Consider the following 137360-nt stretch of genomic DNA (forward strand, 5'->3'; position numbering starts at 1 on the left):
ATTACACTGTGCTGGGGGGGGCTGTACATTAACACTGTGCTGGGGGGGCGCTATACATTACACTGTGCTGGGGGGGGCGCTATAAATTACACTGTGCTGGGGGGGGGGGCTGTACATTACACTGTGCTGGGGGGGCTCTACGTTACACTGTGTCAGGTGGGGTGGGGGGCTGTACGTTACACTGTGTCAGGTGGGGGGGGGGCTGTACGTTACACTGTGTCAGGTGGGGGGGGGCTGTACGTTACACTGTGTCAGGTGGGGGGGGCTGTACGTTACACTGTGTCAGGTGGGGGGGGGGGGCTGTACGTTACACTGTGTCAGGTGGGGGGGGCTGTACGTTACACTGTGTCAGGGTGGGGGGGGCTGTATGTTACACTGTGTCAGGTGGGGGGGGGGCTGTACGTTACACTGTGTCAGGTGTGGGGGGGGGGCTGTACGTTACACTGTGTCAGGTGTGGGGGGGGGGCTGTACGTTACACTGTGTCAGGTGTGGGGGGGGCTGTACGTTACACTGTGTCAGGTGTGGGGGGGGGGCTGTACGTTACACTGTGTCAGGTGGGGGGGGGGGGGCTGTACGTTACACTGTGTCAGGTGGGGGGGGCTGTACGTTACACTGTGTCAGGTGTGGGGGGGGGGGCTGTACGTTACACTGTGTCAGGTGGGGGGGGGGGCTGTACGTTACACTGTGTCAGGTGGGGGGGGCTGTACGTTACACTGTGTCAGGTGTGGGGGGGGGGGGCTGTCGTTACACTGTGTCAGGTGTGGGGGGGGGGCTGTACGTTACACTGTGTCAGGTGGGGGGCTGTACGTTACACTGTGTCAGGTGGGGGGGGGGGCTGTACGTTACACTGTGTCAGGTGGGGGGGGGGCTGTACGTTACACTGTGTCAGGTGGGGGGGGGGGGGGCTGTACGTTACACTGTGTCAGGTGGGGGGGGCTGTACGTTACACTGTGTCAGGTGAGGGGGGGCTGTGCATTATACTGTGTCAGGTGGGGGGGCTGTTACATTACACTGTGTCAGGTGAGGTATTGCACCCAGAAGGGGGTGATGGATAAAATGCCCATTGATCAGTGATAGTTATACCCCGGTGTGTGGTCTGAGATCGCAGAGTGTAACATTGTGAAAATCAAAGTATTTGCACATACCCTGCGTGTCTTGCTGGATTGCCCTGACTGACAGGTCTGGTGAAATATACAAAGTATGTGATGAGCCAGCAGGAGACTGGCAGTGTCATATGGAGGTTATCCTCAGGTCACATTAGGAAGTGATCAGTGATGAATGTTATCACTAAAGTGTCAATATTTTAATACAAATTTACTCTTCCAATACAAAGTCTCTCTTTCCCGCATTGCTACACAGTGGTTGTGCTTTACTGCTCCATCTCACAATGCAAGTCTATGGGTCTGCCGGGTCATAGTCTTCCCCACTGCTGATAAAGAGAACCTGTAGTGAAGATAGATAGATGAGAACTGTCTTCCTTTTATTAAATCAAACTTAATCCTTCAATTTATAACTCCCTGATTTATACAATTGCTTAGTGACATGACTGTTCTCTGCTGCTGTTGGGTAATACAGCTAGATCACGTCCCTGCCCCTGGCCTGTGATTGGACAGTGGAAGAGCAGCAACAGATTGATGAGGACATCTCATTTCCTACTGTCAAATGAGGGCTGGCGAGCGTGGGCTGCCTCAGAGCGAGGGGGTGGGGCATCGCCGGCAGGCGGGTTTGAATGGGAGCCCTTCTCATAGTGATCGCCCTGGGGAAGAAAGAGGAGACCAAGTGGCCGGATCATAAGAGCGCTGAGGAACATTGCTGTAAAAGCCTCCTGGTCCAGGTACTTTGATAGACAGATCACCTGTCTAATGCTGGGATGTGTGACGTGAATCAAAGTCCCCGGACATGGCGCTCTGATGATTCGGCCGGCAATCCTCATCCTCTCCTCTCTTCCCCTGCACAGGTGAGGCTGCATTGATGGGCACAGGTGAGGCTGCATTGATGGGCACAGGTGAGGCTGCATTGATGGGCACAGGTGAGGCTGCATTGTTGGGCACAGGTAGGCTGCATTGTTGGGCACAGGTAGGCTGCATTGATGGACACAGGTAGGCTGCATTGTTGGGCACAGGTGAATTAGCATTGTTGGGCACAGGTGAGGCTGCATTATTGGGCACAGGTGAGGCTGCATTGTTGGGCAAAGGTGAGGATGCATTGATGGGCACAGGTGAGGCTGCATTGATGGGCACAGGTGAGGCTGCATTGATGGGCACAGGTGAGGCTGCATTGATGGGCACAGGTGAGGCTGCATTGTTGGGCACAGGTAGGCTGCATTGTTGGGCACAGGTAGGCTGCATTGGTGGGCACAGGTGAATTAGCATTGTTGGGCACAGGTGAAGCAGCATTGTTGGGCACAGGTGAGGCTGCACTGTTGGGCACAGGTGAGGCTGCACTGTTGGGCACAGGTGAGGCTGCACTGTTGGGCACAGGTGAGGCTGCATTGTTGGGCACAGGTGAGGCTGCACTGATGGACACTGATAAAGTTAATATTTATTTCTGTAACTTAATTCTGCATAAAACATTTAAGTGTCATTTCATGAGATAACTTATGGGGGCCTGTTTAGGGGTTGGGTGGGCCAACTGGTGACGAGTAACCTTTAAGGCCTGGCTAGTAGCTCAGGACTTGAAATTTTGAGCCCAGACTGTACTCACTGGTGTTTTTATAGTATCTGCCCAGAGTTTGGCTTTAAATAGTCACTGTCACCTTTCCTATTAAAAAAAAAACTGACAGTGGCCTTTAAATGGGCCCCAACAGTAGTGACCTATGGCGACCAATCGGAAGATTTCTCCCAGTTATGACTGTATAATACTAAACGCCTGAGATCTGATTGGCTGCTATGCTTCCTACAGCACGCTATGTGTAATGTTCATGAAAGGACGTCTCCACCCTAAATAGATTTCCCAGATTTGGAATAACCCAATAGCTTCCTATACCTCATGAAGACTCTGCTAGTGGGCCCTCCCCTCTGTCCTCACAGTTGCTTGTGCCCTCTCTCACCTGGCACAGTGGAATCCCCCTCCCAGTTGGACTGGGAGTATATGGAAAAAAAATATATAATATTAAAGAATGTCTATTTCTTTAGTCAGCTAGTTATGAAATATTGGATACTGGTTGTATGCAGTTTTTTACTCCACCATTAGATGGAGCTCTAGGCTGCAAAAAAAAAAAATAGAAAATATTTTGGCACTTGCTACGCAACCCCCCCCCCCCCCCCCCAACAGTTACCTGAGTCCCGCATTGATCCAGCCTTGTGCCCAGCTGAATCTGGTCTCTCCTCTCTCCCCGCTCTCACAGGCTTTGCTGAGGCAGAGGGAGCCATTGGCTGCAGTCAGTCAAATCCTGTGAGGAGGGATCAGGGCTCAGCTGGGCTGTGTGTGTCTATGGACACACACAGTCCGGCTCAGGAGCATGCCCACACCTCTACCCCAATAGCAAGTGGCTTGCTGTGGGGGCACACACAAAAGAGAAAGATAGCGCCTGCATAGGACCCCAGAAGAGGATGAAGGGGGCTTCTCTGTGCAATAGCAGGTAACTATGACATGTTTAATATGTTAATAAAAAAACAATAATTTTGTCTTTACAACTGCTTTAAAGTATAACTAAAGGCAAACTTTTTAGATACAGTGAAGGAGATTTATAACAGTCTGTGTCCTATAGGGGAGATTTCCCATCACTTCCTGTCCCATAGCTAAAACAGGAAGTGAGAGGAAATCCCTGCAAAGTAAGGGAATCCCTCATTGTCACCAGAGTTAGTGTCCCCATTGGAGGATTCCCCTATATTTCTTTTCTGGGGACAACCCAACATTTAAGTTTTTCTTTTACTTTTAGTGATAATGCTGCATCCAGGAGTGTGCGTACCTTTCACAAGCCAATTGCTTTCTGGTTAAACTGATCAGGCAGCTGTAGAGCCACCCGATTGCTTTCTCTGACCCTCCCAGAAGTGTCCCCCCATCATTCTTCTCTTGCTTACCTGCATACAACCCTTAAAGAGGAAGTAAACCCTTCCAAACAACTTGGACCTATAGGTAAGCCTAGATTAAGGCTTACCTGTAGGTCCAAGCAATATCTCCTAAACCTATATGATTTAGGAGATATTTGCCCGAAAATGGGCACCGCTGTCTACGGCGCATGCGCCGTAGACAGCGGCGCGCAGGCGCACTAAATTGCGCAAATCCAAGAATGGATTTGCCTAATTTGTCGACTCCCGTGCGCATGCGCGGGAGTGACGTCATCGCGGCTTCGCCATATGGCAGCGGCGGAGCTGCGAGACGCGACTCCCGTGCGCATGCGCGGGAGTGACGTCATCGCGGCTGCGCCGCTGTGATTCGTCGGAGCTGCGAGACGCCACCAGCAACATGGATGCGGCGGACTACAGGGGACAGCGGCGACTTCGCTGGCTCCTGTGTCAGGTAAGTGACACATAATGAGCTACTATGCGATGCATAGTAGTCCATTATGCTTTACCTTTGCAGGGAAAAAAAGAGGAAGTAAACCCTGATGGGTTTACTTCCTCTTTAAAGAGGAAGTAAAGGCTATTTTTTTTTTTTAAATGCAACCTGCAAGGCAAAGGCATAATGAGCTAGTATGCTATGCATACTAGCTCATTATGAATAACTTACCTGAGAACGAAGCCCCCAAAGCGGTCCTCCTCCTTTATCTTCACCGCTGCCATGTATCCCGGAGTGACTTCCGGGTCTCTCTGCTCTGGCTCTCTGATTCACCGGAGCCGCGATGACGTCACTCCCGCGCATTTGCACGGGAGCCGACACGAGCGGCATATCGCCGTGATCTGCGGCGTGCTCAGTGCGTCTGCGTGCCACTGTCTACGGCACATGCGCTGTAAACAGCGGTGCCTGTCTTTTTGTAAATATCTCTCCTAAACCGTATATAGGTTTAGGAGATATTTCTGGGACCTACAGGTAAGCCTTAATCACGGCTTACCTGTAGGTCAAAGTGGTTTGTAAGGGTTTACAACCACTTTAACCACTTCAGGACCGCCGTATTGCCATTGTACGTCAGCACAATGGCACAGGCAGGCATAATCACGTACATCTACGTGATTGCCTTCCAGCGGGTGGGGGGTCCGATCGGACCCCCTCCCGCTGGTTACGGCGGTCCGATTCGGTCCAGGAGCGCTCCGTGATGAGGGGATGGCCGTTGGTTTTCGGCCACCCCCTCTGGATCGCTCCTGGCCAATGAGAAGCTTCCTCCCCTGTGTATTGTTTACACAGGAAGGAGGAAGTGATGTCATTCTCCTCGGGGCGGTCTTTTTGACCGGACTACGAGGAGAACAGTAAAAGTAAGTGTGCACCAACACTACACTGACATGTAGGTACACACAGGCACACAAACCCCCCCCGATCCCCCCCCCCGATCGCCCCCCGATCCCCCCCCCGCCCCCCCTCCCCCCCCAGTCACAGTGTCACTGATTGCATTGATCATTTCTTTACTGATCAATGCATTCAGTGTCAGTTGTGACAGTAAAAACTGTCAGGACAGTTAGTGTTAGGTCCAGGGTAGCCCCCTATCACCCCCCAATAAAGATTTAACCCCCTGATTGCCCCTAGAGTTAACCCTTTCACCCCCTTTTGCCAGTGTCACTAAGCGATCATTTTTCTGATCGCTGCATGTGTCGCTAGTGTCGCTAGGTAGCTAGTTATTTTTTTAGGTTCACCGCCAGGTTTTTATATCGCTAGGTACCCCGATATACTACCCAATAATGTTTTTAACCCCCTGATTGCCGCTAGTTAACCCTTTCACCCCCTTTTGCCAGTGTCACTAAGCGATCGTTTTTCTGATCGCTGCATTAGTGTCGCTACAGTCGCTAGGTAGCTAGTTATTTTTTTAGGTTCACCGCCAGGTTTTTATAGCGCTAGGTACCCCGATATACTACCCAATAATGTTTTTAACCCCCTGATTGCCGCTAGTTAACCCTTTCACCCCCTTTTGCCAGTGTCACTAAGCGATCGTTTTTCTGATCGCTGCATTAGTGTCGCTACAGTCGCTAGGTAGCTAGTTATTTTTTTAGGTTCACCGCCAGGTTTTTATAGCGCTAGGTACCCCGATATACTACCCAATAATGGTTTTAACCCCCTGATTTCCGCTAGTTAACCCTTTCACCCCCTTTCACCAGCGATCACAGTATAAGTGTCACTGGTGACGCTGGTTAGCCAGTTAGTTATTTAGGTTCCCCGTCAGGTTTTTATATAGCGCCAGGGACCCCCATATACTACCTAATAAAAATTTGAACCCCCTGATTGCCCCTAGTTAACCCTTTCACCACTGATCACCGTATAAGTGTTACGGATGACTCTGGTTAGTTTGTTTTTTATAGCATTTTATATTCAAATCCGGAAGGCAGTGCTTGGTTTTCGGGGTCCCGTACGTGGCTAGGCTCCCAAAAAGTCCCCCACATGTGGTATCCCCGTACTCGGGAGAAGCAGCAGAATTTATTTTGGGGTGTAATTTGACTTCTGCCCATAGCATGTGTGAGCAATATATCATTTAGTGACAACTTTGTGCAAAAAAAAAAAGTTTGTAATATTCCCGCAACTTTTGGCAAAATATAAAATATTCCATGGACTCAACATGCCTCTCAGTAAATAGCTTGGGGTGTCTACTTTCCAAAATGGGGTCATTTGGGGGGGTTTTGTGCTATTTTGGCATTTTATGGCCTTCGAAACTGTGATAGGTAGTGAGGAGTTAAATCAAAAATTTGCACCCTTAGAAATCCTGAAGGTGGTGATTGGTTTTCGGGGTGCCGTGCGCGACTAGACTCCCAAAAAGTCCCACACATGTGGTATCCCCGTACTCGGGAGAAGCAGCAGAATGTATTTTGGGGTGCAATTCCACATATAACCATGGCATGTGTGAGCAATATATCATTTAGTGACAACTTTTTGTAAAAAAAATTTTTTTTTTTTGTCATTATTCAATCCCTTAGGACAAAAAAAATAAATATTCAATGGGCTCAACATACCCATCAGCAATTTCCTTGGGGTGTCTACTTTCCAAAATGGGGTCATTTGGAGGGGATTTGTACTGCCCTGCCATTTTAGCACCTCAAGAAATGAGATCGGCAGTCATAAATTAAAAGCTGTGTAAATTCCAGAAAATGTACTCTAGTTTGTAGACGCTATAACTTTTGCGCAAACCAAAAAATATTCGCTTATTGACATTTTTTTTACTAAAGACATGTGGCTGAATAAATTTTGCCCTCAATGTATGACTAAAATTTAGTTTATTCGATTTTTCTTATAACAAAAAGAAGAAAATATCTTTTTTTTTCAAAATTTTCGCTCTTTTTCCATTTATATTGCAAAAAAAAAAAATCGCAGAGGCAATCAAATACCATCAAAAGAAAGCTCTATTTGTGGGAAGAAAAGGACGCAAATTTCGTTTGGGTGCAATATTGCATGACCGCGCAATTACCAGTTAAAGCAGCGCAGTGCGAAATTGCAAAAAGACCTCTGGTCCTTAAGGTATTTATTGGTCCGAGGCTGAAGTGGTTAAAGCGATTTTCTGCTTGAAGCTTGCAGCTCGAAAACTCTCAACAAGCCAAATCCAATTCATTTCAATGGCCTCTGTTCACATCTAGGAATTCCATCACCTGAAGCAAAACGCCTGAAGCTCAAAGAGTTTCTGGCCCCATAGACTTCAATCAAAATGCCGGACTCGAGCGTTTTACAAGCGTTTTCTGCTCAAATAGCAGCTCTACACCCCTAGTTTCCTCTCCCTCTCCTCCCCCTGGTGCTATCTATTAGGGTTGCACCGATTACCACTTTTTTTTAATACTTTTTTTTTTTTCGCAGTACTCGCCTATACCAATTACCAATATCTTTTTTTAATGTCATGTGATAGTAGCACTGATGGGCACTGGTATGGGGCGCTGACTGATGGGCACCAATTTGCAGCAATAATAGGTGGCACTGACTGATGGGCACTGATTTGCATCACTGATAGATGGCACTGATGACTGGCACTGATGGCTGGCACTGACTGATGGGCACTGATAGGTGGCACTTATGACAATGATAGGTGCAACTGATGGGCAGGCAGTGGCAATGAAATATTTAGAGACGTTCAATAAGAACCCTTTGACAATGAAAGTGCCCTGGCATCGGAGGTATAGCGCTGCTATCTTTAGCGGTGCTTTACTGACATTTTAACTGCGCTATTCAGCCACTAGCAGGGTGGTTTTAATCCCCATTAGCGGCTGAAAAAGTAGTGATAGTAGCACTGATGGGCACTGGTATGGGGCACTGACGGATGGGCACCAATTTGCAGCAATAATAGGTGGCACTGACTGATGGGCACTGATTTGCATCACTGATAGATGGCACTGATGACTGGCACTGATATGATGGCACTGATGGGCACTGATAGGTGGCACTTATGGCAATGATAGGTGCAACTGATGGGCAGGCAGTGGCAATGAAATATTTAGAGACGTTCAATAAGAACCCTTTGACAATGAAAGTGCCCTGGCATCGGAGGTATAGCGCTGCTATCTTTAGCGGTGCTTTACTGACATTTTAACTGCGCTATTCAGCCACTAGCAGGGTGGTTTTAATCCCCATTAGCGGCCGAAAAAGGGTTAAAACTGCCCGCAAGACGCCGCTGCTGCGGTTCAGCGGTGCTGCCCATTGATTTCAGTGGGCAGGGGCGCTTTAGGAGCGCTGCACAGAAGCTGCTTGCAGGACTTTTTGTGATGCCCTGCCAGCGCAGCGCTCCAGTGTGAAAGCACAAAAACGCCACTGCCCAAAACTGCTGATAACAGCCTATGTGTGCATGGACACCTCAATACCGGGCACTTTCGCCCCCTTCCGTCCCAGACCAATTTTCAGCTTTCAGCGCTCTCGCACTTTCAATAAGAATTTGCGCGGTCGTGCAATGCTGTACCCAAATGACATTTTTATCATTTTGTTCGCACAAATAGAGCTTTTTTTTTTTTTTTGGTGGTATTTATTCACGACTTTTTTTTTTTTTGCGATATAAGAGAAAATATGTAAAAAAATGAATTATTCTATTTTAAAAGAAACCCAATAAAATCAAAATTTGTCACCAATTTAAGCCAAAATGTATTCTGCTACGTGTTTTTGGTAAAAAAAATCCTGTTAAGTGTATAATAATTTTGGTTTGTGTGATCACGGACATATGTACGCAAATGATCATGTACGGATGAGCGCAGGTGATCATGGACATATGTACGCAAATGATCATGTACGGATGTGCGCAGGTGATCACGGACATATGTACACAAATGATCATGTACGGATGAGCGCAGGTGATTACGGACATATGTACGCAAATGATCATTGGGGCATGTGATTTTACTGTTATATATGTGGGGGACATGTATTTTTGGAGATCATTACTATGTGGGGACCTGTGTTTTGGGGACATGTGTGTTTACGTTGTGTGGTGCCACTAGGTTGGTGATCAGTGAGTAAAAAGCTGTAAAAAAAACAGCTCATACTCACCGATCACCAGCTGGCTGCAGAGATCCGCTCTCCTCTCCTCACCGACAACTTCCGTGTGAGGAGAGGAGAGCCGCTTGCCTAGCAACCAGCTGTTTGTTTACCTCACATGACGCCTGTGATTGGACACGGCCGTCATGTGATCAGGAGGGCCAATCACAGAGCCCTCCTGCCGATCTGCTGCTTCGTGGGAACATGCGATCCCGCTCCTTCTGAGGAACGTTCCTGAACATCGACTCAGAAGAGAGCGCCCACCCGGCCATACGTATGCAGTGGCCAGGTGGGAAGTGGTTAATGACTGTAGAAAAAGAAAAAAAGTCTACAGCCAAAAACAGCTCAAAAAAACGTCCAGTGTGCATGAGGCCTAAGGCTGGGTTCACACTGCTGCGGTGTACGAGATGGGATGTGATTCGCACCGCACCGCACTGCAAATCACATGCGATCTCTGTGCGATGCGATTTCAGCCATACAGATAGTATGGCTGAATTCGCATCGCATCCGGCCCAAACTCGCACAGGACCCTTTTTCTGGTCCGCAGCAGAATCGGATCGCATGGATGTTCACACTATGCGATCCGATTCCTGTCCGGGTTTGCAGATCGCACTGCGATATGCGAACTGATTTGGAGGTGTCATTAACTTTTCACTGACACTCCCAGCAGTTCGCATAGGGGAATGTGAACTCCCACCGGGAGGCATGCGATACAGAAACCCGCAGCGGATTCGCAGCGTTCCCGCATCGCAGCAGTATAAACCCAGCCTAAAAGTTGCACAGTGCCGAATAGCAAAAAAAAAAATGCCCTGGTCATGAAGGGTTTACCTTCTGGAGGTCAGGTGGTTAATATCAAGCATTGTCTTTTTATAATTGTGTTTTTATTCTCTGACTCCTCAGGAGTGTTCTCCCTACGCAGCCCATTTGTACGATGCCGAAGATTCCAGCACCCCTGTACGGACCATCGCGGGGCTTTGCGAAGACTATTGCGCTGACGTCTGGAAGAAGTGCCGGTCCCTCTTCAGATACATGACACCCGACAAAGAGCTGCTGTCCTTGGAAGGGAACATGGCGAAGTTCTGCCGTCACTTGTCCCTGGACGACGTTGACTACTGCTTCCCCCGTTTGCTGGTGAACACGAAACTGACCAAAGATTTGGGTTTGGTGACGGCCGACTCTGAGGGCTGCCTGCAGCTGTGCCTAGAAGAAGTGGCCAACGGCCTCCAAAACCCGGTGGCCATGGTGCACGCCAACGACGGCACGCACCGCTTCTTCGTGGCAGAACAGGTGGGCCTGGTGTGGACCTATCTCCCCGACCGTTCCAGGCTGGAAACTCCGTTTCTAAACATCTCCAAATCGGTCCTCACCTCTCCCTGGGAAGGCGACGAGCGAGGGTTTCTAGGAATCGCGTTCCATCCAAACTTCAAGCACAGTGGAAAAGTCTATGTTTACTACTCGGTAGAGGTTGGCTTTGATGAAATCATACGAATCAGTGAATTCAGAATTTCCTCCCATGACATGAACGTGATCGACCACAGTTCCGAAAGGTAATTTTCCACATGTTTTACACGTGGCTGCCCGGCGGCTCTTTAAATTATTAACGAGCGTTGGTGCTCTGGGCAGAACGCCACCTGTCTGTAACCTCCGCTCTGGAACAAAAACATGGACTTTGCTGCCAAATTAGGAGGAAGGTTTTTGGAAGAGACTGGCAGGAAAAAAAAAAATCTGGATGCGTAGCTTGAAGCGGACCTCTTATTAGGCAGCCCCCTACGACCAGATTAAGTGCTAGCTGAAAGTAAAAAAAAAAAAGAGAAACTGACCAAAAAAAAAAAAAAAATCCCCTTTTCACCTGTGTGGGTTTTTTTTTTTTTTTTATTGATTCATGTCCCCCAGGGCAGGACTTGGACCCCCTTTAACCATTGTATGCCCAAGTACTTGCATATAAGCCATCAAAATGGGCACCAGATTAAAAAGTGCTAGCTGTAAAAAATAAATAAAAAATAACCAGATATAAAGAAATTCAAAGAAAAAATAAATAATACCCTTTCACCCCAGCTTGCACCTTACTATCATATTAAAAGGTGCTAGCTGAAATTAAAAAGAAATGAGAAGTTGGAAAAAAAAAATATTTCCCCTTTTCACCGTGTGTGGCTTACCACCGGATTAAAAAGTGCTAGCTGAAAGTAAAAAAAAAAAAAAAAAAAATAAGTAAAAAAAAATAAAATAATGCCCTTTCACCCATGCATGTTTAAAAAATGGCAGTTGCATGTAAAAAGAAATCAAAAATATGAAGAAAAAATGAAAAACAATATTCCCTTTCACATCAGCATGCACTTTAGCACCATGAGAGTGAAAGTGGAACAGCCATTTTATTTATCAAACATTTAGTTTTGAATAAGCAGATATAGTAGATTTCTTTTTTTTTTTTTTTTTTAGAAGTCTTTTTGTGTAACACCAGAATAAAAAAAATGTTATAGCTGGAATGTGCCTTGCGAAAGTATTCGGCCCCCTTGAACTTTTCAACCTTTTGCCACATTTCAGGCTTCAAACATAAAGATATAAAAATTTTTTTTTTTTTTTTGTGAAGAATCACCAACAAGTGGGACACAATTGTGAAGTGGAACGAAATCTATTGGATTTTTGAAACTTTTTTAACTAATAAAAAAATGAAAAGTAGGGCGTGCAAAATGATTCGGCCCCCTTGCGTTAATACTTTGTAGAGCCACCTTTTGCTGCGATTACAGCTGCAAGTCGCTTGGGGTATGTCTCTATCAGTTTTGCACATCGAGAGACTGAAATTCTTGCCCATTCTTCCTTGCAAAACAGCTCGAGCTCAGTGAGGTTGGATGGAGAGCATTTGTGAACAGCAGTTTTCAGCTCTTTCCACAGATTCTCGATTGGATTCAGGTCTGGACTTTGACTTGGCCATTCTAATACCTGGATACGTTTATTTGTGGACCATTCCTTTGTAGATTTTGCTGTATGTTTGGGATCATTGTCTTGTTGGAAGATAAATCTCCGTCCCAGTTTCAGGTCTTTTGCAGACTCCAACAGGTTTTCATCCAGAATGGTCCTGTATTTGGCTGCATCCATCTTCCCCTCAATTTTAACCATCTTCCCTGTCCCTGCTGAAGAAAAGCAGGCCCAAACCATGATGCTGCCACCACCATGTTTGACAGTGGGGATGGTGTGTTGAGGGTGATGAGCTGTGTTGCTTTTACGCCAAACATATCGTTTTGCATTGTGGGCAAAAAGTTGGATTTTGGTTTCATCTGACCAGAGCACCTTCTTCCACATGTTTGGTGTGTCTCCCAGGTGGCTTGTGGCAAACTTTAGACAAGACTTTTTAGGGATATCTTTGAGAAATGGCTTTCTTCTTGCCACTCTTCCATAAAGGCCAGATATGTGCAGTGTACGACTGATTGTTGTCCTATGGACAGACTCTCCCACCTCAGCTGTAGTTCTCTGCAGTTCATCCAGAGTGATCATGGGCCTCTTGGCTGCATCTCTGATCAGTCTTCTCCTTGTCTGAGCTGAAAGTTTAGAGGGACGGCCAGGTCTTGGTAGATTTGCAGTGGTCTGATACTCCTTCCATTTCAAAATGATCGCTTGCACAGTGCTCCTTGGGACGTTTAAAGCTTGGGAAATCTTTTTGTATCCAAATCCGGCTTTAAACTTCTCCACAACAGTAATACAGACCTGCCTGGTGTGTTCCTTGGTCTTCATGATGCTCTCTGCGCTTTCAACAGAACCCTGAGACTATCACAGAGCAGGTGCATTTATACAGAGACTTGATTACACACAGGTGGATTCTATTTATCACCATCAGTCATTTAGGACAACATTGGATCATTCAGAGATCCTCGCTGAACTTCTGGAGTGAGTTTGCTGCACTGTAAGTAAAGGGGCCAAATAATTTTGCACGCACCACTTTTCAGTTTTTTATTTGCTAAAAAAGTTTCAAATATCCAATAGATTTCGTTCCACTTTACAATTGTGTCCCACTTGTTGGTGATTCTTCACAAAAAATTAAAATTTTATATCTTTATGTTTGAAGCCTGAAATGTGGCAAAAGTTTGAAAAGTTCAAGGGGGCCGAATACTTTCGCAAGGCACTGTATATTACATAAAATAGACTAGAATAAAATAAAAATGGTATAGCTGAAATTATAAAGAATTAAAAAATGTTAAGAAAAAAAAATATTATTTACCCCAGCATGGACCTTACTACCAGAAAAAAAAGTGCTATTTGAAAGTAAAAAGAAATGAGCAATTAGAAAAATTCCTTTCAGTGTGCGCCTTACCACCAGCTTAAAATGTGCTAGCTGAAATTAAAAAGAAATGAGAAATTGAAAAAAAAAAAAAAAATAATTCCCATTTTTGCCCATGTGTGGCTTACCACCAGATTGAAAGGTGCTAGCTGAAAGTAAAAAAAATGAATGCCGTTTCACTCCTGCCTGCACCTTACCATCCTATTAAAAGGTGCCAGCTGCATGTAAAAAGGAATCAAAAATATAAATAAAAAATGAAAAAAATATTACTATATTACTAAAATATATATCACCAGAAAAAAAGTGCTATTTGAAAGTAAAAAGAAATGAAAAATTCCTTTCACCCCAGTGTGCGCCATACCACCAGATTAAAATGCACTAGCTGTAAAAACAAAACAAAAAAAAAAAATTCAAAGAGAGAATAAATAATCCCCCTTTCACCCCAGCTTGCACCTTACTACCATATTAAAAGGTGCTGGCTGAAATTAAAAAGAAATGAGAAATTGAAAAAAATATATATATATTTCCCATTTTCAGCCATGTGTGGCTTACCACCAGATTTAAAAGTGCTAGCTAAAAGTAAAAAAAAAAAAATAATAATTCAAAGAAAAAAATAATGCCCTTTTACACCCCTTCATGCTCCTTACCATCCTATTAAAAAGTGCCAGATGAAAGTAAAAATAAAGAAAAAATGGAAAAAAATATCCCCTTTCACCTCAGCATGCACTTTAGCACAATGAGAGGGAAAGTGGAACAGCCATTTTATTTATCAAACATTTATTTTTGATTAAGAAGATATAATAGATTTCTTTTTTTTTTTTTTTATTAGAAGTCTTTTTGTGTAACACCAGAATAAAAAAAATGTTATAGCTGAAATTATAAAGAAATAAAAAATGTTAAGAAAAAAATTAATAAATAATTCAGTTTTACCCCAGCATGCACCTTACTACCAGAAAAAAAGTGCTATTTGAAAGTAAAAAGAAATGAAAAATTGGCAAGAAAAATTCCTTTCACCCCAGATTAAAATCTGCTAGCTGTAAATAAACGGAAAGAAAGAAATAAAAATAAAATAAAAAAATTCACTTTGACCCCAGCTTGTGCCTTACTACTACCAAGGTGCTAGGTGAGATTAAAAAGAAATAAAACAATTCTTCATACGCTCCCGCAATGGCTCCAGATTGGGTTTGGCTGATGGTGACAACAGAGGACCATGCCTATGTAAAGTGTGTTAGAAATAGATGCTTGGGCCCTCCATTGGAGGCCTGTGTGACAACACAGGAGCACAGTTTGGAGACAGGTACAGAGTGTTGTCACCCCATAACAGGAAGGACCTTAATGTAGGACCACCAGGGATTATTTTTTTTTATTTTTTTTTGATGAAAGGTGCAGTTTCATCCAAGTTAAATTTGACTTTTACTTCAACAGTTTATATGAGATTTGATTGATTGAGTTTACATCTTTTTTTTTATTGACTCAAACATTTTTAGCTCTACGTTTTATTATTGGTTCCAGCCGTATATGTTTTATACATTGTACTGTACAGTATATAATGTATATTATTTTAGGATAATCCTGGAGGTGGAAGAGCCAGCGTCCAATCACAATGGCGGAGAGCTGTTATTCGGAGATGATGGCTATCTCTACATATTTATTGGGGACGGAGGGATGGCTGGAGATCCGTTTGGGAAGTTCGGGAATGCACAGAACAAGTAAGAACGTTCACTGATGCCCTAAGGAAACTTGTACTTTGTATATTTATTATATCTCAGCTATTTATCCTGGAGGGGTTATTAATTCAGAATTCTTGCTCTGTTTTGAAGATATTCCAACGCCTTTTTGCTTTGGACTGCTGAACATATTTTTGATATTAGGGTGTGCTAGAGGAGGATGATTTGAGTGCAGAGCTTGTCAATCAATGTAGCAAACCTGACACGTCAGTATTAAATATTGACTTATTTATTACAGGTATTTATAAAGCACCATTACATTATATGTACACGGCGCTTTACATACCGTACCGTATGCTATGCATACTAGCTCATTATGCCTTTGTCTTGCAGGGTGTTTATTTTTTGATTTTTTTTCCAGAGGGTTTACTTCCTCTGGAAAAGGACCGAGCCTGTTTTTCAGACCTGGTGTTTACACGTTAAAAACAAGTTTTTTTTTGTTTTTTTTTGCTAGAAAATTGCTTAGAACCCCCAACATTATACATTTTTTTTTCTAACACCTTAGAGAATAAAATGGCGGTCATTGCAATACTTTCTGTCACACCGTATTTGTGCATCGCTCTTACAAGCGCACTTTTTTGGGAAAAAATTCACTATTTGAATTAAAAAATAAGACAACAGTAAAGTTAGCCTATTTTTTTTTTTTTTTTTATATTGTGAAAGATAATGTTACGCCAAGTAAATTGATAACTAACATGTCACGCTTCAAAATTGCCCCCACTCATGGAATGGTGTCAACATTTTTACCCTTAAAAATCTCCATAGGCGACGTTTAAAAAATTCTACAGGTTGCATCTTTTACGTTTTTATGGTGGAGATCTAGGGCTAGAATTATTGCTCTCGCTCTAACAATCATGGCAATGCCTCACATGTGTGGTCTGAACACCGTTTTCATATGCAGGCGCTACTCACGTACGCGCTCGCTGATGCGCGTGAGCTCGTCAGGATGTGGCGCTTTATTTTTTTTTCTTATTTTTTTTTTTATTTATTTTAAAACTGTTTTAAAAAAAAAAAAAAAAAAATTGGGTCACTTTTATTCCTATTACAAATATGTAAACATCCCTTGTAATAGTAGCGGAGAGTGGCGCACATGTGGGGGGGGGGGGGGGGGGGGTTGGGGTGTAGCTGAAGAGCACCTTACTACCAGGAAAAAAAAAGTGCTATTTGATAATAAAAAGAAATGAAAAATTGGAAAGAAAAATTCATTTTCTGACGCCCTGCCAGCGGCACCGCTCCAGTGGGCGTTCCCACTGGGAGTGAATGGAGGTGCTGTTTTAGGGCGGTTTGCAGGCGCTATTTTCTAACGCTATAAGGCCTGCAAAATGCCTCCAGTGTGAAAGGGGTCTTAAAGCCCCCAATGAGGTGGTAGGAAAGTTAAGTTGACTGGTGTAGTGCAGAAACAAAAACGTCTTTTCAAATTAAATTACCATATTAAATGAGATTTTGCTCATTAGGTTTACTTGTCCTTTTTTTTTTTTTTTTTTTTTTTTTTACATTTGTCACCATTTTCAGGTCCGCGTTGTTGGGCAAAGTCCTGCGCATCGACGTCAATCACAACAACCACGGCCCCCTTTACCGCATCCCACCCGACAACCCATTTGTCAATGATCCGTCGGCCAGACCTGAAGTCTACGCTTATGGGGTGAGGAACATGTGGCGCTGCTCTTTTGACCGGGGAGACCACCAGACAAAGGAGGGGAAAGGGCGCCTCTTCTGTGGAGACGTGGGGCAGAATAAATTTGAAGAAGTCGACATTGTGGAGAAAGGAAGAAATTATGGCTGGAGGGCCAGGGAAGGATTCAGCTGCTATGATAAAAAGCTTTGTACTAATTCATCACTAGGTAATGACATGACGCCTTTATCATTTATTTATTTAGCGATACTGCCAGTTCAACAATTAAAATGGTTGTAAACCTCGGACATGAAATATGAACCAAGCATATTAGTCTATAGGGTGTGCTTGTCTCAATTAACTACTTCAGGCCCAGGAGGATTTACCCCCTTAGGCCTGATTCACACCTATGGCATTTTTTGTACTTTTTGCATTTTGCAGATTTGCACTACAGAACGTGCCCCATAGGAAACCATGTTAAATAGACTGTTGTGCAAATCTGAAAAATGCAAAAAGCACTAAAACTGCCATAGGTGTGTAACCAGCCTTAAAGAGGAAGTAAACTCTCCCACTCTGATGCTTCTTTTCATTTAGTCCATTTATAATAAGTAATTATCAGACTATAGCCACTGTAATCCAGCCCAAATTGCATATTACTTGCTGTTTAAAGAAACATTAAAAAACTTGTTTCCAGGGGTTAGGCAGCGCCATCTTAAGTATTGTTTTCTGAGTCCACAGTGGAGTGTATTTCCGCCCTTATATTGAGCACTTCCTGTACTGTTAACCAAGCCTCCTTCTCAATCCAGCGTTTCTATGGCAACCCTGCTTCCCTGTTCATAGCTGACTTGTTTTTTTTTTTTTATAGTATTTGCTTGTGCTGATGTCTAATGTTTCCCTTTGTCAGACTTATCAGCTTCAGCTGATAAGACTGCAGTAATGGCCAAGTTTAGACTGTATGGGAGGTCACATGGTGTGTAGGAGGAAGCTCTGAGTGATTAGCAGAGATCAGTGTTGTGTCATAGGAAGTTCTGATAACAGATAGATAAGACATAGAGAGTGTGCTTTAAATCGGGGGAGATCTGGGCATGCTCAGTGACTTCATTCTACAGAACAACAAGGATTACAACAATACTAAGCAAGTAAGGAGATATCTACAAGCAGTGTTCATTAGGGTTTTTTATGCTGATTTACACGGGACAAAGTTGTGGGGGAGGGTTTACAACCACTTTAATAACCAGGTCATTGTATGCGATATGGCACTGCGTCGCTTTAACTGACAATTGCGTAGTCATGCGATGCTGTACCCAAACAAAATTGATGTCCCTTTTTTCCCACAAATAGAGCTTTCTTTTGGTCACCTCTGCGGTTTTTATTTTTTGCGCTATAAACAAAAAAAAAACGATAGTTTTGAGAAAAAAAAAAAATTAATTTTATTTATATATATATATATATATATATATATATATATATATATATATATATATATTGTAGACATGTCACTGGAGAAGTGATCGAGGGGGTGTACATCTCACCTAGGTTGCTACACAATGTGAGATGGTAAATCCAGGATGGATCAGTTTCTCAGCAGCGATATGCTGCTGAGTTGTTATTTAATTTTGCCGGGCCTGGGTTTATATGGAATGGCAGGTAGGTTTGGTAGAGGGACCTGTCATTCCACATCCCCCGATCCAGTTCTGGGTTTGGGATCAGGTGAGCTTTGATCCTAATTAGCCTGGGAAGCTAAAGGCTCTGCAGAGTCTGCAGGTGATTGCTCTGAGCCAGGGAATGAACAATCTGTGTGTTGAAGGAAGCTGCAAGCACAGCCACTGCTGGAGCTAAAACTCACCCTGCGATATCCAGGTGAAAGACGCTGTGTTTGGAAGTGTCAGATAGGTGAGCAGAACCTGTTAGTAAGCGCCCAGCCGGGCTAGGACTTTTATTTTTGTTGTACTCAGAAAGCACGGTGTTGCTGTATATTTTGTTTGCTGGACTGTTTGTACCACGAATAAACGCCAAGATCTGCTTTATAAATTCCAAGTCTGCTGTGAACTGTGTCCAAACACACCCTACCCCGGGAAGATCCCTTACAATTGGTGGAGGTAGCGGGCAACGCGGTTGCTAGGGGCAACGGTGTGGACAGACTTGGCTACAGCTGCTGATGTCCTGGGTGAAAGCTGCAACTACACTCCAAAAACAGTCCAGCAACATGGAGGAGATGCTGAAGCAGTTTATGCAAGTGAGTTTGCAACAACAGCAACGACATGAACAGTCCATGGCTGAACAACAGCAGATGATGGCTGCACAACAGCAGGCTCAGATAGAGGCCAATAGACGACATGAACAGTCCATGGCTGCACAACAACAACTTATTGAGCACCTGATAGCAAATCGAGAGGCGCCTGTGGTGACGGGAGCCGCTCCAGAGATTTTTTCTGGGAGAAGGACTGTGCAGAAAGCGCTGCAAAAGATGACTGCTGAGGACGATGTTGAAGCCTTTCTAACAGTATTTGAGCGCGTGGCTGAGCGAGAGAAGTTACCAGCCGCTGAGTGGGCAGAGGTAATTGCGCCCTATTTAACAGGTGAACCCCAAAAGGCCTACTATGACCTCAGTGAGCAAGAGGTTAAGGACTATACTCGGCTAAAAGAGGAGATACTTACCCGACTAGGAGTTACTACTGCAGTCCGTGCCCGGAGGGTACGCAACTGGAGCTACAGTCTGGACAAATCAGCGAGGTCCCAGATGTATGACCTAATCCATTTGGCAAGAAAGTGGTTGGAGCCAGACACTTCTACTCCTGCACAAATCCTAGAGAAGGTCGTGATGGATCGCTACCTCCGAGCGCTTCCTACTGACTTGCAACGCTGGGTGGGACAAGGTGATCCTAAGAACACAAACGAACTTGTCAACCTTGTGGAGAGGTTCCAGGCGACTGAGGACTACCTCCGTGATGTTCCTGCAGCATCTTCACCTCCCCGGAGCGCCAGATCTGTACCGTCAGCTGGTAAGAGACTTCCATCTATTGGGGGAGTGTGGAGGGGTGCTGATAGAGGGAAAAGGGCTCAAATGGTGTCCCAGGGACAAAAGACTGGTGATGGTCCCGGGTGGCTAAGGGGCTCTGAAAAGGACTCCTTGCCAAAGAGACCAGGCCCTATCCAGTGTTGGAGATGCCATGAGGCGGGACACGTGTCGGCCCATTGCCCTCTTACCTCTGAACCCATGGAATGTGACGCTAGCCGGCGTCAGTCGCTATTTGCGGAACCATCTTGTGCTGCAGTTCCTGGACTAGAGACTGAACCGCAAATCTGCGATATTACAATCAATGACTTTCCTGTTAAAGCATTAATGGACTCAGGAAGCCTTGTAACCTTGGTGCATGCTAGCCTGGTGACTGGGGACTTAGAGTCTAAAAAGCATATGAGTGTTGTGTGTATACATGGTGATACAAAAGTGTACCCTATAGTGCTGGCTAAAGTCGGGACTGAACAAGGCACAGTACAATATGAAGTGGGTGTGGTTAAAAACCTCATGCATAATGTAATATTGGGGCGCGATTTTCCTTTATTCTGGGCTCTCTGGGAAAAAAGAAAAATCCCCAAAAGGAGTGAGGATACCTCTAAGGTGGTTGCCTTGTCCACTGTGAATGATAAAAGTGTGCAGGATGAAAATGATTGTTTTCCTTTGCAGGTCCTGGCTGGGGAGGAGGAGGCTCCTCCCACTGAGCAAAATGTACTAGACTTAGAGGTGTCTAGCGATAATTTTGGGACTGCACAATTACAGGACCCCACTCTCAAAAATGCAAGAGAGCAGGTTGCTGTTATGAACGGGGTACCTCAGGAACCAGATGCTGAAAAAAGATTTCCACATTTTTCGGTGACTAATGATCTTTTCTATAGAGTCAATAAGGTTAAGGATGAGATTGTGGAACAGCTTCTGGTACCTAAGCCGTACCGGCGTCAGGTGCTTGACATGGCACATAACCATGTTCTTGGGGGACACTTGGGGACTGACAAAACGCGAGAGAGGGTTCTCCAGAGGTTTTTTTGGCCGGCCATATATGATGACATTAAAAAGTACTGCGAGTCGTGCCCCACATGTCAGGTTAGTGCCCCAGTGTCACATTTTCGCAGTCCGTTGGTTTCGCTCCCTATTATAGAGGTGCCTTTTGAGCGTATTGCCATGGATTTAGTGGGTCCCATTGTAAAGTCAGCTAGAGGACACCAGTATATTTTGGTAGTCCTGGATTATGCGACCCGCTATCCTGAGGCTGTACCCTTGAGAAACACCGCATCTAAAACAATTGCACGTGAGTTGTTTTATATGTTCTCTAGGACGGGATCCCCAAAGAAATCCTAACTGACCAAGGTACGCCATTTATGTCGAAAGTAATGAAGGAATTATGTAAACTATTTAAAATCTCACACATCCGTACCTCTGTGTACCACCCCCAGACGGACGGATTGGTGGAGAGATTTAATAAAACTTTGAAACATATGTTGAAGAAAGTGGTGGCAAAAGATGGTCGTGACTGGGATCATTTATTACCCTACCTCATGTTTGCTATTAGGGAAGTGCCCCAAGCGTCCACAGGGTTCTCACCATTCGAGTTGGTCTATGGTCATCACCCTAGGGGTCTACTAGACATTGCAAAAGAGACATGGGAGAATGAGTCCACCCCATACAAGAGTGTTATTGAGCATGTAGCACAAATGCAGGACCGTATAGCCACTGTAATGCCCCTGGTAAGGGAACACCTCCAGAGGGCTCAAGAGGCCCAAAGTAGAATTTACAACCGGTCCGCAAGAATCAGGACATTCAACCCAGGCGATAGGGTCCTTATACTAGTCCCCACTGTTGAGAGTAAATTCTTGGCGAAGTGGCAAGGTCCCTATGAAATTGTTGAAAAGGTCAGTGAGGTGAACTACAAGGTGCACCAACCAGGTAGAAGGAAGCCTTTCCAAGTTTATCACATAAACTTGATCAAGCCCTGGAAAGACAGGGAATCCTTGGTGGCGACAAATACTGTTAATAATTTGTCACCACCAATCCCTCCAGTCAAGGTAGGTGATACTCTATCAGTGTCACAGAAACAGGAGGCTCAGGAATTTTTACAGAAAAACAAAAACAAGTTCTCTGACCTCCCAGGGCGTACCCACCTCATCCATCATCACATTGAAACTGAACCTAGAAGCAGAGTAAACCTAAAGCCCTATAGGATACCGGAGGCACGTAGGAAAGCCGTATCTGACGAGGTAAAACGTATGCTTGATCTGGGGGTAATTGAGGTGTCACAGAGTGAATGGTCCAGCCCAATTGTGCTAATCCCAAAGCCCAATGGAACTTGGAGGTTCTGTAACGATTTCAGAAAGTTGAATGAGATCTCCAAGTTCGATGCTTATCCTATGCCCAGGGTAGATGAGTTGATTGAGAAGTTAGGTAACGCCAGGTACATAACCACCCTCGATCTCACAAAGGGCTATTGGCAGATCCCACTTTCTGACGAGGCTAAAAAGAAAACTGCATTCTCCACCCCTGATGGGCTATTCCAGTATGTAGTGATGCCATTCGGGTTACATGGAGCGCCTGCAACTTTCCAGAGGTTGATGGACTTGATTCTGCGACCACATCGGGATTACTCAGCCGCCTACCTCGATGATGTGGTCATTTTTAGCCCTGATTGGGAAAGTCACCTCTGTAAGGTACAGGCCGTGTTGGATACCATAAGTGATGCAGGGTTGACCATAAATGCCGAGAAGTGTGCTCTAGCCCTAGAAGAGGCCAAATATCTAGGCTACATTGTTGGAAGAGGATTGGTTAGGCCACAGCTAAATAAAATTGAGGCAATACAGAGTTGGCCTAGACCCCTGACAAAAAAACAGGTTAGAGCTTTCCTGGGTATTACGGGTTATTACCGTAGATTTGTGCCGAACTTTGCCTCAGTTGCTGCTCCGCTAACTGACTTGACAAAGGGCGGAAAGACAGCAATGGTCACGTGGACCCCAGAGGCCGAGAAGGCTTTCCAAAGCCTTAAGTCTGCCTTGTGCCAACCACCTGTGTTAGTTACCCCCGATTTCAAACGAGAATTTCTGGTCCAGACAGATGCCTCTAGCACAGGCTTAGGTGCAGTACTCTCACAAGTAGTGAATGGTGAGGAGCATCCGGTGACGTACTTGAGTAGAAAGCTAACCCCGGCCGAGAAAAATTATGCCATTGTGGAGCGAGAGTGTTTGGCAGTAAAGTGGGCCCTAGAATCGTTAAAGTATTACTTGCTAGGCAGGAAATTCAAGTTGGTGACAGACCATGCCCCCCTAACATGGATGAAGTTAAACAAGGAGAGAAATGCAAGAGTGACTAGATGGTTTCTCTCCCTACAAAACTTTAATTTCACTGTGGAACACAGGCCAGGGAAATTACAGGCAAATGCTGACGCATTGTCAAGGGTAAGTTGTCTGTGGGGACAAAAGGCTCAGCCCTCCGGTCTGAAAAAGAGGGGGGGGATATGTAGACATGTCACTGGAGAAGTGATCGAGGGGGTGTACATCTCACCTAGGTTGCTACACAATGTGAGATGGTAAATCCAGGATGGATCAGTTTCTCAGCAGCGATATGCTGCTGAGTTGTTATTTAATTTTGCCGGGCCTGGGTTTATATGGAATGGCAGGTAGGTTTGGTAGAGGGACCTGTCATTCCACATCCCCCGATCCAGTTCTGGGTTTGGGATCAGGTGAGCTTTGATCCTAATTAGCCTGGGAAGCTAAAGGCTCTGCAGAGTCTGCAGGTGATTGCTCTGAGCCAGGGAATGAACAATCTGTGTGTTGAAGGAAGCTGCAAGCACAGCCACTGCTGGAGCTAAAACTCACCCTGCGATATCCAGGTGAAAGACGCTGTGTTTGGAAGTGTCAGATAGGTGAGCAGAACCTGTTAGTAAGCGCCCAGCCGGGCTAGGACTTTTATTTTTGTTGTACTCAGAAAGCACGGTGTTGCTGTATATTTTGTTTGCTGGACTGTTTGTACCACGAATAAACGCCAAGATCTGCTTTATAAATTCCAAGTCTGCTGTGAACTGTGTCCAAACACACCCTACCCCGGGAAGATCCCTTACAATATATATAATATTATATATATATATATATATTTTTTTTTTTTTTTACTTTTTGCTATAATAAATATGCCAAATTTAAAAATAAATAAATAAAAATGTCTTCATCAGTTTAGGCCAATTTGTATTTTTCTACATATTTTTATATAAAAAAAATTAAAAATCGCAATAAGCGTTTATTAATTGGTTAGCGCAAAAGCTTTTCTTTACTAGTAATGGTAGTGATCAGCAATTTTTAGCGGGACTGTGGCGGACAGACCGGACACTTTTGACACAGAGCTAAAAATAACCACTGATTACTGTCTAAATGACACTGGCAGGGAAGGGGTTAACACAAGGGGGCGATCAAGGGGTTAATTGTTTCCTAGCAAGATGTTTCTTACTGTGGGGGGGGGGGGGGGGGACTGACTGGGAGTACAGAGAGAAAGGTGTTCCTGACCAGTAGGAACAGACGATCACTCTGTACTCCCCTGTCAGAACAGGGATCTGTTTTACATTGACAGATCCTTGTTCTGGCTCTCTGTGGAGTGCCCGCAGGTGGTCGTCAGGCATTGTGGCTGCCGGCCACGTGCATTGACTCAGACGATGACACGCGCGCCTGCTATAACTGTTAAATGGACCGACATAAATCAACGTATTTGCCATGTAACCAGGGTCTGGATAATGGGTGGGGCAGAAGGGATGGCTGCCCTGGGCGCAGAAAGTTCTTTCTGCTATAAGGCTCACAGGAGTAGTGACCACAGATCAATACTTCTGTCAGCCCAGTGCTGCAAGCAGCTAGGAAGGGAGGAGAGAGACGGGAGAGGTGTGAGCTGTGCTCTCTCTCCTCCTAAGCTTGTACTAATAATGAAAAGGGGGGGAGGGGTGCTATTTGGAATCGTTGCCCTGGGCACTGGATAATCTTGTCCCGGCACTGCTAGTAACACCGGGGGTTTTTGTTTTTCTCTGTCCTTCCATTTATACCTGTTGATCCTGTCAGTAAATTCATTATTTTTCCACTAAAGGATGACAACATTGTTCAGAATTATTCATTCTGCAATGAAATTGTGCAGCAACATTGCCACCCTGTGGACAGGACAGGGTGGTTGCATGTCTGCATGTAGTTTTAGATAGACTTTAAAGCACAACTCTGGAAAAAAAAAATGATATATATATGTAAATAATGTGTGTGTGTGTGTGTGTATACATATACATACATACATACATATATATAATATATATATATATATTAATGTATGTTTGTTTGTCATTTCAAAAAAGTTCTCCCTTCGTTAAATAAGTCATCTTTCTTCTTTTCTACAGATGATGTTCTTCCGATTTTCGCCTACCCCCACAAGTTGGGGAAGTCGGTCACCGGGGGATATGTGTACAGAGGCTGTGAATATCCAAATTTAAACGGTCTTTATATTTTTGGAGATTTTATGAGCGGGTAAGCCAAATGTGTTCAGTTTTTTTACACTTACAAGATGACCAATACCGATCTCGGATGGCTCTGCCACCCCCGCCCCACACTCCAGTTGTAGGTGCTGATCCAACTTTGGGCTTCACGAGTGGAAATTCAATAATGAAACACACCGCTCACCTTCTTGGCAAAACTTTAGTCAGACAAGGTCGGAGATGCTCCAACCTACTCTTCCAAACTGACGCATTTCACTTCCTACTGGAGTGTAACCATAAAGTCAATATGAGGCGAAACCTGTCAGTGAAGAAGAGCAGGTTGGAGTGCCTGATGCTTTAAAGATGACAACACTCCCCGAAGGGTAAGGCTTGGGGCCCCTTCACACTTTAGCAAAGCGGTGCATTACTGCATTTTCACATTGTCATGCAGCATTTCATGCCTTAACGTGCACTGCACATAAATGGGCCTCAAATGCACCACAACAAATATATACCTGCACTGTTCTTGTAACACAGAGCACGGGGGTGCGTTACCAGCTGCTGTAATTGTACGTTGGCTGCCATTCTAAATTCATGTGTAGCGCCGGTACTCCTGAAGAGTATGCGCTATGTTTGTAAATTTAGTTTTTCCTAAGACTGTAGTTGGGTCTTGGGGTTAATTTCTCTAAAATTGTGGTTTTGGCATCAGTTTAGCTGGACTGTAATATGTTCTGCCTGGTCATAGGTGTAGGTATCACCTTTGGCAGGCATTGGAACGCAGTCTGGTTGGACGCATTGGGCACCAATCTCTCTCTGGGAGCCAATCAGTGGGTGCGTTTTCTCACTGTGTATTCCGGGAGAGGGTACTTAAGGTGCTGAAGTCACGTGGTTCTGAGTTCCGGTCCAGAAGTATGTTCTGACTCCATGGTCCTGGTCCTCCTGACTAGCCTCCAGCGGCTCTCATGGCCTGGGGTGCGGATCCATCCATTTCCGAATCTCGGGACTGGCTAGCCCGAGGCGCAGTAACTGGAAGGAGGATTCTAAAGTGGTCCGGTGCCGTCTCGGGTTTGGAGAGGCCCAGCAACTCTACATGCAACCAGGGGAGGACTCTTCAGAAGAGGGCCACGCACGAGGCTGGCTGCTCGGTAAGAGCCTGGAAGCTGAGCTGTAAGGACAGTAATTGAATCTGGATTTCTTACGGTATCGCCGGACCGGCTGCAAGATACTGATACCTTAAGAAAGTTCCTAATTTCACCTTTCGGTTACAACTAAGTTCCTGTGAGAGACTTTCAGTGTTCATCTAAAGTTTTACAACCAAGTCTGTGGCAGAGACTTTGCTAAGCTAAAACCACTTGTTGGCTGCTAGATCCATAAACCAGGATTTATCCAACAGTTGAAGTATCCAGTTGCGAGTGGCTATTCCCTGGATTACCTAGAGAGACATTTATTAAAGTGGTTGTAAACCCCTTACAACACACTTTGACCTACAGGTAAGCCTAGATTAAGGCTTACCTGTAGGCCCAAGAAATATCTTCTAAACCTACACGGTTTAGGAGATATTTGCCGAAAGACCGTAGACAGCGGCGTGCAGGCGCACTGAGCGTGGCATCGTCAACGACGAAGATGCCGCGCGTGTCGGCTCCCGTGCGCATAGGCGGGAGTGACGTCATTGCGGCCGAGCAGAGAGACCCCACCGAGAAGATGGAGGCTCCGGACTACAGGGGACAGGGGTGACATCGCTGGCTCCTGTGTCAGGTAAGTGACACATAATGGACTACTGTGCGATGCGATGCATAGTAGTCCATTATGCTTTGCCTTTACAGGGAATGAAAGAGGAAGTAAACTCATCAGGGTTTACTTCCTCTTTAAGTGTCAGCAGTTTCCAAAAGTGCCTGAGCTTTCCTACTCGTACCCTCTATTCCCAACTGAGAGACTGAGTTTCTGTTCAACGTTTTATGCAAATAAAAATTCCTAAAGGAATTCAAGTGTCGGTCTCTGCAGTTATTGGGCCATCAACCTGGGAAACCCCTAGACAAGAACCATGAGCTACGAGGTGGAGAAGGTAAACGGCAAGCCCAAGAAAACCAGCCGCTGCTTCGGGGGTCAGTGCTACACATGGAACCCGAAGCAACAATTCAATGGGAGTGGAACGCTAGAAAAAAAATATATTTTTGCCGTGTGCTGGGTCCAGCTTAGTTACCTCTAATTCTTGGTATACTACTTGCAGAGGTTTGCTAAAAATGTGCATACCATTGGTGGCTTTGATCTTCAGGCTCAGCTGTTCTACTGCTCATACTGTACAGCAGGGGTAGGCAACCTCGGCACTCCAGCGGTTGTGGAACTACAAGTCCCAAGAGGCGTTGCAAGACTCTGTTCTCCAAACAGAAAGGGGGTGATGGGATTTGTAGTTTCAAGTACAGCTGGAGTGTCAAGGTTGCCTACCCCTGCTGTACAGTGATTCAACGCTTCCATTCTTTTTCACAAAATGCAAGGCTTTTTATGTTTTTTTAAATAGCATAGGGAAGGGTTAACACCCCTGTAACATTTGTTTTGCTGTCTGTTGCCCCCGTTCAGAAGATTTCACCTGACTTTCTGTCCCTATGATAATTGGATTTCGAAAATTTGGGGTTGTTATGGAAACAAAGATTGGCGATAAACCTTCAATGGAGGCACCTTTTTCCCATGATAACTCTCATACGTACACACGATCGGAATTTTGGTCGGAAAAAGCTCTGATGGTTTTCCTGACGGGGTTTCGCTCAAGCTGTCTTGCATACACTTGGTGACACCAAATTCGACCGTCAAGAACGCGGTAACGTACAACACATACGACAGGACTAGAAAAAGGAAGTTCAATAGCTAGTTGAATCTGAGCATGCGTGAGTTTTTGCAACGTAGAAATTGCGTACACGCGATCAAAACTTTTTCCGCTGGAAAAACTGAGAACATGCTCCAGTGCCTCGTACACACGGTAGGACTTTCGGCCAGCAAAAGACAGATGAGAGTTTTTCGTCTGAAAATGCGACCGTGTGTATGCTCCATCGGAATTTTGCTGGCCGAATTTCCACCAGCAAAGGATTGATAGCATGTTCTCAATTTTTCGGAAATTCCAAAACATGTGTATGCAATTCAAGCGCACAAAAACTCACGCATGCTCAGATACAACTACAAGACGGAAGCTATTGGCTACTGGGTATTGAACTTCCTTTTTCTAGTCCTGTTGTACGTCTCCGCGTTCTTAGCGATCGGAATTTGGTGTGACCGTGTGTACAGCTTGAGCGAAATCTCATTGGAATTCCATCGGGAAAACCATCGCAGCTTTTTCCAACCAACATTCCGATCATGTGTACGCGGCATCAATCTTTTACTGGCGGAAATTCAGCCAGCAAAATTCCGATGGAGCATACACGCGGTCACATTTTCCGACGAAAAGCTGTCATCTGTCTTTTGCTGACCGAAATTGCTGACCGTGTGTACGCGGCATAACAGGAGTGAATTTCCCTTTCTAGGGGGTCGATTTTCTCTCACTTCCTGTTGTCTCCCTCTGTAAGTAGGAGTCGTTTGTAAGTAAGATGTTCATAACTAGGGGATCTCCTGTACTATGAAATGGAGGTACTTAAGGACCAGGCCTATTTTTCAAACTTGTTGTTTACAAGTTAAAACAATTTTTTTTTGCTAGAAAATCACTTAGCACCTCCAAACATTATATATATATATATATATATATATATATATATATATATATATATATATATATATATATATATATATATATAAAAAACTTTGTCACACCGTATTTGTGCAGCTGTCTTAAAAGCGCAATTTTTTGGGGGGAAAATACCCTTTTTTTTAATTAAAAAATAAGACAACAGTAAAGTTAGCCGAAAAAATTTTTTAGATGGTGAAAAATAATGTTACACCGAGTAAATTGATACCCAACATGCCATGCTTCAAAAATGGGCCCGCTCGTGGAATGGCGACAAACTTTGACCCTTAAAAGCTCCATAGGCAATGTTTAAAAATGTCTACAGGTTACCAGTTTTGAGTTACAGAGGAGGTCTTTTGCTAAAGTTATTGCTCTCGCTCTAACAATCGCGGCGATACCTCATATGTGTGGTTTGAACACCGTTTTATATATGCCGGCGTTACTTACGTATGCGTTCACTTCTGTGCACACACTCGGCAGGACAGGACGCTTTAAAAAAAAAAGATTTTTTATTTATTTTACTTTTAATTTTTACACAGTCATTTTATTCCTATTATAAAAATGTAAACCTCTGAGAACTTTTCATAGAGGCAGCAGTCTCTTCTGTACATGTGAATGAACCCTTGCATTACATAGTTGGTTTAAATTATAGTGCCTCAAAAAAATATTCATACCCCTTTTTATATTTTCCACATTTTTTCATGTTAATGTATTTTATTGGGATTTTATGTGATAGACCAACACAAAGTGGTACATAATTGTGAAGTGGAAGGAAAATGATAAATCGTTTAACATTTTTTTTTACAAATAAATATGTGAAAAGTGTGGTGTGCATTTGTATTCAGCCCCCCTGGGTCAATACTTTGAAGAACCACCAACGTCTTTTTGGGGATGTCTCTACCAGCTTTGCACATCTAGAGAGGGACATTTTTGACAATTCTTCTTTGCAAAATAGCTCAAGTTCTGTCAGATTGGATGGAGAGCGTCTGTGAACAGCAATTTTCAAGTCTTGCCACAGATTCTCAATTGGATTTAGGTCTGGACTTTGACTGATCCATTCTAACACATGAATATGCTTTGATCAAAACCATTCCATTGTAGCTCTGGCTGTATGTTTCGGGCCGTTGTCCTGCTGGAAGGTGAACCTCCGCCCCAGTCTCAAGTCTTTTGCAGACTCTAACAGGTTTTCTTCTAAGCTTGCCCTGTATTTGGCTCCATCCATCTTCCCATCAACTCTGACCAGCTTCCCTGTCCCTGCTGAAGAAAAGTATACCCACAACACGATGCTACCACTACCACTATGTTTCATGGTGGGGATGGTGTGTTAGTTTTCCTCCACACATAGTTTTGCTTTTAGGCCAAAATGTTAAATTTTGGTCTCATCTGACCAGAGCACCTTCTTCCACATGTTTGCTGTCTCCCCCACATGGCTTCTCACAAATTGCAAACAGGACTTCTTATGACTTTCTTTCACCAATGTCTTTCTTCTTGTCACTCTTCCATAAAGTGCAGATTTGTGGAGAGACAACTAATATTTGTCCTGTGGACAGATTCTCCCACCTGAGCTGTGGATCTCTGCAGCTCCTCCTGAGTTACCATGGGCCTCTTGGCTCTTCTCTGATGAATGCTCTCCATGCCCGGCCGGTCAGTTTAGGTGGAGGGCCATGTCTTGGTAGGCTTGCAGTTGTGCCATACTCTCAATTTTCGGATGATGGATTGAACAGAGCTCTGTGAGATGTTCAAAGCTTGGGATATTTTTTTATAACCTAACCCTGCTTTATACTTCTCCACAACTTTATCCCTGACCTGTCTGGTGTGTTCCTTGGCCTTCACGATACTGTTTGTTCACTAAGGTTCTCTAACAAACCTCTGAGGACTTCACAGAACAGCTGTTATTATACTGAGATTAAATTACACACAGGTGGACTCTATTTCCTAATTGGGTGACTTATGAAGGCGATCAGTTCTACTAGATTTTAGTTAGGGTTTTCAGAGTATAGGGGGCTGAATATAAATGCACACCACACTTTTCACATATTTATTTGTAAAAAATGTTGAAAACCATTTATCATTTTCCTTCCACTTCACAATTATGTGCCATTTTGTGTTGGTCTATCACATAAAATCCCGATAAAATACATTTACGTTTTTGGTTAAAAATGTGGAACATTTCAAGGGGTATGAATACTTTTTCAAGGCACTGTAGGATATTTAATGACTCTGTCGTGAAACACACATAGGTGTGAAGCGAGTCTTTGTGTGGCACAAGCAATACAGGGCTCAGTCTGCCCTTTCAGACTCTTTGGTTTTGATGCATTGGCAAGCATGGGCATCAGTTGGCCTCATTTCCAATCTGTGTGAGTGTAATCCTGATATGTTTATTTCATTTATACGGAGCTCTATTAATTTGTGTTTTTATATGTGCCTGGAGTTTTGCTTTAATGAACATCTATGAAAACAAGATAATGTTTTCTTCCCGTCAACTGATAATTTAATGAGTTCAGGGAATCGGCATTGTGTTCATCATGGAAGGAACAGTCTGTATTGTTCAGACACACAGAGATGATCTGTTCTAGAAACATAATCCCTTCTTACTGTTTTTTTTTTGTTTTTTTGGACAGACGTCTGATGGCTCTGAAAGAGGAGCAGAATACAGGACAATGGCAGTACAACGAGATCTGCATGGGCATGGGACAGACCTGCATGTTTCCCAGACTCATTAATAATTATTACCAGTACATTATCTCTTTTGGAGAGGATGAAGCAGGTAATTGCAGAAAACTGTAGTGCTCTCTACCAGATAACATAATAAATATAAGTATTTACTTTGAAGACAGGGTTTAGTCTGTATTTCTGGAAAGCCCTGGTGCCCAACCTGGGGTCCAAGGGCCACTTGTTGTGTGGCCCACCGACCCCCCAACACTGGTATTGCTGGAAAGCCATGGTGTCCATCCTGGGGTCCAAGGGATTGCACTTGTTGTGTGGCCCACAGACCCCAACACTGGTATTGTTGGAAAACCCTGGTGTCCAACCTGAGGTCCAAGGGATGGCACTTGTGTGGCCCATAGGCCCCAACACTGGTATTGCTGGAAAGCCCTGGTGTCCAACCTGGGTTCCAAGGGATAGCACTTGTGTGGCCCACAGGCCCCAACACTGGTATTGCTGGAAAGCCCTGGGGTCCAAGGGATAGCACTTGCTGTGTGGACCACATACCCCAACACTGCTGGAAAGCCCCTGTGTTCAACCTGGGGTCCAAGGGATGTTACTTGTTTTGTAGCCCACGGACCCCAACACTGGTATTGTTGGAAAACCCTGGTGTCCAACCTGAGGTCCAAGGGATGGCACTTGTGTGTCCCACAGGCCCCAACACTGGTATTGCTGGAAAGCCCTGGTATCCAACCTGGGTTCCAAGGAATAGCACTTGTGTTTCCCACAGGCCCCAACACTGGTATTGCTGGAAAGCCCTGGTGTCCAACCTGGGTTCCAAGGGATAGCACTTGTGTGGCCCACAGGCCCCAACACTGGTATTGCTGGAAAGCCCTGGGGTCCAAGGGATAGCACTTGTTGTGTGGACCACATACCTCAACACTGGTATTGCTGGAAAGCCCCGGTGTTCAACCTGGGGTCCAAGAGATGTTACTTGTTTTGTGGCCCACGGACCCCAACACTGGTATTGTTGGAAAACCCTGGTGTCCAACCTGAGGTCCAAGGGATGGCATTTGTGTGGCCCACAGGCCCCAACACTGGTATTGCTGGAAAGCCCTGGTGTCCAACCTTGGATTCCAAGGGATAGCACTTGTGTGGCCCACAGGCCCCAACACTGGTATTGCTGGAAAGCCCTGGGGTCCAAGGGATAGCACTTTTTGTGTGGACCACATACCCCAACACTGGTATTGCTGGAAAGCCCCGGTGTCCAACCTTGGGTCCAAGGGATGTTACTAGTTTTGTGGCCCACGGACCCCCAACACTGGTTTTCAAATAGGCTGTAAAGGCAGTGATCTCAAACAGTCTCATGTGGCATGTTCCCAGTTTCTCACTGTCTCTGTCAGGCTCAGGTCTCCAGACTCCAACCACACCTGTGGCACATCCACAGTCTCTAGCCATCTCTTCAAAGATCCATGTCAAACCAACTAAGAGCGCCAAAGTTCATTTTAGGACTCAAATTCTATATTTTCGATAATAATTAAAGCCCAAATCCAAAGAAAAATGTTTTCCCATGCAGTGGGGCTGTGCCTGCACTGTACAGGTGGCAGCACAGTGGTATAGTGGTTAGCATTTTCACCTAGCAGCAATAGGGTTGTTGGTTCAAATCCCAACCACACCACCATCTGCCTGGAGTTTGCATGTTCTCCCTTTGCCTGCGTGGGTTTCCTTCGGGTACTCTGGTTTCCTCCCACACTCCAAAGACATGCTGGTAGGTTAATTAGACCTTGTCTAAAAAAAATGGCCTTAATATGTGTATGTCAATGTTGTATGTGTTTGTAAGCGTGTCAGGGCCTTACGGGGTAAGGACCATGCAAAAAGCCACAGATGGATTCTGGTGGCAAGAAAGCACCCTGAGGCGATTCAGTTTGCATAGGTAGCACTATGCAAGTCACTCATTCATTCATACAGGTCAACTGTACAGTTCAGTTGTCCAGTGGAAAGGAGAAGACTGAATACTCACCCAACCCTCCACTCCACTGGCAAACGGTGCTCCCCATGATCCAGCGGTGGACTGTTCCTGAGGTCCTCACGTCCAGAGCAGGCCTATGGGCGTGATGAAGTCAGAAACAGTCCATCGCACAGGACCGATAGACTGCAGGATGGCAGGAACCACAGGGACCATTTGGATTAGGTAAGTATATCTCTGCCCCGCTGCATGGGAAAACTTGTTTTTTTTGCCTAAAGTTGGGCTTTAAAACACAATAAGACAATCTGTAGCCAACATCCGTCCAACTGGTTTATTGAAAGATTGCCACCAGGACTAAAACGTTGGACCAAGGGGTCTGTTTTAGTCCTGGTGGTAGTCTTTCAATAAACCCGTTGGACGGATGTTGGTGTGCAGCTAATTTTTCTCACTTGGTCTACTGTCTATGGGCAGCTTCTACCTGAGATTCCAAATCGCGTAGCTATTGCTGCACAACATGTAACATGCGTTTAGATCAAGAGTAAAAATAGGACTGGGTGGTACTTTGTGTGTACCTTTTTTATAGGGTCTAAACAAGAGTATATACCACCGATTTAAAAGAAACGTATTTAAACGTTATTTTTCATATATTTAAAAGCATATGACAGATACAGTTACTGTTACTTGGGTCCAGGACGTGCTAATCCTAGTACGATTAATCAAAGAGGTGTGGCCTACGCATTTCGTGGTGGGGCCCACGCTTCGTCAGGGCCTTGAAATAGCACAAAAATACTCATACTCGTCCCACCTCATCCTATTTTTACTCTTGATCTATACTCTTTGGGATGGTACCTAATGTAGGGCTATAGTTATTTGACATCCACCCCCACCCTTATGCACTAACACGCGTTTTAGGTGTCATTATCCTTTCGTGGCATAGCATAGCAAACTGTGCCTTCAAAAATCTCATGAAGCTTGTCACGCAGGAAACGTGCATAGGGCAGCCGCTCATTCAAGTGCATGGTGTGGCCTTATGCGAGACACCTGGCAACAGTAAGTGATTATGTGAACTGCCTGCTTATTTGCAGAAATTGTTTTAGTGTTCTACAGAATGACAGGTGCTCTTCAGGGGTAATGAAAAAAAAATATTTCGGTGATGCATATTCCACTTATTGACTATTAAAGGCGTCATCTCAAGCCACAGGAAATATTAATATTCTGTTTGTTATCAACAGAAGCAGAATAACACATTACCATAATCCTTATTACACTTCCCTGCACAGATAATATTACATGATATTCAATATTGATGTCATCCCCTAATGTTTCATGTTTGGGAGATAAGAAATTCATTTTGCACGCCCGATGTATAAACACGTTTGGAATTTTTTATACTGTGATCATTTTGTAGCTGCGGATAATGCGGTAGTAGCTAAGCGCAGGTTCGTGGCCCTTCTACCGCTACTGATGGGATTACACAGATCAGGACAGTGAGTGACGGATCATTCCATGGTGAATGATTGTGTTCCACTCCATCCAGCTTCCTCTCAGCCTCTGGTCCCCCCCCCCCCCCCCAAAAAAAGCCTATTAAAAGTTACCACTTGACATGTGCGGCGAAATGTCTGCATTTGGGGACTTGATAAATACATTATGAATTTAAAATAGTAACGACACGCTTTGCAGCTCGAGTGATGACATCACAGACACATGACACATTTCCATTGCTCCGACAGTTTCCCCATTTACAATTTTGATGTAGTATGGCATGCTGAACTCCATAGTTCATAGTGTCACTCCTTCTAGGAATGGGACTGCATTGTTCTGGCCTGAGACTGGGAGAAGCTCCTAGTGATTTGTCCCAGGGGTGCCAGAAAATGAACACTATGGGAAGAGGTACACTCAATGGGGGGGATTTACTAAAACTGGAGCACTCAGAATCTGGTGCAACTGTGCAGGGCTGGTGCAAGGATTTTTGACACCCTAGGCCAGTGGTGGCGAACCTTGGCACCCCAGATGTTTTGGAACTACATTTCCCATGATGCTCGTGCATTCTGCAGTGTAGTTGAGCATCATGGGAAATGTAGTTCCAAAACATCTGGGGTGCCAAGGTTCGCCATCACTGCCCTAGGCGAAACCTCATTTTGCTGCCCCCATTGGCTCCACCCCTGACTCCACCCCTTTGCCCTGCCCATGTAACAGAAGGGGCCGCTATACAGGAAGCATTGGTTCTGCTTAATCTAGCGCCAGCTCCAGTGCTGTGCTGCACCTCTAATTGCACTACCGGTCAGACTGAGTTAGTTACATGCTTCAGCCTGCATAGCATGCAAACGCGGAGGGAAACCAGCAGCCGGGCGCCCCTAGGTAGCAATGCGCGCTAGGCGGCTGCCTAGTTTGCCTAGTGGTAGCACCGGCCCTGCAACTGTGCATGGTAGCCAATCACCTTCTAACTTCAGCCTGTTCAATTAACCACTTCAGCCCCGAGGATTTTACACACTTTTTGCGATTTTGTACTGTGTCGCTTTAACTCACAATTGCGCGGTCGTGCAACGTTGTACCCAAACAAAATTTACGTACTTTTTTCCCACAAATAGAGCTTTATTTTGGTGGTATTTGATCACCTCTGCGTTTTTTTTTTTTGCGCTATAAACAAAAAAAGAGCGACAATAATAACACAAAAACACAATATTTTTTACTTGTGCTATAATAAATATCCCATTAAAAAAAAAAAAGTTTAGGCCGATACGTATTCTTCTACATATTTTTGGTAAAAAAAAAATCACAAAAAGAAATGGTAAAAAAAAAATCACAATTAGCGATTATTGATTGGTTTGTGTAAAAGTTATAGCATCTACAAAATAGGGGATAGATTTATGCCATATTTTTTATTTTTTTTACTAGTAATGGCGACGATCTGCGATATTTTTATTTTTATTTTTTTCCGTGACTGCGACATTATGGCAGACACATCGGACACTTTTGACACATTTTTGGGACCATTCACAATTACACAGCGATCGGTGCTATAAAATTGCACTGATTATTGTGTGTAAATGTGACTGGCAGGGAAGGGGGTAACACCAGGGGGCGCTGCAGAGGTTAATATGTTCCCTATGGGAGTGATTCCAACGGTGGGGGGAGGGGTCTTACAAAGGGAGGTGACCGATCGGTGTTCCTCTGTACTGGGAACACAGCATCGGTCTCCTCTCCACTGACAGGATGTGGATCTGTGTGTTGAGATACACAGATCCACGGTCCGGCTGTGTTCCCGGGCACAAGCACTGGGTCCTGAGCAATGCTGCGGGTGTGCACCCCCTAGATGGCCGGGAATCAGAGGACGTCATATGACGCCAACCCAGGATGGGAGATCCCATCTGCGGGCGTCATATGACTATACGCCGGGGCTGAAGTGGTTGTTAAGCCACTCTAACCTGTATGCGCTATCAGCACGGTTTCCTATTGTAGTATCCCCCTCTGTGTGTGATTTAAAAAAATAAATGCTACAAATACCTCATTTCACAGCCAAGATTGTGATCACGTGACCAGGCAGCTTTCTCCTTTTCTTCACTGAGAGATACAGTGGGCTGGCCGAGATTGCTCTGCTGATGTCAGTCTGGGGGGAGGAGAGGAGGAGGAGGAGGAGGAGAGAGCTGGCTGGTCATGTGATCGCAATCTTGGCTCTTAAATTAGGTATTTACAGCATTTATATTTATAAATCATTCATAGAGGCGGACACTGCAATGGGAAGCAGTGCTAATGGTTCATACAGGATAGTGTTATGAGAGCAGCATGGGGGGGGGGGGGGGGGGGGCGGCTCGCACACAGGCAGAGAGGGGAGCAGACTGCTGATGACAGAGGCAGGTAAACTGACCACAATGTCAGGGTTCAGCAGCCATCATACACAGTGGTCTGTTTACAGATGGGTGGGGAGAAACTGTCAGTATCAACCAGGTTTTTTAGGTGTTACCTGGGGCCAAATGACACAGGACAAGCACTGTGTCATATAACGTGCTTTAAAGGAGCAGGATCCATTTTTTGGGGGGGGTTAACAAACGCTTTAAGCTTTAATAACAAAACCTGAAAGTTGGTTTGTTTCTATGCAGAGCTACACCAGATTTTGCAGGCTCCAATGTTAGTAAATCCCCCCCATTGTGTTTTTTCACTAGCACTAGGTCATGGGACTGTTTTGCTTTCCTTGCACTCTGCCTTCTAGCAGGCCTCATGGCTAAATGGGGCCATTTCTCATACTAGCCGTGTATTCACATGGCTCTTTTTGCATAGCACTTATTTATATATGAACACTTCACTGCATGTATATTATTTTTTTGGTTGTTGTTTGTTGTTTGTGCATTGCACAGAAGAGTGCAGGTTATCAGGGTCCTGTCGTGATGTCGGGGGGGAGGTTCTGTGGCCTTCAAGTCGTTTGTCTCTCCCCATCCAGAGGGGTCTCTCTTTCAGAGTACTTGGTGAATAAGCTTTGGCTGGTCTCTGAGGAGGGTTGTTCACCTGGCTTCGGCCTTGGTAGACCATGGCGTACCTTGCCTTTGTCAGGCGCCTTGCGCCCCAGGAGGTTCGAGGTTAGAGGACATTCCGCTTTAGGGGTTTGGCCCTTCTGTACTTTTTTTCTGTATTTTTTTGTGTGCTGTGATTTCGCCATTCACTTTTTTTTTGTTGACAGGGGTTTAACCCTGGGTGGTGAATCCTGGCCTGCAGCTCATTGCCCTGGTACAAACAGCTGCCTGGGTTAGGCTGAACATGTGTTTGGACCGAACCTGGAGCCAAACCCAAGCTCATCCTAAATGCGGGGGGATCCAGGGAAGGCAAAATATACCAATATAATGGTATTAAACTTCAGCTTTATATATATATATATATATATATATATATATATAACTTGATCACTAACATCTCATATAAGTCTTAAAGAGAACCTGTTTCCAACCTAAAAGTTTGCTGCCAAAAACTCAAAAAAAATCAAGATTTTTATATGCTTACTTATTCGTTTCAGTTTACATATTTCTTCACTTGCAATGTGTCTTTGACCTTGCTAGTAAATTTGACTTCTCTGGCAAAGCCTTTTAGATGTCTACAGAAGGTGTAAATACATTAGATACACATGTAGTGTTGTTTTAATATCGTGATTGAAATTAAATTGACCCTGTCAAGGGTCAAGCAAATTTAAAATTGTTAAAAACTACTTTTAAAATTACATTAAAATGTTGAAGCTTATGAGATATTTTAGTAATGGTGGTACATTGAATTTTTGGTATGTGCTGACCAATTTTGTTGATGAGATCCCCGTGTTGATTTCCTAGTCGGCAGACCTGCTTTGTCCCTCTTCCGTTGGATTTTAATTGATTATAGAGCATGTAACAGGGGGCAATGGAACACACAAAGGTGGACATGGACACCCAAAACTCCCAGGAAGACAGACACATGCTTGTGCAAATAGTGCAAAAGCTATGCAAAATCTCAAGGCACCTAAGTCAAAAATTTTGGAAAAGTAAATGTTACTTACCGATAAGAAACCTGAGCCTGGGACGATGCACACAACTGCCTTGATAAAATTAACTGCACATCAAAAGCCCCCCCATTCACATCAGAGGTCCCCCCATCAAAATAGAGGTACCCCTTATAGCAGAGTCCCTCTTCATTATATTAGAGGTCCCCTCACCACATCAGAGATCCCCCCCCCTTCACATCAGAGGACCACCATTCACACCCGAACCCCCCCCCCCATGACATCAGAGGTCCCTCCCTCACCTCAGTGCCCCCCACACCCATTACATCAGAGGTCCTCCTCTCACATCAGAGGTCTTTCTGCAATACAGGAGCAAGGCATCAACCATGTACAGTCACATCTGGCAATCCCAGGACACCGGCACATGGCTCCGCAGTGTGGGCTTTTTTTAACGTGTCTGCTGCTGACAATAGTGTTGCCATCTGCAATCTTTGCAGTCAACGCATAAGACGCGGTAAGCCCAACACTCACCTAGGGACGACCGCCTTAAGAAGGCACATGAGCTGCCATCACCGAGCCCAGTGGGAACAATGGAACCCACAAAGCCACACTCCAGGCTCTCACTGTCCAGCCTCGTCTTCTACTTCTCCTCTCTCCTCACAATTGTCCTCCACTCCACATTCCATCACGCCATCCTCACGTTTTTCTGCAAAAAGGCAGGCTTCCGTGGGCCAAATGTTTGAGCGTAAAAAAATGATGACGCCGGATAACCCTCTTGCCCAATGGTTGACTTGTCAGAACTGATAGCCCACCAACTACTGCCATATAAACTGGTGGACTCGGAGGCCTTTCGAAAATTTGTGGCCATTGGAACACCACAATGGAAGGTCCCAGGAAGGAAGTATTTCTCAGAGAAGGGCATCCCAGAGCTATATGGCCATGTTCAGCGGCAAGTGAATGTATCTCTGGCACACAGTGTCGGTGCCAAGATACATCTGACCACAGACACATGGTCTAGCAAACACGGGCGGGGAAGGTATATCACTTTTACTGCCCACTGGGTGAACCTTCTGACGGCCGACAAGCATATAACCCGTGGCACCCGTGTAGATTTTTACCGCCACGGATTGCATGCAGGCCTGGCTCTTCTTCTCCTCCTCCTACTCCATCCTCCTCCCTCTCCTCCTCAGCTGACTCCTCCTTTTCCGCTGCTAGCGTCTCTTCCGCTGCGCCACCCAAGCTCCCCAGAACCTATTCGATATGCCAGGTGAGACGTTGCCATGCCGTGCTTCGTCTGTTGTGCCTGGAAGCCAAGAGCCACACTGGCCCGGCACCCCTTTCAGCTTTGCGTTCACAGGCAGATCAGTGGCTAACACCGCTCAATTTGACAGTTGGTAAAGTGGTGTGTGATAACGGTGCTAATATGCTTAGCGCATTGAAACAGGGCAAAATTACGCACGTGCCATGCATGGCACACGTCTTAAACTTGGTCGTGCAGCGATTCGTTGTCAAATATCCTGGGGTCCAGGACATCTTGTGGCAGGCAAGGAAAATCTCGGCCCATTTCAGAAGATCTTACACGGCCATGGCTCGCCTTGCTGACATTCAGCGGCGACACAATCTGCCGGTCAGACGTCTTATTTGCGATTGCCCGACGCGATGGAACTCAACCTTCTATATGCTTGATAGGCTGCTCCAGCAGATAACGTCTACCTGTACGAACTCTGCGGCAGAACAGGTTCTGGGGAGCTTGGTTTTTTTTTCACCGCGCCAGTGGCTGCTCATGCGCGATGCATGCAGACTTCTGCGGCCATTTGATGAGATCCCCAAACTGGTCAGAGGTCCTCCTATCACATCAGAGGTCCTCCTATCATATCAGGGGTCACTTCTTCATATCAGAGGTCCCCACCAACATATCTACATGAGACCCCCCCCAGGCATGCTGGGTCCCCTGCTCACGGCACTCCAGGGCAACCCTCAGAGTGTTACTCAATCGGTACCCTGATTGAGAAACACTGCTCTAGGGTCTGATAAAATACATGTAGCAGAAATCAGTGAACACTAAATTATTTGTAGATACCATAGTTATTACTATCTAACCATGCTAATTTTTTGGTTTTATTCAAAGGAGAGCTGTACTTCATGTCCACTGGTATACCAAGTGCTACTTCTCCCACTGGTGTTTTGTACAAGATCGTTGACACCTCAAGGTAAAAATAAGCAACATATAATACAAGTTATCTTTCTGTGTATGCAAGACCCCCTCCCCTGTACCAGTACTAGATTTGAGATACATGGCAATAGATTCAGTTTAAAAAGCCAACATGCATAGATAAGGATACTCATGCTAGATAATATAAAAAAAAAGTGACAGATATTTTCAGCCCAATTCAATGAGATATCAAAATTACAAGCACATTGCTTGTATTAAAGTGATTCTAAAGGTGTTCATTTTACAAAAAAAAACTAGCAAACATGTTATACTTACCTGCTCTGTGAAATTGTTTTAGCTTGTTGCTATGGGGGTACTTGAGCAGGCCCACTCCCGAGCCACGCTCCTGTGAATAGACATTGCACCCCCCCCGTTCTCTCCTCTTTGGCTCACTGGCTGTGATTAACAGCAGCAGGAGCCAATGGCTCCTGCTGCAATTTGAGCTATTGAGGAGAGAGAAACCAGGGAGAGATGCTGCACTCATGCACATCACTGGATTAAGATGGGACTCGGGTAAGTATAAGAGGGGCTGGGGGGGGGAAGCAGCATCCAGAATGTTGCATAGAATGCATTCAGGTAAAAAACCTTCTGGCCTTGGAACGACTTTGAAGCTCAATTGCCAAGACATGGCCATCTCCAATTGCTTTCAAAGTGGGTCTGTAGGACATTTGGCTTGACAATATCACCCCTTACTCAAAAGGAGCAATGTTTTTCAGCATTCCTAATGCCCTGTGCACACGGTCGGAAATTCCAATGGAAAATCTGATCATGTGTGGGGTCTATCGGACAGGATCGAAAATTTTCCGGCAAAAAAAATCAGATCAGACTTTTTCTGATCGTTTTGTAGAGAACTCCGACGGACAAAGTGCAGCGCATGCTCAGATTAAATTATGAGACCAAAGCAATTGGTTACTAGCCTCTACGTCCCGTTGTATGCAACGAACGTCACCTAATTCAGAACGACCGGATTTTGTGGTGGGAATGTCTGACCGTGTTCAAGGCATTACTCATATTCATATTGGAGAAGATGGGTGGTGATAGAGGTGGGCAGACTTAAAAGGGCTGGGCTACAGCCTGATAGACAAGCCTATAGCACTATTGTTCTTGCAGACACAACAAATGTGATGGTGACAATGCCACTTTAATAACTGAATCATCGGGTGAACATTGTCACCGTAATAATGGAAGAGATGCCAAGGATACAGATCTGGATAGGATTACTGGGTAATTTACAGGTGGTGATGTCCTAAGCCATGGGAAGCTGTCGCCCTCCTACAGCCCAGCATAACAAAGGGGCGGGAATGCTGGTGATATCAATGACCTAATATGGTCACCTGGACGTATTCAGTCAATTACATTGTCCAGAGACGGCCATGTGGCCATATTAGGTCAATAATGTCACAAGATTCCCCATCCCTTTGTTACATGCGGCTGCAGTAGGGTGACCACATTTCCAATATGCCATTCAGGGACACACCCCCGCACCCATGCCTGCCCAAAAAAAGTTTTTTTCAATGTTGTTTTTTTTTTTTGCCAATTTTGTGGAGGGGAAAAAAAAAGCAAACAGTGGTAACCGATCCTGCAAGACACATCTTTGGAGTGGTGAAGGAGCGGGTGTATACACTGCTCTTAAACCGCTCCTGCCCATTGATCTGAATGGGAACCGCGGGTCGTTTTGACCCTTTTTCGGCTGATACCGGGGGTTAAAACTGCCCGCTATTGGCCTAATAGCGCTGCTAAAACAACAGCGATAAAAATATTGCCGTGTTACCGCCGGCGCCCGCACTGCTCCAGTGTGAAAGGGCTCTTATATATATACACACGCGCACACACACACACACAACACAACAATTTTTGTAATCCTTGCTATTATGTAATAGTATGTAGGCAAGCTTCTCTTCAAGGTACAGTCATTCAGTGGGATAAGATGCTTTATCTCAGACATCTCATCACACTGAAGAATTGTACCTTGAAGAGTTTTCTTTCCATGTAAGACCCCTTTCACACTGGAGGTGTTTTTCAGATGCTAAAGTGCTAAAAATCGCGCCTGTAAAGCTTCCTGAAAAAGCGTCTCCATTCACTCCAGTGTGAAAGTCTGAGGGCTTTCACACTGGAGCGGTGCGCTGGCAGGGCGTCAGAAAAAGTCCTGCCAGCAGCTTCTTTTGGAGCGGTGAAGGAGTGGTGAACTCACCGCTACTCCCTTTTGAAATCAATGGGGCAGCGCTGCTATTAACCCCTTTTCGGCCTCTAGCAGGGGGTTAAAACCGTCCCACTAGCAGCCGAATAGCGCCGCTAAAACGAGGGTAAAGCGCTGCTTTACCGCTGACGCACGGGGCTGCACAGTGTGAAAGGGGTCTAAAACCAAGGTGATCACCCTATTTGGAATAGATAGCCGGACTTTCTGCCACACAGAAATACATATGTCAAAAAAAAGGAAATGTTATTGTTACGAACATACAGTATCAGATTCTAGAAGGAACATTGTTAAAACAATACATGATTCATTGCAAGCACGCATGTTCTCATAGAATAGTATTAGTGAGTGAGTAGTGTACAAACCTGGAAGTTTGGCTGGCGGCTCGGGTCGTGGCCCTCGTGGGCGGGAGGAGGCTCAGGAGGAGGGCTGTTGGCCTGGAAATGAACTGCAGGCAGTGGGAGCAGTCGGCCCAGGGATCTGGCTTACCAGCAGAATGGTCATCGAATAAAAGCAGCCAGCAACTCCATACCATCAAGCGTATTTATTTTCAAGCCTTCACAGTGAGTACAGTCAGGAGCAGACTAGTTTCGGCCATGAGCCTTGTTCACAGCACTCTTACCAGCAGAATGGACTAGAGTCAGGAGGGGGAGATACAGAAGACGCTCAGCTGCTCTCTCCCTCTGCTGCTGCGGCTGGAGGCGGAGAGGAGGTGGGTGGACTCGGAGGCGCACTGCTCAGTGCAGGGCAGCTCTGGATAAGCCTCGCTCAGCCGACGTCACTGGTTGGTAGACGTGAGGCACGGCGGCCCTAGCAATCAGTTCGTTCAGCTGCTTCGGCAATGTTTATCAGGGTGGCGGACTGGCAGTATGTTTTTTTTTTTTTTTTTCATTCCAGGACACTGTACTGTCCCGGAATGAAGGTGCCCGGGACCAGGGACACAAATATGCATTAAGGGACAATCCGGGACACGTGGGCACCTTAGGCTGCAGGGTGGAAAATCGGTTGCCTGCTATGATATGACAGCTTCCCATGGGTTAGCTTATCACCACGTCTGGTCACCCCGCTCAGCTGGCCCATGCCAAAAATAAATTAAAAACAGCAGGGGCTCATCCCAATTCCCAAACTACCAATAATTGTAAAATGAAGAGAGCCGGCGCCACTCTCTAAAAATCCAATGCATATATTGATCTTTGATGCATTTCACCCAAGATGGGTCTAAATCGTAGAGACTTTACAATTCCACCCGATTTTGGGTGAAACGTGGCAAAGGAGGTCTTGGTGAGATTGATGCCTGCCGGGAACTATAAATGGACACTTGCATCGGATTTTAACAGTGCTGTCGGCTGTCTTTCTTTTTAGCAATGAAAACCTCATCATCCCTGGCCCTATCCAAAACATAAAAAAAAAATGGCTTTAGGATAGTTTTAACAGCAGTGTAGTGGTTAGCACTCTCGCCTAGCAGTAAAAAAGGGTCACTGGTTCAAATCCCTACCACGACACTACCTGCCTGGAGTTTGCATGTTCTCCCTGTGCCTGTGTGGGTTTTCTCCGGGTACTCCGGTTTCCTCCCACACTCCAAAGACATGCAGGTAGGTTAATTGGCTTCTGTCTAAAATTGGCCCTAGTATATGAATGGGGACCTTGGATTCTTGAGGGTAGGGACTGATGTGAGTGTGCAATGCACAGGGATAGAGACGATTGTAGACACTCACTCAGGTTGAACTGGATGGACTGGTGTCTTTATTCAACCTTACTAACTATGTAACAGTTGCAGCACATTATTTGTAAGCTGCAACGTCCAAATGAAGCCAGCCTGTCACACTGTGCATGTTCTAATGTTCATTCTGATGATGTGCAGATCGGATTCTGGCTCTGAAATCTCCAGCAGATGTGTTGGGTCACACTCAACTTCACAAATCTCTTTTTTGCTATTGCACTCAGGGAGCCCAGTTCTTAGATGGGGCATGGAAATTGCATATCATTTGTTCATGTTCTGTAATTATGAACAGGCATTACTTAAATGGCTCTCGTATCCAGTCACTCAGAACACCGCTCTTTACAAACGGCTTCCTTTTTTATTATTTCAGACTTTAATGACTATGTTTGTCTCCACAGGAGGGCCCCGCCTGGTAAATGCCGTTATCATCCATTACCGGTCAAGACGAAAAGTGCCATTGTGCCATTTGTGCCAAAAGAAAGTAAGTTAGGATATTCTTATGAGGGCCTATTGTGTGAAAAAAAAATGACAATGGGGTCGATTTACTAAAACTGGAGAGTGCAGAATCTGATGCAAAATGTGCATGGTAGCCAATCAGCTTCTAAATTCAACTTGTTCAAATAAATCGGTTGTATACCCGCACATGTAAAAAAAAAAAAAAAAAAAAATTAATGAAGAAAAAAAAAAAACCCTGTAAGGCAAAGGCATAATGAGCATGTGCACGGGAGTCTTCTTCCCGGCAGCGTCCGCCGGACCTTCAGCCAGGCGTTTACAGCGCATGCGCCACTATAAAAGTAAATCTACTTTTGTAAAAAAAATTTTTTTACAAGTTTACATGCCTGTATGTACAGGCCCATTAACCCACTTCAACCCCGGAAGGATTTGACCTCTTCCTGACCAGGCTATTTTTTGTGATTCGGCACTGCATCGCTTTAACTGACAATTGCGCGGTCGTGCGACGCTGTACCCAAACCAAAAATCGATGTCCTTTTTTTCCCCCCACAAATAGAGCTTTCTTTTGGTGGTATTTGATCACCTCCTGCGGTTTTTATTTTTTGCGCTATAAATAAAAAAAGAGCGCCAATTTTGAGAAAAAAGCTATATTTTTTACTTTTTGCAAAATACATTTTTTTTTTTTTTTTTTTTGCTCAGTTTATACATATTCTTCTACATATTTATACATATTCTTCTACATATTTTTGGTAAAAAAAAATGCAATAAGCGTATATTGATTGGTTTGCGCAAAAGTTATAGCGTCTACAAAACAAGGGGGTAGTTTTATGGCATTTTATATATTTTTTATATATATATATATATATATATATATAAAATGTTTTGATTATATATATATATATATAATCAAAACATTTTTTATTTATTATTGTTTTTTTTTTTTACTAGTTATGGTGGCGATCTGCGATTTTTATCGTAAGTGCGACATTATGGCAGACACATCCGACATTTTTGATACTATTTTGGGACCATTGCAATTTATACAACGATCGATGCTAAAAAATGCATTGATTACTGTGTAAATGACACTGGCAGTGAAGGGGTTAAACACCAGGGGGCAGAAGAGGTGTTAAGTGTGTCCTAGCGAATTGATTCTAACTGTTAGGGGGCGTGGCTTAGAGAGGGAGCAGACAATCAGTGTTGTGTCACAAGGCAGAACAGGGAAATGCCTTGTTTACAAAGGCACACCCCCCCCCGCCCCCCGTTCGAGTCCGTGGGTCTGGCAGGCAGGGTTACGGAGCTTGCTAGGGGGCAGGATCAATATATATATTGCTTTGCCTGCCTGTGCCATTCCGCCGGCGTGAATGTGCGCGTGCAAGAGGTTAAAAACAGTAGACTGCCTTTAGATCAGGATAACCAAAGTCTGGATGCCTCAAAACTCGGCATTCCTGTGCAAGGAGCCTAATATTGGCCATACATTAGTAGAAAAATCCTTTAATCAAGCACATTAAAAACGATAAATTGTTCGTCAGACCGAACAACTAAACCACCATGTAGGTACCAAGTTGCGACCAATGAATTGTTTGAATGCTATACTACGTGTCGATTTCACATTCGTTTTTTTTTTTTTTTTTTTTTGGGGGGTTATGGAAAATGATGCTTAGTTCTAACTCACATACGTATTTTACACGTAATGATTTTTGCTGGTTGAGAAATACGTTAACCTGTAGATTTTTTGTTCATTCGTCAAACATTTCAGACCTTTTTCCTTTTTGATTTATTTTTTTTGGTCTCTAAGACCCCTTTCACACCACACCGCCCTTTGCGTCGGCGGTAAAACGCTGTTATTTTTAGCGACGTTTTACTGTCAGATTTGCGGCGGATTTGTGGCGCATTTCGACCGCGAAAGGGTTAAAACCGCCAGCAATACGCGGCAATAGCTGCGTTTTGTGGGCGGCATTACAACGCTGCCCCATTGATTTCAATGGGGAGCAGCGGTGGAGGAGCGGTAAACACACCGCTCCAAAGAAGCTGCTGGCAGGACTTTTTTCTGACGTCCTGCCAGTGCACCGCTGTATTGTGAAAGCCCTCGGGGCTTTCACACTACACACAATGGTGCAGCTTCTTTAGGGCGGATTGCAGGCGCTATTTCTAACGCTATAGCGCCTGCAAAACGCCCTGGTGTGAAAGGGGTGTAAAGACTAAGGTTGCTTTCATGTTGAAAGCGCCGGCCGTTAGCGGTAAATTGCAGCTCGTTTTAGCGGTGCTTTTTCCCGCTGTTAAAGCAGGGCTTTTTGTGCTGCTTTATGACCGTATACATATGTATACAGAGCTCCCAAACCGCCCCCAAAGATGCTGCTTGCAGGACTTTAGCAAACGTCCCGCAAACGCACCGCCCCAGTGGGAAAGCACCCATTGCAGTTTTCAGGCACTATTTCTAGCGCTAAAACACCTGAAAACTGCCTCAGTGTGAAAGGGGTCTAAAAGTATGGAAATGTTGAATACCTTATGAGTGGGAATTTAAAGGCATTTAAAGGCAATTTGTAAAAAATGAAGATTGTATTTAAAAAAAAAAAAAAAGTATTAATACAATTTTAAACATGCTAAAAACATTTCCCAAGGAGGGATCCAAAAAGGACAAAACACATATATACATATATCACATTACAGAATATAACAAAAATGGCATCAACCCGCTACACACAAAATACCAACCATGGAATAAACGAATGATGATAGGTGGTGGGAATATCCAACGCATTTCGATATATGTATGAAATATAACCTGGGGGTCCTAGTAGATGATAGGCTAAGCAATGGCGTGCAATGCCAAGCTGCTGCTAACAAAGCAAACAGAATATCGGCATTAAAAAGGGGATCAACTCCAGAGATAAAACTATAATTCTCCCAATGTAATACTGACATATAATCACACACATAGGATGGACTTGTGTCTTTTTTCAACCTCGTCTAATATGTAAAACCTTCTTCAGGGACTGATGGCACTTAAATCAGTATAAGGTTAGAAGGGGCATTCCTTCAACACTCATGATCATCCCTTTAGTCTGCAGGAAAAGCGTCTTTCATCGCATATGGGGGCCACTAAAATATTTCCAAAGGGCGCCAGAAAACTATAAAACTGGGGGGGGGGGGGGGAAGACCCAAAAATTTCCAATTGGAAAAATTAGCCCAATCTCATGCCCAAAAATGCGATGGAAGTAGAAAACACATTGATTTGAACCCAACTGGATACTGGAACAAGCCCCCATAGATGGAGTCCATCTGGGTGTTAAACCTGCATGACAAGCGATGAAGGAAGGAATGGCAGTGGAACTAAAACTATTTTCAATTAACACCCATTAATTAAATGAAAACAAATGAAAGTTCAAAATGAACGAAATGCCTCTAATATTTGACCACCATAGTGCCCTGTACACACGGTCAGAAATTCAGACGGAAAAGATCAGATCGGATTATATTGTCGGAAAATCAGATCGTGTGTGGGCTCTTTCGGACTTTTTCCGTCTGAAATTCCGACGGAAAAAATTTGAGAGCAGGATCTAAAATTTTCCGACAAAAAAAAAATCCGATCGGACTTTTTCCGATCGTTTGTAGAGAATTCCGATGGACAAAGTGCCACGCATGCTCAGATCAAATTACGGGACCAAAGCTATTGGCTACTAGCCTCTACGTAGTCTCGTCGTAACGAACGAACGCCGACACATTCCGAACGATCGGATTTTCCCACAACTGTGTCGGACCGTGTGTATGCAACACCAGTTTCGGGCAAAATCCGTCGGAAAAAATCAGATGGATTTTGTGGTTGGAATGTCCGACCGTGTGTACAGGGCATTAGACTGCAGCCACCATTTTTTTTTTTTTTTAACCAGTTCCCGAACGGCGCACGCCGATGTACGTCGGCAGAATGGCGTACAGGTACATCCATTTTTAAATGCCGCCCTGCCATCGCGTGCACGCCGCCGGTCGGGACCCCCTGTGAGTCCAGTCGTGGGTCCCGCGGACTCGATTGCCAGGGGGATACCAGCGATCGTCTCACGGGGCGACTGAACGGGGAGATGCCGTTGTAAACAGCATCTCCCCGTTCTGCCTAGCAACAAGTGATGCTGATCTCTGCTCCATGTGATTGGAGCAGAGATAAGCGTTCACTAAGACAAAGCCCAGCCCCCCACAGTTAATAAGACGCCCCTAGGAACACTTAACCCCTACACTGCCACCCCCTGGTTAACCCCTTCACTGCCAGTGTCATTTACACAGGAATCACTGCATTTGTATAAATGACAATGGTCCCAAAAATGTGTCAAAAATGTCCGATGTGTCCGCCATAATGTCGCAGTCACAATAAAAATCGCTGATCGCTGCCATTACTAGTAAAAAAAAAAAGATTAATAAAAATGCCATAAAACTATCCCTATTTTGTAAACAATATAACTTTTGCGCAAACCAATCAATAAACGCTTATTGCGATTTTTCTTTTTCTTTTTTACCAAAAATATGTAGAAGAATACATATCGGCCTAAACTGAGGAAAAAATGTTTTTTTATATATTTTTTGGGGGTATTTATTATAACAAAAAGTAACAAATTATGCTTTTTTTTTTTTTCCAAAATTGACGCTTTATTTTTGTTTATAGCGCAAAAAATAAAAACCGCAGGGGTGATCAAATGCCACCAAAAGAAATCGCTATTCGTGAGGGGAAAAAAAGGATGTCAATTTTGTTTGGGAGCCACGTCGCACGACCGCGCAATTGTCAGTTAAAGCGACGCAGTGCCGAATCGCAAAAAGTGATCCGGTCTTAAGCCAGCAAAACGGTCCGGGGCTGAAAGTGGTTAAATCAGCACAAGCGCTGGTACTTGCTTTCAATGAGAAGTGTCCCTTGTGCTGATTTAAAAATAAAAATAAAAAATTATATATATATATATATATATATATATATATATATATATATATATATATATATATATATATATATTATATATCTCTAAAATTAGACTTTAAATTTAGATCCAACTACATCAGCTTCATTTTAAGCTGCTTTTTCCTGCCTGGAGTGAAAGGCGTTCAGAGGACGTGTGTGCAGGAGCCCTTAGAAATTTATTCAATCATCAAAGTTATCCTTTTAGTTTCCTTTTTATTCAATGTTAGTTATATGAAGCAATTGGTATTCGGCAGAACAGTGGACGTTTGCAGGGGGGGGGGGGGGGGGGGGGGGGCGGCCTGCTGATCCTGTGACCATAGGCGTATTTAGGTCAGTGCCGCGCAGAAAATAGTTCTCGGGATGTGTTTGTTGTCTAGGCAACAAAGATTTCTTGTTCATTCAATTGTCTTTATGCAAGTAATCTACATGTACAACGACCCTGCAGTGAGAGAGAGAGAGAGGAACTTAAGGGAATTCTGCGACATTACAGATCTTTTAGGATTCAGAAATACCTATTTACAAAACGAGGGTCCTTTTCCACGGGCATATGCATATTTTCTGCACAGAAAACGCAGGTTCTTGCAAAAAAAAAAAAAAAAAATCTGCGATTTAAAAAAAAAAAAAACTTGATTCACGATTCGAACTGAGTTTTTTTTCTTTTGTGATGGAGAGGTCCTGAGGAACTGCAGGCGGGAGTTTTTAGGCGAGTCCACGGTTTCGGGTCTAGTCCACGGCGTCCGGCCTCGTGGACTAGGTCGATGCCGCAGCCTGGCCTAAAAACTCCCGCCCCCGCAGCTCCTCAGGACCGTCATGGTGTCAAAAAATAAATTAAAAAATTAAAAATCTAAAAAAAATAAAAAAAAGAAAAAATCAGTTTACTGAAATTTTTTTTATCGATTTGACCTCTCAACTCGATTCAAGATTTAAAACCTATTTTTTTTTTTCGCCAGCCGTATTGCAAACCCGACGTTAGATCCTGGATACAGCACACGGCTAAAGTGTATCGCTAATCATTAAAAATGATGAATGTGTTTTAACCACTTTGGCCCCTGGAAAAATTTACCCCCTTTCCTGACCAGAGCGCTTTTTTGCGATTCGGCACTGCGTCGCTTTAACTGACAATTGCGCGGTCGTGTGACCCAAACAAAATTTAACGTCCTTTTTTTTCCCCCACAAATAGAGCTTTCTTTTGGTGGTATTTGATCACCTCTGCGTTTTTTTATTTTTTGTGCTTTAAACAAAAAAATAAAGCGACAATTTTGAAAAAAATACGCATTATTTTTTTGCTATAATAAATATTCCCCAAAAAAATTTTAAATTTTTTTTTTCCTCAGTTTAGGCCGATACGTATTCTTCTACATATTTTTAGTAAAAAAAAAAAATTGCAATAAGCGTTTATTGATTGGTTTGCGCAAAAGTTATAGCGTCTACAAAATAGGGGATAGTTCTATGGCATTTTTATTGATAATTTTTTTTTTTTTTACTAGTAATAGCAGTGATCAGCGATTTTAATCATGACTGTAACATTATGGCGGACACGTCGGACACTTTTGACACATTTTTGGGACCATTGTCATTAATACAGCGATCAATGCTAAAAAATTGCATTGATTACTGTAAAAATGTCACTGGCAGTGAAGGAGTTAACCACTAGGTGGCAGTGTATTGGTTAAGTGTGTCCTAGGGAGTGATTCTAACTGTGGGGGGAGGGGCTGTGTGTGACACAACACTGATCACCGCTCCCGATTACAGGGAGAGCTGATCAGTGTCAGTGTCACTAGGCAGAACGGGGAGATGCTTGTTTACATTAGCATCTCCCCATTCTTCCTCAACTTGAGACGATCGTGGGTATCCCCGCAGACATCGGGTTCGTGGGACCTCCCGGTGGGCGGGCGCTCGCAAGCCTGCTCTTAACTACTTGCCGACCGCCGGCCATCAAATGACGGCCAGGCGGCGCAGCTCTTGTGGCGGGAGGGCGTCATATGACGTCCTCCCATTTAAACAGGGAATGCACGCGATCGTGCGTATCCCTGTTCTTTCGGTGGCAGCGTGTCACAGAGACACTGCTCGCCACAGAGGGGGGTGAACATCCATTGGGTATGGCTGTTTACCGTAATGATGAAGTCACGGCCAATCACAGATGGTTACACCCCCACTGTGCATGGCGCGAGCGTGCTGCGCCTGCACGTCGGTGGTGGCGTGTTCCTGGAAACACTACTCGTCACCGACGCTAGTAAACAGCCATTGGCTGGCTGTTTAACCATGTGATCGGCTGTGATTGTTTCACAGCCGATCACTAAATGTAAACAAACCGCGGTAACAGATTGCGGTAACATCTCGTTACCGCTTACAGTGTACACCAATCACACTGATTGCCCCCCCTAATAAAGAGGACCTGTCACCACCCATCATGGTACCTGTCACTCACAGTCCATCCGAGTACCTGTCACAGCCCATCCGAGTACCCGAGTACCTGTCACGGTCCATATGAGTACCTGAGTACCTATCACCGCCCTTCAGAGTACCCAAATACCAGTCACCAGGCCATCAGAGTTCCTGTCACCAGGCCATCAGAGTACCCGAGTACCTCTCACCAGCCCATCAGAGTACCAGAGTACCTATCTGCAGCCCATGCCTCCATAGAATATACATTGGGGTGTTTACTTTTCAAAATGGGGTCATTTTGTTGGCAATTTCACTGTCCTGGTGCTCCAGGACCTTCAAAAGTGTGATGGGTAGGAATGAAATGAGATGTGTAATTTATGCTCCTAGAACGCCTGAACGTACTACTTCAATATTTGGCCTCTCTATGTGGCCAGGCTGTGTAAAAGTCCTACACATGTGGTATCGCCATACTCGGAAGGAGTAGCAGAATGTGTTTTGGGGTGTAATTTTTGCTATATACATGCTATGTGTTAGAAATATCTTATAAATTGACAACTTTGTGTAAAAAAAAAAAAAAAAATGCATTTTCATTTTTTTCCACATTTTCCAAAAACTTCTGGAAAAAAATAAACAGTTCAAAAGACTTATTATGCCTCACAGATTATACGTTGGGGTGTTAGCGTTCCAAAATGGGGTTATTTTGTAGGCAATTCCATTGTCCTGGTTAGGGATGAGCTTCGTGTTCGAGTCGAACGTACGTTCGACTCGAACATTGGCTGTTCGGCGAATTCCGAACGTTTGGGCCGTTCGCGTCAAAATTCGAGTGACGCGCGTGCGGACCACAATGCACTGCGGTGGCGCAGTGCATTGCTGCCCCATGATTGGCCAAGCATGCACTGTGACCCCGCATGCTTGGCCAATCGCAGCGCCGGCAGCGGGGAGAGCCATGATTGGCCACAGGCATCCTGCCTGTGGCCAATCATAGCTCAGGCTGTGTAGTGCACGCCCCACACTATAAAAGGCCGCCTTTGAGGCGGCCTCGTGTAGTGTGTTACTTAGCATCTGAAGCAGTGGGTGTTCTGTGTACCTTCAACACAGTACACACCAATCGTTTTTGGCTGATTTCCTATCTTTCTGCTGTGTAGTGGTTGTTGTCTGTGCCCTGACCGCAGTATACACCACTATATTCACCTCACCTATATAGCTAGTGATCTAGCTTTAACCACTTAACTGCCCATTGCCGATTAACGGCTTCAGGGCGGTTGTTTAACTCTGAGAGGCCGTTAATTAACGGCCTCCCAGAATTCTGCTCTCGCGTGCCCCGAGGTGTGCGCACTCGAGAGCATCCGTGACTGCCGGGTCGCATCACGGATCACGGTAAACGGCCGCTCATAGCGGCCGTTTACCACGTGATTGCTCCGTCAAATGACGGAGTGATCACTTGGAAACAAACCGGCATCATGTTATGACGCCTGTTCCTCCCTCCCCTCTCTGTACCGATCGGTACAGCGGAGGGGAAAGAGATCGGTGTCAGCAGCGATGTGGGCTGCATCTGCAGTGCCCACATCGCTGCTCACCGAATTTAACCCCTCAATTCCCTGCCAATACTCTGCAATACCAGTGCATACTCTGCAGTACCCTGCCATTACTCTGCAGTACCCCGCCATTACTCTGCAGTGCAGTACCCTGCCATTACTCTGCAGTGCAGTACCCTGCCATTACTCTGCAGTAACCCCCATTACTCTGCAGTACCCCCCAATACTCTGCAGTACCCGCCATTACTCTGCAGTACCCGCCATTACTCTGCAGTACCCCCAATACTCTGCAGTACCCTGCCATTACTCTGTAGTACCCCCCAATACTCTGCAGTACCCTGCTATTACTCTGAAGTACCCCGCCAATACCCCGCCAATACTCTGTAATACCCTGCCATAAATTGCCATACCCAGCCATACTCGGTGATACCCTGAAATACCCAGCCATAGACGCCCCCCACCCCTCACCGCCCTCCGGTGCTTCTACCAACTCGCCAGTACGATCAAAGCCAGAATCTTTATTTTTTATTTTTTATTTCAGGCTTCCCAGCCTAGAGGTGAGATGTGGGGTCATATTGACCCCCCAGATTTCACTGTAAAGAGGACCTGTCACCCCATATTCCTATTACAAGGGATGTTTACATTTCTTGTAATAGGAATAAAAGTGATCAAAAATATATTTTTGGGGAAAAAAATGTCAAACTAAAATAAATAAAGTAAAATGAACAATAAAAAAATAAAATAAAAATTAAAGCGCCCATGTCCCCATGTGCTCGCATGTGCCACACATGTGAGGTATCGCCGAGAATGTTAGAGCGAGAGCAATAATTCTAGTCCTAGACCTCCTCTGCAACTCAAAACATGTAACCAGTAAAAAAAAAATTAAAGCGTCGCCTATGGGGATTTTTTAAGTAGCGACGTTTGGCGCCATTCCACGAGCATGTGCAATTTTGAAGAGTGACATGTTTGATATCTATTTACTCAGCATAACTTCATCTTTCACTTTATGCAAACATTGGGCTAACAAGTGGTTAATAATAGAGCTTGCAGTCAGTAGTGTTAGTGCGTGCTGTCTGCGTGCTCTGTACCCAGTACATACCGCTATAATATAGGGCAGGCCCCTACTTTCAAACATCCAACTTACAAACATCTCCTACTTGCAAACGGAAGGAGACAGCAGCAAGTGAGATGAAAAAAGATGGACGACAAAACAAATTATACAGGGCTGATAACCCTTCCCTATGTTTTCCAAAAAGCTTAAAGATAGTTTTTTTGACTGGAGCTACACTTTAAAAATGTACCGGTTGAAAATGACAAACAGATTCAACTTAACACAACAAACCTACACAGTCCCTGTCTTGTTTGCACCGCCTGTATACTGCTGTTCTGAGTATATAGGGCCTGGGGGCCACACGCATTTCCTTTTTTTAATATGGGTACGGGGTTCCCCTTAATATGCGTACAAGACCCAAATAGGCTGGTAATGGGCAGGGAGGGCTACCCATGCCATTTTTCTGAATGATTTTCAACCATATTGCAGGAACCAGATAAAACATTAAAACCGCAAGCAGTTTTAAATGGTGTTATTTCCGTTTAATGTCATTTTGTGCAGGGACTGTTCTAAACACGGGAAACACGTGGCACTTCACAGGCATACTAAAGACACCCCCCAGGCACCATATTTAAAGGAATATTTCACTTTTTTTTTTTCACTTTAATCGTCATTAAAATCAGTGCTCCCGCCAAAACGGCAGTTTTTAAAACTTTTTTTTGCAGTGACCCATGTCCCCTGAGGCAGGAGGCAGGTCCCCAAACCCTTTTTAGGACACTATCTTGCATATTAGCCGTTAAAATTAGCACTTTCCAATTCGAACGTTCGAGTCCCATAGACTTCAATGGGGTTCTAACGTTCGTACCGAATGCGGGGGTCGTTCGCAAGTTCTGGTGCGAACCGAACCGGGGGGTGTTCGGCTCATCCCTAGTCCTGGTACTCCAGGGGCTTCAAAAGTGTTAGCCCTTGTACACACGGTCGGGCATTCCGACAAAATCAAAATCCATCGGATTTTGTCCGATGGATTTTGTCCGAAACTTGTGTTGCATACACACGGTCGGACAAAGTTGTCGGACAATCCGATCGTACGTAACGTGATGACGTTATTTCGCTACGCCGGGACTACATTCAGGCTAGTAGCCAATAGCTTTGGTCTAGGAATTTGATCTGAGCATGCGTGGCACTTTGTCCAATCGGAATTCTCTACACATGATCGGACAAAGTCCGATCGGATCATGTTGTCGGAAGGTTTTATAGCCCAGCTCTAAAACTTTGTCCGTCGGATATTCCGACGGAAACAGTCCGCTGAAGCCCACACACATTCGGATTATCCGACAACACGGTCCGTTCGGACATTTTCCGTCAGAATGTCCGACCGTGTGTACAAGGGCTAATAGGTGGTTGTGAAATGAGATGTGTCATTTTTGCTCGTAGAACACCTGAATGTGCTACTTCAATGTTGGGCCTCTGTATGTGGCCAGGCTGTGTAAAAGTCTCACACATGTATTTTTGGGTGTAATTTGTTGTATGCATATGCTGTGTGTGAGAAATAACCTGATAATATGACAATTTTGTTAAAAAAGAAAAAATAATAATAATAATAAAAAAAAATAATAATAATAATAATAAAATAATAAATAATAATAATAATAATAATAATAAAAAAAATCTTCATTTTGCAAAGAATTGTGGGAATAAATGACAACTTAAAAAAACTCACCATGCTACTTAATACCTTGGAATGTCTACTTTGTAAAAAGGGGTCATTTGGGGGGTATTTGTACTTTCCTGACTTGTTAGGCCCCGTTCAGGCCCGCCTGTCAGTTTTTCAGGCGGACCTGAATGGGTGCTCCATAGAGCTCTATGGAGCGTCGGATGTCAGCGGTGACATGTCCGCTGACATCCGACCCGCTCCGATCCGAAAAAGTGTAACGGAGGAAAAAGCTATTTTTCCATCCGTCTGCGGATCGGATCGGGTGACGACGGGCACTGCGGTCCGTCGTCATCCGATCTCCCATAGGGGAGAGCGGCGTTGTTACAGGTCCGTCCCTGCGCAATATGCAGAGACGGACCTGTCATCTCCCTGCTCAGCGGGGATCGGCGGAGTGATCCCCGCTGAGCAAACGGATATCCACGGGGCGGATCAGAACTGATCCGCCCCGTGTGAAAGGACCCTTAGTGTCTCAAGAAATGAGATACACCTGATGTACTGAAGGCCTGATCAGATGTGATCAATTTTCAGTGATTGGCACCGTAGTTTGTAGACTCTATAACTTTCACAAAGACCAAATAATATACACTAATGTGGGTTATTTTTACCAAAGATATGTAGCAGTATAAATTTTGGCCAAAATGTATGAAGAAAATTTACTAATTCGCAAAATTTTATGACAGAAACAAAGAAAAAGGCATTTTTTTTCACAAAATTTAAGTTTTTTTTATTTATAGCACAAAAAATAAAAACCCCACTAGTGATTAAATACCACTAAAAGAAAGCTCTATTTGTGTGGAAAAAAGAACGCAAGTTTAATATGGGTACAGTGTTGCGTGACTGAGTAATTGTCATTCAAACTGTTGAGGTGGTTAAAGGGCAACGTACAGGTAATGTGTTTTGGGGTGTAATTTGTGGTATGCATATGCTGTGTGTGAGAAATAACCTGATAATATGACAATTTTGTGAAAAAAAAAATAAATCTTGATTTTGCAAAGAATTGTAGGAAAAAATTACAACTTCAAAAAACTCATCATGCCTCTTACCAAATACCTTGGAATGTCTTCTTTCCAAAAAGGGGTCATTTTAGGGGTATTTGTACTTTTATGGCATGTTAGGGTCTCAAGAAATGAGATAGGCCATCAATACTTCAGGTGTGATCAATTTTCAGATATTGGCACCATAGCTTGTGGACTCTATAACTTTCACAAAGACCAAATAATATCCACCAATTTGTACTTATTTTTTTTATTAAAGATATGTAGTGGTATAAATTTAGGCCAAAATTTATGAAGAAAAATTACTAATCTGCTAAATTTTATAACGGAAACGAATAAAAATTTATTTTTCACAGAATTTTCAGTCTTTTTTCTTTTATAGCACAAAAAATAAAAAACCCAGCGGTGATTAAATACCTCTATTTGTGTGAAAAAAAAGGACAAAAATTTCATATGGATACAGTGTTGCATGACCGAGTAATTGTCATTCAAAATGTGAGAGCACCGAAAGCTGAAAATTGGTCTGGTTAATTAAGGGTGTTTAAGTGCCCAGTGGTCAAGTGGTTAATGCCAAAGTCTGCTTTTTTATTTATACCGTTTGCACTGTTCAGGAGATACTTACTTTAGTAGCAGCCGGGGACGTCACCAGCGCATGCGCACTGCTATCTCAATGGACGGCATGCCATCTATTGAGAGTGCTGTGCCGCGGTCGTGACTCCAATGCACATGAGCAGCGGTGACTTCTTCGTGGCTCTGTCATTCAACCGGCTGTAACCCGCAAACCTGTAAGGAAGACCGGGTATAGGTGGAAGCCTCACTGGAAGGCTTCATTTTAAAGGTAAAACAAGTGGGTGTAACCTTGTGAGCTGCCAAACTCCTAACCTGAAACTAAAAATAAAATTAAAGTGAATGAAAAAATAAATAAAAGTGAAAATAAATAAAAATAAACGGCTGCCAACACTGCCCACACTTCCCAAATGTGACAATACAAGCCGATATACCAAATGTGTGGTGCTAAAAGTAATTAAAAAGATGAACATTTAACCACTTGCCATCCACGCTATAGCCGAAAGACGGATACAGCGCTGACATATTTGGCGGGAGGGTGTCTATGAGACGCGGCTGATCACAGATCTGAGTAAGGGGTCGATCCCGACCCCTTACCACGTGATCAGCTGTCAGCCAATGACATCTGATCATGTGACGTAAACAGAGACAGTAATCTGCAATTTTTTCTCCTCATGCTAGTAGCATGAGGAGAAAAAAAAAAGCTGATCGCCAGCGGCTGCGAGAGGGACATCGGTCCCGATCGTGGAGAGGCTTCTGTGCCCAATAATACAGAAATATAGAAATAATACAGCACTTAACAAACGTGTCTATATAAGTGAAAACAAATAAACAATTATATATAATATGTAAGAAAAGCCCATGTGAACCGTGGAAGTGATAAACGACTGAATAGGTGCTTCACATCCAAAGTGTAAAGTTGCAGAGGATATTCCACATCTAAGCCCTTGTACACACAGGTCGGACATTCCGACAACAAAATCCGACAGATTTTGTCCGAAACTGGTGTTACATACGCACGGTCGGACAAAGTTGTGGGAAAATCCGATTGTTCATAACGTGATGACGTTATTTAGTTACGACGGGACTACGTTCAGACTAGTAGCCAATAGCTTTGGTCTAGGAATTTGATCTGAGAATGCGTGGCACTTTGTCCTAACGGAATTCTCTACACACAATCGTACAAAGACTGATCGGATCATGTTGTCGGAAAATTTTTATATCCAGCTCTCAAACTTTGTTGGTCGGACATTCCGACGGAAAAAGTCCGATGAAGCCCACACACGGTCGGATTATCCGACAGCACGGTCCGATCAATTTTCCGTCGGAATGTCGGACCGCGTGTACAAGGGCTAATAGGCAAAGATGCAAGACAGAAAATCGCAGACAAGTTCAGGCGGGACAAACCCCCCACGTGTCCCCACTCACCGGATCACGATGACACCCAGCTTTGCAGTCTGGGAGTCAAAATAGACTTGTAACAGTATCCAGCGGAAATGACTGGATGGCAGGATTGGCTGATGAAAATTAGGGAAACAAACGATCCTTCCAAATTAATTCTCAATCATGAGAGAAAAGAAAAGGAACCAATAATGAAGTATACTATGAAAAGGGATTTATTGCACATACGAGGGCATGTTCACAAACGTAAGTCAAAAGCAGGCATTGGAAATGGTATAAAAACTGTAGCAAATGCCGTTATCGGCGTTCCACGAAACCGGAAGTGATGTCAAAACCGGATGTACGTCACGTGCGCGAGCTGCGTTTGCTGGACACAAATCCTCAGTAATGTAAAAAGTCCATTATGCAAGCATAAACGTAGAACAAGATGGTAAAATCTGCATGCAATGTCCAAAAACGATATATAAAGGAAAGTGCACGTGCTCTGTGTATTGCACAAAAAGTCCTTAATATTTCAACAGTTCAAACATGATAAACCTTGATGGTGATTTCTTCATGGGGTTTGCACACACCCCCCCACCAGGTGTACCCTCACCTTAAAGAGGAAGTAAACCCTGATGGGTTTACTTCCTCTTTGTCTCCCTGCAAAGGTAAAGCATAATGGGCTACTATGCATCGCATAGTAGCCCATTATGTGTCACTTATCTGACACAGGAGCCAGCGATGTCACCGATGTCCTCTGTAGTCCGGGTGTCGCTGCTCCGGCGCTGTGAGTGACGTCACTCATGCCTGCGCACAGGAGCCATCACTAACGGCGTATCGCCGTTAGCAGCGGCATGCTGCTAACAGCGATAGTGTGCCTGCGTGCCGCTGTCTACGGCGCATGCGGCGTAGACAGCTGTCACTGTCTTTTACTAAATATCTCCTAAACCGTGTAGGTTTAGGAGATATTTCTTGGACCCACAGGTAAGCCTTAATCTAGGCTTACCTGTAGGTCAAAGTGGTTTGTAAGGGTCTACAACCACTTTAAGGGCTTTTTGAAAAAGCCTGTGATAAATAATATTATCAGCTTGGGAAGATCCTCCTATGATTCCTCTTTCATGTATGGGTTAGTTATGGTTTAAATGCTGCTACATAGATCCTCCTTTCCTCCTGATCACAAGCCACTTTCCTCCTGGCTACCAGCAATCTCCTCATGTATCACACACGTGAAAGACAATAGAAACTTGCAATGGTGAGATAACGTTTTAAAACAGGTATATTAAACTTAAAATCCCACATAGATGTACGCTCACATTTAGCACAATAAAAACAAGCCTTGATATGTTTATGGACAGAACAAGGGGGGTGATAATGTCACCTGGAGACCGAATCTGCAGCTACGGTTTCCAGCGTTCTCCCCATCCTTAGCCTGTAGTACAAAAGACACCTCACTTCCTCCCTCTTCAGCTGATCAAGCTCCTCCTACCGGTTTCGTCACAGTCTCGTGACTTCCTCTAAGAACTGTGAAGTGATCACTACATTCGTGTTTGTTGGCCGACAATTCCTTGCCATTTGTGTGCAAGACAAGTTATTGGGCAACGCCCTTTGGACAAAAGTCTGAGGTTTTGTCTGCAGAAAATACGGTCGTGTATAGGAGGCTTTAGCTATTTCTGTATAGGAGAGGAGTCTGTACAACTGTGCGAGACTGAAGGGAAAGCTGGAGTTCTGGTTTAGGCAGATCATCAGTCATCTTTAACACTAAGCCCTTGTACACACGGTCGGAGAATCCGTCGGAATGTGTCCTATCGGACCGTGTTGTCGGATAATCCGACTGTATGTGGTATGCATCGGACTGATTCCGTCGGAATATCCGTCGGACCCAATTTTCCAACTTGTTGGAAATATTTCCCGACCAACTTGGTCGATCGGACATACTCCGATCATGTGTAGAGAATTTTGATCGGACCAAGTGCCACGCATGTTCAGATCAAATTCCTACATCAAAGCTATTGGCTACTAGCCTGAACGTAGTCCCATCGTAACAAAATTACGTCATCATGTTCTGAATGATCGGATTTTTCGAGAACTTAGTCCGACTGTGTGTATGCAACAGTTTCGGACAAGATCCGACGGACAAAATCCGACAGATTTGGTTGTCGAAATCTCCGACCGTGTGTACAGGGGCTAATGTTCCCCAAGGCATTTGGTCTTGTGGTTGAATGCCTTCAAATCCCACATCAGCATTTCTCTGGTCAAAGTAAGTATTTTAGGGCTTCTGCTACTGTTTTAAGTTTAAGACCGCAATATGGGGCAGAGACAAAGGTATTTTTTGACTTCTGAGGCACAAGTACTTGTAGTGATAGTTCATTAACCATGCCATTATTTACAACCTGTAAACCACAAAATACTGATATAAAGCGCAAAAAATAAAGATGGAAATTTAAAACTATACGCAATCTAATATGTCATTTTTTTTTCCACTTTTGTTAATTTGCAGAATTAATCATAAAAACCACCCCAACTAAGAAACCAAAGGTCAAACCCACATCGAGAACAACAGGAAGGGCCAAAGCCACTGCACAGCCCCCGCCTAACGCAACACCTGACTGGGTGGAACAACTATTAAAGCTCATGCAAGGTGAAAAAATTTCGACCACCGTCAGACCAACCACAACTAAACCACCTAAACCAAAGAAAGGTGGTAAGAGCAACGAGAAGAGAGGTCAAAGAAAGAAAACAAAAGCAAATGCCGGGGCAGACTCTAGGCCAAGATCTGTGGAAATACATAACGGGTCAGTGCGCTTGGCTAATGGTAATAAACCTGACCGCGGGAGGGTCGAGATCTTCGTCAATGGACAGTGGGGTACGGTGTGTGATGACTTGTGGAACAGCAAATCAGCAGCTGTCGTGTGCCGGCAGTTGGGATTCCCTCATGTTGTAAAGGCTGCCAAACAAGCAGAGTTTGGAGAAGGAAAGAACCTTCCCATCCTTCTTGATGATGTGGAGTGCACAGGCAAGGAGAAGACTTTGCTTGACTGTAAGCACAAGGAGATTGGAAAACACAACTGTGGCCACCAAGAAGATGCTGGAGTCATATGTAGCCACATGGAAGAGGCCTAAAATGAAATGTTTTTTTTATCAGATCCATGTCTCCATGAGTACCTCACCTGAAAACGCAACTCAGATGTTCCTTAAAGTCCAAAGCCTACACCAAAGTCCTTTCCTCACGGAAATATTTTTGTTCTTCACTAAAGTGTATCTAAAGCTTTTTTATTTTTTATTTTATTTTTATTTTGTATAGAGTAGGGATTAGTTAGAACCTATGTTGGGTCTAAATGCTGTCCCACTAGGGAGCTTTGCACTCTCTATTTGTCCTGGTGTCTATGAAGTTGTTTAGGTGGTAACCCTTAATTTTGAAAGATCCCCCTCACATCATATAGTCTACAGGATAGTAAATTAGGGGAAATCTCTCCATTGGGACACAGTTGGCAAAATAAAACCCAAGGGGTTTTACTTAACCACTTCCATACCGAGCCAGTTCTGGCACTCCTCTCCTACATGTAAAAATCATATTTATTTATTTTTGCTAGAAAATTACTCAGAACCCCCAAACATTCTATATGTTTTTTTTTTAGCAGAGAACCTAGGGAATTTTTATGTCACACAGTATTTTGGGCAGCAATTTTGCAAACACTTTAAAAAAAAAAAAAAAAACAGTTTCATGAATTAAAAAAACAAAACAAAAAAAACACTAAAGTTAAACCCAATTTATTTTGTGTAATGTGAAAGATGATGCTACTCAGAGTAAATAGATACCTAACATGTCACACTTTAAAAGTGTGCACACTTGTGGAATTGGGCCAAACTTCAGTACTTAAAAATCTCCATAGGCAACAATTTAATTTTTTTTTTTTTCCGTTACAGAGGAGCTCCTGGGATAGAACTGTTGCTCTTGCTCTAATGTTCATGGCGATACCTCACACGTGTGGTTTGAACGGCGTTTGCATATGTGGGGGCGACATACGTATGCGGGGACAAGGGGGGTGCTTACATTTTATTTTATTTTTTATTTTGCTTATTTTATTTATTTTTATTTTTTCTACACTTTCCCTTTACTTTTTTATTTATCACTTTTATTCCTATAAAACATCCCTTGTAATACGAATAGAGCATGGCAGATCCTCTTTACAGCGAGATCTGGGGTCTATAAGACCCCGTTCACACCTGAGCGTTTTGTAGCTTGAAGCCTGAAGCTACAAAACGCTAGAGGGGAAAAAATCTATTATTCTCAATGGAGATGGTTCACATCTCCACTCCATGTCACCTGAAGCCGAACGCCTGAAGCTCAAACAAGTTTCGGACCCTTTTTTGTCGCTCGAATTGAGCAGATTTGGGCGTTTTTCTTCTTTTAACATTGGTGACCATTCGCCCTGCACAAAATCGCGGCGAATCGCGGTAAAAAACGCTGCACAATTGCGGTAAATTCGCAGGATTTTCTGCTTGAAAACGCTACGCTCAGGTGTGAATACAGCCTAAGTCCCCAGATCTGGCTTCTAGCCTGGAAAGACTGAGATAAAATAAACAAACAAAACAATTGCAGCCTTTCCAGCCAAATACACAGAAATATTTACAACTGCTGGGGCCGGACGAGAAGTCAAAGCCTCGTGCCCAGCCTCCGAAAGGTGGTAGAGACTGCCAGGGACCATCTGGTCCATGGTATTCTCTATGGTGAACTTCCGCCGACAGTAGGTTCCTTCTCTGGCTTGCTGATCACACGGACGAGCCAGTAGAAGCACCAGAGGTCAGTGGGAGGGGGTGACGTCCCCTCCCGCCGCCTTTAAAAACAATCAAGCAGCTGAACAGCCGCTATGATTGTTTTACCGGCAAGGGATCGCCGGCAAAAAAAAAATATATCTAAATAATGCCTGTAGCTGCAGGTATCATTCAGAAATCCCCACTCAAAGTCCAGGACGTCATATGACTTACTGCAGTATGGAAGTGGTTAAAAGAAAACAAAAATTGGCATTAACCAATATAACATTGTTCCTAGAATGTTTGTATCCACTGACATACCATTTTCAGGGCTAAATGTATAATATTTGACCCCCTTTCCCCTTAGGCCTTATTGTTTTATGGTAGAGTGGAGTTTGGCCATTCTGTGTCAGTAGAATGTCCCCATAGAAGAGTAGGGTAAAAGGTCACCATACTGTGCTAGCAGTTCACCTCCAATCATAAAGACCTTAAGTGGGTGAACATCAAAGTACACTGTACACTATTCCACCAGGGAAACTCCACAATGACCCAGCTGGATGGCGCTGGCATGTCCAGAACCTGTTATTGTTCATGAAAATATGTTGATCACAGCAGCATGATTTGTAGAGGACCAAGTGCCGCCACCCCTGGCAGTCCCGTATCTCTATCTAACAGCTAACAGCTCTTGAGGCCTGAGCAGGAATCCAGCCCTGAACTTTCTAAAACAGCAACGTAAGCATACTATACACAGAATATAACTGTCCAAAGTCACCAGGAGGTTATTGCAGTCAGGAGGTGGAATTTGGTGGGATAACTCCACATCTATAGGTGTTTTGGGTAGACCTGGGCAGAGACGAGTTTTCATGAATTTCATGAAGAAATGTCAGCAATGTGTTATTTTTGTATATAACTATACATTAATCTTTGTTATCAAGATTGTAAATAGTTGTTAGGTTCTTAGGTTTTATGATTGTTTAAATTGAATGTATCAATCGCCTACAAACATTGGAGAATATTTTTTGTCAGTTAGCTATTTATTCACCAGAGACCAGTGACATCATTAGGAAAGTAGTCTTTTCATTCACTAGAGACCAGTCATCTCACCGAGTATGTAGTCTATCCACTCACCAAAGACCAATGACATCACCGCGTATGTAGCCCATCCACTCACCTAGGACCAATGACTTCACTGAGTATGTAGTCTATCCACTCCCCAAAGACCAATGATTACTGAGTATGTAGCCTATCCACTCAAAGACCAATGACATCACCGAGTATGTAGTCTATCCACTCCCCAAAGACCAATGATCACTGAGTATGTAGTCTATCCACTCAAAGACCAATGACATCACTGAGTATGTAGTCTATCCACTCCCTAAAGACCAATGATCACTGAGTATGTAGCCTATCCACTCAAAGACCAATGACATCACAGAGTATGTAGCCTATCCACTCACCAGAGACCAATGACATCACTGAGTATGTAGCCCATCCACTCACCTAGGACCAATGACATCACCGAGTATGTAGTCTATCCACTCCCCAAAGACCAATGATCACTGAGTATGTAGCCTATCCACTCAAAGACCAATGACATCACAGAGTATGTAGCCTATCCACTCACCAAAGACCAATGACATCACTGAGTATGTAGCCCATCCACTCACCTAGGACCAATGACATCACCGAGTATGTAGCCTATCCACTCACCAAAGACCAATGACATCACTGAGTATGTAGCCCATCCACTCACCTAGGACCAATGACATCACCGAGTATGTAGTCTATCCACTCACCAAAGACCAATGACATCACTCAAAATGCAGCCTATCTATTTGCTAGAGACTAGTGACATCAATGAGAAAGCAGTCTACCCATTCACCGGAAATTAGTGACATCCCTTAGAATGCAACCTACCAACTCACTAAAGACCAGAGACATTATAACATGCTGTGTGAACACTAGATGGCTCTGCAATATGTCTTTTGCACAAGTTTGTCACTGTGTAGTTGCGCCAAACTATAAAGAATTGTAGACTAGACTGAAAGGAATTTTTTTCCAAAGACAATTCTCTAATTTCATGAATGAAACAGTCTCCGGGTGATAGTTTCAGGTGCGTTCAATTATTTGCATTCCCCTATAACATTTGTAGAGAAACCATTAACCTCACTGAGAACGCAATCTATCCATTCACTAGATCAGTGTTTCTCAACCTTTTTTTCAGTCAAGGCACTCTTTGAAATTATGGACAATCTCAAAGGCACCCTCCATAATTATGTACAGTCTTGAGGCACCCCATTCTAAAAAGTAAAAAAACTGTTCTAATCGGGTGGATTTGATTTAAATCGAGTTGATTTAAATCATGATTTAAATCCCTAGCAAAAAGGTTTGATTTAAATCAACTCGATTTTTAAATCCTAATTTTTAAAGAGCAACTTATCTCTGTCCCCCAGCAGCTCCCCCTCTGACCTGCTGTTGGCTCATTATTATTATTATTAGGATTTATATAGTGCCAGCAATTTACGCAGCGCTTTACAATATAGAAAGGAGACAATATAGTTACAATACAATAAAATACAAGAGGATTAAGAGGGTCTGCTCAGAAGAGCTTACAATCTAATAGGGTGGGGTAGGTGGTACAAAAGGTTATAGCTGTCGGGAATGAGCTGATGGAAGTGGTAGGAGATTAGTTGGAGACGTGATAGGCTTCCCTGAAGAGATGAGTTTTCAGGGATCGCCTCAAGGTAGCAAGAGTAGGGGGATAGCCGGACCAGTGGAGGTAGCGAGTTCCAGAGGATTGAAGAGGCTCTGGAGAAATCCTGGAGACGAGCATGGGAGGAGGAGACGAGAGAGCTTGAGAGTAGGAGGTCTTGAGAAGAGCGGAGAGGACGATTTGGGCGATATTTGGAGACAAGATTGGTGATGGAGCTCGGGGCAGAGTTGTGAATGGCTTTGTATGTTGTGGTTAGTATTTTGAATTTAATTCGCTGGGTGATTGGGAACCAGTGTAGGGATTGGAGGAGAGGGTTGGCAGATGCTGAGCGGTTGGTAAGGTGGATAAGTCTGGCAGCAGCATTCATGATAGACTGAAGAGGAGATATCCTATGGAGAGGCAGGCCAATAAGAAGGGAGTTGCAATAGTCAAGGCGAGAGATAACGAGGGAGTGAATGAGGTGCTTGGTGGTTTCATTTGTTAAAAAGGGGCAAATTTTAGAGATGTTACGGAGGTGAAATCTACAAACTTTTGACAACGATTGGACTTGGGGCTGAAATGACAAGTCAGAGTCTAGAATTACACCGAGTACCCTGGCGTGAGGGGAGGGCCTGATGGTTGCATTGTTGATTTAGATGGAAAAGTCATGGAGGGGGGCATGTGCAGGGGGGATTATTAATAGCTCAGTTTTAGCCCTTGTACACATGGTCGGAGATTCCGACAACCAAATCCGTCGGATTTTGTCCGAAACTGTTGCATACACACGGTCGGACAAAGTTGTCGGAAAATCCGATCTTTCAGAACGTGATGACGTAATTTCGTTACGACGGGACTACGTTCAGGCTAGTAGCCAATAGCTTTGGTGTAGGAATTTGATCTGAGCATGCGTGGCACTTTGTCCGATTGGAATTCTCTACACATGATCGGAGTATGTCCGATCGGAGCATTTTGTCGGAAAATATTTCCGGCAAGTTGGAAAATTTGGTCTGATGGATGTTCCGACGGAAACAGTCCGATGCAGACCACACACAGTCGGAATATCCGACAAAACGCTCCGATCGGACACATTCTGTCGGAATCTCAGACCGTGTGTACAAGGGCTTAGAGAGGTTTAGTTTAAGGAAATGGTGTGACATCCATGCTGATATGTCAGTTAGTAATGCGAGAGGAGACTGAAGGAGTGAGGTGAGGAGTAGACAGATAGATTTGGGTGTCATCGACGTATAAGTGGTATTGGAAGCCGTGGGCTGTTATCAAGTGACCAAGGGAGGAGGTGTAAATAGAGAAGAGAAGGGGTCCAAGAACAGTCCCATTCACTTTAATGGGATGGCTGGTGATACGGCAGTGACACAACAAGGTGAGGGACGTGGCGGCAGCAGGTGAGTGGATGCCCACTAAAAAAGCACTGCCCTGATGGATCTGAAATGACAAGTGCTCTTTAAATGTAAGGACTTATTCTTGCTGGTAGTTAGAATCTTTAATATTTGCAAACAAAATGAAGGTTTCCAATTTAGCTGTCATGTTAGTAAAACAGCGATATCAGAACCGATTCAATCATACAGTTTGTAGTGAACATAGATTTGCAAAGCAATGGGATAAAGAAATATCCCTGAACCTGTTTTATCTCATGGTTACTGATAAATTGTGTGACTGCATCAATGCAGTGCATGTTATCTCAGCTTGCAAATCTTGGATTCATTGAATGAGTTTACCAAAAATGTAAATATTTGGTAATATACAGCCTCATGCTACATAACTAAGCTCTATTTCATGCTGACTAAACTAAATTAACGATGTAACCCAAATAGAAAACTATTTTTTAGATAGATTTCTACTGTAAAAGCATTTTATTAAAATAAATGTGATTAAAAATTAAAAAGAAAATCGATTTAAATCAAAAAAATCAGTTTTAAATAAATAAAAAAAATCAGATTATTTCGATTTTTAAAAAATGATAAAAAATCATACATTTTTTATCCACCCTGGTTCTAATAGTTTTACATCATGCAGCAATATCAATACACATAGGACATCCAACGTTAGAGGTGATGTATTCTTTCAAAGCAAATACACGTTTGCAAACTGGTACTGACTAGTATTGCAGTGTTTCTCTTCTCCTTCAGTTTTTCTCCAGCTCGCAACTAATGAGACCCCAAAGCTGATGGAGAGATGCAAGGGAGGGTCAAAAAAGGATGGTATGCAGGCAATTGACATCCTCCTTATCAGCTGATGATGTAATTGGTCATTAGGAGGTTGGCAGCTGGGAGGTTGTAGTAGTGTACAATGAAAACCTGTGACTTTATGTAACTAAAAGGCAGGTTTTATCCAGATGCTGGCTTGTATAGAATTTTGGAGCAATTTTTAGGCATTTTGCCAAGGCACCCTGAGGAAACCGCAAGGCACCCTGGTTGAAAAATGCTGCACTAGAGACCAGTGACATCACTAAGAATGCAGCCTATTCATTCACTAGAGAGCGGTGACATCACTGAGAATGCAGCCTATCCATTCACTAGAAACCGGTGACATCACTGAGAATGCAGCCTATCCATTCACTAGAGACCGGTGACATCACTGAGAATGCAGCCTATCCATTCACTAAAGACTGGTGACATCACTGAGAATGCAGCCTATCCATTCACTAGAGACCGGTGACATCACTGAGAATGCAGCCTATTCATTCACTAGAGACCAGTGACATCACTGAGAATGCAGCCTATCCATTCACTAGAGACCAGTGACATCACTGAGAATGCAGGCTATCCATTCACTAGAGAACAGTGACATCACTGAGAATGCAGCCTATTGATTAACTAGAGACCAGTGACATCACTGAGAATGCAGCCTATCCATTCACTAGAGACCGGTGACATCACTGAGAATGCAGCCTATTCATTCACTAGAGACCAGTGACATCACTGAGAATGCAGCCTATCCATTCACTAGAGACCAGTGACATCACTGAGAATGCAGGCTATCCATTCACTAGAGAACAGTGACATCACTGAGAATGCAGCCTATTGATTAACTAGAGACCAGTGACATCACTGAGAATGCAGTCTATCCATTCCCTAGAGACCAGTGACATCACCGAGAATGCAGCCTATCCACGAACTAGAGACCAGTGACATCACTGAGAATGCAGCCTATCCACGAACTAGAGATCGGTGACATCACTGAGAATGCAGCCTATCCATTCACTAGAGACCAGTGACATCACTGAAAATGCAGCCTATCCATTCACTAGAGACCAGTGACATCACTGAAAATGCAGCCTATCCATTCACTAGAGATCGGTGACATCACTGAGAATGCAGCCTATCCATTCACTAGAGACCAGTGACATCACTGAAAATGCAGCCTATCCATTCACTAGAGACCAGTGACATCACTGAAAATGCAGCATATCCATTCACTAGAGATCGGTGACATCACTGAGAATGCAGCCTATCCATTCACTAGAGACCAGTGACATCACTGAAAATGCAGCCTATCCATTCACTGGAGACCAGTGACATCACTGAAAATGCAGCCTATCCATTCACTAGAGACCGGTGACATCACTGAGAATGCAGCCTATCCATTCACTAGAGATCGGTGACATCACTGAGAATGCAGCCTATCCATTCACTAGAGACCAGTGACATCACTGAGAATGCAGCCTATTAATTCCCTAGAGACCGATGACTTCCTAGAGATTGTAACATGGCTTTGTGTCAAAAAGACCACTTGCAGTGTATGTAGGTGATTCGTCCACATTACCATAGAAAATAATCTTTAACATATTACTACAAACAAACTTGAATATTTTGTTTTCATGAAAAAATAATATTTTTGTAATTTTTATTTTTAATTAAATTGATATAAACCAGGTTATGTCCTGCTTAACCAAGTGAAAATGTTATAACGGTAATATCGTGTATAGCCTGGGTCTGGGGGGGTTTTCTCAGGGTTCAAATAGTTGATTTAACTGCAATAGGATTTAGATAATTTCTTACTTTATCTCATATTTTTTGTTCTATTTTTAAAGCTAAATGTTTTACAACTTTTGCAGAAGTATAAAGTGAATAATGCTCTGAACAATCACGTAGAATGGAAGGAATTCGTGGTGATTAACTAGCCACCAGTTCATTAGTGCTACAGCCCAGAGTTGGCTTTGGACTCCTTGGAGAGCTTCTGTCATCCTCTTGGTTGAGAGTGCTGGTTCCAGGTTCTGCATCTTATCCTTTCTCTGCTCCTTTATACGCCTTCTTTTGATTGCAGTTTAGATATTCCATATTGATTTTCACCTGCCTACCTGAGTCTGCCTTAAGTGGAAGTCTATTTTTAAAAATGCAGAGATTCCAACATGACTTTATGCAAACCCACCCCAATAAAAGTTGTTTGGCCTGGAGCCCAACTTTAAGATGGCCCAAGAGAGTAGTGCTATGGGTGCCCCACGGCTCCATGCCCCAGAACTACCTGACCTGGCATACCTTGTACCCCAAGAAATGGCACAGAGAGCTGTAAAGCCAAAGCCCCTGTCAAGTTTTTATTGCTGTCCGTTTCCCCTTTGGGGGATTTATCAACTGAATTTGCCCTGGTGACTATTATCACCAAGACAAAATAATGAGAAAACCCAAATTTTACACCTGTCACCAGATCAAAGGGTTCATCTTTCAATGGAGACACCTACTTAGGTGACAATTGTAATTACATAGTTAGTAAGGGTGATTAAAGACCATCCAGTTCAACCTGAGTGAATGTCTACAATTGTCCCTATCCCTGTACATTGTACACTCACATTGGTCCCTACCCTCAAGGAGCCCACAATCCAAGGTCCCCATTCATATACTAGGGCCAATTTTTGGACAGAAGCCAATTGACCTCCTGCATGTCTTTGGATTGTGGGAGGAAACTGGAGTACCTGGAGGAAACCCACACAGGCAGACCATGCAAACTCCAAGCAGGTAGTGTCCTGGTTGGGATTTGAACCAGTGACCCTCTTTACTGCTAGGTGAGAGTGCTAACCACTACACCACTGTGCCACCCAAATTGAAAACGTTGTCTCAATATATACTCTTTTCACTCCAGTACAAGAAGTGCAAATCAAAAATATCATCACATCAATAAATAAGCTTAAAAAATGTGGCTAGAGGTACACTTTAAGTTTGGTATTTACGCAAACACCTACCCTTTCTGACATAAAATATTACATTTACATATCCCTTTTTTTTTTATAGAGTGTGAAATTTGTAAAGAAAAAAAAAAAGTGCTCCTGTCTTGACATTGTTGAACTATCCTTTCTTATACTTTTAGCCATTTTAGCTACTTTTTCCCCCCCGGACATCTTGGTCAAAAATGTCTTAAGCAAGAACCACCCCTTAGCACAGGGATAGGCATGCTAAGAGACACATGTCAAGATGGTCATACAATGTCATTTTCATGTGTACTTGAAAGATCATCACGTGAAATGCATGCAATTTTGGGACTGACCCACTGGGGGAGGGAAGGATCCTCCATTGGGCCCCTGCTCCCTACAAATACAGTACTGCCATAGAGCCTGGCCTTTGCCCATCCACCCTATGATGTTAAAGAGAGGTATTGGTATCACTGGTGGTCAGGTGCTCCTTCCAGTACTAGCATGTGGCTACTGCAGCCACATATATCGTTATATGAAAATCGCCAACTGCAGCAAGTACGAATCTAAAACATTTATGATAATGTAGGATTTAGGGTTGATCCAAGGTGGGAAGGTGCAGGAATTGGGGTTGATCTGCAGTCTAAAGGTGCAGGAATTAGAGTTGTAAAGGTGCAGGAATTGAGGTGATCTGACGTTTGAGAGACCAGGAATTGGGACTGATCTGAGATGTAAAGGTGTGAGAATTGGGGCTCATCTGAGGTGTGAAGGTGTAGGATTTGGGTCTGATCTACTCTACTCAACAATCTGTCACATATAAAACAAATATAAATAAGAGTGCATAAAAATAATAAATATAATAATTAGTAAATATAGAAATAAAATGTAAATAATGGGGTATAAAATAATAAATAAATAAAAAAACCTTGAATATAATTTTATTTATCTATTTTATATTCTATATATTATATTTATAGTTTTTTTATTGCCAATGATAACATTGGTAACAAAATAATAAAAACCTTAAATATATTTTTTATTTATTTTATATTTTATATATATATATATATATATATATATATATATATATATATATATATATATATATATATATATATATATATATTAATATTATATTTATGTTTTTTTATTATTATTATTCTTCAGGCTGCTCTACAATAAAAATGTAAATTGGGGTATAAAATAATAAATACAAATATTTTATATTTATTTTATATTATAATTATGGTTTTTATACATACTCCTGATACAGTGAAATATATATATATTTATTTCTGTTATTTTTTTAAGAGGGAAAAAAAATTATGGGCCGTGTATCACTGTATTATCTCAATGCTCTAAATCGGCTATTCACTGCTATTTTGCCAGCACAGAACCGGTCAGTGTGACCTTTGCCAACAGCGATCAGTCGTGGACCGGGGTATAGTCGTGAGCCACCGTGCTAATGCTGAATTTAGCTACTAGCAACAGACACCCAAGTGACTTGGCACAGGGTGGACTAGAACTCATGGACATATGCAAGCCAACAGCAGCCTGTGTCTTTGGGAGACGGTGTGCATTGTCACACGCCACCGCTCAGCAGCTCAGCACTGCCATCTACAGGCATTACTCAGAATTACACCCGCACGCTGCTGAACTGAAGGTGCGCTCTCTGCTTTATCAGACATGCGCACAAGCTGTAGCTGGCTCTGCTGATGCCTGCCACCCGTCCTTAAAGCGGTTCTTCACCCTAAAGGGGAAGTTCCGCTAGTATTATCCCTCCCCCCTCCGGTGCCACAATCGGCACCTTTCGGGGGGAGGGGGGTGCAGTTACCTGGATAATCCAGGTAACTGCACCCACTTCTGGCCAGACCGCCGCATGGCTCCGCCCACCGCCGCATGGCTCCGCCCCCCCCCCCGTTGTGTTCTGGGAAACACACAGTTCCCAGAGACACAGCGGGGAACCAGCGCAGCGCGACTCGCGCATGCGCAGTAGGGAACCGGGCAGTGAAGCCCTCTTGCTTCACTTCCCGATTCCCTGACAGAGGATGGCGGCGGTGGCTGCAGCGAGACGAGCGATCGCTCGTCATCTGCCGCCGACATCGCTGGAATCTGGGACAGGTAAGTGTGATATTATTAAAAGTCAGCAGCTGCAATATTAGTAGCTGCTGGCTTTTAATATTTTTTTTTTTTGTGCAGCTCCTCTTTAACAACCGGAGTGCGACCATAGTAACCCACAGACTGCAACATGGAGGAGCCGCTAGTCAGACCCAGAAGGATCTTTATGAATAACCTGGATACATACGCTGCCAGAAACATAGGAAAGGTGGGGGGATGGGTCGGCATGTGCAAAGCAGGCGCAAGTCAGGTGCTAATAGGAGTAAAGTAGGCGCAATCCAGGGCGTTAATATAGATAAAGTAGGCACAATTCTTTTCTCTTTATTTAGTGGCATTTAGTTCACACCAGAATGCCGGCTTGGAAGCCGCACGTTTCCTGCACCACCTTCAAATCGCACCGCAGTTGCGATTTGCAGCGGGGTGTTAATGTTACGTCATGAAATGCAGGTCGCACACACAGGGCGCTCGCCTGCACCAGACCACGTGCTACAGAAGTACTATGCCATCCCCTTGCTGTGCGTTTCCCTTAAAGGAGTGCATGACCTGCTTTTGGTGCAGTTCGGTGCGACTCGGTCCATTCACAATGAATAGGCTAAAATCGCACAGCGCACGTGAATGGCAGAGGAACGCTCAGTACGTTGTTGTGCGATTCTGTGGTGTGGAGCGGCCCGTCACTCATTTGTATGCGGAGGCCGAGCTGCAATGCCACTTCATGTGAGCTCTGGTGCATTGCGAGAAAAATGCACCAAGTCTGCGTTTAAAAAAAAAAAAAGAATATAAATAAGGGAGTATAAAAAAATGCAAAAAATATATATTTGTGAATACATCTAATAAATAAATATAAAAATAAATAAGGGGGTATACAAATAATAAACAATAATAAAATACTTAATGTAAAAATAATTATAAATAAGGGGGTATAAAATAATAAATAAGGGCGAGCGATTAATAATGCCCATACACCTCCTGGGGGCGCTACTTCTACCTGCTTTCTATACAAATTCAGCAGCACAAGGCAGCTTTGTGGTGTGAACAGGGCACAGAGATAACGATGGTTTTCTATGGTCCTGTGTGGTGAGCGGTGCTGATAAAGTGCAGAAAAATGCCTCCAGTGTGAATGAGCTCTTAGGTGAGGTTGTCATTTTTTTTTCAAGCCAATCCCGAACACTCTAGCAGCGCACAGTGCGTTTTTTGTTTTAGGGTGCTTTCACGCTGCAGACGCCCGAGCATTAGAGGTAAAGTGCCGCTCGTTTTAGTGGCGCTGTAACGCTATTCGGGTGGTAAGAGGGCACTTTTAATCCCCCAGAAGGGGCTAAAGAGGGTTTAAAAGCGCCCCGTGTTGCAGCCGCTTCGGAAGCGCTGCCCATTCATTCCAATGGGCAGGGGCGGTCTGGGAGCCTTCGTATACAGCGCCCCTAAACCGCCTCAAAGATGTTGCTTGCAGGAATTTTTCTAACGTCCCGCAAGCGCACCGCCCCGGGGTGAGGGCACTCGGGTTTTCACACTGGGGTGGCAGGGGAGGCGCTTTACAGGCGCTATTTCTAGCACCAAAATGCCTGAACACTGCCTCAGTGTGAAAGGGGTCTTAGTATACACTATAGCAGGGGTCTCCACACTACGGCCCTCCAGTTTTTCAGGAACTACAATTTCCATCATGCCCAGTCATGTCTGTGAGTGTCAGAGTTTTACAATGCCTCATGGGACGTGTAGCTCCGCAACAGCTGGAGGGCCGTCTATGGGAAAACCCGGCACTATAGGATTGTAACAGACCTGGAATACCTTTGGGCACTCCAAAAAGAATAGTAATGTGGCGCACATCGTGCCCCCTCACCCTCCAGTAAAGCCTTGTTCTAAGCCACATTCCTGTCTGAATAATGTGTCCAGGTTTCAAATGGCCTGAAACCCAAATACAGGATTCAAACCCGGACTGTCCGGGAGAATCTCGGACAGGTGGCGACCCTATTCTTAGGCCTCAGCTATCCACACCTCTGTGTTAAGGACCGTCTTTGCCCTGTCTATTGGGACGCAGTAGCTGCATGGATATAGCCGTTGGTGCCAGCTTGGCAGTCATGCAGGGGCATGGCACTGCATCCCAGTAGACATAAACCATACTGCTTGTACCCAGAGGCATGAAACACTTGGGTACCCCATGCAGGCATAGGGAGGGCCCTTAGCATAGGTACGCCTGTGTGAATGAGGCCTTTAACCTCTTGCCAACCTGCTGCAGTACCTATACTGTGGGGGATTGGCTCTTTCAGGCATGGTAAAGTACCTGTACATCGGGGCTTTCTTCCGGGTCTGCTCTCTCGCGCATGCGTGCGCACCCAGAAACCCGAGCTGTCATTCACTGCAGCAGAAGCCAAGCAGTGGGTCCCAGCCAATGATTTATGGCCGGGACCCACTGATCGGCTGAGCGAATGACAGAAGAGAGCAACAACACAGAGCTCTCTACAGACGGCAGCAACGTGCCGCTTTTTTTTCTCCCTGCAAAGTAGGGAATAAAAACCAGAACATTACTTAGTAAAAATCAGCACATTGTACATACAGCAACCATTGTCAGGCACACAGTTAACCTTTTGATCGCCCCTGATGTTAACCCCTTTCCCAGCCAGTGTCATTAGTACAGTGACAGTGTATATTATTAGCACTGATCACTGTATTAGTGTCACTGGTGGTGTCAGCATCACTTTGGCTGCTTTCACACCGAGGCGTTTTTTATGTGTTTTAGCGCTAGAAATAACCTCTAATGCCTGAAAACCTCCTCCCTATTCATTCCAGTATGACTTTTCACACTGGGGCGGTGCGCTTGCGGGACATTCTGAAAAGTCCTGCAAGCAGCATCTTTGCGGCAGTTTGGGAGCTCTGTATACACTGCTTCCAAAACTCCCTGCCCATTGAAATGAATGGGCAGCGCTGCCAAAGCTCCGCGATATGGGCGCTTTTAACCCTTTCTTTGGTCGGTAGTGGGCTAAAATTAGCGACGCTTTACCGCTAACGCGGAGCGACTACAGTGTGAAAGTAATCTAAGTGTCAGATTGACCGTGCACTAAGGGAGTCCCACTATAAGTCGCTGATCGCCACCATTACTAGTATAAATAAATAAATATAAATTCCAGTATATATCCCATAGATTGTAGACACTATAGTTTTCATACAAACCAATCAATATACACTTTTTTAATTTTTTTTACCAAAAATATGTAGCAGGATGCGTTTTGGCCAAAATATAAGAAGAAATTACATTTTTAAATTTTTTTTTATTGGATATGTTTTATAGCAGAAAGTAAAATATATATATTTTTTGCTTTTTTCAATATTTTCAGCCTTTTTCCGTTTATATAATAAAAAATAAATAATGCAGTGGTGATCTAGTACCACCAAAAGAAAGCTCTATTTGTGTGAAAAAAAAAATATATAAATTTTGTTTGGGGACAGTGTTGCATGACTGCGCAATCGGCAGTTAAAATAACACAGTGCCATATAGCAAAAAATGGCCTGGTTATGAAGGGGGGTAAATCTTCCCGGAGGTCTAGTGGTTTAGTGTATCTAGATCCAAAATCTTTTTTTTCTTTTTTTCTGGATAGAGTAGGAAGAGTTTTAACCCTTGCTAGGTTATTATTATTATTTGTGCACCACTGGGGAAATTTCCCTTCACTTCCTGTCCTAGAGATGCAACAGAAGGTTAAAGGAAATCTCTAAATGTGATTGGGGTTCTTCTCTTAGATAGTTCACCCAGTAAAGGAGTCAGTACAATTAAATTAAATATTTATTAAATATAATTTTTTTCTTTTATATTTTATATATATTATATTTATGGTTTTTATTTATTATTATTTTTTTAATTTTTATTATTATTATTTATTATTATTCAGGCTGCTCTACAATAAAAATGTAAATAAAGGGGTATAAAAACCATAAATAGAAAATAAAAAATCTTATATATTATAAAAGAATAAATAAAAACATTAAACATAATATTTTTTATTTTCTATAAAAAAAATGTTTTACCCCTTTATTTACATTTTTATTGTAGAGCAGCCTGAAAAATAATAAATAATAATAATAAACACAAAAAAATAAATAAAAAATAATAACCATAAATATAATACATATAATAGAAAATGAAATTGACATATATAGTTTTTTTTTTTTTTTTTAAGAAGAGGAAATAAAGAAAAAAGGCTGTCTATCGCCGCATCATCCAGTTTGCTCCCATCGGCTAGATCACAGGACCTGACCCACTCATGAGATCAGTATATGGGATCGCCTCCCCGCACCAGAGGGACCTTCTGGATGGTTCCCCCAATGGTTCCAATGTGCCTGCTGTAGCGCTCACACCCTCCCCTGGAGAAGAGCGGACAAGAACTCGTGGACAAGGACTACAGAACAGCCTCAGCATGTGGGAGTGAGGTATTATAGAGCCTCGCCACCGCTCCCGGTGTCTTGTCATATAACGTCCTCCATCCGATAGTGTCCCCTGCGTACTGCGCATGCGCAGTACAAAGCAACACAGATTCCGAAAATTGCCAAGGATGAACGGCGCCTGCACCGTGAGTCCAGGTTCTAGCCCCACCATCCAAGTGGACATAGAGTAGGAATAAAAAAGAGCCGAGCGCAGCGAGGCCGAGCCCGAAGCGTGGCGAGCGAAGCTCACCCGCGAGAGGCCCTCTAATATTCACAACCCTATGTCCGCTTGGATGGTGGGGCTACCACCTCCACTCACGGCGCAGGCGCCGTTCAGCTTCGGAGATATTCCGAAGCTTCGCCTGCTCCATACTGCCCATGCGCAGTACGGGGCGGACACTATTTGATGGCCGGACACTATACGGCAGAACACCGGCAACACATAACGGTATTCTCTTTATCTAGAAGCAGAATTCTCAGTGACGTCACCAGCTCAACACTGCCACCTACAGGCACCGCTGAGAATTACACCTCTGCCACACCTGCGCACAAGCTGTGCCTAATACGCCTAACGCCCGTGTGGGAGTTGCAGGGAATGTCCCCGACTTCCGTCCGGGGCCCCAACTCGTTTTCCCCACCCAGGGGCGGACTTTCACTGACCAGGGCCCGAGGTCGGAGAGTCAGAGGGTGTGGTCATCATCATCATCCTCACCCTCACCTCCCTGTTCCTGGCATCCCACCACCTTACCATCACCTCTGCTGTACCCCACTGCCAGCTGACTACCACCCCACCCCCTGTCACCATCATCCCCTCCTCCACCTCTGACACCCCTGTCATCATCATCCCCTCCCCCACCTCTGACACCCCCTGTCACCATCATCATCCCCTCCCCCACCTCTGACACTTCCTGTCATCGTCATCATCCCCCCCCACCTCTGACACCCCCTGTCATCATCATCCCCCCCACCTCTGACACCCCCTGTCATCGTCATCCCCCCCACCTCTGACACCCCCTGTCATCGTCATCCCCTCCCCCACCTCTGACACCCTCTGTCATCGTCATCCCCTCCCCCACCTCTGATACCCCCTGTCATCATCATCCCCTCCCCACCTCTGACACCCCCTGTCATCATCATCCCCCCCACCTCTGACACCCCCTGTCATCGTCATCCCCCCCACCTCTGACACCCCCTGTCATCGTCATCCCCCCCACCTCAAACACCCCCTGTCATCGTCATCCCCTCCCCCACCTCTGACACCCTCTGTCATCGTCATCCCCTCCCCCACCTCTGACACCCCCTGTCATCATCATCATCCCATCCCCCACCTCTGACACCCCCTGTCATCATCATCATCCCATCCCCCACCTCTGACACCCCCTGTCATCATAATCATCCCATCCCCCACCTCTGACACCCCCTGTCATCATCATCATCCCATCCCCCACCTCTGACACCCCCTGTCATCATCATCATCCCCTCCCCCACCTCTGACACCCCCTGTCATCATCATCCCCTCCCCCACCTCTGACACCCCCTGTCATCATCATCATCCCATCCCCCACCTCTGACACCCCCTGTCATCATAATCATCCCACCCCCCACCTCTGACACCCCCTGTCATCATCATCATCCCATCCCCCACCTCTGACACCCCCTGTCATCATCATCCCCTCCCCCACCTCTGACACCCCCTGTCATCATCACCCCCCCCCACCTCTGAAACCCCCTGTCACCATCATCATCCCCTCCCCCACCTCTGACACCTCCTGTCATCATCATCATCCCCCCCACCTCTGACATCCCCTGTCATCGTCATCCCCTCCCCCACCTCTGACACCCCCTGTCATCGTCATCCCCTCCCCCACCTCTGACACCCCCTGTCATCATCATCATCCAATTCCCCACCTCTGACACCCCCTGTCATCATCATCATCATCCCCTCCCCCACCTCTGACACCCCCTATCATCTTCATCCCCTCCCCAACCTCTGACACCCCCTGTCACCATCATCCTCCTCTCCTCCACCTCTGACACCCCCTGTCATCGTCATCCCCTACTCCACCTCTGACACCCCTGTCACCATCATCCCCTCCCCCGCCTCTGACATCCCCTGTCATCATCATCCCCTACCCCACCTCTGACACCCCCTGTCATCATCATCATCCCCTCCCCCACCTCTGACACCCCCTGTCATCATCATCCCCTCCCCACCTCTGACACCCCCTGTCATCATCATCCCCCCCACCTCTGACACCCCCTGTCATCGTCATCCCCCCACCTCTGACACCCCCTGTCATCGTCATCCCCTCCCCCACCTCTGACACCCTCTGTCATCGTCATCCCCTCCCCCACCTCTGACACCCCCTGTCATCATCATCCCCCCCACCTCTGACACCCCCTGTCATCATCATCCCCTCCCCCACCTCTGACACCCTCTGTCATCGTCATCCCCTCCCCCACCTCTGACACCCCCTGTCATCATCATCATCCCATCCCCCACCTCTGACACCCCCTGTCATCGTCATCCCCTCCCCCACCTCTGACACCCCCTGTCATCATCATCATCCCATCCCCCACCTCTGACACCCCCTGTTATCGTCATCCCCTCCCCCACCTCTGACACCCTCTGTCATCGTCATCCCCTCCCCCACCTCTGACACCCCCTGTCATCATCATCATCCCCCCCACCTCTGACACCCCCTGTCATCGTCATCCCCTCCCCCACCTCTGACACCCTCTGTCATCGTCATCCCCTACCCCACCTCTGACACCCCCTGTCATCATCATCATCCCATCCCCCACCTCTGACACCCCCTGTCATCATCATCATCCCATCCCCCACCTCTGACACCCCCTGTCATCATCATCATCCCCTCCCCCACCTCTGACACCCCCTGTCATCTTCATCCCCTCCCCCACCTCTGACACCCCCTGTCATCATCATTCCCCCCACCTCTGAAACCCCCTGTCACCATCATCATCCCCTCCCCCACATCTGACACCTCCTTTCATCATCATCATCCCCCCCACCTCTGACACCCCCTGTCATCGTCATCCCCTCCCCCATCTCTGACACCCTCTGTCATCGTCATCCCCTCCCCCACCTCTGACACCCCCTGTCATCATCATCATCCAATTCCCCACCTCTGACACCCCCTGTCATCATCATCATCATCCCATCCCCCACCTCTGACACCCCCTGTCATCATCATCCCCTCCCCCACCTCTGACACCCCCTATCATCTTCACCCCCCCCCCCAACCTCTGACACCCCCTGTCACCATCATCCTCCTCTCCTCCACCTCTGACACCCCCTGTCACCATCATCCCCTCCCCCGCCTCTGACATCCCCTGTCATCATCATCCCCTACCCCACCTCTGACACCCCCTGTCATCATCATCATCCCCTCCCCCACCTCTGACACCCCCTGAAAGATGATGCTACTCAGAGTAAATAGATACCTAACATGTCACACTTTAAAAGTGTGCACACTCGTGGAATTGGGCCAAACTTCAGTACCTAAAAATCTCCATAGGCAACAATTTAATTTTTTTTTTCCGTTACAGAGGAGCTCCTGGGATAGAACTGTTGCTCTTGCTCTAATGTTCATGGCGATACTTCACACGTGTGGTTTGAACGGCGTTTGCATATGTGGGGGCGACATACGTATGCGGGGACAAGGGGGGTGCTTACATTTTATTTTATTTTTTATTTTGCTTATTTTATTTATTTTTATTTTTTCTACACTTTCCCTTTACTTTTTTATTTATCACTTTTATTCCTATAAAACATCCCTTGTAATACGAATAGAGCATGGCAGATCCTCTTTACAGCGAGATCTGGGGTCTATAAGACCCCGTTCACACCTGAGCGTTTTGTAGCTTGAAGCCTGAAGCTACAAAACGCTAGAGGGGAAAAAATCTATTATTCTCAATGGAGATGGTTCACATCTCCACTCCATGTCACCTGAAGCCGAACGCCTGAAGCTCAAACAAGTTTCGGACCCTTTTTTGTCGCTCGAATTGAGCAGATTTGGGCGTTTTTCTTCTTTTAACATTGGTGACCATTCGCCCTGCACAAAATCGCGGCGAATCGCGGTAAAAAACGCTGCACAATTGCGGTAAATTCGCAGGATTTTCTGCTTGAAAACGCTACGCTCAGGTGTGAATACAGCCTAAGTCCCCAGATCTGGCTTCTAGCCTGGAAAGACTGAGATAAAATAAACAAACAAAACAATTGCAGCCTTTCCAGCCAAATACACAGAAATATTTACAACTGCTGGGGCCGGACGAGAAGTCAAAGCCTCGTGCCCAGCCTCCGAAAGGTGGTAGAGACTGCCAGGGACCATCTGGTCCATGGTATTCTCTATGGTGAACTTCCGCCGACAGTAGGTTCCTTCTCTGGCTTGCTGATCACACGGACGAGCCAGTAGAAGCACCAGAGGTCAGTGGGAGGGGGTGACGTCCCCTCCCGCCGCCTTTAAAAACAATCAAGCAGCTGAACAGCCGCTATGATTGTTTTACCGGCAAGGGATCGCCGGCAAAAAAAAAATATATCTAAATAATGCCTGTAGCTGCAGGCATCATTCAGAAATCCCCACTCAAAGTCCAGGACGTCATATGACTTACTGCAGTATGGAAGTGGTTAAAAGAAAACAAAAATTGGCATTAACCAATATAACATTGTTCCTAGAATGTTTGTATCCACTGACATACCATTTTCAGGGCTAAATGTATAATATTTGACCCCCTTTCCCCTTAGGCCTTATTGTTTTATGGTAGAGTGGAGTTTGGCCATTCTGTGTCAGTAGAATGTCCCCATAGAAGAGTAGGGTAAAAGGTCACCATACTGTGCTAGCAGTTCACCTCCAATCATAAAGACCTTAAGTGGGTGAACATCAAAGTACACTGTACACTATTCCACCAGGGAAACTCCACAATGACCCAGCTGGATGGCGCTGGCATGTCCAGAACCTGTTATTGTTCATGAAAATATGTTGATCACAGCAGCATGATTTGTAGAGGACCAAGTGCCGCCACCCCTGGCAGTCCCGTATCTCTATCTAACAGCTAACAGCTCTTGAGGCCTGAGCAGGAATCCAGCCCTGAACTTTCTAAAACAGCAACGTAAGCATACTATACACAGAATATAACTGTCCAAAGTCACCAGGAGGTTATTGCAGTCAGGAGGTGGAATTTGGTGGGATAACTCCACATCTATAGGTGTTTTGGGTAGACCTGGGCAGAGACGAGTGGGGTCAGGTTTGGCTTTTTTGTCTCAAAATTTCATGAAGAAATGTCAGCAATGTGTTATTTTTTGTATATAACTATACATTAATCTTTGTTATCAAGATTGTAAATAGTTGTTAGGTTCTTAGGTTTTATGATTGTTTAAATTGAATGTATCAATCACCTACAAACATTGGAGAATATTTTTTGTCAGCTATTTATTCACCAGAGACCAGTGACATCATTAGGAAAGTAGTCTTTTCATTCACTAGAGACCAGTCATCTCACCGAGTATGTAGTCTATCCACTCACCAAAGACCAATGACATCACCGCGTATGTAGCCCATCCACTCACCTAGGACCAATGACTTCACTGAGTATGTAGTCTATCCACTCCCCAAAGACCAATGATTACTGAGTATGTAGCCTATCCACTCAAAGACCAATGACATCACCGAGTATGTAGTCTATCCACTCCCCAAAGACCAATGATCACTGAGTATGTAGTCTATCCACTCAAAGACCAATGACATCACTGAGTATGTAGTCTATCCACTCCCTAAAGACCAATGATCACTGAGTATGTAGCCTATCCACTCAAAGACCAATGACATCACAGAGTATGTAGCCTATCCACTCACCAAAGACCAATGACATCACTGAGTATGTAGCCCATCCACTCACCTAGGACCAATGACATCACCGAGTATGTAGTCTATCCACTCACCAAAGACCAATGACATCACTGAGTATGTAGCCCATCCACTCACCTAGGACCAATGACATCACCGAGTATGTAGTCTATCCACTCACCAAAGACCAATGACATCACTGAGTATGTAGCCCATCCACTCACCTAGGACCAATGACATCACCGAGTATGTAGTCTATCCACTCACCAAAGACCAATGACATCACTCAAAATGCAGCCTATCTATTTGCTAGAGACTAGTGACATCAATGAGAAAGCAGTCTACCCATTCACCGGAAATTAGTGACATCCCTTAGAATGCAACCTACCAACTCACTAAAGACCAGAGACATTATAACATGCTGTGTGAACACTAGATGGCTCTGCAATATGTCTTTTGCACAAGTTTGTCACTGTGTAGTTGCGCCAAACTATAAAGAATTGTAGACTAGACTGAAAGGAATTTTTTTCCAAAGACAATTCTCTAATTTCATGAATGAAACAGTCTCCGGGTGATAGTTTCAGGTGCGTTCAATTATTTGCATTCCCCTATAACATTTGTAGAGAAACCATTAACCTCACTGAGAACGCAATCTATCCATTCACTAGATCAGTGTTTCTCAACCTTTTTTTCAGTCAAGGCACTCTTTGAAATTATGGACAATCTCAAAGGCACCCTCCATAATTATGTACAGTCTTGAGGCACCCCATTCTAAAAAGTAAAAAAACTGTTCTAATCGGGGTGGATTTGATTTAAATCGAGTTGATTTAAATCCCTAGCAAAAAGGTTTGATTTAAATCAACTCGATTTTTAAATCCTAATTTTTAAAGAGCAACTTATCTCTGTCCCCCAGCAGCTCCCCCTCTGACCTGCTGTTGGCTCATTATTATTATTATTAGGATTTATATAGTGCCAGCAATTTACGCAGCGCTTTACAATATAGAAAGGAGACAATATAGTTACAATACAATAAAATACAAGAGGATTAAGAGGGTCTGCTCAGAAGAGCTTACAATCTAATAGGGTGGGGTAGGTGGTACAAAAGGTTATAGCTGTCGGGAATGAGCTGATGGAAGTGGTAGGAGATTAGTTGGAGACGTGATAGGCTTCCCTGAAGAGATGAGTTTTCAGGGATCGCCTGAAGGTAGCAAGAGTAGGGGATAGCCGGACCAGTGGAGGTAGCGAGTTCCAGAGGATTGAAGAGGCTCTGGAGAAATCCTGGAGACGAGCATGGGAGGAGGAGACGAGAGAGCTTGAGAGTAGGAGGTCTTGAGAAGAGCGGAGAGGACGATTTGGGCGATATTTGGAGACAAGATTGGTGATGGAGCTCGGGGCAGAGTTGTGAATGGCTTTGTATGTTGTGGTTAGTATTTTGAATTTAATTCGCTGGGTGATTGGGAACCAGTGTAGGGATTGGAGGAGAGGGTTGGCAGATGCTGAGCGGTTGGTAAGGTGGATAAGTCTGGCAGCAGCATTCATGATAGACTGAAGAGGAGATATCCTATGGAGAGGCAGGCCAATAAGAAGGGAGTTGCAATAGTCAAGGCGAGAGATAACGAGGGAGTGAATGAGGTGCTTGGTGGTTTCATTTGTTAAAAAGGGGCAAATTTTAGAGATGTTACGGAGGTGAAATCTACAAACTTTTGACAACGATTGGACTTGGGGCTGAAATGACAAGTCAGAGTCTAGAATTACACCGAGTACCCTGGCGTGAGGGGAGGGCCTGATGGTTGCATTGTTGATTTAGATGGAAAAGTCATGGAGGGGGGCATGTGCAGGGGGGATTATTAATAGCTCAGTTTTAGCCCTTGTACACATGGTCGGAGATTCCGACAACCAAATCCGTCGGATTTTGTCCGAAACTGTTGCATACACACGGTCGGACAAAGTTGTCGGAAAATCCGATCTTTCAGAACGTGATGACGTAATTTCGTTACGACGGGACTACGTTCAGGCTAGTAGCCAATAGCTTTGGTGTAGGAATTTGATCTGAGCATGCGTGGCACTTTGTCCGATTGGAATTCTCTACACATGATCGGAGTATGTCCGATCGGAGCATTTTGTCGGAAAATATTTCCGGCAAGTTGGAAAATTTGGTCTGATGGATGTTCCGACGGAAACAGTCCGATGCAGACCACACACAGTCGGAATATCCGACAAAACGCTCCGATCGGACACATTCTGTCGGAATCTCAGACCGTGTGTACAAGGGCTTAGAGAGGTTTAGTTTAAGGAAATGGTGTGACATCCATGCTGATATGTCAGTTAGTAATGCGAGAGGAGACTGAAGGAGTGAGGTGAGGAGTAGACAGATAGATTTGGGTGTCATCGACGTATAAGTGGTATTGGAAGCCGTGGGCTGTTATCAAGTGACCAAGGGAGGAGGTGTAAATAGAGAAGAGAAGGGGTCCAAGAACAGTCCCATTCACTTTAATGGGATGGCTGGTGATACGGCAGTGACACAACAAGGTGAGGGACGTGGCGGCAGCAGGTGAGTGGATGCCCACTAAAAAAGCACTGCCCTGATGGATCTGAAATGACAAGTGCTCTTTAAATGTAAGGACTTATTCTTGCTGGTAGTTAGAATCTTTAATATTTGCAAACAAAATGAAGGTTTCCAATTTAGCTGTCATGTTAGTAAAACAGCGATATCAGAACCGATTCAATCATACAGTTTGTAGTGAACATAGATTTGCAAAGCAATGGGATAAAGAAATATCCCTGAACCTGTTTTATCTCATGGTTACTGATAAATTGTGTGACTGCATCAATGCAGTGCATGTTATCTCAGCTTGCAAATCTTGGATTCATTGAATGAGTTTACCAAAAATGTAAATATTTGGTAATATACAGCCTCATGCTACATAACTAAGCTCTATTTCATGCTGACTAAACTAAATTAACGATGTAACCCAAATAGAAAACTATTTTTTAGATAGATTTCTACTGTAAAAGCATTTTATTAAAATAAATGTGATTAAAAATTAAAAAGAAAATCGATTTAAATCAAAAAAATCAGTTTTAAATAAATAAAAAAAATCAGATTATTTCGATTTTTAAAAAATGATAAAAAATCATACATTTTTTATCCACCCTGGTTCTAATAGTTTTACATCATGCAGCAATATCAATACACATAGGACATCCAACGTTAGAGGTGATGTATTCTTTCAAAGCAAATACACGTTTGCAAACTGGTACTGACTAGTATTGCAGTGTTTCTCTTCTCCTTCAGTTTTTCTCCAGCTCGCAACTAATGAGACCCCAAAGCTGATGGAGAGATGCAAGGGAGGGTCAAAAAAGGATGGTATGCAGGCAATTGACATCCTCCTTATCAGCTGATGATGTAATTGGTCATTAGGAGGTTGGCAGCTGGGAGGTTGTAGTAGTGTACAATGAAAACCTGTGACTTTATGTAACTAAAAGGCAGGTTTTATCCAGATGCTGGCTTGTATAGAATTTTGGAGCAATTTTTAGGCATTTTGCCAAGGCACCCTGAGGAAACCGCAAGGCACCCTGGTTGAAAAATGCTGCACTAGAGACCAGTGACATCACTAAGAATGCAGCCTATTCATTCACTAGAGAGCGGTGACATCACTGAGAATGCAGCCTATCCATTCACTAGAAACCGGTGACATCACTGAGAATGCAGCCTATCCATTCACTAGAGACCGGTGACATCACTGAGAATGCAGCCTATCCATTCACTAAAGACTGGTGACATCACTGAGAATGCAGCCTATCCATTCACTAGAGACCGGTGACATCACTGAGAATGCAGCCTATTCATTCACTAGAGACCAGTGACATCACTGAGAATGCAGCCTATCCATTCACTAGAGACCAGTGACATCACTGAGAATGCAGGCTATCCATTCACTAGAGAACAGTGACATCACTGAGAATGCAGCCTATTGATTAACTAGAGACCAGTGACATCACTGAGAATGCAGCCTATCCATTCACTAGAGACCGGTGACATCACTGAGAATGCAGCCTATTCATTCACTAGAGACCAGTGACATCACTGAGAATGCAGCCTATCCATTCACTAGAGACCAGTGACATCACTGAGAATGCAGGCTATCCATTCACTAGAGAACAGTGACATCACTGAGAATGCAGCCTATTGATTAACTAGAGACCAGTGACATCACTGAGAATGCAGTCTATCCATTCCCTAGAGACCAGTGACATCACCGAGAATGCAGCCTATCCACGAACTAGAGACCAGTGACATCACTGAGAATGCAGCCTATCCACGAACTAGAGATCGGTGACATCACTGAGAATGCAGCCTATCCATTCACTAGAGACCAGTGACATCACTGAAAATGCAGCCTATCCATTCACTAGAGACCAGTGACATCACTGAAAATGCAGCCTATCCATTCACTAGAGATCGGTGACATCACTGAGAATGCAGCCTATCCATTCACTAGAGACCAGTGACATCACTGAAAATGCAGCCTATCCATTCACTAGAGACCAGTGACATCACTGAAAATGCAGCATATCCATTCACTAGAGATCGGTGACATCACTGAGAATGCAGCCTATCCATTCACTAGAGACCAGTGACATCACTGAAAATGCAGCCTATCCATTCACTGGAGACCAGTGACATCACTGAAAATGCAGCCTATCCATTCACTAGAGACCGGTGACATCACTGAGAATGCAGCCTATCCATTCACTAGAGATCGGTGACATCACTGAGAATGCAGCCTATCCATTCACTAGAGACCAGTGACATCACTGAGAATGCAGCCTATTAATCCCCTAGAGACCGATGACTTCCTAGAGATTGTAACATGGCTTTGTGTCAAAAAGACCACTTGCAGTGTATGTAGGTGATTCGTCCACATTACCATAGAAAATAATCTTTAACATATTACTACAAACAAACTTGAATATTTTGTTTTCATGAAAAAATAATATTTTTGTAATTTTTATTTTTAATTAAATTGATGTAAACCAGGTTATGTCCTGCTTAACCAAGTGAAAATGTTATAACGGTAATATCGTGTATAGCCTGGGTCTGGGGGGGTTTTCTCAGGGTTCAAATAGTTGATTCAACTGCAATAGGATTTAGATAATTTCTTACTTTATCTCATATTTTTTGTTCTATTTTTAAAGCTAAATGTTTTACAACTTTTGCAGAAGTATAAAGTGAATAATGCTCTGAACAATCACGTAGAATGGAAGGAATTCGTGGTGATTAACTAGCCACCAGTTCATTAGTGCTACAGCCCAGAGTTGGCTTTGGACTCCTTGGAGAGTTTCTGTCATCCTCTTGGTTGAGAGTGCTGGTTCCAGGTTCTGCATCTTATCCTTTCTCTGCTCCTTTATACGCCTTCTTTGGATTGCAGTTTAGATATTCCATATTGATTTTCACCTGCCTACCTGAGTCTGCCTTAAGTGGAAGTCTCTTTTTAAAAAGGCAGAGATTCCAACATGACTTTATGCAAACCCACCCCAATAAAAGTTGTTTGGCCTGGAGCCCAACTTTAAGATGGCCCAAGAGAGTAGTGCTATGGGTGCCCCACGGCTCCATGCCCCAGAACTACCTGACCTGGCATACCTTGTACCCCAAGAAATGGCACAGAGAGCTGTAAAGCCAAAGCCCCTGTCAAGTTTTTATTGCTGTCCGTTTCCCCACTGGGGGATTTATCAACTGAATTTGCCCTGGTGACTATTATCACCAAGACAAAATAATGAGAAAACCCAAATTTTACACCTGTCACCAGATCAAAGGGTTCATCTTTCAATGGAGACACCTACTTAGGTGACAATTGTAATTACATAGTTAGTAAGGGTGATTAAAGACCATCCAGTTCAACCTGAGTAAGTGTCTACAATTGTCCCTATCCCTGTACATTGTACACTCACATTGGTCCCTACCCTCAAGGAGCCCACAATCCAAGGTCCCCATTCATATACTAGGGCCAATTTTTGGACAGAAGCCAATTGACCTCCTGCATGTCTTTGGATTGTGGGAGGAAACTGGAGGAAACCCACACAGGCAGACCATGCAAACTCCAAGCAGGTAGTGTCCTGGTTGGGATTTGAACCAGTGACCCTCTTTACTGCTAGGTGAGAGTGCTAACCACTACACCACTGTGCCACCCAAATTGAAAACGTTGTCTCAATATATACTCTTTTCACTCCAGTACAAGAAGTGCAAATCAAAAATATCATCATATCAATAAATAAGCTTAAAAAATGTGGCTAGAGGTACACTTTAAGTTTGGTATTTACGCAAACACCTACCCTTTCTGACATAAAATATTACATTTACATATCCCTTTTTTTTATAGAGTGTGAAATTTGTAAAGAAAAAAAAAAGTGCTCCTGTCTTGACATTGTTGAACTATCCTTTCTTATACTTTTAGCCATTTTAGCTACTTTTTTCCCCCCCGGACATCTTGGTTAAAAATGTCTTAAGCAAGAACCACCCCTTAGCACAGGGATAGGCATGCTAAGAGACACATGTCAAGATGGTCATACAATGTCATTTTCATGTGTACTTGAAAGATCATCACGTGAAATGCATGCAATTTTGGGACTGACCCACTGGGGGAGGGAAGGATCCTCCATTGGGCCCCTGCTCCCTACAAATACAGTACTGCCATAGAGCCTGGCCTTTGCCCATCCACCCTATGATGTTAAAGAGAGGTATTGGTATCACTGGTGGTCAGGTGCTCCTTCCAGTACTAGCATGTGGCTACTGCAGCCACATATATCGTTATATGAAAATCGCCAGCTGCAGCAAGTACGAATCTAAAACATTTATGATAATGTAGGATTTAGGGTTGATCCAAGGTGGGAAGGTGCAGGAATTGGGGTTGATCTGCAGTCTAAAGGTGCAGGAATTAGAGTTGTAAAGGTGCAGGAATTGAGGTGATCTGACGTTTGAGAGACCAGGAACTGGGACTGATCTGAGATGTAAAGGTGTGAGAATTGGGGCTCATCTGAGGTGTGAAGGTGTAGGATTTGGGTCTGATCTACTCTACTCAACAATCTGTCACATATAAAACAAATATAAATAAGAGTGCATAAAAATAATAAATATAATAATTAGTAAATATAGAAATAAAATGTAAATAATGGGGTATAAAATAATAAATAAATAAAAAAACCTTAAATATAATTGTATTTATTTATTTTATATCATATATATTATATTTATAGTTTTTTTATTGCCAATGATAACATTGGTAACAAAATAATAAAAACCTTAAATATATTTTTTATTTATTTTATATTTTATATATATATATATATATATATATATATATATATATATATATATATATATATATATATATATATATATATTATATTATATTATATTTATGTTTTTTTTTTATTATTATTCTTCAGGCTGCTCTACAATAAAAATGTAAATAAATGGGGTATAAAATAATAAATACAAATATTTTATATTTATTTTATATTATAATTATGGTTTTTATACATACTCCTGATACAGTGAAATATATATATGTTTATTTCTGTTATTTTTTTAAGAGGGAAAAAAAATTATGGGCCGTGTATCACTGTATTATATCAATGCTCTAAATCGGCTATTCACTGCTATTTTGCCAGCACAGAACCGGTCAGTGTGACCTTTGCCAACAGCGATCAGTCATGGACCGGGGTATAGTTGTGAGCCACCGTGCTAATGCTGAATTTAGCTACTAGCAACAGACACCCAAGTGACTTGGCACAGGGTGGACTAGAACTCATGGACATGCGCAATCCAACAGCAGCCTGTGCCTTTGGGAGACGGTGTGCATTGTCACACGCCACCGCTCAGCAGCTCAGCACTGCCATCTACAGGCATTACTCAGAATTACACCCACACGCTGCTGAACTGAAGGTGCGCTCTCTGCTTTATCAGACATGCGCACAAGCTGTAGCTGGCTCTGCTGATGCCTGCCACCCGTCCTTAACAACCGGAGTGCGACCATAGTAACCCACAGACTGCAACATGGAGGAGCCGCTAGTCAGACCCAGAAGGATATTTATGAATAACCTGGATACACACGCTGCCAGAAACATAGGAAAGGTGGGGGGATGGGTCGGCATGTGCAAAGCAGGCGCAAGTCAGGTGCTAATAGGAGTAAAGTAGGCACAATCCGGGGCGTTAATATAGATAAAGTAGGCACAATTCTTTTCTCTTTATTTAGTGGCATTTAGTTCACACCAGAATGCCGGCTTGGAAGCCGCATGTTTCCTGCACCACCTTCAAATCGCACCGCAGTTGCGATTTGCAGCGGGGTGTTAATGTTACGTCATGAAATGCAGGTCGCACACGCAGGGCGCTCGCCTGCACCACACCGCGTGCTACAGAAGAACTATGCCATCCGCTTGCTGTGCGTTTCCCTTAAAGGAGTGCATGACCTGCTTTTGGTGCAGTTCGGTGCGACTCGGTCCATTCACAATGAATAGGCTAAAATCGCACAGCGCACGTGAATGGCAGAGGAACGCTCAGTACGTTGTTGTGCGATTCCGTGGTGTGGAGCGGCCCGTCACTCATTTGTATGTGGAGGCCGAGCTGCAATGCCACTTCATGTGAGCTCTGGTGCATTGCGGGAAAAATGCTCCAAATCTGCGTTTAAAAAAAAAAAAGAATATAAATAAGGGAGTATAAAAAAATGCAAAAAAAATATATTTGTGAATACATTTAATGAATAAATATAAAAATAAATAAGGGGGTATACAAATAATAAACAATAATAAAATAGTTAATGTAAAAATAATTATAAATAAGGGGGTATAAAATAATAAATAAGGGCGAGTGATTAATAATGCCCATACACCTCCTGGGGGCGCTACTTCTACCTGCTTTCTATACAAATTCAGCAGCACAAGGCAGCTTTGTGGTGTGAGCAGGGCACAGAGATAACAATGGTTTTCTATGGTCCTGTGTGGTGAGCGGTGCTGATAAAGTGCAGAAAAATGCCTCCAGTGTGAATGAGCTCTTAGGTGAGGTTGTCATTTTTTTTTCAAGCCAATCCCGAACTCTCTAGCAGCGCACAGTACGTTTTTGTTTTTTGTTTTAGGGTGCTTTCACGCTGCAGCCGCCCGAGCGTTAGAGGTAAAGTGCCGCTCGTTTTAGTGGCGCTGTAACGCTATCTGGGTGGTAAGAGGGTGCTTTTAACCCCCCAGAAGGGGCTAAAGAAGGTTTAAAAGCGCCCCGCGTTGCAGCCGCTTCGGAACCGCTGCCCATTCATTCCAATGGGCAGGGGCAGTCTCGGAGCCTTCGTATACAGCGCCCCTAAACCGCCCCAAAGATGCTGCTTGCAGGAATTTTACTAACGTCCCGCAAGCGCACCGCCCCGGGGTGAGAGCACTCGGGTTTTCACACTGGGGTGGCAGGGGAGGCGCTTTCTAGCACCAAAATGCCTGAACACTGCCTCAGTGTGAAAGGGGTCTTAGTACACACTATAGCAGGGGTCTCTACACTACGGCCCTCCAGTTGTTCAGGAACTACAATTCCCATCATGCCCAGTCATGTCTGTGAGTGTCAGAGTTTTACAATGCCTCATGGGACGTGTAGCTCCGCAACAGCTGGAGGGCCGTCTATGGGAAAACCCGGCACTATAGGATTGTAACAGACCTGGAACACCTTTGGGCACTCCAAAAAGAATAGTAATGTGGCGCACATCGTGCCCCCTCACCCTCCAGTCAAGCCTTGTTCTGAGCCACATTCCTGTCTGAATAATGTGTCCAGGTTTCAAATGGCCTGAAACCTGAACACAGGATTCAAAATCCGGACTGTCCGGGTGAATCTCGGACAGGTGGCGACCCTACTCTTAGGCCTCAGCTATTCACACCTCTGTGTTAAGGATCGTCTTTGCCCGCATCCATTTATGTCTATTAGGACACAGTAGCTGCATGGATATAGCCGTCGGTGCCAGCTTGGCAGTCATGCAGGGGCATGGCACTGCGTCCCAGTAGACATAAACCATACTGCTTGTACCCAGAGGCATGAAACACTTGGGTACCCCATGCAGGCATGGGGGGGGGGGGCCCTTAGCATAGGTACGCCTGTGTGAATGAGGTCTTTAACCTCTTGCCAACCTGCTGCAGTACCTATACTGTGGGGGATTGGCTCTTTCAGGCATGGTAAAGTACCTGTACATCGGGGCTTTCTTCCGGGTCCGCTCTCTCGCGCATGCGTGCGCACCCAGAAACCCGAGCTGTCATTCACTGCAGCAGAAGCCAAGCAGTGGGTCCCAGCCAATGATTTATGGCCGGGACCCACTGATCGGCTGAGCGAATGACAGAAGAGAGCAACAACACAGAGCTCTCTACAGACGGCAGCAACGTGCCGCTTTTTTTTCTCCCTGCAAAGTAGGGAATAAAAACCAGAACATTACTTAGTAAAAATCAGCACATTGTACATACAGTAACCATTGTCAGGCACACAGTTAACCTTTTGATCGCCCCTGATGTTAACCCCTTTCCCAGCCAGTGTCATTAGTACAGTGACAGTGTGTATTATTAGCACTGATCACTGTATTAGTGTCACTGGTGGTGTCAGCATCAGTTTGGCTGCTTTCACACCGAGGCGTTTTTTAGGTGTTTTAGCGCTAGAAATAACCTCTAATGCCTGAAAACCTCCTCCCTATTCATTCCAGTGTGACTTTTCACACTGGGGCGGTGCGCTTGCGGGATGTTCTGAAAAGTCCTGCAAGCAGCATCTTTGGGGCAGTTTGGGAGCTCTGTATACACTGCTTCCAAAACTCCCTGCCCATTGAAATGAATGGGCAGCGCTGCCAAAGCTCCGCGACATGGGCGCTTTTAACCCTTTCTTTGGCCGGTAGTGGGCTAAAATTAGCGACGCTTTACCGCTAACGCGGAGCGACTACAGTGTGAAAGTAATCTAAGTGTCAGATTGACCGTGCACTAAGGGAGTCCCACTATAAGTCGCTGATCGCCACCATTACTAGTATAAATAAATAAATATAAATTCCAGTATATATCCCATAGATTGTAGACACTATAGATTTCATACAAACCAATCAATATACACTTTTTTTATTTTTTTACCAAAAATATGTGGCAGGATGCGTTTTGGCCAAAATATAAGAAGAAATTAAATTTTTAAATTTTTTTTTATTGGATCTGTTTTACAGCAGAAAGTAAAATATATATATTTTTTGCTTTTTTCAATATTTTCAGCCTTTTTTCGTTTATATAATAAAAAATAAATAATGCAGTGGTGATCTAGTACCACCAAAAGAAAGCTCTATTTGTGTGAAAAAAAAATATATACATTTTGTTTGGGGACAGTGTTGCATGACTGCGCAATCGGCAGTTAAAATAACACAGTGCCATATAGCAAAAAATGGCCTGGTCATGAAGGGGGGTAAATCTTCCCAGAGGTCTAGCGGTTTAGTGTATCTAGATCCAAAATCTTTTTTTTCTTTTTTCCTGGATAGAGTAGGAAGAGGTTTAACCCTTGCTAGGTTATTATTATTATTTGTGCACCACTGGGGAGATTTCCCTTCACTTCCTGTCCTAGAGATGCAACAGAAGGTTAAAGGAAATCTCTAAATGTGATTGGGGTTCTTCTCTTAGATAGTTCACCCAGTAAAGGAGTCAGTACGATTGATAGTATTCAGCCGTCCCGTGAGACGATCGCAGGTATGCCCGCGGCGATCGAGTCCGCGGGTCCCGCGACCGGACTCACGGGGGCCCCGACCAGCGCGGGAGCGCGCCGCCAGTGGCCCGCTCCCGATGGCAGGGCGGCATTGAAGATTGGACGTACATGTACGCCAATATGCCTGCCCGTGCCATTCTGTTGACGTACATCGTCGTGCGCTGGTCGGCAAGTGGTTAAGTTAAACAAAAGTCAAAAAACATATTTCTCCGTTTACATGAAGGTCAGATTAATATAACCCAGCACAGAGTTCCCCCTTACATCAGGACATAAAGGGGAACATTGCAGATCATGATCTAAGGGGGAACTCTGATATAAAAAGGGGGATACTGGTGACCAGAGACCCCACTTATATCAGAGTCCACTGCATTCCCCTTTACATCAGAGTTCTCACTTACATCACGGTCTGCAGCATAGCCCTTTATGTAAGAGTTCCCCCTTGCACTGTAAGGTGGAATCCTGCAGACTATGATGTAAAGGGGAACTCTGGGAATTAATGTGGGGAGGACGCTGCTGACCGGAGACCACCTTCAGCAGAAAGAAAACACTAAGATAAGAGGGTTTACTGATATAAGGGGGAAACCTTTATATCAGTGCCCCCTTACAATATTGTATTGTCCCCCCCCCCCCCTCTCAGGCTGGCCTGGCGACGCTGTCACTAACCTCCTCTCAGGTGCACCGTGCAGGGCTCAGTCAGTTGGCTTCAGTTCGGTGGCTCTGGTTTTATACCATAGTTTCCTCTCCACAGTCCATACATGTCTGACTTCTCCCATGACCCCCATCCTGGCGGCACTCCCACTCTTGACTCCTCTCCAGGGGAGGTCAGAGGCTGCAGATGGTACAGGGGAGGTCAGTGGCTGCAGAGGGGACGACAGGGGAGGTTAGAGGCTGCAGATGGTACAGGGGAGGTCAGTGGCTGCAGAGGGGATGACAGGGGAGGTCAGAGGCTACAGAGGGGACGACAGGGGAGGTCAGAGGCTGCGGAGGGGACGACAGAGGCTGCGGAGGAAGGGGGACAGGGGCGATCAGAGGCTGTGGAGGGGATGACAGGGGAGTTCAGAGGCTGCGGAGGAGGGGGGACAGGGGTGGTAAGAGGCTGCGGAGGAGGGGGGACAGGGGAGGTCAGAGGCTGCAGAGGAGGGGGGACAGCAGATCAGAGTCTGCGGAGGAGGGAGGACAGGCAGTCAGAGGCTGCGGAGGAGGGGGGACAGGAGGTCAGAGGCTGCAGAGGGGGGAACAGGGGAGGTCAGAAGCTGCAGAGGGGGGGGACAGGGGAGGTAAGAGGCTGCGGAGGAGGGGGGACAGGGGAGGTCAGAGGCTGCAGAGGAGGGGAGACAGGGGAGGTAAGAGGCTGCGAAGGAGGGGAGACAGGGGAGGTAAGAGGCTGTGGAGGAGGGGAGACAGGGGAGGTAAGAGGCTGCGGAGGAGGGGGGCAGGAGGTCAAAGGCTGCAGGGAGGGGACAAGGGAGGACAGAGGCTGCAGAGGGGGGACAGTGGAGGTCAGAGGCTGCAGAGGGGGGAACAGGGGAGGCCAGAGGCTGCGGAGGAGGGGGGACAGGAGGTCAAAGGCTGCTGGGAGGGGACAGGGGAGGACAGAGGCTGCAGAGGGGGGACGGTGGAGGTCAGAGGCTGCAGAGGGGGAAACAGGGGAGGTCAGAGGCTGCGGAGGAGGAGGGACTAGAGGTCAGAGGCTGCAGGGGGAGACAGGAGATCAGAGGCTGCAGGACTCTTCGGACTAGTTCTTCAGTTTCCGGCACATGCCCTTTCAGCTCCGCTCACATGTTCTTCTGCCTTGGCTCAAATCCCGGCCAGCCGTCTGCCTGATTATCTCCTTGCCTTCCCCGGCAAGGAGACAATCCCCACCCAGTAGTAGGCGGGGCCTGGAGAGTGAGACCTGAGAGGCTGTGAGGCCGGCGGAGGCGATGGGCAGAGAGAGGCAGCTGAGCTCAGCTGGTGATGTCCAGCAGCAGGAATAGAGGGTGAGGGGATCCAATCGGGGGGCTGCCAGTGCCATCAAGGCTTCAACACAGGTGTCTGTGAATAGACTACATTGCACTGTGTCTGTCTCTCTGGCATAATGGATGATATCAGAACTCACAGGCAGCGGGGGGCACTTATTGGTCAGAAGTTCACAAATTCGACACCCAGCAGCCATGTTATGTGACACACTGTGACAGAGCCAGCCAGAGCCATGATAGAGCGCCCCCTGCCTGTAAGTCATCATAAAGCTGATGATCTTAACCAGTTTTCGATCACCTGATAGAAGATTTACTGCTACAGGGCTTTCGCGCTGCGCAGGATCACTTATATGCGTGATCCTGCATTTCTGGGTGTCAGAGCCAATCAGTGGATCCGGCGGACTCACCTAGTGGTCTGCCTATGTAAACAAGGCAGTTCACCATTCTGTCAGTGTGGAAGACATTAATTCTGTGTGCCTACAAAGCAAGTACAGGGATCTATGTCGTCCCTTAGTAAAAGCACCCCCCCCTCACAGTGAGAAAACAGTTGTTAGGCACACATTAAACCCACTGATTGCTCTAGATGTTATCCCCTTCCCAGCCAGTGTCATTAGTACAGTGACAGTACATATTTTTAGCACTGTATTAATGTCACTGGTTTCCACAAAGTGTCAAAAGTGGCTGCGGGGGGGACAGGAGGTCAGAGGCTGCAGGGGGAGGTGGACAGGAGGTCAGAGGCTGCAGGGGGAGGGGGCGGACAGGAGGTCAAAGGCTGCAGAGGGGAGGGGGGCAGACAGGAGGTCAGAAGCTGCAGTGGGGGCGGACAGGAGGTCAGAGGCTGCAGGGGGGAGGTGGGCATTCAGGGGGTCAGAGGCTGTGAGGGAGGGGGTGGACAGGAGGTCAAAGGCTGCAAAGGGGGGGCGGACAGGAGGTCAGAGGCTGCAGGGGGAGGGGGCAGACAGGAGGTCAAAGGCTGCAAAGGGGAGGGGGCAGACAGGAGGTCAGAGGCTGCAGGGGGGGTGGACAGGAGGTCAGACGCTGCAGGGGGAGCGGACAGGAGGTGGGCGTTCAGGGGGTCAGAGGCTGCAGGGGGGGCGGACAGGAGGTCAGAGGCTGCAGGGGGGCGGACAGGAGGTCAGAGGCTGTAGAGGGGAGGGGGAGGACAGGAGGTCAGAGGCTGCAGGGGGGGGGCGTTCAGGAGGTCAGAGGCTGCAGGGTGGAGGGGGGGCGTTCAGGAGGTCAGAGGCTGTGGGGTGGATGTAAGAAGAGGCACATGCCACCAGACGAGACCTCACTGAGCGCTGCTTTACTTTTAAAAATGGCGCCGCTCTGCGCCATTGTGTCACTGCGCATGCGTCAGCCTTTCCGAAAATTGCCGAGCATGTACGGGCTCGGCCTGAGCACAGCCGAATTTGCCGGTAGGCCAGTCCAGCCCTGGGTAAAGAACCCACTCATAAAATCAAATACCCTCTACTGGATCGGTACTCAAAGGTCTGAACATGAATAATGAATGAACAAAGCAATATAGCAGTATTACGTATAACCAGGCTGTGCCAAATCCAAACCCGTTTAGACTGCTGTTCCCAGAACAAGTGTCCCTATTAGCAGATTCCCCCACTTCTTCTTCTAGGAACAAGTCTAAAATGTCGGAGAACACACACAAACACACTTTCCCTTTAGGGGACACAAAGAATGTGAATTTTCCCAGGAGAGACACAAAGCAAAAAAAAATCACAGATGGTCTAACCCTTTCTCACTGTAGCCAAACGATGCCTAGAGATGTACTTTTACTTCACTTCTGTCTGATGGGCACTGTGTGTATATCTCAATGCTGAGTTCTGACAATTGCTTTTGATTGTTTAAAGTGGTTGTAAACCCATTACAACCACTTTAACCTACAGGTGAGCCTAGATTAAGGCTTACCTGTAGGTGCAAGAAATATCTCCTAAACCTAAAAGGTTTAGGAGATATTTGCAGGAATATCGGCACCGATGTCTACGGCGTATGCACTGTAGACATCGGGCGCAGGCACACTGAGCGTGTTGTTTCTAACGGGGATCATGCCGTTAGTGGCGACACCAGCGTGCATGCGCAAGAGTGACATCATAGCGGCACCGGCCAGTCACAGTGCCGGAGCCGCGATACCCGTAAGTCACATATATGGCGGCGTCGGAGGAGGCGAACAAGGGCCCATGTGTGGGCTTCGATCTCAGGTAAGTAATTCATAATGAGTTAGTATGCTATGCAGCTTGCAGTTCGGAGCTCAAAAATGCTCAACAAAGCAAAATTCCATTCAATTCAATGGCTCCTGTTCACACGTGAGCCTTCTGTTGCTTGTAGCAAAATGCCCGTCGCTCCAAAAAGTACACAAGCTTATCAGGTAGAATTGATTTTGTCCCCATAGACGTCATTGGAAATGCCTGAACAGCTCAACATGTGTTTTTTTTTTTACCGGTTTCAGCTCAAACAGCACCTCTCCTCCCCCTTTGCAGCGGCACTCCGCACCATTTAGTTGAAAAACGGCGGCTAACAGCTGCAAAAATGTGCAATTCTGCTAAAAAAAATGAGCATACAGCGTGACCGTGCCCGAGGGACCGGCTATGTAAACAAGGCATTTCCCCGTTCCGGCTTGTGTCATGACAGAGATCACTGTTCCCTGTCATCAGGAACAGTGATCGCTGTCATGTGAGTTGAAGCCCATTCGCCACACAGTTAGAATCACTCCCTAGGACACACTTAACCCCTTCATCGCCAGTGTCAATTACGCAGTAATCAGTGCATTGTTATAGCACTGATCGCTGTATAAATGACATTGGTCCCAAAATAATGTCAAAAGTGTCCGATGTGTCCGCCATGTCTCTGTGCCGATAAAAATCGCTGATCGCCGCCATTACTAATAAAAAAATTAAAATGCCATAAAACTACCCCCTATTTTGTAGACCCTATTAACCTTTGCACAAACCAATCAATCACTTATGTATTCTTCTACATATTTTTAGTAAAAAAAAAATATCGGCCTAAACTGAGAAAAAAAATGTTTTCTATATTTTTGGGGGATATTATAGCAAAAAGTCCTCCCCTGGTTGCATTTTCAGTTGCCGGGTAGGGATGAGCTTCGAGTTCGAGTTGAACTCATGTTTGACTCGAACATTGCCTGTTGGCCTGTTGGCCTGTTCAGTGAACAATTTGGGCTGTTCGTGGCAAAGTCGAAAAGCCGGAACACCCTGTACAAGTCTATGGGAAAAATCTAAAGTGCTAATTTTAAAGGCTAATATGCAAGTTATTGTCCTAAAAAGTGTTTGGGGACCCGGGTCCTGCCCCAGGGGACATGTACCAATACAAAAAAAAGTTTTACAAACGGGCGTTTTTTCGGGAGCAGTGATTTTAATAATGATTAAAGTGAAACGATAAAAGTGTAATATTCCTTTAAATTTCGTACCTGTGGGGTGTCTATAGTATGCCTGTGAAGGGGCACATGTTTCCCGTGCTGAGAACTGTCCCTGCACAAAGTGTCATTTCTGCAGGAAAAAAAATCTTTTAAAATCACTTGCGGCGTAATACGGGAGCCGACAATTCATTCATTGATAAAAAGAAAAAAATAAAAAGCGTGGGGTTCCCCTGAATTCAATTACCAGGCCCTTCAGGTCTGGTATGGATATTAAGGGGAACCCCGCGTCAAATTAAAAAAAAAATTGATGTGGAGTTTCCCCTAAAAATCCATACCAGACCCTTTATCCGAACACGCAAACTGGCAGGCCGCAGGAAAAGAGGGGGGGACGAGAGAGTGCCCCCCCCAACCGTACCAGGCCACATGCCCTCAACATTGGGAGGATGCTTTGGGGGCCTGTGACCCCTCAAAGCACCATGTCCCCATGTTGATGGGGACAAGGGCCTCATCCCCACAACCCTGGCCAGTGGTTGTGGGGGTCTGCGGGTGGGGGGCTTATCAGAATCTGGAAGCCCCCTTTAACAAGGGGACCCCCAGATCCTGCCCCCCCCTGTTTGAAATGGTAAGGGGGTACAAAAGTACCCCTACCATTTCACAAAGAAAGTGTAAAAAATGGTTAAGACAAACACACTTTTGAAAAATTCCTTTATTAAAAATAAAAAAAATAAAAAAAAGATTCCAGCGGTGGTAATCCACTCTTGCTATCCAGCGACGGATGATCATCTCTCCGGGGTCCAGCGATGGCTGATCTGATCCAGCGACAGGTGATTTTCAGTCCAGCGCAGTCCATCCATGCATCCGTCTTCTGTCTCCACTGAGGAGACACTGCGGGGAGCCCGTCACCTGACCCGCCCCCTTTTACTCTGGTGAGGGAAGCCAGGGGTTCCCCAATGACGTATGGGTGAACCCCCCTCTGGTGTAATGCGCTGGACTGAAAATGACCCGTCACTGGATCAGATCAGCCATCTCTGGACCCCGGAGAGATGATCATCCATCGCTGGATAGCAAGAGTGGATTACCACCGCTGGAATCTTTTTTTTATTTTTAATAAAGGAATTTTTCAAAAGTGTGTTTGTCTTACTTAACCATTTTTTACACTTTCTTTGTGAAATGGTAGGGGTACTTTTGTACCACCTTACCATTTCAAACAGGGGGGGCCGGGATCTGGGGGTCCCCTTGTTAAAGGGGGCTTCCAGATTCTGATAAGCCCCCCCCGCCCGCAGACCCCCACAACCACTGGCCAGGGTTGTGGGGATGAGGCCCTTGTGCCCATCAACATGGGGACATGGTGCTTTGAGGGGTCACAGACCCCCAAAGCATCCTCCCAATGTTGAGGGCATGTGGCCTGGTACGGTTCAGGGGGGGCGCTCTCTCGCCCCCCCTTTTCCTGCGGCCTGCCAGGTTACGTGCTCGGATAAAGGGTCTGGTATGGATTTTTAGGGGGACCCCCACGTCAATATTTTTTTAATTTGACACGGGGTTCCCCTTAATATCCATACCAGACCTGAAGGGCCTGGTAATTGAATTTAGGGGAACCCCACGCTTTTTTTTTTTTTTTTTTTATCAATGAATGAATTGTCGGCTCCCGTAATACAGAGAACACTCATTGAGTGTTATTAAAAATAACTATAAATACAGGGGTTTTAAAATTATATATTGATAATAGCCAAATACCCTCTGAGTGCTCTACTTCTACGTGCTTTCTATGCAAATTCAGTATCTTTTTGTTTATTGCCAATGTTATCATTTTCTTTTTGTGCATTTATGGGAAAAAACGTAATCACGTTTCAAAAAATAAAAATAAATAAAGGTGTCTAAACACAAAAAAAAAAAAAAAGGATTAAAGCTAAAAAAAAAATAAGGGCGTGTGTAAATAAAACAATCTGTCACATATAAAACAAATATAAAAAAGAGTGCATAAAAATAATAAATATAATAATTAGTAAATATAGAAATAAAATGTAAATAAAGGGGTATAAAATAATAAATAAAAAAATACCTTAAATATAATTTTATTTATTTATTTTATATTATATATATTATATTTTTGTTTTTTTTATTGCAATGATAACATTGGTAACAAAATAATAAAATCCTTAAATATATTTTTTATTTATTTTCTATTATATATAGATATATTATTTTTATGTTTTGCTGTACAATAAAAATGTAAATAAATGGGGTATAAAATAATAAATAAAACGTTAAACATAATATTTTATATTATAATTATGGTTTTTATACATACTCCTTTATTTCCATTTTTATTGTAGAGCTGCCTGAATGAGTGATTATATATATTTCTGTTTTTTTTTAAGAGGGGAAAAAAATTACGGACCGTGAATCACTGTATTATCTCAATGCTCTCAGTCGGCTATTGCCAGACACAGAACTGGTCAGTCTGATAGTCATTGCCATCATCGATCAGTCGTGGACCGGGGTATAGTCGTGAGCCACCGTGCTAATGCTGAATTGTAGCACTAGCAATGGACACCGGAGTGACTTGGCACAGGGTGGACTAGAACTCACGGACATACACAATCCAACAGCAGCCCACGCCTTAGGAAGACGGCACGCATTGTCACACGCCACCGCTCCTGGCTGGTATACTACAGTCATCTATTTTTCTAGAAGCTAGATTCTCAGTGCTGTCAGCAGCTCAACACTGCCATCTACAGGCATTACTGACAATTGCACCCTGCTGAGCTCTCTCTCTCTCTCTCTCTCTCTCTCTCTCTCTCTCTCTCTCTCTCTGCTCTATCAGACCTGCGCACAAGCTGTAGCTGGCTCTGCTGATGCCTGCCTCGGAAGGACCCGTTGCAGTGTCCATAGCGTCGTTTAGCAACCACCCGTCCTTGACAACCGCAGTGCGACCATAGTAACCCACAGACTGCAACATTGCCGAGGGAGGGGAGCCGATCGTCAGACCCAGAAGGATCTTTATGAATAACCTGGATACATACAATGCCAGGAACATAGGAAAGGTGGGGGGGATGGGTCGGCATGTACAAAGCAGGCGCAAGTCAGGGCGCTAATAGGAGTAAAGTAGGCGCAATCCGGGGCGTTAATATAGATAAAGTAGGCACAATTCTTTTTTCTTTATTGAGTGGCCTTTCGTTCACAGCAGAATGCCAGCTTGGAAGCCGCACGTTTCCTGCACCACCTTCAAAACGCACCGCAGTTAATGTTACGTAATGAAATGCATGTCGCACACGCAGGGCGCTCGCCTGCACCACACCGCGTGCTACAGAAGTACTATGCCATCCGCTTGCTGTGCGTTTCCCCTAAAGGAGTGCATGACCTGCTTTTGGTGCGACTCGGTCCATTCACAATGAATAGGCTAAAATCGCACAGCGCATGTGAATGGCAGAGGAATGCTCAGTACGTTGTTGTGCGATTCCGTGGTGTGGAGCGGCCCGTCACTCATTTGTATGCGGAGGCCGAGCTGCAATGTCACTTCATGTGAGCTCTGGTGCATTATGGGAAAAATGCTCCAAGTCTGCGTTTAAAAAAAAAATAATTAATATAAATAAGGGAGTATAGAAAAAAGGCAAAAAATATATATTTGTGAATACATTTAATGAATAAATAAAAAATAAATAAGGGGGTATACAAATAATAAACAATAATAAAATAGTTAATGTAAAAATAATTATAAATAAGGGGGTATAAAATAATAAATAAGGGCGAGCGATTAATAATGCCCATACACCTCCTGGGGGCGCTACTTCTACCTGTTTTCTATGCAAATTCAGCAGCACAAGGCAGCTTTGTGGTGTGAACAGGGCACAGAGATAACGATGGTTTTCTATGGTCCTGTGTGGTGAGCGGTGCTGATAAAGTGCAGAAAAATGCCTCCAGTGTGAATGAGCTCTTAGGTGAGGTTGTCACTTTTTTTTCAAGCCAAACCCGAACTCTCTAGCAGCGCACAGTACGTTTTTTTGTTTTAGGGTGATTTCACGCTGCAGCCGCCCGAGCGTTAGAGGTAAAGTGCCACTCGTTTTAGTGGCGCTTTAACGCTATCTGGGTGGTAAGAGGGTGCTTTTAACCCCCCAGAAGGGGCTAAAGAGGGTTTAAAAGCGCCCCGTGTTGCAGCCGCTTCGAAAGCGCTGCCCATTCATTCCAATGGGCAGGGGTGGTCTGGGAGCCTTCGTATACAGCGCCCCTAAACCGCCCCAAAGATGTTGCTTGCAGGACTTTTTCTAACGTCCCGCAAGCGCACCGCCCCGGGGTGAGAGCACTCAGGTTTTCACACTGGTGTGGCAGGGGAGGCGCTTTACAGGCGCTATTTCTAGCACCAAAATGCCTGAACACTGCCTGAGTGTGAAAGGGGTCTTAGTACACACTATAGCAGGGGTCTCCACACTACAGCCCTCCAGTTGTTCAGGAACTACAATTCCCATCATGCCCAGTCATGTCTGTGAGTGTCAGAGTTTTGCAATGCCTCATGGGACGTGTAGCTCCGCAACAGCTGGAGGGCCGTCTATGGGAAAACCCGGCACTATAGGATTGTAACAGACCTGGAACACCTTTGGGCACTCCAAAATGAATAGTAATGTGGCGCACATCGTGCCCCCTCACCCTCCAGTCAAGCCTTGTTCTGAGCCACATTCCTGTCTGAATAATGTGTCCAGGTTTCAAATGGCCTGAAACCCAAATACAGGATTCAAAACCCGGACTGTCCGGGAGAATCTCGGACAGGTGGCGACCCTACTCTTAGGCCTCAGCTATCCACACCTCTGTGTGAAGGACCGTCTTTGCCCACATCCATTTATGTCTATTGGGGTGCAGTAGCTGCATGGATATAGCCGCCGGTGCCAGCTTGGCAGTGGTGCGGGGGCATGTCTCTGAACGTCTGTGCAGGCACTGCGTCCCAGTAGACATAAACCATACTGCTTGTACCCAGAGGCATGAAACACTTGGGTACCCCATGCAGGCATAGGGGGGGCCCTTAGCATAGGTACGCCTGTGTGAATGAGGCCTTTAACCTCTTGCCAACCTGCTGCAGTACCTATACTGTGGGGGATTGGCTCTTTCAGGCATGGTAAAGTACCTGTACATCGGGGCTTACTTCCGGGTCCGCTCTCTCGCGCATGTGTGCGCACCCAGAAACCCGAGCTGTCATTCACTGCAGCAGAAGCCAAGCAGTGGGTCCGAGCCAATGATTTATGGCCGGGACCCACTGATCGGCTGAGCGAATGACAGAAGAGAGCAACAACACAGAGCTCTCTACAGACAGCAGCAACGTGCCGCTTTTTTTCCTCCCTGCAAAGTAGGGAATAAAAATCAGAACATTACTTAGTAAAAATCAGCACATTGTACATACAGTAACCATTGTCAGGCACACAGTTAACCTTTTGATCTAATGTTAACCCCTTTCCCAGCCAGTGTCATTAGTACAGTGACAGTGTATATTATTAGCACTGATCACTGTACTAGTGTCACTGGTGGTGTCAGCATCAGTTTGGCTGCTTTCCCACCGAGGCGTTTTTCAGGTGTTTTAGTGCTAGAAATAACCTCTAATGCCTGAAAACCTCCTCCCTATTCATTCCAGTATGACTTTTCACACTGGGGCGGTGCGCTTGTGGGATGTTCTGAAAAGTCCTGCAAGCAGCATCTTTGGGGCAGTTTGGGAGCTCTGTATACACTGCTTCCAAAACTCCCTGCCCATTGAAATGAATGGGCAGCGCTGCCAAAGCTACGCGACATGGGCGCTTTTTAACCCTTTCTTTGGCCGGTAGTGGGCCGAAGAGCTAGCGGCTGAAAAGTGCTGATAAAACCACAGTAAAGAGCCGCTAAAATTAGTGACGCTTTACCGCTAACGCGGAGCGACTACAGTGTGAAAGTAATCTAAGTGTCAGATTGACCGTGCACTAAGGGAGTCCCACTATAAGTCGCTGATCGCCACCATTACTAGTATAAATAAATAAATATAAATTCCAGTATATATCCCATAGATTGTAGACACTATAGTTTTCATACAAACCAATCAATATACACTTTTTATTTTTTTACCAAAAATATGTAGCAGGATGCGTTTTGGCCAAAATGTAAGAAGAAATTACATTTTTTACATTTTTTTATTGGATATGTTTTATAGCAGAAAGTAAAATATATATATATTTTTTGCTTTTTTTCAATATTTTCAGTCTTTTTTCGCTTATATAATAAAAAATAAATAATGCAGTGGTGATCTAGTACCACTAAAAGAAAGCTCTATTTGTGTGAAAAAAAATATATAAATTTTGTTTGGGGACAGTGTTGCATGACTGCGCAATCAGCAGTTAAAGCAGAGGTCCACCCTAAACTTATTGGAACCCTCCTCCCCTCCGGCGCCACAATTGGCACCTTTCAGGGGGGAGGGGGGTGCAGGTACCTGTACAGTACAGGTATCTGCACCCACTTCCGGCATAGATTCTGCAGAAGGAACGCCCCTTTCCGAAGGTCCCCCCGCTGCCTGCTGGGAAACACACAGATCCCAGAGACAGCGGGGACCATCCTTATTGCGCAGCACGACTCGCGCATGCGCAGTAGGGAACTGGGAAATGAAGCCGCAAGGCTCCACTTCCTGATTCCCATACCCAAGATGGCGGCGGCAGCACCCGAGAGACGATTGAGAGATCGGCTTCGGGTGCCGACATCGCGGGCGCGCTGGGCGGGTAAGTGTCATTATTTTAAAAGTCAGCAGCTGCAGTATTTGTAGCTGCTGGCTTTTAAAAAAAAAAAAAAACGGCGGACTCCCGCTTTAAAGTAACACAGTGCCATATAGCAAAAAATGGCCTGGTCATGAAGGGGGGTAAATCTTCCCGGAGGGCAAGTGGTTAAGTGTATCTATTTTATTCTGTATAGAGTAGGAAGAGGTTTAACCCTTGCTAGGTTATTATTATTATTTGTGCACCACTGGGGAAATTTCCCTTCACTTCCTGTCCTAGAGATGCAACAGAAGGTTAAAGGAAATCTCTAAATGTGATTGGGGTTCTTCTCTTAGATAGTTCACCCAGTAAAGGTGTCCCCATTGGAAGATTTCCCCTCACCTCTTCTTCTGGGGATAACTCTAAAATGCTGGTTTTCCCTTCACTTTCCTTCTCAGAGACGATAACTGCAGAACAAAGAGAGGGGTGAACCTCTTCAATGGGGTCATGGACAGAAAAGACTTTAAGCACACCTGTGAATGCACCCCACATCCTGATTAGATGGGAGTGGGGGTTCCCACGATTAGCTGCAGGAGGCAGCCCCATTAAAAGCAACAGGAGGCTGCCGGCTCCTGCAGCTAATCATGGCCACTCGCATGTAACCAGTCATGCAGGGATCACATGCGAGTGATTGGCCCTGGACTGGTCTAGGGCTGATCGTTTGCACGTGATTGCTGCATGAGAGGTTACATGGTAGTGGGGAGGAGATGACACTGTTTATGTTAAGCGGGAGGAATAGTGATCGGGGGAAGGTTTTCTAACCTATCAGGTAGACCGACATCAACCAGTAAAATGATGGGCCTCTCATAGACACAGGATTGTCACCAGCCGCTGGCCCGATAGACTGGTCTGAAAGACAGTGGCCTGCCAGTAGGGTCAGGGGCCATAGACATAAGATGGTCATCAGCTGCCGACCCGATAAACCATTTCAACACACAGCAGCTGACCAGTAGAGTTAAGCCGCGTACACACGGGAGGACTGTATGGCCAACTTAGTCCGTCAGACAATCCGACAGACAGTCTGTCCTACTTTCGAATGAACGGACTTGACCACACACACAGATGAACAACAGTCCGTCGAAAGCTTGCGCGATGACGTGTACAGCACGTAGGACGGGACTAGAAATAAGACGTCCAATACACTGCAATGCAACATTTCGCCGTGTAAATCCTTTCTGAGCATGCGCCATGCTTAGTCCGTTGAACTAGCCTACTCACGAGCGGACTGTCCGCTGAAACCAAAGTTGGACGGACAATATTACGGAAATTCCGAAATACTTAGTCCGCCAGACTGCACGCTGAAAAAGTCCGCTGAAGCCCACACACGAGCGGACTGTCCGTTGAAATGTGTTTCGGCGGACTAAGTTGGCCAGACAGTCCGCCCGTGTGTACACGGCTTTAGAAGCCATAGACATTCAATTTTCACCTGATTGCCACCAATAGACTGGCTCTACAGACAAGAGCTATTCATTAGAGTCACAAGCCAATTCCCATACATTAGACTGTTGCTACAGACAGCAGCCATCTAGTAGTGTTAGGGGCCATAGACATGAGGATGTCACCTGATTCCTATCAGATAGGTTGGTCTTTCAGACGCACGCTGGCCAGTAGGGTCAGGAGCCGCTCGTAGATGTGAGATTGTCACCAGCTTCCCATCCAGTACTAATACTGCAGGCAGCTGCTGGCCAGAAGGGTTGGGGCCTCTCATAGACCTGAGATTTTTACCCAGTTCTCACCTGATAGTCTTTTGCCATAGGCAGTGGTCAGTCAGAAGGGTCAGTGGCAATAGACATAACAGCTCCGGATATAGGGGGTTGGTGGGGTGGGCTTTGCCTTCCCTAGATTTTAGCTGTGCCCCCTAGGGCTCTAAGTGTGCATTCATTGGTTTATGAGGCACTCTGATGGGGACAGTTGATGTAAGGGGGCATGTTGGGGACAGTTGATGAAAGGGGGCATGTTGGGGACAGTTGATGTTAGGGGCACTCTGATGGGGACAATTGATGTAAGGGACATGTTGGGGAGAGTTGATGTAAGGGGGAATTCTGTTGGGGACAGTTGATGTAAGGGGGCACTCTGTTGGGGACAGTTGATGTTAGGGGCACTCTGATGGGGACAATTGATGTAAGGGGCATGTTGGGGACAGTTGATGTAAGGGGCATGTTGGGGACAGTTGATGTAAGGGGGCACTCTGTTGGGGACAGTTAATTCCAAGTGCTTCAATAATATAACAATAGGTGTTACCAAAGAATTCCATTAACACATTAAGGTGAGGGAGGGTGGGGTAGAGGAGGCTGAGCGGGGTTTTACAGGACGGTACATGAGCCTCTTTTAAGGTAAAAGCATCAGCATGTTATTCATAGTTACATGAATTGAAATGAGCTTTTTTTGGCTAAAAATAATTAGGAGAATACTGCTGAATGCTCAGATGGCCACAAAACCAGCAATAATGTCTGTAGAAACGTTGTACATAAAAAGTGGTCTGAAAACTACCCCCAGATCAAATGTGAATGGAAAGTTTGACAACATTTCAATATATATTGACATCACATAGCACTGCTTCTTTTATTCTACACTCTGGATATAATTCTCTGTTTTTGTGCTTTGTACGAAAATCTAACACACTATCACTTCCCATCCTCTGTATGCTGGGTGTAATTGTCAGTATCTGTTCTTATTCTGCAGGTATGGACAGCGCACTTCTCTTGCTCGGTATGCTGGGTGTAATCCTCAGTACACGCCTCTTACTGCTCCTATTCTGTATGCTGAGAGTCGGGGACATAAGTAGGAATGTGAAAGATCCGGTGGACCCCCTGGGCACCCTAATGCTGGCCATACACCATACGAAAAATCGACCAAAATTCGGTCATTTAGGCAGTTTATTTGTTTTTCGTCCAGTTAACCACTTGCTTACTGGGCACTTAAACCCCCCTCAGTCCCAGACCAATTTTCAGCTTTCAGCGCTGATGCACTTTGAGTGACAATTACGCGGTCATACAACACTGTACCCAAATGAAATTTTTATCATTTTTTCCCCACAAATAGAGCTTTCTTTTGGTGGTATTTAGTTACAGCTCGGAGTTTTATTTTTTGCTAAACAAACAAAAAAAGATGCAAAAAAAAAAAAAAAAAAATCATGTTTTAATAGTTTGTTATAAAATTTTGCAAACGGGTCATTTTTCTCCTTCATTGAAGTGCGCTGATTAGGCGGCACTGATAGGCTGCATTGGTGGGCACTGATGGGCTGCATTGGTGGGCACTGATGGGCTGCATTGGTGGGCACTGATAGGCTGCACTGGTGGGCACTGATAGGCATAGTTAAGGCGGCACTAATAGGCACAGATAAGGCGGCACCGATGGGCACAGATAAGGCGGCACTGATGGGCAAAGATGGGCACAGATAAGATGGCACGGATGGGTGGCACGGATAAGTGGCACGGATGGGTGGCACGGATGGGCACTGATAGGTACCACAGATAGATGGGACTGATGGGCACTGATAGGTGGCACTGATAGGTGGCTCTGATAGGTGGCACTGCTGGGCACTGATGGGCGGCACTGCTGGGCACTGATGGGCGGCACTGCTGGGCACTGATGGGCGGCACTGGGGTGCAGCACCTTTGAGGCAGATTTTGGGTGGCACTGTGGGTGGCACTGCTGGGTGGCACTGTGGGTGGCACTGTGGGCACTGCTGGGTGGCACTGTGGGCACTGCTGGGTGGCACTGTGGGCACTATGGGCACTGCTGGGTGGCACTGACAGGGGGGCACTTACTTTATTTCAGGATGGCACTGCGGGTGGCAGGTGGGCACTGGCAGGGGGCAGGTGTCCGTTTAAATTGCTGGCCGTGATCGGGACTGATGTCCCGAACACGGCCGCCGGCGATCGGCTTTTTTTTTTTCTCCTCGCGCTGTCAGCGCGAGGAGGAATACTAGCCGATTACCGGCTCCGTTTTATCACATGATCAGCTGTCATTGGCTGACAGCTGATCACGTGATAAGGGGTCGGGATCGACCCCTTACACGGATCGGTGATCAGGCGAGTCTCACGGACTCGCCGATCACAGAGCGCGCCGCGCGCGCCCCTCAGGGGGCGCGCAGGCCGCTCGTAACCGGGACTACGTCAATAGACGTAGTCCCGGAAATGTGGGTCCGCGCTGTTGCCGTCATTTTGCAATAGCGCGGTACCCAAGTGGTTAATGGGCACAAACTCGATCATCATTGGGATGTTTTTGAGCTGAAAAACGAAGGACAAGTTTGAAAATTTTCAGCTGACGAACGGGAAATTGAAAGGTTAATGTGTTTCCTGTCCGAACTGATTGCACTAGGTATATGTAAAAAAACAAACAAAAAATTGATTCATTTATGTCCACTGAACGATTTATCGGTCGTTACATGATGGCGCTATCGTTTGCTCTCACGGCCGAATGCTGGTTTTTTTGAAAATGGGTTTGGCCAATTTTTCGTATGGTGTATGGCCAGCATAAGGAGTGCAACAATGCAATGTGCTTGGCACGTCCCACCTCTTCTCCCACCTCATTGGCTCACTGGCTGTCTGCTGTCTTAGTGAACGAGGAGGGAGAGTCCCCAGGCAAGCGAAGGCTCTCTTTCACATTGCTGGATCGAGATGGGGCTCAGGTAAGTATAGCTTTTAATTTAATTAAAAGTGTCTACACTGTATAAAATCCAGTTGCTCTCTTTTTTTAGGAACTGCAACGAATTTGTAGAAAAGGATCTCCTGACTGCCTAAAGATTTACTGCTGTTCTGGGGCTTTGGGCTTCAGCAAAATGGCAGCCTCCAGCAAGAAGAAACGGGAACAATGCTGGAGGCAGTTTACAGCACACACTAATTTTGGTAGCATAATTATTAATGTGGAATGCATGTTCCTTGCTAAAATAATAAAAAAATAAGTATCAAGTTTCTATGGGTAAAGCTCCAGAGTTACATTTTAAGCTTCAAGCGCATTTCATGAATTGTATGCCCCTCACCCATATTGCGTATATAGAACTCTATAAAGCTACATGGCTGGTGACAACTTCCCTGGCTGGCAAAACTTAAAGCGTTAGTAAACCCAACACCAAAAATGTAATATATTGCAGCCTACCAATCATTAGATGTGGTGACTGCATTCATTTTCATTTATTTCATTCTCTTTGCACCTGGTGATCTGGTCAGTAACACACCTCCTGTAGAAGAGTGCCCCACTCTGGATGAAGGAGCACAGGGGGCACCCTTTGAACAGCAGCATTATCAACATCAGAATTTTTTTTCCCTTTTGAGTTAAAGGTTTTACATGAATAAATAAAAGCAGGTCATTCTATACAGCCCTGTCGGTGTTAAATAGTTTATATTTCTTTTTTTTTCCTCCCTGTAAACGGCTAAATCTGTAGGAGAGCTTCTTCTTTTGAAAAACCACAGACTTACTGGCTTGATCACCAGATGAAAGCCTTAAAAAAACAAATGCAGTAATCACATCTATGAATTGGTAAGCTGCAATATAAGAATTGTTTGGGTTTCATAACGATCCCTGTGTATTTAGTAGAGAACAGTCATCACTGATTGATTGGATTTCATTTCATTTAAAAAAACATGCACCTGAAAGTGGGTGGTAGGTAGGAGGGTAGATAATGGGTGTGTGCCAATGAGGTCAACTCCTTCCTGTGTCATGACCTAAAGTCTGTCCAGGAAGTAAGGCAGAAGTAATGGAGAAGTGTTTTTAAACATCCATAAAGACAGGGAAGTAAGCGTGTGTAGAATAAATGGAAGGCGGTTTTATTTATGCAAAAGTAGTACATTAAAGTGGAAGTCCACCCTAACACTAAAATCCCTGTATCTACAGACATCGACGATCTAACACTAACCTATCTAGCCCTGTAAAGAAGAAATAATTATACAAACCTTTTCTGCAGGCGATCCAACCCGATCCCACGCTGAGCTGTCAGCTGTAGCATCACTGTGTAGGCAGGTGCAGAGGACACGTCCAACAACGGAAGCCCCATTTTAAGTCTATGGGTGACATCACTCCCCAATTCATGTCAATGTCATTGACGGTCGTGTCCTCTGCAGAGCTTCCACCGCTGGAGATCGGGTCTGATCGGCTTCAGAAAAGGAATGTATGCAGATTTCTTCTTTACAGGGCTAGATAGGTTCGTATAGGATCGTGGATGGCTGTAGATGCCAGGATTTTAGTGCAAGGGTGGACTTGCACTTTAACCCTTTCACGACTAAGCTTATTTTTGGCATTTGGTGTTCACAAGTTAAAATCCATATTTTTTGCTAGAAAATTACTTGGAACCCCCAAACATTATATATATATATTTTTTTAGCAGAGACTCTTGAGAATAAAACGGCGATTGTTGCAATGTCACACGGTATTTGCGCAGCGGTGTTTTAAACACAACTTTTTGGGAAAAGGGACACTTTCATGAATAAAAAAAAAAGGAAACAGTAAAATTAGCTCAATTTTTTTGCATAATGTGAAAGATAATGTTACGCCGAGTAAACAGATACCAAACATGTCACACTTTATAATTGAACGAACTCGTGGATTGATGACAAAGTACGGTACCTAAAAATCTCAATAGGTGACGCTTTAAATTTTTTTTTACGGTTACCAGGTTAGCGTTACAGAGGAGGTCTAGTGCTAGAATTATTGCTCTCGCTCTGATGATCACGGCGATACCTCACATGTGTGATTTGAACACCCGTTTACATATGCGCGCGCGACTTCCGTATGCGTTTTCTTTGCTTCGCAAGCTCGCGTAGACGGCGGGCGCTTTGAAAAATTTTTTTTTTTTTTGTTTTGTTTTTATTTATATTAAAATTACTAAATTGTTTAAAAAAAATAAATAAATGTGATCACTTTTATTGCTGTCACAAGAAATGTAAACATCCCTTGTGACAGTAATAGGTGGTGACAGGTACTCTTTATGGAGGGATGGGGGGTCTAAAAGACTCCCCATCCCTCCTTAATACTTCAATGTATTCAGATCACCGAAAACGGCGATTCTGAATACCGTATATTTTTTTTAAACCGGTGCCATTGGCAGCCGAGTAAACGGGAAGTGACGTCATGACGTCGCTTCCGTGTTTACGATTAGGATATTGGAACGAAGCAGATTACAGCTTCGTTCCAGTTCCTCCCCAGCAGCCGGAGGTGCCGGATATTAAATCGGTGCTCCCGATCGAGTGGGAGCACCGGTAACAGCGGCGGGAGGGGGGAACGTCCCCTCCCGCTCCTCCGGCATAACAGCCGAGCGGCTTTTAGCCGCTTCGGTTGTTATGGCTGGATAGCCAATCGCCCGCTGGAAAAAACGTTACTGGGATGATGCCTGCAGGTGTGGGCATCATCCCGGTATACCCCCTGGAAGCCAAGTACGCACATCTGCGTACGCTCGGCGGGAAGGGGTTAATGCTATATTGGTACATAGGGGAGCTGCCTTTAAAAAAAAAAAAAAAAAGAAAGTGAACAAAGGTGAATTTACAGGGCACCTCACTACCAAAAAGTACTGGATCCCGGGGTCCAGCTCTCTAAAAAAAGAAGCATTCGCAGGCAAAACCTAATTTCTTCAGATACGAGGCCCGGGTGCCATTCAGTTTGGCCCAAAAAAGGACACTTTGAATGGATCCGGTCAGCATGGCTAGCCCCAGCAAGGATTGCTCCAGTGGCGCTCAGCGCAGCACATCTTTACTCGTGACCAACACCTCAGACACTGGCGAAAAACTTGAGGTGCTCCCATCAGTGGGAGGGGTTATATAGGGAGTGCACTTTATAATTTAGGGTGTGCCAGTGTCCATCACCTGAAGGTGGCCTATAACACACATAGTAACTATGGCTCTGTGTCCCCTGATGTATGAAAAGAAATCTGTAAGGTGAACTTAACACTGGACCCCCCCCCCCCCCAGGTCCCACTGACCTGGAGCTCAGCGATCACATGCTAGGAGACCTCGTATAGCCACCTCACCGGTCTGGGCTTAGAAATCCCCTCTGCTTAATCTCCTAAATCAGGGATATGCAATTAGCGGACCTCCAGTTGTTTCAGAACTACAATTCCCATGAGGCAAAGCAAGACTGACATCCGCAAGCATGACACCCAGACGCAGAGCATGATGGGACTTTTAGTTTTGCAACAGCTGGAGGTCTGCTAATTCCCTGTCCTAAATGTACCTTGTAAGGGAGGTACGTATAGGAGCATTCTAATTAGGCAGGCCCGACCAATCAGAAAACGTGTAGCCCATTCTGTGACCACAGGCAAAGAGGAGAGAAAGCCATGGCAAAGCCGACTGGTAAATCAGCTATACGATCTGTGAGGCCGCGTACACACGCGCGGACTGTTCGCCCAACTTTGTCCGCTGAACAGTGTTTGGGCGGACAGTCCGCTCGTGTGTGGGCTTTCAGCGGACAGTTTCAACGGACAGTTTGACGAACAAGGTTTTACGGAATTTCCGAAAAACTGTCCGCTGAAACCTTGTTTCAGCGAACAGTCCGCTCGTGTGTAGGCTTGTTCGTCAAACAAAGTTGCGCGCATGCCTTAGAAAGGATTTTCACGCCGAAAGTTATAATGCAGTGTATAGGACGTTGTATTTTTCGTCCCGTCGTACGTGCCGTTCACGTCATCGCGCACGGTTTCAGCAAACTGTTCGTTCGTCGTGTGTGGCCATGTCCGTCCATGCTAATTTTGAGCGGACTGTTTGCCGAAACTGTTGGACGGACAAAGTTGGGCGAACAGTCCGCCCGTGTGTACGCGGCCTGAGAACGGGGGATCGCTGGACTCCAGGTTAGCGGGACCAGGTACGATGGGAAAGGAGGGGGGGGGGTCCGGGGTAAGTTCACCTTACAGATTTTCTGTAAAGGGGAACTTGCACTTTAATCCTTTAACTAAAGGGAGGGGAAAACTGCCCACCAGGGCCATTAAAAAAAAAAAATGGGGAACATTTGGGGTGACGTTTGTACCCTGTGTGGTGCACATTACTCAGCAGCAGCTTCCACTCAATAAAGAGACCAGCCTTTACTTCACCTCCATGACATGGACAGCTTCGCTTTACTGGGCTGTTACATTTTGGACTTTCTATTTACATAAAATAAAATATTTACAAACATTTGTAAAAAGCTTCAAAATCTGTCAATGGAAAAGAAAAGAAAAACACAAGAATACAAAACAGGAGTCAAAACGCACACAAAGCATTCCCATCTTTAGCTTTGACAGAAGAAATTCGGGAAAAGCCAACATGAACAGAAGGAATATCGGCCAATATGGCACTTCTGAAGGATACGCAGAAATCAAGCCGGAATTTTATTGTATGGAAAGGAAAACCGCAGATCCACTGCACAGAGTCAGTACGATTGATAGTATACAGTGTCATCTTTTCAACCAGGCACGTAGCAACAATATGAAACATTCAACATTTCAAACACAACTTGGCAATTAAAGTCATTTTCCGGTATTATTGATGGAGCGGGTCAAATGAAAAAAAGAATATTATTATTATTATTTTTTTTGGGAACGTTTTCCTGTTGCTCTTAAAGTGGAACTAAACCCAGCAAATTAACAGTAACAAAACAGTTACATTCAAGGCATGCTGTGAATGATAACCATGACAGTTGCTTGTGCTCTCAAACTGTCAGGCCATTAAAGGGCAGGGCAACTGCAGATCAAACAAATGCCAAGATGACAGGTTCCTTAGCTGTAAAGGATAGGATTTAGTTCAGTGTTAAAGTGGCTGTAAACCGCGGCTGTTGTGTAGTTTAAAAAAAAAACAAGAAAAAAAATGCCTGCAAAACAATGGCATAATGTGCTAGTATACATCACATACTAGCACATTAGGAAATATCCACTTTGGAACGAAGCCCTCCAGCGCTGTACTGTCACCGATGAGAGAGCGGACATCTTTCCCCGATCTTTCTTCTGGGTTGGGATTGGCCGGAGCCTTGATGAAGTGGAGCCCTCGGTTCAGGTGTTCTGTCGATTTGTGCCCTCTGTTAAAAAGTGCGCAGAACAGAATGGCACTCTAGCTGATTTCACGATCGGCTAGAGTGATGTCACCATACGCACATCATAGAAGCCTTTTTTTTTAAGACGGGAGACACTATTTCTCAAGTACAATTGAGTGCTATACAAACGGCGGAGGGACACCGTATTTGTCATTGTGCCTCGCTGTTGCACCGTGGGTTTACAGCAAGTCACAATCTGACATCCACGGGTTCCCTTTGCTCTTTGTATAGCTTTCAGTTGTGTCCGTGAAATGGTATCCATCATCAAAAAACCCTCCTACGATGTGCACATGCAAAATGTTGATGTCACTCCAGCTGATCGGCAAATCAGCTACAGTGCCCTTCCGTTCTACGCAGGCACTTTTCCATGGCGGGCACATCAGGGCTCAAGTCCTGCGGGAACGCATGGGAACGGAGTTCCTGTACTTTTTCCACAACAGGAACTCAGTTCCCATTAGCAGCCGTGTCCTGCAAGACTTTGAAGTATGTGAGGTGTGTGGCAGGTGCTACACCAGCAGCCGCCGACACAGCTTGTAATAGTAAGTGCCGTACACCTGACTATTCAGTCATTGCCAGTAGGGGGCCCCATGACAGCTTCCGTATCGCTCTACCTGTCAATCACAGCTAGCTGACAGGTAGATCAGGTCCCTGCTGCTAAGAGATTGTATTTAGTCAGACCTCTCGTGATGCACTCCTCCCCGCCGGCCCCTCCTGATTTTCTGTCTCCTCATCCCCCCCCCCCCCACCCCAGTCTCCTGCATGCTTGTTCTGTGTGTCCCCCTGAATCCCCCCCTCCTCTATCTTCAGAGCCATATGATGAGAGAACCCAGAGGAGGAGCACAGCTATTCTGCTCACAGGACATGCATGGAGAGAGGTGAGCTGAGGGAGGAACATCAGTTTGGGGTGGTAAGCTGGGCACAATACCTGGCAAAGTTTAATGCCAGGAGGGAAGTTTATATGAAAATATGTGAAGGGTTGGAATAGTAGCGAGTGTGTGTTGGAGCCCCTGCAGAGTTTGCACCCCCCCCCCCCCCCAAGCTAACATACATCTCCTAAGCAGGAACACATCACTATCTCCCCAAGCATTCTGTCCAGATAATGTGCAGTTCATTTATCACCTTTCCATTTAACCCTGTGTTATCCAAACTCTGTTCAATGAAAAGTGTAAACTCACCACATAAACACTCTATATACAAAATAACATTCCCCAATAAAGATCAGAACATGATGTTCACATTTGCATGGAAGCACAATGGAATGAATGCTGATTATTCAGAGAATTACCGTATTTATGTTTATTGAGGATTGTTTTTTCGTATGTACTAACAGTTAAGCTTTATACTCATAATACGAAAATTGGATGAAAAATACCACTTTTGAAGTGTTCGTGCATATGAGCGTATCATTTTTTTTTTTTTTTTTGGTGGGGGAGTGGATCTTGGGTGAGTTCCCACACTTTTTTCCCCAGGACTTGACCCCTGGGGCACATATCGACAGAACACCGGCACAAAGCTCTGAAGGTGTGGCAAGGTATGTCGGACCTTTAGATTGCATGCGCCGGTCATGTAACTGGCTGCCTCCAGGGTGAATACAGTGCATGTTTAAGAGGTATTCATTTTACCTACAGGTAAGCTTCATTGTAGTCTTACCTGTAGGTAACAATTACCAAGTGGGATTTACTACCACTTCAAGTCCTATATCATGGATCATTCCCACGGCTGGCCTGGTGCAGATGCCAGGCAGGAGCTCGTCCTTACCTTGAAATGGCCAACACTTGTAAAACATTCATTCCAAAACAAAGTTACAGAATCCCCACTGACGCATTTCACCCACCTCTTGGCTCAATCGTCCTCTACAAATAACCCAAGTGGTGGGTGAAAAGCATGAAGGGGTGGGGCTTCTTGAAGTTCGTCCTGGAATAAAAGTTTTACAAGTGCTGGACTTTATGGTGTGCTGCTAGCTTGTTTTCTTTGGAAATGTTTTGGTCTTGGAGATTTCGCCTCACTTACTGCCCAATTGGGACAAAGCACTAAAAACATGAGAAGAGACCTAACCCTTTTCCATTTATTGCTGTATGTGATCACTGTCACTGGAAGAGGAAAGGAGGAAAATGTCTCCTTCAGGGGGCAAAAATCTTACTAAAATAAATTGATATATTTCCCAATTGTATCAAAACCACAAAAAGAAAAAAAAGGTTTTGTCTTTTACACCACTGAGAGCTGATCAGGGTACCTAGGTACGGTGGCTTTTATGGACTTAAAGGGTACCTTGGGGGGAGATGGCCCAACACCTCTCTAGGAACTGTTTAGACTAGGACACAATGGAACAAAGCGGAACTAAAACCATCAAATGAACAGTTAAAAAAAAAAAAAAGTTACATTCCCAGCATGTCAGGATTGCCAACTTTTACATTTGCTTGTGTTCCCAGCCAAACTGCCAAACCATCGAATGGGTGAAGTCATAACTGAGCACAAGTGCAGCACCATGGCAGCTGCAGATTAAACATAGGCTAGGATGGCAGCTTCCTTGGCTGAGAAGGATAGGAGGGTTTAGTTCTGCTTTAAGTCAAACATGAACAAACGTTGTGCATTTAACCTGCAGGCTGTCGTCTGCCTCTAATTTTTATTCCCTCATTCATACTGTGCTAGCTGAATGCCCGCTGACTGCTGGTATCCTCATTCGGTGAGCAGCCCTATATCTGAGCGTGGTAAAATGCACATCAATGTGCTCCATAGTTCAGGCATTGCCCTCTCTAAGCTCAGTGAGCCAAACCACACACATACACTGAAGCATCAAGAGAGTCTTATTAGGATCCCCAAGATTTTACTAAATCAGTGCAATGGAATATGTAAAACTTTATCTCCGTTTAAAGTCCCTCAGGCATGTATCAAAACCTCTGCTGGGATCTATGAAGTACTGAAATTTTAGTTTTATGTGAAGCTGCCCTTTAAAGAAGACCTTCAATCGCTAAAAAATGCAAAATTGGCAGCAGTGATGGGAAGCGGGCACTTTGTGACACTGTATAACCCTCTGCTGGCTTCAGAACCTAAACATTCTTATTAGATGCATTTCTACCAGTATTTGTGATTGACAGATAAAGTCCTGCCCCCCTTTTAGCTCTACAGGCTGCAGACTATAGTTTTGGGCCATTAGATAAGTGCAGGAAGGGGTAGGTTCTTGACCACAGCACCTGGTTAAGCATAACAGTGCACTGAACCTTGGGGCTCCTAAGCAATATACAAGTTTAAGACACCTCTAGCCACACACTTTCCATTGCTGCTGACCACGATTGGCGTATCCTGACTGTATTGTTTTTTGTTAAACTGGTTTTGCATCCCAAGTCTATGGGAAAGCAAAATTTGCTTGATGCAGGTCAATTGCATGTCAGAATAAGATGCAGGTCAATCGCACCTGTAAACTAATTCTGAATGATCTCAAACTGATGTCACCGATACACATGTAAAGCCAACTGAGACAGGATCTTAGGGTGAGAACCAGGTCACCTAAGAGAAATGGATATGTAGTGTTCTGTAAAAACTACAATGACCAACCCCAACTCAATGATCAGCACTCAGTATAGCTGCCTTCTAAGGGAAGCCAATGTACTTGTTTGGGCTGTGCAATTTAAAACAATCTACATATTATAAAACAAACATGTCTGCATTTATTTAAGCTTTTAAACTGCTTAGAACAATACTTCCTCTTTGCCCTTGTACACACGGTCGGAAAATCCGATGGAAAATTTCCAATCGGACCGCGTTGTCGCATAATCCGACCGTGTGTGGGCTTCATCGGACTGTTTCCATCGGAATATCCAACCGACAAAGTTTTAGAGCTGGGCTATAAAATTTTACAACATGGTCCGATCGGACTTTGCCCGATCATTTGTAGAGAATTCAGATTGGACAAAGTGCCACGCATGCTCAGATCAAATTACGAGACCAAAGCTATTGGCTACTAGCCGGAATATAGTCCCTTTGTAACGAAATAACGTCATCACATTACGAACGATCGGATTTTCCGACAACTTTGTCCGACCGTGTGTATGCAACACAAATTTCGGACAAAATCTGTCAGACAAAATCAGACAGATTTTGTTGTCAGAATGTCCGACCGTGTGTACAAGGGCTTAGAGTTCAGGTTCCTACCACAGAAGCTCCATGCTATCTCATCCAGGCTGAAACCGGTGGCATCCCTGGTGGTGGAATAGGTGGAGGTCCTGGAGGCTGACCTCCTGGCAGCACAGCAGGAGGTGAATAGCTTGTTGGTGGTAAACCAATCCCTGTCGGTGGGTGATTTGGAACAGTATATGATGGGGGAGGTCTAGGCGGGGGGAAGTTGGGGTTGTAAGCAGGAGGAGGTGAGTATCCTGGAGCTGGAGGAGGAATGTTGGGAGGTGGGAATATAGAAGGGGGTGGGGGTGGAGGTACAGATGGCGGAGGATTAGGTGGAAAAACATGGGGGTGATATGGTAGATGAGCTGGCGGGACGTAGGCAGGGGGCAAAGCTCCATAAGTTGGTCCTTCCATCTTCATCATAGATTGGAGACTCTGGAAACCTTCGCCAGACATGTAGGAGCTGGTTGTAGACATACCAGTGATGTAACTAGAAGGTGGAGGTCGGTGTGGTGGTATAGGTGGTGGCTGATGGACAGCAGCAGGAAGAGCAGGTGGAGGAAGAGTGAGTTTTGTCAAATCAGTGGTTTCTGGAACGTTGGCGGCATCACCTTCTACTGCCCCAATTCCAGGCACCAGAGGAGGTTTTGGCTCTAGAGGCCACAAAGAAGAAGAAATCAATACACAATATGCAAGTCTGAAATGTCCCCAACCAGCCGACCACACACAAAAAAAACACTTTTTTTTATTTTTTTAACGTTTTGGACAGAGCAAGAAAGGGGTAGACTTCTTGGAGGTAATTTTTTACTACCTTTGTACCATTGAGGAAATTTCCCTTCACTAGAGATGCAAGAGAAGATCAGAGAAAATTCCCCTCTTAAACAAGAAAGTAGGAGGTCCAAGTGAGGACAAAAATCCCTAAAGGACCCTAAATTCAGATTTTATAGGCAACGAGACCATCATTTATATAAAAATTCATATTTTTTACAATTCAGTTAAAATATCCACAATACATAAAAACCAGCCCTGGAAATAATTTCACACCAGCCCCAGAGCATTATTATAGCAGCCCAACAACATAACGTCATTATTTTCTTGTTCACAAAAGGGAAAACCATACATTTTAAAGCACATTTGAAGAGTGTATTATAAATAGATAAGAGAGACGTGAAATTTACAAACAGCACCAATTGTTTACTGGCACATTTTTTACTGACACTGCAAAAAAAGGTGCCAAAAATGGCAGTTTTCATTGCAAATATCAATATTTACGCTATAAACATGTAGCTAAAGCTATTAGCAATGTGTTTAACCACTTACAGACCGGACCATTTTGCTGGTCAAAGACCAGACCACTTTTTGCGATTCGGCACTGCGTTGCTTTAACTGACAATTGCGTGGTCGTGGGACGTGGCTCCCAAACAAAATTGACGTCCTTTTTTCCCCACAAATAGAGCTTTCTTTTGGTGGTATTTGATCACCCCTGCGGTTTTTATTTTTTGCGTTATAAACAAAAATAGAGCGACAATTTTGAAAAAAACGCATAATTTTTTACTTTTTGTTATAATAAATATCCCCCAAAAATATATAAAAAAACTTTTTTTCCCCTCAGTTTAGGCCGATACGTATTCTTCTACATATTTTTGGTAAAAAAAATCGCAATAAGCTGCGACTGCGACATTGTGGGGGACCCATCGGACATTTTTGACACATTTTTGGGACCATTGTCATTTATACAGTAATCACTGCTATATAAATGCAGTGATTCCTGTGTAAATGACACTGGCAGTGAAAGGGTTAACCAGTGGGTGGCAGTGTAGGGGTTAAGTGTTCCTAGGGGTGTGTTACTAACTGTGGGGGGGTTGGGCTTTCATTTAGTGAACACTGATCTCTGCTCCAATCACATGGAGCAGAGATCAGCGTCACTAGTTGCTAGGCAGAATGGAGAAATGCTGTTTACACGGCATTCCTCCATTCAGCCGTCCCGTGAGACGATCGCAGGTATGCCCGCGGCGATTGAGTCCGCGGGTCCCGCGACCGGACTCACGGGGGTCCCGACCAGCGCGGGAGCGCGCCGCCATCGGCCCGCTCCCGTTGGCAGGGCGGCATTGAAGATTGGACGTACATGTACGCCAATATGCCTGCCCGTGCCATTCTGTCGACGTACATCGCCGTGCGCTGGTCGGCAAGTGGTTAAGTTAAACAAAAGTCAAAAACCATATTTCTCCGTTTACATGAAGGTCAGATTAATATAACCCAGCACAGAGTTCCCCCTTACATCAGGACATAAAGGGGAACATTGCAGATCATGATCTAAGGGGGAACTCTGATATAAAAAGGGGGACACTGGTGACCAGAGACCCCACTTATATCAGAGTCCACTGCATTCCCCTTTACATCAGAGTTCTCACTTACATCACGGTCTGCAGCATTGCCCTTTACGTAAGAGTTCCCCCTTGCACTGTAAGGTGGAATCCTGCAGACTATGATGTAAAGGGGAACTCTGGGAATTAATGTGGGGAGGACGCTGCTGACCGGAGACCACCTTCCGCAGAAAGAAAACACTAAGATAAGAGGGTTTACTGATATAAGGGGGAAACCTTTATATCAGTGCCCCCTTACAATATTGTATTGTCCCCCCCCCCCCCTCTCAGGCTGGCCTGGCGACGCTGTCACTAACCTCCTCTCAGGTGCACCGTGGAGGGCTCAGTCAGTTGGCTTCAGTTCGGTGGCTCTGGTTTTATACCATAGTTTCCTCTCCACAGTCCATACATGTCTGACTTCTCCCATGACCCCCATCCTGGCGGCACTCCCACTCTTGACTCCTCTCCAGGGGAGGTCAGAGGCTGCAGATGGTACAGGGGAGGTCAGTGGCTGCAGAGGGGACGACAGGGGAGGTCAGAGGCTGCAGATGGTACAGGGGAGGTCAGTGGCTGCAGAGGGGACGACAGGGGAGGTCAGAGGCTGCAGATGGTACAGGGGAGGTCAGTGGCTGCAGAGGGGACGACAGGGGAGGTCAGAGGCTACAGAGGGGACGACAGGGGAGGTCAGAGGCTGCGGAGGGGACGACAGGGGAGGTCAGAGGCTGCGGAGGAAGGGGGACAGGGGCGGTCAGAGGCTGTGGAGGGGATGACAGGGGAGTTCAGAGGCTGCGGAGGAGGGGGGACAGGGGTGGTAAGAGGCTGCGGAGGAGGGGGGACAGGGGAGGTCAGAGGCTGCAGAGGAGGGGGGACAGCAGATCAGAGTCTGCGGAGGAGGGAGGACAGGCAGTCAGAGGCTGCGGAGGAGGGGGGACAGGAGGTCAGAGGCTGCAGAGGGGGGAACAGGGGAGGTCAGAAGCTGCAGAGGGGGGGACAGGGGAGGTAAGAGGCTGCGGGGGAGGGGGGACAGGGGAGGTCAGAGGCTGCAGAGGAGGGGAGACAGGGGAGGTAAGAGGCTGCGAAGGAGGGGAGACAGGGGAGGTAAGAGGCTGCAGAGGAGGGGAGACAGGGGAGGTAAGAGGCTGCGGAGGAGGGGGGGCAGGAGGTCAAAGGCTGCAGGGAGGGGACAGGGGAGGACAGAGGCTGCAGAGGGGGGACAGTGGAGGTCAGAGACTGCAGAGGGGGGAACAGGGGAGGCCAAAGGCTGCGGAGGAGGGGGGACAGGAGGTCAAAGGCTGCTGGGAGGGGACAGGGGAGGACAGAGGCTGCAGAGGGGGGACGGTGGAGGTCAGAGGCTGCAGAGGGGGAAACAGGGGAGGTCAGAGGCTGCGGAGGAGGAGGGACTAGAGGTCAGAGGCTGCAGGGGGAGACAGGAGATCAGAGGCTGCAGGACTCTTCGGACTAGTTCTTCAGTTTCCGGCACATGCCCTTTCAGCTCCGCTCACATGTTCTTCTGCCTTGGCTCAAATCCCGGCCAGCCGTCTGCCTGATTATCTCCTTGCCTTCCCCGGCAGAGTCATTTTCCTCCAATCCCCACCCAGTAGTAGGCGGGGCCCGGAGAGTGAGACCTGAGAGGCTGTGAGGCCGGCGGAGGCGATGGGCAGAGAGAGGCAGCTGAGCTCAGCTGGTGATGTCCAGCAGCAGGAATAGAGGGTGAGGGGATCCAATCGGGGGGCTGCCAGTGCCATCAAGGCTTCAACACAGGTGTCTGTGAATAGACTACATTGCACTGTGTCTGTCTCTCTGGCATAATGGATGATATCAGAACTCACAGGCAGCGGGGGGCACTTATTGGTCAGAAGTTCACAAATTCGGCACCCAGCAGCCATGTTATGTGACACACTGTGACAGAGCCAGCCAGAGCCATGATAGAGCGCCCCCTGCCTGTAAGTCATCATAAAGCTGATGATCTTAACCAGTTTTCGATCACCTGATAGAAGATTTACTGCTACAGGGCTTTCGCGCTGCGCAGGATCACTTATATGCGTGATCCTGCATTTCTGGGTGTCAGAGCCAATCAGCGGATCCGGCGGACTCACCTAGTGGTCTGCCTATGTAAACAAGGCAGTTCACCATTCTGTCAGTGTGGAAGACATTAATTCTGTGTGCCTGCAAAGCAAGTACAGGGATCTATGTCGTCCCTTAGTAAAAGCACCCCCCCCCTCACAGTGAGAAAACAGTTGTTAGGCACACATTAAACCCACTGATTGCTCTAGATGTTATCCCCTTCCCAGCCAGTGTCATTAGTACAGTGACAGTACATATTTTTAGCACTGTATTAATGTCACTGGTTTCCACAAAGTGTCAAAAGTGGCTGCGGGGGGGACAGGAGGTCAGAGGCTGCAGGGGGAGGGGGACAGGAGGTCAGAGGCTGCAGGGGGAGGGGGCGGACAGGAGGTCAAAGGCTGCAGAGGGGAGGGGGGCAGACAGGAGGTCAGAAGCTGCAGTGGGGGCGGACAGGAGGTCAGAGGCTGCAGGGGGGAGGTGGGCATTCAGGGGGTCAGAGGCTGTGAGGGAGGGGGTGGACAGGAGGTCAAAGGCTGCAAAGGGGGGGCGGACAGGAGGTCAGAGGCTGCAGGGGGAGGGGGCAGACAGGAGGTCAAAGGCTGCAAAGGGGAGGGGGCAGACAGGAGGTCAGAGGCTGCAGGGGGGGTGGACAGGAGGTCAGAGGCTGCAGGGGGAGCGGACAGGAGGTGGGCGTTCAGGGGGTCAGAGGCTGCAGGGGGGCGGACAGGAGGTCAGAGGCTGCAGGGGGGAGGGGGGGCGGACAGGAGGTCAGAGGCTGCAGGGGGGCGGACAGGAGGTCAGAGGCTGCAGAGGGGAGGGGGAGGACAGGAGGTCAGAGGCTGCAGGGGGGGGCGTTCAGGAGGTCAGAGGCTGCAGGGTGGAGGGGGGGCGTTCAGGGGGTCAGAGGCTGTGGGGTGGATGTAAGAAGAGGCACAGGCCACCAGACGAGACCTCACTGAGCGCTGCTTTACTTTTAAAAATGGCGCCGCTCTGCGCCATTGTGTCACTGCGCATGCGTCAGCCTTTCCGAAAATTGCCGAGCATGTACAGGCTCGGCCTGAGCACAGCCGAATTTCCCGGTAGGCCAGTCCAGCCCTGGGTAAAGAACCCACTCATAAAATCAAATACCCTCTACTGGATCGGTACTCAAAGGCCTGAACATGAATAATGAATGAACAAAGCAATATAGCAGTATTACGTATAACCAGGCTGTGCCAAATCCAAAACCGTTTAGACTGCTGTTCCCAGAACAAGTGTCCCTATTAGCAGATTCCCCCACCTCTTCTTCTAGGAACAAGTCTAAAATGTCGGAGAACACACACAAACACACTTTCCCTTTAGGGGACACAAAGAATGTGAATTTTCCCAGGAGAGACACAAAGCAAAAAAAAATCACAGAGGGTCTAACCCTTTCTCACTGTAGCCAAACGATGCCTAGAGATGTACTTTTACTTCACTTCTGTCTGATGGGCACTGTGTGTATATCTCAATGCTGAGTTCTGACAATTGCTTTTGATTGTTTAAAGTGGTTGTAAACCCATTACAACCACTTTAACCTACAGGTGAGCCTAGATTAAGGCTTACCTGTAGGTGCAAGAAATATCTCCTAAACCTAAAAGGTTTAGGAGATATTTGCAGGAATATCGGCACCGATGTCTACGGCGTATGCACTGTAGACATCGGGCGCAGGCACAATGAGCGTGTTGTTTCTAACGGCGATCATGCTGTTAGTGGCGGCACCAGCGTGCATGCGCAAGAGTGACATCATAGCGGCACCGGCCAGTCACAGCGCCGGAGCCGCGATACCCGTAAGTCACATATATGGTGGCGTCGGAGGAGGCGAACAAGGGCCCATGTGTGGGCTTCGATCTCAGGTAAGTAATTCATAATGAGTTAGTATGCTATGCAGCTTGCAGTTCGGAGCTCAAAAATGCTCAACAAAGCAAAATCCCATTCAATTCAATGGCCCCTGTTCACATGTGAGCCTTCTGTTGCTTGTAGCAAGATGCCTGTCGCTCCAAAAAGTACACAAGCTTATCAGGTAGAATTGATTTTGTCCCCATAGACGTCAGTGTAAATGCCTGAACAGCTCAACATGTGTTTTTTTTTTTACCGGTTTCAGCTCAAACAGCACCTCTCCTCCCCCTTTGCAGCGGCACTCCGCACCATTTAGTTGAAAAACGGCGGCTAACAGCTGCAAAAATGTGCAATTCTGCTCCAAAAAAACGAGCATACAGCGTGACCGTGCCCGAGGGACCGGCTATGTAAACAAGGCATTTCCCCGTTCCGGCTTGTGTCATGACAGAGATCACTGTTCCCTGTCATCAGGAACAGTGATCGCTGTCATGTGAGTTGAAGCCCATTCGCCACACAGTTAGAATCACTCCCTAGGACACACTTAACCCCTTCATCGCCAGTGCCATTTACGCAGTAATCAGTGCATTGTTATAGCACTGATCGCTGTATAAATGACATTGGTCCCAAAATAATGTCAAAAGTGTCTGATGTGTCCGCCATGTCTCTGTGCCGATAAAAATCGCTGATCGCCGCCATTACTAATAAAAAAAATTAAATGCCATAAAACTACCCCCTATTTTGTAGACCCTATTAACCTTTGCACAAACCAATCAATCGCTTATTTTTTTTTTACAAAAAATATGTAGAAGAATACATATCGGCCTAAACTGAGAAAAAAATGTTTTCTATATTTTTGGGGGATATTATAGCAAAAAGTCCTCCCCTGGTTGCATTTTCAGTTGTCGGGTAGGGATGAGCTTCGAGTTCGAGTTGAACTCATGTTCGACTCGAACATTGCCTGTTGGCCTGTTGGCCTGTTCAGTGAACAATTTGGGGTGTTCGTGGCAAAGTCGAAAAGCCAGAACACCCTGTACAAGTCTATGGGAGAAATCTAAAGTGCTAATTTTAAAGGCTAATATGCAAGTTATTGTCCTAAAAAGTGTTTGGGGACCTGGGTCCTGCCCCAGGGGACATGTACCAATACAAAAAAAAGTTTTACAAACGGGCGTTTTTTCGGGAGCAGTGATTTTAATAATGATTAAAGTGAAACGATAAAAGTGTAATATTCCTTTAAATTTCGTACCTGTGGGGTGTCTATAGTATGCCTGTGAAGGGGCACATGTTTCCCGTGCTGAGAACTGTCCCTGCACAAAGTGTCATTTCTGCAGGAAAAAAAATCTTTTAAAATCACTTGCGGCGTAATACGGGAGCCGACAATTCATTCATTGATAAAAAGAAAAAAAAAAAAGCGTGGGGTTCCCCTGAATTCAATTACCAGGCCCTTCAGGTCTGGTATGGATATTAAGGGGAACCCCGCGTCAAATTAAAAAAAAAATTGATGTGGAGTTTCCCCTAAAAATCCATACCAGACCCTTTATCCGAACACGCAAACTGGCAGGCCGCAGGAAAAGAGGGGGGGACGAGAGAGTGCCCCCCCCAACCGTACCAGGCCACATGCCCTCAACATTGGGAGGATGCTTTGGGGGCCTGTGACCCCTCAAAGCACCATGTCCCCATGTTGATGGGGACAAGGGCCTCATCCCCACAACCCTGGCCGGTGGTTGTGGGGGTCTGCGGGTGGGGGGCTTATCAGAATCTGGAAGCCCCCTTTAACAAGGGGACCCCCAGATCCTGCCCCCCCCTGTTTGAAATGGTAAGGGGGTACAAAAGTACCCCTACCATTTCACAAAGAAAGTGTAAAAAATGGTTAAATAAGACAAACACACTTTTGAAAAATTCCTTTATTAAAAATAAAAAAAATAAAAAAAAGATTCCAGCGGTGGTAATCCACTCTTGCTATCCAGCGACGGATGATCATCTCTCCGGGGTCCACCGATGGCTGATCTGATCCAGCGACAGGTGATTTTCAGTCCAGCGCAGTCCATCCATGCATCCGTCTTCTGTCTCCACTGAGGAGACACTGCGGGGAGCCCGTCACCTGACCCCGCCCCCTTTTACGCTGGTGAGGGAAGTCAGAGGTTCCCCAATGACGTATGGGTGACCCCCCCTCTGGTGTAATGCGCTGGACTGAAAATGACCCGTCGCTGGATCAGATCAGCCATCGCTGGACCCCGGAGAGATGATCATCCATCGCTGGATAGCAAGAGTGGATTACCACCGCTGGAATCTTTTTTTTATTTTTAATAAAGGAATTTTTCAAAAGTGTGTTTGTCTTACTTAACCATTTTTTACACTTTCTTTGGGAAATGGTAGGGGTACTTTTGTACCACCTTACCATTTCAAACAGGGGAGGGGGCGGGATCTGGGGGTCCCCTTGTTAAAGGGGGCTTCCAGATTCTGATAAGCCCCCCCGCCCGCAGACCCCCACAACCACCGGCCAGGGTTGTGGGGATGAGGCCCTTGTCCCCATCAACATAGGGACATGGTGCTTTGAGGGGTCACAGACCCCCAAAGCATCCTCCCAATGTTGAGGGCATGTGGCCTGGTACGGTTCGAGAGAGCGCCCCCCCCTTTTCCTGCGGCCTGCCAGGTTGCGTGCTCGGATAAAGGGTCTGGTATGGATTTTTAGGGGGACCCCCACGTCAATATTTTTTTAAATTTGACACGGGGTTCCCCTTAATATCCATACCAGACCTGAAGGGCCTGGTAATTGAATTTAGGGGAACCCCACGCTTTTTTTTTTTTTTTTTTTATCAATGAATGAATTGTCGGCTCCCATAATACAGAGCACACTCACTGAGTGTTCTCTGTATTACGCCGCAAGTGATTTTAAAAGACTTTTTTTCCTGCAGAAATGACACTTTGTGCAGGGACAGTTCTAAGCACGGGAAACATGCGCCCCTTCACAGGCATACTATAGACACCCCCCAGGTAGGAAATTTAAAGGAATATTACACTTTTATTGTTTAACTTTAATCATTATTAAAATCACTGCTCCTGAAAAAACGGCCATAATTTACTGAAATGAACCCTAAAACCCAACTATGGTCTTAGGAAAAACTACATTTACAAAAAAAACATAGCGCATGCTCTTCAGGAGCCCGGCGCTACACTGAAAACACGCCGCGCTTTCCTATGTGTGGGGGGACATTAAGACGTGATGGCACCCCCTGTGCTTCTGATAAAGGGCAGCACGTATTTCCTGCAGGTTGGGGAACGTGTGCGATTAGTCTTAGTAGTTCATTTTATCTTTTTTTGTTGTAAACTCAGCTTCTTCGCTGGTCTTCTGGTCTCCAGCGCCGCCATCTTGACTGTGGGAAGCCGGCTGTGACTTCCTGCTGTTCCACAGCTGGCACCCCACTGCTCATGTGCGAGATGTACTGCACTTTCCCACTGGTCCTGCACTTTCCCACTGGTCCCGCATCTCCTAGAGGAGATTCAGTTCGCATTGTGCGCTATACAAGTATTTCATTCATTCATTCATTCCTAGGGCATGAGACGTGTCCCAGGAGGCTGCGGGAGTGGGGGAGGGGGGGAGCCGAGCCTTGGCTTTTCTCACCTGTGGGGGGAGGAGCAGAAGTGGGATCGGGTACCTGTCAGAAAAAGGAATCCACTCCAAAAAAAAAAAGTTTCTATAGCGGTAGAGGAGGGGGGAGGAGGATGGGCAGAACTTCACTTTTTAATCGCAAATCTACAAATATTTGTAAATCTATAGCAGAAGGTCGCCCAGTATTGGGATGGCAGGGATCACCTGTGCACTCAAAACATCTCACTAATGCTTTGGCAGTCTGATTGGCACCAGTTTGGTTCCTTATTCTCTCAGTAATTCCTCTGATAAATGTCACTCACAGGCACTTCACTAGATCTGATCATCAGCATCAACCTTCTGCTTTACACATTCAGGATGGCAAAAGGCAGGCTCAGAGCTCTGAGCAGAGCGACCTCGTGTGGTGAATATGCAGCATCACATGTGAGCTGAGGATGCTTTATCTATCTTTCACTAGAAGGGGTCAGTGCTGCTCATTTGTTTATTGTTTAAAAGTATTACTGATTAAAAAAAAAAAAAACTCCATACAAATAATTATTGAGTTTCTCCCTCATAAATAACTGCAATTATTACAACACAAATATTACAACACATTTTTACGTATATTATGCTCCAATCAATCTTTTAAAAATCTGCAATGCAATGTTACAAATAATTATCCTATAAATGCGATGAAAGCAAACAGAAAAGATTGTGAATATGTGATGAAAAAAAGGGTTAAATTAATATGAACAAACAAAAGTAATATAAAAGAAATAAATAAGAATGTAGAAAAAAAATAAAAATAATGATAATAATTTAAAAAAATTAATATAAATAAGAGTCTATAAAAAAAGTTACTATATATATATATATATATATATATATATATATATATGTGAAATCATTTCATGAATAAATATATAATAAATAAGGGTGTATAAAAAAAATAATAGTTATAATAGTAAATAAATATAAAAATAACTATAAATACAGGTGTATAAAAATAAATATTGATAATAGCCAAATACCCTCTGAGTGTTCTACTTCTACGTGCTTTCTATGCAAATTCTGTATCTTTTTGTTTATTGCCAATGTTATCATTTTCTTTTTGTGTGTTTATGGAAAAAAACGTAATCACGTTTCAAAAAATAAAAATAAATAAAGGTGTCTAAACACAAAAAAAGAAAAAGGATTAAATCTAAAAACAAAAATAAGGGTTTGTGTAAACTATAGAAATAAAAATGTAAATAAAGGGGTATAAAATAATAAAAACCTTAGATATAATTTTTTTATTTATTTTATATTATATATATTATATTTATGTTTTTTTATTGCCAATGAAAACATTGGTAATAAAATAATAAAAACCTTAAATATATATTTTTTATTTTCTATTTATTTTCTATTTTATATATATTATATTTATGATTTTTATTTATTATTATTTTTTTTAATTTTTATCATTATTATTTATTATTATTCAGGCTGCTCTACAATAAAAATGTAAACAAAGGGGTATAAAAATCATAAATATAAAATATGACATATTATATATTATAAATAATAAATGAAAACATTAAACATAATATTTTTTATTTTATTTATTTATACCTCTTTAAATACAAAATAAAAAATATTATATATTATAAAAGAATAAATAAAAACATTAAACATAATATTTTTTATTTTCTATTTATGTTTTTTTTATTGTAGAGCAGCTTGAATAATAATAAATAATAATAATAAAGATTAAAAAAATAATAATAAATAATAACCATAAAGATAATATATATAATAAAAAATAAAATTCACATATATAAATGTCTTTTTATGAATTTTTTTAAGAAGAGGGAAAAAAAAAAAGACCGCCTATCGTCATCATCCAGTCGTCGCTCCCATCGGCATATATCACAGGAACTGACCCGCTTAAGAGATCAGTACTGGGATTGCCTCCCCGCACCAGAGGGACCGTCTGGATGGTTCCCCAAGGTTCCAATGTACCTGCCATTGCGCTCACACCCTCCCCTGGAGAAGGGCGGACAAGAACTCGTGGACTAGACAGAACAGCCTCAGCATGTGGGAGCGAGGTATTATAGAGCCACGCCACCGCTCCCGGCTACACATAACGGTATTCTCTTTATCTAGAAGCTGAATTCTCAGTGACGTCACCAGCTCAACACTGCCACATACAGGCAATACTGAGAATTACACCTCTGCCATACCTGCGCACAGGCTGTGCCTAATACGCCCGTGTGGGAGTTGCAGGGATCGTCCCCGACTTCCGTCCGGGGCCCCAACTCGTTTTCCCCACCCAGGGGCGGACTTTCACTGACCAGGGCCCGAGGTCGGAGGGTCAGTGGGTGGAGCCATGTACTCCCCTCCCCCCGGCTCCTCCCTCCTGCCCTGCACCGCGGATCTCTGACTCCAGCAGAGTTTGAATAATGGCTGAGTGGCTCCCCGATCTCCTCTGCAGGGCGGACAATCTGACATGGAAGAGGACCTGTCAGAGGTCAGCTGACGCCCGGCGACCATCCAGGAGCCTCAAAGGTCCAGTCCTGCCCTGGTGCCCGACACTGACACGCCCCGACCCGTCACGTCACCTACTAAGGCCCCGCCCCGCCCCCCCAGAATTACCACCGCCTTCCCCCCTTGTGACCCCCCCACCCCACACACACTGCTCTGACCCCATGTCATCATCATCATCATCACCTCCCTGTTCCTGGCATCCCACCACCTCCCCCACCTCTGCTGTACCCCACTGTCAGCTGACTACCACCCCACCCCCTGTCACCATCATCCCCTCCCCCACCTCTGACACCCCCTGTCACCATCATCCCCTCCCCCACCTCTGACACCCCCTGTCACCATCATTATCCCCTCCCCCACCTCTCACACCCCCTGTCATCATCATTCCGTCCCCCACCTCTGACACCCCCTGTCATCATCATCCCCTCCCCCACCTCTGACACCCCCTGTCACCATCATCCCCTCCCCCACCTCTGACACCCCCTGTCACCATCATTATCCCCTCCCACACCTCTCACACCCCCTGTCATCATCATCCCGTCCCCCACCTCTGACACCCCCTGTCATCATCATCCCGTCCCCCACCTCTGACACCCCCTGTCATCATCATCCCCCCCCCACCTCTGACACCCCCTGTCATCATCATCATCCCCTCCCCCACCTCTGACATCCTACCACCCTGCCTCCTGTCATTATCATCGCCAAGTACTAGGGATGAGCCGAACACCCCCCGGTTCGGTTCGCACCAGAACTTGCGAACGACCCCCGCGTTCGGTACGAACGTTAGAACCCCATTGAAGTCTATGGGACTCGAACGTTCGAATTGGAAAGTGCTAATTTTAACGGCTAATATGCAAGATAGTGTCCTAAAAAGGGTTTGGGGACCTGCCTCCTGCCTCAGGGGACATGGGTCACTGCAAAAAAAAGTTTTAAAAACTACCGTTTTGGTGGGAGCACTGATTTTAATGACGATTAAAGTGAAAAAAAAAAAAGTGAAATATTCCTTTAAATATGGTGCCTGTGGGGTGTCTGTTGTATGCCTGTGAAGTGCCACGTGTTTCCCGTGTTTAGAACAGTCCCTGCACAAAATGACATTAAGCGGAAATAACACCATTTAAAACTGCTTGCGGTTTTAATGTTATATCTGGTTCCTGCAATATGGTTGAAAATCATTCAGAAAAATGGCATGGGTAGCCCTCCCTGCCCATTACCAGCCTATTTGGGTCTTGTACGCATATTAAGGGGAACCCTGTACCCATATTAAAAAAAGGAAATGCATGTGGCCCCCAGGCCCTATATACTCAGAACAGCAGTATACAGGCGGTGCAAACAAGACTGGGACTGTGTAGGTTTGTTGTGTTAAGTTGAATCTGTTTGTAATTTTCAACTGGTACATTTTTAAAGTGTAGCTCCAGTCAAAAAAAATATTTTTAAGCTTTTTGGAAAACATAGGGAAGGGTTATCACCCCTGTATAATTTGTTTTGTCGTCCATCTTTTTTCATCTCACTTGCTGTTGTCTCCTTCCGTTTGC

The 137360-nt window shown here is 45.2% G+C and overlaps 1 protein-coding gene and 1 long non-coding RNA gene across 2 annotated transcripts; both read left to right on the forward strand.

Annotated features, from left to right (window-relative positions):
- The first annotated feature begins 10400 nt into the window (after positions 1 to 10400).
- On the forward strand, positions 10401 to 67317 carry HHIPL1 (HHIP like 1). Its single transcript, XM_077467610.1, has 8 exons — positions 10401 to 11070; positions 15359 to 15502; positions 17033 to 17361; positions 25532 to 25658; positions 31934 to 32079; positions 41508 to 41589; positions 45904 to 45986; positions 63022 to 67317. Exons 1-8 carry the CDS (start codon positions 10553 to 10555, stop codon positions 63642 to 63644), a joined length of 2052 nt encoding a protein of 683 aa, XP_077323736.1. The 5' UTR covers positions 10401 to 10552; the 3' UTR covers positions 63645 to 67317.
- Positions 67318 to 71962: 4645 nt separating this feature from the next.
- On the forward strand, positions 71963 to 92704 carry LOC143958146 (uncharacterized). The gene is made up of 2 exons (XR_013270092.1): positions 71963 to 73777; positions 92418 to 92704. It is a non-coding gene; the product is annotated as an uncharacterized LOC143958146 (long non-coding RNA).
- The last annotated feature ends 44656 nt before the right edge of the window (positions 92705 to 137360 follow it).

The sequence above is a fragment of the Lithobates pipiens genome, unplaced genomic scaffold (assembly GCF_037356315.1).
Source record: "Lithobates pipiens isolate NorthernLeopardFrog02 unplaced genomic scaffold, aLitPip1_a1.2 Scaffold_57, whole genome shotgun sequence".
NCBI lineage: Eukaryota > Metazoa > Chordata > Amphibia > Anura > Ranidae > Lithobates > Lithobates pipiens.

What these genes read in the sequence shown, in the direction of transcription:
- HHIPL1 (XM_077467610.1), top strand. Translation starts at nt 10,553, where the DNA reads ATGACACCCGACAAAGAGCTGCTGTCCTTGGAAGGGAACATGGCGAAG. An exon ending in ATCGACCACAGTTCCGAAAG is followed by an intron (nt 11,071 to 15,358) that starts GTAATTTTCCAC and finishes ATATTATTTTAG; the next exon opens with GATAATCCTGGAGGTGGAAG. An exon ending in TTCGGGAATGCACAGAACAA is followed by an intron (nt 15,503 to 17,032) that starts GTAAGAACGTTC and finishes CACCATTTTCAG; the next exon opens with GTCCGCGTTGTTGGGCAAAG.